This window comes from Cupressus sempervirens, chromosome 1 (genome assembly GCF_028749045.1).
Source record: "Cupressus sempervirens isolate cs-2001-9-10 chromosome 1, ASM2874904v1, whole genome shotgun sequence".
Lineage (NCBI taxonomy): Eukaryota > Viridiplantae > Streptophyta > Pinopsida > Cupressales > Cupressaceae > Cupressus > Cupressus sempervirens.
In genome coordinates, this window is record NC_143118.1 from 114,913,482 (window position 1) to 115,057,660 (window position 144,179).

Genomic DNA, 144,179 nt, shown 5'->3' on the forward strand with positions numbered 1-144,179 from the left:
AAAATGCATACAATAAAAATATGAAATTCCTTAGAAGACATATAGAAGACACGAAGAAGACAGGAATGCATGATGTAGAAATAACATAAGAAAAATCACAAGAATCTACCCAGATTCTGATGCTAATTCGCTCTTCCTCAGAAAACCCGTAGAGCAAGCTCCCTTCTTCAGAGTTCTTGAGTCCTCCAATGCTTCAATTGCTCTCCACCCTCTCTCTAAGCTTCTATGAATGCCTGAATATAAAAAGCTCTCAAGAAACCTTTGGAATGCTTCTTAAAACCACTGAAAGGTGTCACCAACTAAGCATGGGTCTTTTCCAACCTTTTTGATGAGTCATAGAGTTGTAGACACCATGTGCTTAATTGATGCACTAACCCTTGTGTTGTTGACACATAAGAAATAAAAAAGTGCGTTAATTTCCATGCAAGCTTATAACTCCAATAATTTCTATTTAAATTTTATAACTTTCATTTTAATTTTTATAACTTTTATTATTATTTTATTTTTTACTTTATTATTATTTTACAATTATTATTAATTTTAATTTCTAGTTTTCTTTTATTTAATTCCTTTTCCCTAATAATTCACATTAATTAATTACAATCAAAATATCAAAGATCATGATATTTTATTAATTTTCTCAAATAAATAATTTATTAATTAAATCTATTTATTAAGACTTAATTAATGGAAAATTCATCATAGACCTCTAGATAAAATATGAAAACCCATCATAGAACAAATCTAAAAGGTTAAAAATCACAAAATATGTCATCCAACACATTCGGTTGGTATTCAACTTTGATACTTGTCCTAACTCACTAGGACAAATGGTTTTTAGGTTTGGGATTTGGACTTGAGAATTTATCTCCCTTCTCTTATCATTGAGATAGTATAATAAGGTACGCTCATCCTGGCAATTTGGGGAAATCGATACCCGGTACTTTCAACCTGCAAAAAAACCATGCATGTACATACAATATATAATGCTAACCTAAACAGACAATGGCAGGAAGTGGTGCATCGTGTAGATCCCGACTAAGCAGGTGACTACGACTCCCTTAACCACATCAGAAATGCCATACAATAAGAAAACACGCGCACCATACACATGCAAGTATTGGGTAAGTAACCATAATAAAACACATGAGATAATAAACCATCTAACTAATCATCATTAATAACTGAAAATGATGTAATCATCATCATACATACATGAAATGTAAAGTCTAAATGATCTCATCAGATATCAACTGAATCCCTATCATAATCTCTGATAGTGTCAAAACAACACCACTAAATCATCAACATAAAACTAGTCTACATAGTCTGATAATAATAGCAACAATAAGTCTAGAAAAGATGTGAATGAGGGTAGGCACTACATCCACCCCCCCTTGAATTAGGCTTACTCCTAGAAGCCTACAAACAAATAGGGATATAACTCTCTCAATCTAGCTACATCCTCCCAAGTAGCTGAAGAATCATCAATGGGAGCCTTACCTGCTCGATGGTTCGACCCCTGAGGGTCAACTCCTGCTGCTCCAAAATACGAATTGGCTCCAAAGCCAGCTGCCCATCCTCTAGCTGCAATGCATTCCAATCAAGAACATGCACAATATCAGGAATATACTGCCTAAGCACTAAAACATGGAAAACATCATGAATGCGAGCTAGGCTGGGCGATAGAGCAAGACGGTAAGCAACTGGGCCAATCCTCTCCAAAATCTTGAATGGTCCCACAAAGCGAGGTGCTAGCTTAGAACCCTTTTCGTACCGGATCGAACTCTTTTGTGATTGCACTCTCAAGAAAACCTTATCACCCATAGCAAATTGCTTATCAATCTTATGAGCATCGGCATACTTCTTTTGCCTATCATGTGTCATAGTCAAATGCTCATGGATACGCACTACCTGTTGCTCCATATTACGAAGCATCTTAGGACCCAATAGAATGCGATCCTCGAGGCTGTCCCAACTCAATGGTGTATGACAAGGACGTCCATATAATGCCTAAAAAGGTGCCATGCCAATAGAACTATGATACCCATTGTTGTAAGCAAACTCCACTAGGTAGAGATAGTCCTCCCAATGTGCCTGCCTATCCATCACATACATCCGTGACATATCCTTCAAAACTTGGTACACCCTCTCTGTTTGACCATCAGTCTCTGGATGATATGTCGAACTGAAGTTTAGCTACGCTCCAAGCTCATGCTATAACGATATCCAAAATGCAGATGTGAACATAGGATCCCTGTCAGAAATGATCTTTCTAGGAATACCATGTAATCTCACAATGTCATGCATGAAGACATTCGCTACAGAAGCTACTGTGTAGGAAGACCTGATTAGTGAAAAATGTGCCACCTTAGTCAACCGATCAACGGTAATCATGATAGCATCATGACGTCGAACTGTCATAGGTAATCCTACTATAAAATCCATGGAGATGATATCCCATTTCCAAGAAGGAATGAGATTAGGCTGCAATAGTCCTGTCAGGTGCTGGTGTTCTGCCTTGACTCTTTGACACTCAAGACACCTAGCCACAAAATTAGCAATATCTCACTTCATCCCAGACCAAAAGAACAAACATCTCAAATCAGCATGCATCTTCTTGACACCTGGATGTGCTGAGTAAGGTGTACGATAGGCTTCTGCCAGAATCAAGGTGTGAAGATCATCCAGTAATGGCACATAAATCCTCCCCAAATGTCTTAAAAGACCATCTGATTCTCGAACGTAACCTGCAAACTTACCTTCCAAGGGTCTCCCTGAATCTATCTCTCTGCACACTTCCTGATACCAGGAATCCGTAGGAAGTGCCTGAAGAATCCGACTCCTCAAATCCACACTAAGAGTCATTGATGTTACCACATGTCTCCTACGACTCAAAGTATTTGCCACCACATTCTCCTTACCCTGAATGTACTTAACCTCAAAATCATACTCGCATAAAAATTCCATCCATCAGCTCTGGCGAGCATTCAAATTAGGCTGAGTAAAAATGTACTGAAGACTATGATGATCCCTATGTAGCTCAATTCTGTGCCCCAACAAGAAATGTCTCCACCTTGTCAAAGCATGAACTACTGCTACTAACTCAAGATCATGTGTAGGGTAATTTAACTCATGATCCTTGAGCTTGCATGATTCATACGCAATCACCCGTCCATTTTGCATCAGTACTGCTCCAATTCCTTGAAGAGAAGCATCTGTACACACCATGAAATCACCTTCTGGATCAGGTACAACTAAAATCGGTGCACTAGTCAAAAGCTCCTTGAGCCTCTAAAATGCTTCCTCATATTTCTCTGTCCACACAAACTTCTTACCTTTCCTCTGAAGAGAAGTGATAGGATGTGCTATCCTAGAGAAGTTCTGGACAAATCTGTGATAATAACTAGCTAAACCCATGAAACTATGAATTTCTAACACATTAGTCGAGGTAGGCCAATCTATTATCGCCTGAATCTTTGTAGGATCCACTGAAATACCATCACCTGAGATAACATGCCCTAAATACTGAATCTTTGATTTGAAGAATTCACACTTAGCGGCATTGGCATAAAGCTGATTGCCTCTCAAACACTGCAATACCAACCGCAGGTGTTCCTCATGCTCCTTTTGAGTCTTAGAAAATATCAATATGTCATCAAGAAACACGAGAAAAAACCTGTCAAGATATGATCGAAAAACACCATTCATCAAACTGATGAACACTAATGGAGCATTAGTCAACCTAAAAGGTACCACTGTCAACTCATAATGCCCATAGTGCATTCGAAAAGTGGTCTTGTGAATATCTGCTTCCTTAATACGAAGCTGGTGATATCCTTACTTAAGGTCAATCTTGGAGAATACTGTAGCTCCCTTGATCTGATCAAATAAGTCATCAATCCTAGGTAAAGGATACATGTTCTTAATAGTCAGCTTGTTCAACTGTCTGTAGTCAATACAAAGGTGCAAAGAATCGTCTTTCTTCTTCACAAAGAGCACTGGAGCTCCCCATGGTGATACACTAGGTCAAATGCTCCCTTTGGCCAGAAGTTCTTCTAGCTGAAGACATAGCTCATCCAGTTCCTAAGTAGTCATATGATAAGGAGCTTTAGAGATAGGCTCCGCTCCAAGAATTAGATCAATGCTAAAATCAATGTCCCTCTTTGGAGGCATGCCTGGAATCTCACTTGGAAAGACATCTGTGTACTCCTGTAAAATCGGGTGATCTAAAGTCTTCCTCATAGGATCTTCCTCATCAAGATCATTTACCATAACAACAAATATCTAACATCCCTTACAGAAACTTCGCTTTAATTGCATAGCAGAAATCATTCGCAGAGATATAGGCCTCAGTATCCCAACTATCTTCACATCATTCCCTTGGTCATCTTGGCACAAAATAATCTTCTTCCTACAATCTATACTGGCTCTATGAGATCCAAGCCATTCCATGCCTAGAACCACATCATAGGAACCAAGAGGTATGACTCGAAGATCCACTGTTGTATCAAAGCTCCCTAAGCTAAGCCCACACTTATGAACTACAGAATCCGTGGAGGCCTTAATCCCTAAGGCTAGTTCCACTTGCCAACCATGATCTTGCTTCACCGCATCCAACTTACACTTAGAAACTATAAATGGTGAAATAAATGAATCTATAGCTCATGAATCAAACAATACTGAAAGAGATATACCTTGAATAGCACCTGTGGTCTCAACCACTATTCCCTGATGATCTACCTGACGCTGACCAACTACTGCAAAAACTCTATGAGCTCTCCCTGCATCACCAACTGTGGGTTCTGAAGTTGTAGGCCTAGGTCCTGAAAACTAAGGTGCTCGCTGTGGACACTGAGTTGCATAATGTCCAATCTGACCACATGAAAAACATTATGTATTCCTACCAGATCCTCTTCCCATAGGCGGTACATTAGATTGCTAGCGACTGTTCCTGCTTACAAAAGACTGGCTACTCTGAGCTGGCTGATTGGACTGATTCTTTTTATTGCGTTGAGCATTTCGGTTGTTCTTAAAGTTAGAACCTTTGCCACCACCTTGAGCCTGAGAATTTGATCCCTTCTACTGCTGAGACTGTTGCTGATACTGTTTTCCCTTAGAAAAGAAAGGCTTCTTGTTACCACCTGAATTGAAGTTGCCTTTAGATCTTGATGCTGCTGGTGCTCCTACAAAACCACCTTGACCAAGGTTGACACTTTTCTCAACAAGGATTGCTCGATGTACCGCATCCTTGAGAGTTTTTGGCTCAAATACCTTGACACCCCCAATTATACGGTTATTCAAACCCCTAATAAAGTGTTGTGTCAACTGAGCTGAATTTTCACTAAACCTTGAAAAAGGCATAAGCTCATAAAAATTACACTCATACTCGGTCACTGACAAAGTGTACTGCTTGAGATTATGAAACTCATCTGCCCTTTGTAGTTTCCATTCCTCTGGTAGGAATCATTCACGAAAACTCTCTAAGAATAGTTCTCACATGATAATGCTCATATCGATTCCCAGCTTCTTCTCCTCAATCGTCCACCAAGTGGCCCAAAAATTCTCTAAACTAGTGATCGCAAATCTTGCCTTAACATTGCTGTCAAAATCTTGCATGGCAAAAATCCTGTCGAGGGAAATCAGCCACTGCTCGGCCACATAACAAAAACCTTGCCCATTGAAAGGCTTGACCTTAGATCTTGAAAGATCCTTCATCTGAGTGGACACAATGGACCTCTAACGATCCTTCTAAGGACTTCTAGATTTGGGTCTATGCTCCTTTTCTGTATAATGCACTTTAGGTTGTTCTTGAATAGGAGGTAGACATTCTAAAATAGTCTGCATCATCTATCTCAAACCAACCTCTTCAGACTCAGCTTGGTCCTCTCTACGACTCTCTTCTTGCTGCCTATTAGAGTGCTCTTCCCTGCTCTCTACACGAGCTGATCCCTCATGGGCAGACTCATGGGCACTGACAACTCTGCCACGACCATGACCTCTTCCTCGGCCTCTACCACAGCCTCTAATAGAAGATCTAGTCCTAGAAACCATCCTAGTTCAAGTTGAAGAGATAAACTTAATAGTTCACAGTTCTAGTTGCTCCAAAATACCCAGAGCTCCTAATGTAGAAACTCGGGCTCTGATACCAAATGTAACGCCCCGCCAAGGGATCCAAAGAATTAACCTAGACTTTCACTGAGTTTGGTATCATTTTTATTTTTTTTACATGAAAGTAAATACCATACATAACTTATTCACAATAACAAAAGCAATAGCTATGTCCATCTGAAAAGTAAACATAACATACATAACAGATTACATTCTTTAAGATCCTTTAACATTGAATTACATACATGAATCCATCTAGTACAACATCCACATGAAATAATAATGATAAGTCCAATATTTAAATATTACATTTCCAAATGCTCAATCATCCTCTATACATGTCACAGGGTATGACAAGCTCAAAGAATATACATATGTAGAATAAGGTACATCATCCTATTCCAATCCATGATACATCAAAGTAGAGATAATCACATGATACATCATCATAGAAGACATATACATCCATCATAAAGATCAAACAAAATAAACTAAGTGCACAGTTCCTCCCAACTGTTAATAGCATCATTAGACCATCGTGGGCCCTAGCCATCCCTCCGTACGTAACATCCCAAATCACCGAAGAGATCATCGGTATTAACATAGTAGGAATGTCACTCCTAACATATACAACATCATATGTAGAAATTAATCTAATATGCAAATATAAGCATAAGATAACATCATCTAACCTATGCTAATCATCAATGAAAAGATACATAACCACCATCACGAAGGACGCATCAGCCACGATGTCTTAATGAATCTCAAATGATAAGAGTGGAAAATACACTACCACCCGACCGCGTAGTACCTAAGTGGTCCACTCCCACCGTGCTGAGGAGATAATCTCAAGTCCCAAACAGGCTATCCATAACACATAGCACAAATCTCTATAGTCCATAAATCCTAAAAGTATACTAACTCAAAGGTTCCAATCACGAAACTGACATCTACTTCCCAGAGGCACACAATGACATGTAGGAACCTACTATGCAAGCAGGAAAGTGTCATCGCATTTATCACGTACAAGTTACCCTGACAGTTAGCTAAACTCCATGGGTCCATACTGATCTCATGCGGCCACTAGTATCCTCTCATACTAACAAGGCATACTATGGAATGCAAGGTCGCAACCATGCATTTTCACTATTCCCATCCTAGCCTATACAAGCACTCAAGGCATGGGCAAGAACCAAAACTGTTATCTTTTTAGGTTCATTTAGTTAGTATTAGGTGTGAATGTTATCACTTATTAATCCAACTTACAATGAGTTACCCTGGCAGCCTCTTAGGGCCCCAGCCCCCATTGCAAGCCACTTCCTGTCACTACATGCAGATATCCTACCCTAATGCTCATGGAATCATAAATCTCAAAATCACAAAAATAATCTATAATAAAATCATCAAATATGCATAAAAGCATCAAATCTCCATGAGCAAACATCCATAGAAAATCATGACCACAACAGCTCTTTATTGGCAACTAAAGCATCACTAATAATCAAAAGTATCCAATGGTTCTCAATAACCAAAATATATCTCAAACACACTGATCGAATACTCAAAAAATGGTTGAGTCAAACATGTCACAACATGACATCATCAAGAATAAATCCACTTTTCAGTCCCATCATGACGACTAGAAAATAACCAAGGATAACTGATCGATGACCAAAACTAATGGTTAAGTCAAGTGTCTCATAAATAAGAATATCAACTATAACAATCAGTATTCACATCCAATACACAGAGCATTCCATCACATAACTATGGTTGGGTTATAAAGATCAAGATTAAAACATCATCATGGCATCACAATCACATAACCCCCAAGCCTCTGGTAGACGTCCTATACTGGTCAACCTAGTCAACCCAAAACCCAAAACAATAGCATAAAGAAAACACAATGTAAGCACATGTTTTGGTTTTGCTAAGTTTTCAAATTTGAATTCAAAAGTCTCAGTTTACGTATTCCCAAATTAACATCAAGTGGAAAAATTTCACGTTCTATCTAACCCATGTATTCGTTTGATAGATAAAAGTTTCTCCATCAGACTCAATTTTCTAATTGATTTATATGACATTGTTTGAAAATTGACATTCTCAATGAAAAAACTTCGATTATATATTCTAATAATTAATCTTAATTAAAAACTAAGTTTAATTAAATTAATTGTTAATATCTCTTCATAATTGACAAGCTTAATAATAATATTTTAATCATTAAAAGAGTGATCCATTAATTGAGAACTTTATAATAATCATTTATAATTAATAATATATACATATATACTTATATACATATATATATATATATACATACATAAATATATATATATATATAATAACATTTAATAATTAATAACATTGCAACTTATAAAAAAAATGAAATCAAAATTCATATCCAAATCGTATATGAAATAATCATTGCAAATATAATTTAAAGCCAACACATATAACACAATGTGATTTAAAATCACGCGGCTATTAAAGTGCCGCACTGCAGGTACACTGCGGTCGCAGGTACCCTGCGATCACGCAGTCCTGCGGTGGGTGGGCTACGAAGTACCCGCCCGCCCAATGTTTTATATATATATATATATATATATTTTTTTTAACAATCACTTTCGCGCTTTCCATACAGACTTTGCGATTTGGTTTTAATGTTTCTTAAATGTTTTCGCTCATGGTATGTAATCAGTTTCTTTTTAACAAATATAAATATATACAGAATTAAAAATATCACAATATATGAACACACACACACACACACACACACACACACACATATATATAATTGCATATATATATATATATGTATGTATGTATGTATGTATGTATGTATGTATGTATGTATAAGCAAATTGACAATTTATGATTACAATTTCAATTTTTGCAGAATTCCTCCATAGATCTTTGATCTCCAAAATTTTCAATAATTAATCTAATGGGTTTGGCTATGAATCTCAACCCTAGCTCCGTTTTCTCTTTTTTTAAATCCATGCATATAAAATTCTCAAATAAATTTAATTGCTCAAATTTAAAATGCATACAATAAAAATATAAAATTCCTCAGAAGACATATGGAAGACACTAAGAAGAGAGGAATGCATGATGCGTAAATAGCATAAGAAAAATCATAAGAATCTACCCAGATTCTGATGCTAATTCACTCTTCTTCAGAAAACTCGTAGAGCAAGCTCCCTTCTTCAGAGTTCTTGAGTCCTCCAATGCTCCAATTGTTCTCCACCCTCTCTCTAAGCTTCTATGAATACCTGAATATAAAGAGCTCTCAAGAAACCTTTGGAATGCTTCTTGAAACTGCTGAAAGGTGTCACCAACTAAGCATGGGTCTTTTCCAACCTTTTTGATGAGTCATAGAGTTGTAGACACCATGTGCTTAATTGATGCACTAACCCCCGTGTTGTTGACACATGAGAAATAGAAAAGTGCATTAATTCCCATGCAAGCTTATAACTCTAATAATTTCTATTTAAATTTTATAACTTTCATTTTAATTTTTATAACTTTTATTATTATTTTATTTTTTATTTTATTATTATTTTACAATTATTAATAATTTTAATTTCTAGTTTTCTTTTATTTAATTCCTTTTCCCTAATAATTCACATTAATTAATTACAATCAAAATATCAAAGATCATGATATTTTATTAATTTTGTCAAATAAATAATTTATTAATTAAATCTATTTATTAAGACTTAATTAATAAAAAATTCACCATAGACCTCCAAGATAAAATATGAAAACCCATCATAGAACAAATCATACAAGATAAATCTAAAAGGTTAAAAATCATGAAATATGTCATCCGACACATTTGGTGAGTATTCAACTTTGATACTTGTCCTAACTCACTAGGACAAATGGTTTTTACGTTTGGTATTTGGACTTGATAATTTATCTCCCTTCTCTTATCATTGAGATAGTATAATAGGGTACGCTCATCCTGGCAATTCAGATAAATTGACACCCGGTACTTGCAATCTGCAAAAAAACCATGCATGTACATATAATATATAATGCTAAGCGAAACAGACAATGGCAAGAAGTGGTGCATCGTGTAGATCTCGACTACGACTTTTCTTATTTAATTAAATAACCTCATTTAATTAATTGCGAATGTCTTCTCATTTAATTAAATAACTTTGTTTAATTAATTAGAAATAAGTACTCCATTTAATTAAATAATTTCGTTTAATTATTTCAAAAAAAAATTCGAAACTAGTCAACTCAACTCAAACGTGGTTAAATATGGTCAACTTCTGGTCAAACTTGATCTTTGTGTATGTGAATATGAGCAAATGTGAGTATGAATTCCAACAACAATTCGATGCAATTCTCATTCAACCTTTCAAAGTGAAGAGATGAGGGTCTTTTAAATAGACTTTTTGAGAATTCATCAACGGTTGAGATCGATTTCAATCAACGATCAAGATTAAATGTGAAGTTCAGTCATAAAGAGAGATTTCCAAATTAAAGAGAGTTAACAGATTTAATTTGAGTAAAATAAGGAGTTAACTAATTCAATTTGAGTAGAAAAAGGAGTTAACTGATTTAACTCATTTTTGATCAATAGTGAAGTGGAAATTTCCCTTTTTGAACTGAAAAGAGATTTTGTTGAGATATTTAATTTAATAAAATGAGATATGCTCTCATAATAACTTTTTCTATTTAATTAAATAATCTTTAATTAATTAGAGACACTTTTCTTATTTAATTAAATAACTTCATTTAATTAATTAGAAATGGCTTCTCATTTAATTAAATAACTTTGTTTAATTAATTAGAAGTAAGTACTCCATTTAATTAAATAATTTTGTTTAATTATTTCAAAATTCTTTTTGAAATTAGTCAACTCAAGTCAACTTTTGGTCAAACTTGATATTTGCATATGTGAATATGAGCAAATGTGAGTATGAATTTCAGACACAATTCGATGCAAATTCTCATTCAACCTTTTAAAATGAAGAGATGAGGGTCTCTTAAATAGACTTTCCTGAAATTCATCAACGGTTGAGATTGATTTCAGTCAACAATCAGGATTAAAGGTGAAGTTCAATCATAAAGGATAATTTCCAAATTAAATGGAGTTAACAGATTTAATTTGAGTAAAATAAAGAGTTAATTGATTCAATTTGAGTAGAAAAAGGATTTATCTGATTTAACTCATTTTTGATCAATAGTGAACTGAAAATTTCCCTTTTTGAACTGAAGAGAGATTTTGTTGAGATATTTAATTTAACAAAATGAGATATGCTCTCATAATTAATTTTTCTATTTAATTAAATAATCTTTAATTAATTAGAGACACTTTTCTTATTTAATTAAATAACTTCATTTAATTAATTAGGAATGGCTTCTCATTTAATTAAATAACTTTATTTAATTAATTAGAAGTAAGTACTCCATTTAATTAAATAATTTTGTTTAATTATTTCAAAATTCTTTTCGAAACTAGTCAACTCAACTCAACCGTGGTTAAATCTAATCAACTTTTGGTCAAATTTGATCTTTGCGTATGTGAATATGAGCATATGTGAGTGTTAATTCCAGCAACATTTCGATGCAAATTCTCATTCAACCTTTCAAAATGAAGAGATGAGGGTCTCTTAAATAGACTTTCTTGAAATTCATCAACGGTTGAGATCGATTTCAATCAATGGTCAGGATTAAAGGTGAAGTTCAGTCATAAAGGAGATTTCCAAATTAAAGGGAGTTAACAAATTTAATTTGAGTAAAATAAGGAGTTAACTTATTCAGTTTGTGCAGAAAAATGAGTTAACTCATTTAACTCATTTTTGATAAATACTGAACTGAAAATTTCCCTTTTTAAACTGAGGAGAGATTTTGTTAAGATATTTAATTTAATAAAATGAAATATTCTCTCATAATTACTTTTTCTATTTAATTAAATAATTTTTAATTAATTAGAGACACTTTTTTAATTTAAATAAATAAATTCATTTAATTAATTAGGAATAGCTTCTTATTTAATTAAATAACTTTTTTTAATTAATTAGAAGTATGTACTCCATTTAATTAAATAATTTCATTCAATTATTTAAAAATTCTTTTCGAAACTAGTCAACTCAAGTCGACCTTGGTTAAATCTGGTCAACTTTTGATTAAATTTGATCTTTGCATATGTGAATATGAGCAAATGTGAGTATGAATTTCAGCAACAATTCAATGCAAATTCTCATTCAACCTTTCAAAATGAAGAGATAAGGGTCTCTTAAATTGACTTTTCTAAAATTCATCAACGGTGGAAATCGATTTCAATAAACGTTCAGGATTAAAGTTAAAGTTCAGTCATAAAGGGGGATTTTGAAATTAAATGGAGTTAACAAATTTAATTTGAGTAAACTAAGGAGTTAACAGATTCAATTTGAGTAAAAAAATGAGTTAACTGATTTAACTCATTTTTTATCAATAGTGAACAGGAAATTTCCCTTTTTTAACTGAAGAGAGATTTTGTTGAGATATTTAATTTAATAAAATGAGATATGCTCTCATAATTAATTTTTCTATTTAATTAAATAATTTTTAATTAATTAGAGACACTTTTCTTATTTAATTAAATAACTTCATTTAATTAATAAGGAATGACTTCTTATTTAATTAAATAACTTTGTTTAATTAATTAGAAGTAAGTACTCCATTTAATTAAATAATTTTGTTTAAATATTTTAAATTTTTTTTCGAAACTAGTAAACTCAAGTCAGCCGTGGTTAAATTTGATCAACTTTTGGTCAAACTGGATCTGTACGTATGTGAATATGAGCAAATGTGAGTATGAATTCTAGCAACAATTCGATGCAAATTCTCATTCAACCTTTCAAAATGCAGAGATGAGGGTCTCTTAAATAGACTTTCCTGAAATTCATCAATGGTTGAGATGGATTTCAATCAACGGTTAGGATTAAAGGTGAAGTTCAATCATAAAGGGAGATTTCCAATTAAAGGGAGTTAACAGATTTAATTTGAGTAAAATAAGGAGTTAACTGATTCAATTTGAGTAGAAAAAAGAGTTAGTTGATTTAACTCATTTTTTATCAATAGTAAACTGAAAATTTCCCTTTTTGAACTAAAGAGAGATTTTGTTGAGATATTTAATTTAATAAAATGAGATATGCTCTCATAATTACTTTTTCTATTTAATTAAGTAATCTTTAATTAATTCAAGACACTTTTTTTATTTAATTAAATAACTTCATTTAATTAATTAGGAATGGCTTCTCATTTAATTAAATAACTTTGTTTAATTAATTAGAAGTAAGTACTCCATTTAATTAAATAATTTCGTTTAAGTAGTTAACAGATATAATTTGAGTAAAATAAAAAGTTAACTGATTCAATTTGAGTAGAAAAAGGAATTAATTGATTTAACTCATTTTTTATCAATAGTGAACTGGATATTACCCTTTTTGAACTAAAGAGAGATTTTGTTGAGATATTTAATTTAATAAAATGAGATATACTCTCATAATTACTTTTTCTATTTAATTAAGTAATCTTTAATTAATTCGAGACACTTTTCTTATTTAATTAAATAACTTCATTTAATTAATTAGGAATGACTTCTCATTTAATTAAATAACTTTGTTTAATTAATTAGAAGTAAGTACTCCATTTAATTATTTAATTTCATTTAAGTAGTTAACAGATCTAATTTGAGTAAAATAAAGAGTTAAGTAATTAAATTTGAGTAGAAAAATGAGTTTACTAATTCAACTAATGTTTGATCAATAGTGAATTGGAAATTTCTCTTTTTGAACTGAAGAGAGATTTTGTTGAGATATTTAATTTAATAAAATGAAATATACTCTCATAATTACTTTTTCTATTTAATTAAGTAATCTTTATTTAATTCGAAACACTTTTCTTATTTAATTAAATAACTTCATTTAATTAATAAGGAATGGCTTCTCATTTAAGTAAATAACTTTGTTTAATTAATTAGAAGTAAGTACTCCATTTAATTAAATAATTTCGTTTAAATATTTCAATTTTTTTTTTGAAACTAGTCAACTCAAGTCAACCGTGGTTAAATCTGATCAACTTTTTGTCAAACTTGATCTTTGCGCATGTGAATATGAGCAAACGTGAGTATGAATTCCAACAACAATTCGATGCAAATTCTCATTCAACTTTCCAAAATGCAGAGATGAGGGTCTCTTAAATAGACTTTCCTGAAATTCATCAACGGTTGAGATCGATTTCAATCAACGGTCAGGATTAAAGGTCAAGTTCAATCATAAAGGGAGATTTCCAATTAAATGGACTAACAAATTTGATTTGAGTAAAATAAGGAGTTAACTGATTCAATTTGAGTAGAAAAATGAGTTAATTGATTTAACTCATTTTTTACCAATAGTGAACTAAAAATTCCCTTTTTGAACTAAAGTGAGATTTTGTTGAGATATTTAATTTAATAAAATGAGATATGCTCTCATAATTAATTTTTCTATTTAATTAAGTAATCTTTAATTAATTCGAAAAACTTTTCTTATTTAATTAAATAACATTATTTAATTAAATAACATCATTTAATTAATTAGGAATGGCTTCTCATTTAATTAAATAACTTTGTTTAATTAATTAGAAGTAAGTACTCCATTTAATTAAATAATTTTATTTAAGTACTTAATAGATCTAATTTGAGTAAAATAAAAAGTTAACTGATTCAATTTGAGTAGAAAAAGGAGTTAACAGATTTAACTCATTTTTTATCAATAGTGAACTGGAAATTTCCCTTTTTGAACTAAAGAGAGATTTTGTTGAGATATTTAATTTAATAAAATGAGATATACTCTCATAATTAGTTTTTCTATTTAATTAAGTAATCTTTAATTAATTCGAGACACTTTTCTTATTTAATTAAATAACTTCATTTAATTAATAAGGAATGGCTTCTCATTTAATTAAATAACTTTTCTTAATTAATTAGAAGTATGTACTCCATTTAATTAAATAATTTCGTTTAAATATTTCAAATTTTTTTATGAAACTAGTCAACTCAAGTTAACCGTGGTTAAATTTGATCAACTTTTGATCAAACTTGATCTTTGCGTATGTGAATATGAGCAAATGTGAGTATGAATTCCAACAACAATTCGATGCAAATTCTCATTCAACCTTTCAAAATGTAGGGATGAGGGTCTCTTAAATAGACTTTCCTGAAATTCTTCAATAGTTGATATCGATTTCAATCAACGGTCAGGATTAAAGGTGAAGTTCAATCATAAAGGGAGATTTCCAATTAAAGGGACTAACAAATTTAATTTGAGTAAAATAAGGAGCTAACTGATTCAATTTGAGTAAAAAAATGAGTTAATTGATTTAACTCATTTTTTATCAATAGTGAACTGGAAATTCCCTTTTTGAACTAAAGAGAGATTTTGTTGAGATATTTAATTTAATAAAATGAGATATGCTTTCATAATTACTTTTTCTATTTAATTAAGTAATCTTTAATTAATTCGAGAAAATTTTCTTATTTAATTAAATAACATCATTTAATTAATTAGGAATGGCTTCTCGTTTAATTAAATAACTTTGTTTAATTAATTAGAAGTAAGTACTCCATTTAATTAAATAATTTCATTTAAGTAGTTAACAGATCTAATTTGAGTAAAATATAGAGTTAACTAATTCAATTTGAGTAGAAAAAGGAGTTAACTTATTTAACTCATTTTTTATCAATAGTGAACTGGAAATTTCTCTTTTTGAACTGAAGAGAGATTTTGTTGAGATGTTTAATTTAATAAAATGAGATATACTCTTATAATTACTTTTTCTATTTAATTAAATAATCTTTAATTAATTTGATACTCTTCTCCTATTTAATTAAATAACTTCATTTAATTAATTAGGAATGGCTTCTAATTTAATTAAATAACTTTGTTTAATTAATTAGAAGTAAGTACTTCATTTAATTAAATAATTTTATTTAATTATTTCATTTTTTTTTTGAAACTAGTCAACTCAAGTCAACCGTGGTTAAATCTAATCAACTTTTGGTCAAACTTGATATTTGCGTATGTGAATACGAGCTAATGTGAGTATGAATTTCAGTAACAATTCGATGCAAATTCTCATTCAACCTTCCAAAATGCAGAGATGAGGGTCTCTTAAATAGACTTTCCTGAAATTCATCAACGGTTGAGATCGATTTCAATCAACGGTCAGGATTAAAGGTGAAGTTCAATCATAAAAGGAGATTTCCAATTAAAGGGACTAATAGATTTAATTTCAGTAAAATAAGGAGTTAACTGAAGAGAGATTTTGTTGAGATATATAATTTAATAAAATGAGATATGCTCTCATAATTACTTTTTCTATTTAATTAAGTAATCTTTAATTAATTAGAGACACTTTTCTTATTTAATTAAATAACTTCATTTAATTAATTAGGAATGGATTCTCATTTAATTAAATAATTTTGTTTAATTAATTAGAAGTAAGTAGTCCATTTAATTAAATAATTTTTCTTAATTATTTTAAAATTCTTTTCGAAACTAGTCAACTCAAATCAACCATGGTCAAGTCTGGTCAACTTTTGATCAAACTTGATATTTGCATATGTGAATATGAGCAAATGTGAGTATGAATTCTAGCAACAATTTGATGCAAATTCTCATTCAACCTTTCGAAATGAAGAGATGAGGGTCTCTTAAATAGACTTTCTTGGAATTCATCAATGGTTGAGATCGATTTCAATCAATGGTCATTATTAAAGGTGAAGTTCAGTCATAAAAGGAGATTTTGAAATTAAAGTGAGTTAATAGATTTAATTTGAGTAAAATAAGGAGTTAACTGATTCAATTTGAGTAGAAAAAGGAGTTAACTTATTTAACTCATTTTTGATCAATAGTGAACTGAAAATTTCCCTTTTTGAATTGAGGAGAGATTTTGATGAGATATTTAATTTAATAAATTGAGATATGCTCTCATAATTACTTTTTCTATTTAATTAAGTAATTTTTAATTAATTTTAGAGACTTTTCTTATTTAATTAAATAACTTCATTTAATTAATTAGGAATGGCTTGTCACTTAATTAAATAAATTTGTTTAGGTAATTAGAAGTAAGTACTTCATTTAATTAAATAATTTCGTTTAGTTATTTCAAAATTCTTTTCAAAACTAGTCAACTCAAGTCAACCGTGGTCAAATCTGGTCAACTTTTGATGAAACTTGATCTTTGCGTATGTGAATATGAGCAAATGTGGGTATGAATTCCAACAACAATTCAATGCAAATTCTCATTCAACCTTTCAAAATGAAGAGATGAGGGTCTCTTAAATAGACTTTCCTGGAATTCATCAACGGTTGAGATCGATTTCAATCAATGGTCAAGATTAAAGGTGAAGTTCAGTCATAAAAGGAGATTTCCAAATTAAAGGCAGTTAACAGATTTAATTTGAGTAAAATAAGGAGTTAACTAATTCAATTTTAGTAGAAAAAGGAGTTAAATGATTTAACTCATTTTTGATCAATAGTGAATTGAAAATTTCCTTTTTTGAACTGAAGAGAGATTTTGTTCAGATATTTAATTTAATAAAATGAGATATGCTCTCATAATTACTTTTTCTATTTAATTAAATAATCTTTAATTAATTAGAGACACCATTCTTATTTAATTAAATAACTTCATTTAATTAATTAGGAATGGCTTCTCATTTAATTAAATAACTTGGTTTAATTAATTAGAAGTAAGTACTCCATTTAATTAAATAATTTCATTTAACTATTTCAAATTTTTTTTCGAAACTAGTCAACTCAAGTCAACCGTGGTCAAATTTGGTCAACTTTTTTCAAACTTGATCTTTGCGTATGTGAATATGAGCAAATGTGAGTATGAATTCCAGTAACAATTCAATGCAAATTATCATTCTACCTTTCAAAATGAAGAGATGAGGGTCTCTTAAATAGACTTTCCTGAAGTTCATCAACGGTGGAGATCGATTTCAATCAATGGACAGGATTAAAGGTGAAGTTCAGTCATAAAAGGAGATTTCCAACTTAAAAGTAGTTAACAGATTTAATTTGAGTAAAATAAGGAGCTAACTGATTCAATTTGAGTAGAAAAAGGAGTTAACTGATTTAACTTATTTTTGGTCGATAATCAACTAAAAATTTCTCTTTTTGAACTGAAGAGAGATTTTGTTGAGATATTTAATTTAATAAAATTAGATATGGTCTCATAATTATTTTTTCTATTTAATTAAATAATCTTTAATTAATTAGAGACACTTTTCTTATTTAATTAAATAACTTTATTTAATTAATTAAGAATGACTTCTCATTTAATTAAATAACTTTGTTTAATTAATTAGAAGTAAGTACTCCATTTAATTAAATAACTTCATTTAATTATTTCAAAATTCTTTTTGAAACTAGTCAACTCAAATCTATTGTGGTTAAATTTGGTCAAATTTTGGTCAAACTTGATATTTGCGTATGTGAATATGAGCAAATGTGAGTATGAATTCCAGCAACAATTCGATGCAAATTCTCATTCAACCTTTCAAAATGAAGAAATGAGGGTCTCTTAAATAGACTTTCTTAGAATTCATCAACAGTTGAGATCGATTTCAATTAACAGTCAGGATTAGAGGTGAAGTTCAGTCATAAAAAGAGATTTCTAAATTAAAATGAGTTAACATATCTAATTTTAGTAAAATAAGGAGTTAACTGATTCAATTTGAGTAGAAAAAGGATTTATCTGATTTAACTCATTTTTTATCAATAGTGAATTGGAAATTTCCCTTTTTGAACTGAAGAGAGATTTTGTTGAAATATTTAATTTAATAAAATGATATATGCTCCCATAATTACTTTTTCTATTTAATTAAATAATCTTTAATTAATTTGAAACAGTTTTCTTATTTAATTAAATAACTTCGTTTAATTAATTAAGAATGGCTTCTCATTTAATTAAATAACTTTTTTTAATTAATTAGAACTAAGTACTCCATTTAATTAAATAATTTGGTTTAATTATTTCAAATTTTTTTTCAAAACTAGTAAACTCAAGTCAACCATGGTTAAATCTGGTTAACTTTTGGTCAAATTTGATCTTTGCGTATGTGAATATGAGCAAATGTGAGCATGAATTTTAAGAACAATTCGATGCAAATTCTCGTTCAACCTTTCAAAATGAAGAGATGAGGGTCTCTTAAATAGACTTTCTTAGAATTCATCAATAGTTGAGATCGATTTCAATCAACGGTCAGGATTAAAGGTGAAGTTCAGTCATAAGGGGAGATTTCCAAATTAAAAGGAGTTAACAGATTTAATTTGATTAAAATAAAGAGTTAACTTATTCAATTTGAGTAGAAAAAGGAGTTAACTGATTTAACTTAGTTTTGGTCGATAGTCAACTAAAAATTTCTCTTTTTGAACTGAAGAGAGATTTTGTTGAGATATTAAATTTAATAAAATGAGATATGCTCTCATAATTACTTTTTCTATTTAATTAAATAATCTTTAATTAATTAGAGACACTTTTCTTGTTTAATTAAATAACTTCATATAATTAATTAAGAATGGCTTCTCATTTAATTAAATAACTTTGTTTAATTAATTAGAAATAAGTACTCCATTTAATTAAATAATTACATTTAATTATTTCAAAATTTTTGAGATAATGGGTGTTGCACACATTGCATAATATTGTTATTTTATTATGTAATGTTGCACCTAGATGGATGTGCAACATGTAAAGATTTCCATGGAATATTCTTGATGAGTTGTATTGTAACATTGTAAAAATAATTTATGTAATTATTTAATATTGGAGAAAACAATTAAATGCCCAATATTAAATGTGGGGTCAGTGGGTTAGGTAGCACATGGTTTTAGCACATGATTTATGTAATACCACTTGGTGGTTTTGTGAGACTTGCTACTATATAAGCAGCCACAAGGGTAGTTGTTGTAGAGAAGAAAAAGAGTGACAAGGAGAAGACAAAAGGCAAGAGTCGAGTGGGACAAGGCTTGACAGGTTAGCCAAGGGAGCATTTGTGAAGCTTGAAAGCATGGCATGGGATGTGTGGATTCATGCTTGTTCACATAGTTTGCTCGGTTGCGGTTATGACCATGAAGGCTTCCATGGTTGTATGGCAATGGTATTTTTTGCTAAATAATACATGATGATGGATGCTTTTGGAGGCTGAGTTTTTTCCCTCACTGAGGGTTTCCAAGGGTATATCTTGTGTCACAATTTTGTGGGTATGTCATCTATTCTCTTGCATGTGAATTTTAATTCTGTGTTTATTTCAGATCTATTATGGGTTATGTGGAAATGGTTATATTCTTTGTTGCCAAGTTTCCTTACAAGTGGTATCAGAGCTATGGTTTTAGTATTGTAACCCTAGATTGAATCCATGGGAATGCATGAGAGGATAAAAAGAAAGGGCAAGATATATGAATGATTTATTGCAGATCTAAGGGTTTTGGATTTACTATTATGATGGGATGTTAATAGATTTGGGCATGTGAAATTGTTGGACAAAAAGATTTTTTTGAATGTTTCATTTAAATGAGGGTTTTGGGGGGTAGCTTGCAGAAATGACCTCTTGGGTAAAAACAGACCTCACCATTGGATCCGGGTCGACATTTCCATAAATTTTGATATATAATATGCCCTAGTTTGGCCATGTTCAGAGGAAATGAAAGAGTTTTTTAATTTCAGCCTATGAAGACCGTCAAATTTAATCCCGTTGAAATTTTTGTCACTGAAAAAATTAAAAATGAAAAATCGTACTGAAAATGGTAAAAAGACTGTCTTAGTAAAATGGCCATAACTTTGTCTCAGAATATCAGATTTCAAAGTTCTTACAGGCGTTGGAAAGCTAATTCAGAGCACTACAAGATGGTGTAGGTTTGGTTCTATGATTTTGATATTTTGTTAGGTTTTAAGAGCCTTAAAGTCAGATGTTGTTTATTTTGAGCACGAATTGGGGCATAACTTGGGCATACGGAGTCAAATTTTGGACTTCGAGTAGTCAATGGAAAGCTCTTGGAGACCTCTACACATTGGTTCAGATTTGGTATAGGTTTGGCATGATTTATTTGTTGATATATTTATCTGAACAGTTTATAAGTATATTTTGACTATGGTAACATTGTGAGTTTATGGCATTAAAAATTTAAGTTTTTGATGTCATTGTATACTCAGTTCATATTTTAGATTGGTCTCATGATGATATAGTTATCAGTGTTTGGATTTGGATATGCATGATGACTTGTTGGGTCTACAAGTTGTGCAGTGTTGTAAGCGGTCTATACTTATAGGTTGCATTTATAGCTTGGTTATGGGTTGTCTTTGCCTAGTGATCTTTCATTATTGGTGCATATTCAGATTGGTGGCTTGGATTTGGGTTGTCTATGCCCTAAGTCACATGATTTTATCTTCATGTAGAAGGGATGAGATGTTGTTACTAGGTACAGTCATGGTGGAGGATTGTGGTTGACTATTTTATGCTGACAGGTTGGATACTTTGAGAGTCTGATGCTCGGTTCATGGATATGATCATGGTGTCATAGATTTTGGCGTGACATGATTTGCTATACAGGTACATCCTTGATGTTCATTAGCTTAGATTTTTTGATTTGGTTATGGTGGTATATCTTCTTGGTTAAGGATCATGGTTATTTGGTTTCTTTTATGGAGCTCATGATGTGCACTTTGAGTTCTTTGATGGTTTGATGCCTTGTTTGATTCTCATGGTTAGAGGATGGGTTTTCATCATGATGTCATGGATAGCTTGGATACACAGTTTAGTGGGAGCTTGTGACAGTGATGGGGTGACAGTGCAGGATTAGTTCCTGGTTTGGTTTATATCTTCTTGGTTTGGAGAGGATGGATTTTATGATGCCATAGGTGACTTGGTACCACGGTTGAGTGAAAGTTGTTGGCATTGATATATTTATTGAGTGTTTGCAGATGTTGGAGGTTTAACTTAGATCTTGTTGCTGCAGAAGCGTCTTTGACATTTGAATGGTGCACTTGTTATCTTCATGGTGTGTGGAGATGGCTCTTCATGGTATGTGGAGATGGTTTTCTTCATGGTGTGTGGAGATAGTTGCATCCTGAGGACTCGCATGGTTCTTGGTAAAGGTGTGGTTTATGCTTTTATTTGGCATGTTATCCTTGGTATGAGGATGGTTTCATTATTATGTCATGGTATACTCTTGATACGCGTTTAGAGTTGTGGCATGTTATAGTATGTTCATGTGGAGCATGTTATCTCTTTAGTTGAGATGGTAAGATCATGTTGTCATGTTTATGTTCCTGAGGCCATGGTTGAAACTTTGACATTGATCTTGGTTTAGTTTCTTGGTATTGAGTACACTGATCATAAGTTGGATACTTCATGATATTGCTATGTTGCATTTGGAGTTTTCATGGATTGATTGGTTACAGGTGCTCATGGATACTTAGAGATGATGGTGATGCTGATTTCTCTTGGATTAGAGAAGTATTTGTTGGGGTGGTTGATGGTTTCAACAGGAAGTCTGAGGGGCAGTCACCTGATATGGACATGAGAGGAGATTGTTCTTAGATGAGTCTTGGTTGGAGACTTGGGTATCTTGATGAGCATTCTCATTCTCCACTCTTGGTCTACTCGGCGGTTTGCTACTTGAGAGGTATAACCCATTATTTTCTCTCAGTTGCATTATATTTATGCTTTTCTTTCATGGATATGGATCTTGAGCTATGGTGCATGAGTTAGTTTTGGAAGGTTCATTTGAGAGATGGTTTAGCATTGGTTATCTCCATGTGCATATGTTGTTATGCTAGTTGAGTTTGGGAGATGGTTTTATATTGGGCATTTTCCTTGGATTAGGAATGGTTATTCTTTGGTTTAAGAATGGGTTTATTGAGTTTGATCTTCTTGTGAGAGGCTTACATCCATAATTAGTTATATGGTATGGTTTGGGTGTTGTTGAGGCTTCTTGTTGGGGTTTTATGGAGGAGATCATACTTGCACAGTTTACATCTAGAGGTGTGTGTAGAAGGACATGATACAGGTTATGATTTGCATGGTTTCTCTAGTCTTGGTTATCTTTTTGAATGTTCAGTTTTTGGCTACATTGGATTTGAGATTGGTTAGAGATTGTGATCACTGGTTTGTGCTCATTTTTGTCATGTGAGAGATGACATGGTTATTTTTTTACCTCTTTCCTTTGTTGGTTGTGGAGAATTTGGGAGACTATTGGAGACTTGTTATGAGAGTTGTTCTTACAGGATATTAGTTTATGTATTATGGATGTCCTTAATACTACATGGATTCACTTCTTTGAGATGTTGTGAGTGGATTGGTTATAGATTTGACATTATCTTTTGCAGTGCGAGCTTCTTGGTATATATGTGGCAGGTATTGCTCTTGAGGCTTGTGATTGCAGGTTATAGATTGGATATGTCGGTGATATGAGATTCACTTGTTATACCTTTGAGGTATGGATAGTTGGATGGGTTTGGCACTTTGCTGTGGGTGCTATTTCAGCTATGGATATTTTGACAACTATGGATACATGTGATTACCTGGATCAGGTTTTTGTGCTTGGAATTTTAGTTGGTACAGGATTTTATGATCTTCTAATGCGACAAGTTGGGTGGCTTTCTCTTTGGATGGCTTCTATGTATGTCTAGTGGTAGTGGCATAATAGGAGGTGAGATCATTCATGTTCGAGATGCTGGATACTTTGATTTTGTTGCGGGTACCAGGATGGAGCACTTGGTGTATTTTGATCCATGATGGTGGATGTGCTGGGAGGGATTATTCCCTTGTTCATTTTGTGTGGCTACGGATTGACCCTATGCAATGTATACAACAAGTGGGAGATTGTTGAGATAATGAGTGTTGCACACATTGCATAATATTGTTATTTTATTATTTTATTTTATTATGTAATATTGCACCTAGATGGATGTGCAACATGTAAAGATTCCCATAGAATATTCTTGATGAGTTGTATTCTAACATTGTAAAAATATTTTATGTAATTATTTAATATTGGGAAAAAGAATTACTAGGTGCTTACGCGGGTCGGGAAGCCACCGGGGAGATTTGAACCCATGACCAGGCCAAAACCAGGCTCTGATACCAATTGTAGGGTCCATTTGCTATTGCACCAAAAGCCATGACTGTTAGTGAACATGGAACACCACATAATTAACCACCTGTGGGCAGGGGAGCGCGTCGCATCACCCAAAAAAAATTCTTTTTGAAACTAGTCAACTCAAGTCTACTGCGGTTAAATTTGGTCAACTTTTGGTCAAACTTGATCTTTGCATATGTGAATATGAACAAATGTGAGTATGAATTTCAGCAACAATTCGATGCAAATTCTCATTCAACCTTTCAAAATGAAGAGATGAGGGTCTCTTAAATAGACTTTCCTGGAATTTATCAACGGTTGAGATCGATTTCAATCAACGGTCAGGATTAAAGGTGAAGTTCAGTCATAAAGGGAGATTTCCAAATTAAAGGGAGTTAACAAATTTAATTTGAATAAAATAAGGAGTTAACTGATTCAATTTGAGTAGAAAAAGGAGTTAACTGATTTAACTCATTTTTTATCAATAGTGAACTGAAAATTTCTCTTTTCGAACTGAAGAGAGATTTTGTTGAAATATTTAATTTAATAAAATGATATATGCTCTCATAATTACTTTTCCTATTTAATTAAGTAATCTTTAATTAATTAGAGACATCTTTCTTATTTAATTAAATAACTTCATTTAATTAATTAGGAATGACTTCTCATTTAATTAAATAACTTTGTTTAATTAATTAGAAGTAAGTACTCCATTTAATTAAATAATTTTGTTTAATTATTTCAAAATTCTTTTTGAAACTAGTCAACTCAAGTTAATCGTTGTTAAATCTGGTCAACTTTTGTTCAAACTTGATCTTTGCGTCTGTGAATATGACCAAATGGGAGTATGAATCCAGCAACAATTCGATGCAAATTCTCATTCAACCTTTCAAAATGAACAGATGAGGGTCTCTTAAATAGACTTTTCTAGAATTCATCAACGGTTGAGATCGATTTCAATTAACGGTCAGGATTAAATGTGAAGTTCAGTCATAAAAGGAGATTTCTAAATTAGAATGAGTTAACAGATCTAATTTGAGTAAAATAAGGAGTTAACTGATTCAATTTGAGTAGAAAAAGAAGTTAACTGATTTAACTCATTTTTTATCAAAAGTGAACTGGAAATTTCCCTTTTTGAACTGAAGAGAGATTTTGTTGAGATATTTAATTTAATAAAATGAGATATGCTCTCATAATTACTTTTTCTATTTAATTAAATAATCTTTAATTAATTTGAAACAATTTTCATATTTAATTAAATAACTTCATTTAATTAATTAGAAATGGCTTCTCATTTAATTAAATAATTTTTTTAAATTAATTAGAAGTAAGTACTCCATTTAATTAAATAATTTTGTTTAATTATTTTAAAAAAAAATTCGAAACTAGTCAACTCAAGTCAACCGTGGTTAAATCTGGTCAACTTTTGGTCATACTTGATCTTTGCGTATGTGAATATGAGAAAATGTGAGTATGAATTCCAGCAACAATTTGATGCAAATTCTCATTGAACCTTTCAAAATGAAGAGATGAGGGTCTCTTAAATAAACTTTCCTGGAATTCATCAACAGTTGAGATCGATTTCAATCAACGGTCAGGATTAAAGGAGAAGTTCAGTCATAAAAGGAGATTTCCAAATTAAAATGAGTTAACAGATCTAATTTGAAAAAAATAAGGAGTTAACTAATTCAATTTGAGTAGAAAAAGAAGTTAATTGATGTAAATCATTTTTGATCAAAAGTGAACTGAAAATTTCTATTTTTGAACTGAAGAGAGATTTTGTTGAGATATTAAATTTAATAAAATGAGATATGCTCTCATAATTACTTTTTCTATTTAATTAAGTAATCTTTAATTAATTCAAGACACTTTTCTTATTTAATTAAATAACTTCATTTAATTAATTAGGAATGGCTTCTGATTTAATTAAATAACTTTGTTTAATTAATTAGAAGTAAGTACTCCATTTAATTATTTCAATTTTTTTTTCGAAACTAGTCAACTCAAGTCTACTGTGGTTAAGTTTGGTCAACTTTTGGTCAAACTTGATCTTTGTTTATGTGAATATGAGCAAATGTGAGTATGAATTTCAGCAACAATTCGATGCAAATTCTCATTCAACCTTTCAAAATGAAGAGATGAGGGTCTCTTAAATAGACTTTCTTGGAACTCATCAACAGTTCAGATCGATTTCAATCAACGGTCAGGATTAAAGGTGAAGTTCAGTCATAAAGGGAGATTTTCAAATTAAAGGGAGTTAACAAATTTAATTTCAATAAAATAAAGAGTTAACTGATTAAATTTGAGTAGAAAAAAGAGTTAACTGATTTAACTAATTTTTTATCAATAGTGAATTGAAAATTTCCCTTTTTGAACTAAAGAGAGATTTTGTTGAGATATTTAATTTAATAAAATGAGATATGCTCTCACAATTACTTTTTCTATTAAATTAAATAATCTTTAAATAATTAGAGACACTTTTCTTATTTAATTAAATAACTTCATTTAATTAATTAGGAATGGCATCTCATTTAATTAAATAACTTTGTTTAATTAATTAGAAGTAAGTACTCCATTTAATTATTTCAAATTTTTTTTCAAAACTAGTCAACTCAAGTCTACTGTGGTTAAGTTTGGTCAACTTTTGGTCAAACTTGATCTTTCTTTATGTGAATATGAGCAAATGTGAGTATGAATTTCAGCAACAATTCGATGCAAATTCTCATTCAACCTTTCAAAATGAAGAGATGAGGGTCTCTTAAATAGACTTTCCTGGAACTCATCAACAGTTGAGATCGATTTCAATCAACGGTCAGGATTAAAGGTGAAGTTCAGTCATAAAGGGAGATTTTCAAATTAAAGGGAGTTAACAAATTTAATTTCAATAAAATAAAGAGTTAACTGATTAAATTTGAGTAGAAAAAAGAGTTAACCGATTTAACTCATTTTTTATTAATAGTGAATTGAAAATTTCCCTTTTTCAACTAAAGAGAGATTTTGTTGAGATATTTAATTTAATAAAATGAGATATGCTCTCATAATTATTTTTTCTATTTAATTAAGTAATCTTTAATTAATCAGAGACACTTTTCTTATTTAATTAAATAACTTCATTTAATTAATTAAGAATGGCTTCTTGTTTAATTAAATAACTTTGTTTAATTAATTAGAAGTAAGTACTCGACTTAATTAAATAATTTTATTTAATTATTTCAAAATTCTTTTCGAAACTAGTCAACTCAAGTCAACCATGGTCAAATCTGGTCAACTTTTGGTCAAACTTGATCTTTGCGTATGTGAATATGAGTGAATGTGAGTATGAATTCCAACAACAATTCAATGCAATTTGTCATTCAACTTTTCAAAATGAAAAGATGAGGGTCTCTTAAACAGACTTTCCTAAAATTCATCAACGGTTGAGATCGATTTCACTCAACGGTCATGATTAAAGGTGAAGTTCAGTCATAAAGGAAGATTTCCAAATTAAAGGGAGTTAACAGATTTAATTTGAGTAAACTAAAGAGTTAAAGGATTAAATTTGAGTAGAAAAAGGAGTCAACTAATTTAACTCATTTTTGATCAATACTGAACTGGAAATTTCCCTTTTTGAACTGAAGAGAGATTTTGTTGAGATATTTAATTTAATAAAATGAGATATGGTCTCATAATTACTTTTTCTAGTTATTTAAGTAATTTTTAATTAATTAGAGACACTTTTCTTATTTAATTAAAAAACTTCATTTAATTAATTAGGAATGGCTTCTCATTTAAGTAGGTAACTTTGTTTAATCAATTAGAAGTACTCCATTTAATTAAATAATTTCGTTTAATTATTTCAAAACTCTTTTCGAAACTAGTCAACTCAAGTCAACCGTGGTCAAATCTAGTCAACTTTTGGTCAAACTTGATCTTTGCTTATGTGAATATGAGCAAATGTGAGTATGAATTCCAGCAACAATTTGATGCAAATTCTCATTCAGCATTTCAAAATGAAGAGATGAGGGTCTCTTAAATAGACTTTCTTGGAATTCATCAACGGTTGAGATCGATTTCAATCAACGGTCAGGATTGAAGGTGAAGTTCAGTCATAAGGGGAGATTTCCAAATTAAAGGGAGTTAACAGATTTAATTTGAGTAAAATAAGGAGTTAACTGATTCAATTTGAGTAGAAAAGGGAGTTAACTGATTTAACTTATTTTTGGTCGATAGTCAGCTGAAAATTTCCCTTTTTGAACTGAAGAGAGATTTTGTTGAGATATTTAATTTAATAAAATGAGATATGCTCTCACAATTACTTTTTCTATTAAATTAAATAATCTTTAATTAATTAGAGACACTTTTCTTATTTAATTAAATAACTTCATTTAATTAATTAGGAATGGCTTCTTATTTAATTAAATAACTTTGTTTAATTAATTAGAAGTAAGTACTCCATTTAATTAAATAACTTCGTTTTGATTATTTCAAAATTCTTTTCGAAACTAGTCAACTCAAGTCTACTATGGTTAAATTTGGTCAACTTTTTGTCCATCCTGATCTTTGCGTATGTGAATATGAGTAAATGTGAGTATGAATTTCAGCAACAATTCGATGCAAATTCTCATTCAACTTTTCAAAATGAAGAGATGAGGGTCTCTTAAATAGACTTTCCTGGAATTCATCAATGGTTCAGATCGATTTCAATCAACGATCAGGATTAAAGGTGAAGTTCAGTCATAAAGGGAGATTTCCAAATTAAATGGAGTTAACAAATTTAATTTGAATAAAATAATGAGTTAACTGATTCAATTTGAGTAGAAAAAGGAGTTAACTGATTTAACTCATTTTTTATCAATAGTGAACCGAAAATTTCCCTTTTTGAATTGAAGAGAGATTTTGTTGAGATATTTAATTTAATAAAATGAAATATGCTCTCATAAATACTTTTTCTATTTAATTAAGTAATCTTTAATTAATTAGACACACTTTTCTTATTTAATTAAATAACTTCATTTAATTAATTAGGAATGGCTTCTCGTTTAATTAAATAACTTTGTTTAATTAATTAGAAGTAAGTACTCGACTTAATTAAATAATTTCGTTTAATTATTTAAAAATTCTTTTTGTAACTAGTCAACTCAGGTCAACTGTGGTCAAATCTGGTCAACTTTTGGTTAAACTTGATCTTTGCGTATGTGAATATGAGAAAATGTGAGTATGAATTCCAACAACAATTTGATGCAAATTCTCATTCAACTTTTCAAAATGAAGAGATGAGGGTCTCTTAAATAGACTTTCCTAGAATTCATCAACGGTTGAGATCGATTTCAATCAATAGTCATGATTAAAGGTGAAGTTCAATCATAAAGGGAGATTTCTAAATTAAAGGGAGTTAACAGATTTAATTTGAGTAAAATAAGAAGTTAACTGATTCAATTTGAATAGAAAAATGAGTTAACTCATCTAACTCATTTTTGATCAATAGTGAACTGGAAATTTCCCTTTTTGAACTGAAGAGAGATTTTGTTGAGATATTTAATTTAATAAAATGAGATATGCTCTCATAATTACTTTTTCTATTAAATTAAATAATCTTTAATTAATTAGAGACACTTTTCTTATTTAATAAATAACTTCATTTAATTAATTAGGAATTGCTTCTCATTTAATTAAATAACTTTGTTTAATTAATTAGAAGTAAGTACTCCATTTAATTAAATAACTTCGTTTAATTATTTCAAAATTCTTTTCGAAACTAGTCAACTCAAGTCTACCGTGGTTAAATTTCGTCAACTTTTGGTCAAACTTGATCTTTGCGTATGTGAATATGAGGAAATGTGAGTATGAATTTCAGCAACAATTCGATGCAAATTCTAATTCAACTTTTCAAAATGAAGAGATGAGGATCTTTTAAATAGACTTTCCTGGAATTCGTCAACGGTTGAGATAGATTTCAATCAACGGTCAGGATTAAAGGAGAAGTTCACACATAAAAGGAGATTTCTAAATTAAAATGTGTTAACAGATCTAATTTGAGTAAAATAAAGAGTTAACTAATTCAATTTGAGTAAAAAAAGGAGTTAATTGATTTAACTCATTTTTTATCAATAGTGTACTAGAAATTTCCCTTTTCGAACTAAAGAGAGATTTTGTTGAGATATTTAATTTAATAAAATGCGATATGCTCTCATAATTACTTTTTCTATTTAATTAAATAATCTTTAATTAATTTGAGACACTTTTCTTATTTAATTAAATAACTTCGTTTAATTAATTAGGAATGGCTTCTCATTTAATTAAATAACTTTGTTTAATTAATTAGAAGTAAGTACTCCATTTAACCAAATAATTTCATTTAATTATTTTAAAATTTTTTTCGAAACTAGTCAACTCAAGTCAACTGTGGTTAAATCTGGTCAACTTTTGGTCAAACTTGATCTTTGCGTATGTGAATATGAGCAAATGTGAGTATGAATTCTAGCAACAATTCGATGCAAATTCTCATTCAACCTTTCAAAATGAAGAGATGAGGGTCTCTTAAATGGACTTTCCTGAAATTCATCAACGGTTGATATCGATTTCAATTAACGGTCAGGATTAAGGGTGAAGTTCAGTGATAATGGGAGATTTCCAAATTAAATTGAGTTAACAAATTTAATTTGAGTAAAATAAGGAGTTAACTGATTCAATTTGAGTAGAAAAAGGAGTTAACTGATTTAACTCATTTTTTATCAATAGTGAACTGAAAATTTCCCTTTTTGAATTGAAGAGAGATTTTGTTGAGATATTTAATTTAATAAAATGAGATATGCTCTCATAATTACTTTTTCTATTTAATTGAATAATCTTTAATCAACCGTGGTTAAATTTGGTCAACTTTTGGTCAAACTTGAACTTTCCGTATCTGAATATTAGTGAATGTGAGTATGAATTCCAGCAACATTTCGATGCAAATTCTCATTCAACCTTTCAAAATGAAGAGATGAGGGTCTCTTAAATAGACTTTCTTGGAATTCATCAACGGTTGAGATCGATTTCAATCAACGGTCAGGATTAAAGGTGAAGTTCTGTCATAAAGGGAGATTTCCAAATTAAAGGGAGTTAACTGATTTAATTTGAGTAAAATAAGGAGTTAACTGATTCAATTTGAGTAGAAAAAGGAGTTAACTGATTTAACTCATTTTTGATCAATAGTGAACTAGAAATTTCCCTTTTTGAACTGAAGAGAGATTTTGTTAAGATATTTAATTCAATAAAATGAGATATGCTCTCATAATTACTTTTTCAATTTAATTAAATAATCTTTAATTAATTAGAGACACTTTTCTTATTTAATTAAATAACTTCTTTTAATTAATTAGGAATGGCTTATCATTTAATTAAATAACTTTGTTTAATTAATTAGAAGTAAGTACTCCATTTAATTGAATAATTTCGTTTAATTATTTCAAAATTCTTTTTGAAACTAGTCAACTCAAGTCAACCGTAGTTAAATTTGGTCAACTTTTGGTCAAACTTAATCTTTGCATATGTTAATATGAGCAAATGTGAGTATGAATTCCAGAAACAATTTGATTTAAATTCTCAGTCAACCTTTCAAAGTGAAGAGATGAGGGTCTCTTAAGTAGAATTTCCTAGAATTCATCAACGGTTGAGATCGATTTCAATCAACGGTCAGGATTAAAGGTGAAATTTAGTCATAAAGGGAGATTTCCAAATTAAAGGGAGTTAACCGATTTAAGTTGAGTAAAATAAGGAGTTAACTGATTCAATTTGAGTAGAAAAAGGAGTTAACTGATTTAACTCATTTTTGGTCGATAGTGAACTGGAAATTTCCCTTTTTGAACTGAAGAGAAATTTTGTTGAGATATTTAATTTAATAAAATGAGATATGCTCTCATAATTACTTTTTCTATTTAATTAAATAATCTTTAATTAATTAGCGACACTTTTCTTATTTAATTATGTCATGCCCTAAATTTACCCTAAATGTACATTAAGCACAAATTTTTTATTTATTTTTAATTATTATTATTATTATTATTATTATTATTCTTAATTAATTCATTTCATAAGCCTAAATAACCTCTAAAAGACATATGTGTGTTACAACTATATCATCATTGAGTTGGACATCCCTCTGTTATCTACTGACCCAGTGTTTGGAAAGAGAATACTCATACCTACTATTTCAATCTGTACTCCACATTTCAATGTCATCTTTATTAATTTTTCATATGATTTAATATTTCTTCAATGCATGTAACCCTCAATTAACCATCCATTAGAACTATCTTCAACTTTGATGCCAACTATGCTACTCGAGGCAATCGATTCAAATAACAATATATAAATAATTAACACTTTTCTAGAGTATTTAAAATGTTCCCAAAATCAATGGGTGTATATTTTTATTTTTTTCATATCCCAACTTACATATTTCATTGAAATAGTTATTAAGATTGAATTATCTATTTATTATTCATATTATATCTCTAATGCAAGCGAGATCACATTTTCATATTAGGGTCAATACCTACTACAAGTGAAATTGTAGTGAAACGAATGATCAATTCATTTATATAAACATATATCATAAAATAATGATTTTAAAAGATAATCTATCCTTACTAATACTAAGGTAACAAAATGAATGCATATGAACATATTAACTATCCATCTATCTAAAATACCCTATTAGTCATAGTCCATTAACTTGACCCCACTCACATTTCTTTTAAGAAGATGAAATACTTTTTCTCTAGCAAAGTTCCAAATCACCCTACTACCCACATGCTACTACCCCATAATCTTCTTCACTTACCCATAGACCAAGCGAATTCCTTGGGTTTCTCTCCATGGTGGACTCACTTACAAATGTTTTGGCCAAGACAAGCATAAGCGCCTTTTTCATGAGTCAAATCCTATTAATTTTGAGCTAGAAGATATGCATTTCGAATTCCCATGTTAAATTGACTTGCTACTTGGTCCCATATTGTTGGCAGGGTGGAGTTTATCCTAGTCTTAATTAGGTGGGTGAAGAAAGACATATAAAATGCCATAACTTCTTCCAAGGCAAATAAAGGCGTCAAGGACAAAATGGAAGCCATTCCCTCTTGTCAGAATTATGTCATAAACTTGCACGATATTCCAATATAATATTTGAAGGCACAAAGCACCTAGGGAATAGGTGGATGAAATAAGTCTTGGTCATGTCAGAGAAATTAAATACCTTGGTCTCCATAGCATATTAAATTTTTTTCTCATTCACCAACCCATGCTAGCCTAGGGTAGATAATATAGTAGGTTGTTTGTCACGCTATGTCTTGTTTAAAATATTACTTGGTGCTAGTTTAGGTTTGTTTAACATGAGCATTGTATATTTTTTTTAAAAAAAGTTTCTTTTGATTTGATAGGGTGTTGACTCGAGTTATGTGTCTCATATGAGGTCCCTTCTAATGCAATTAATATGATGGTTAGTTTATTATGTTAAAATATGCTTTATAGGTTATAAGGTCCTAAAAGTCTAAGGAATACTCTTGAATATTTTAATGTCTATATTAAGAGAAGGGATTTATTTTACTTTCTCATACATTTTCCAGAGGATAAAATGTGCACCTACAACAAGCTTATGTCTTAAGTCTTGTATATTTTATATCATCACTTGATTTTCTTCTTCTGTAATCTAGGATATTCAAGGTAAGTTATTGCAAGGATAATTAGGAGATAATTATAAACTAAGTATAGTTTTAAAATTGTGATTCATTTAGCATTCAAAACATTAACTTAATACAATAACTCAACATTTCATGACAAGACTTTATATGAAGTTATCTAGATTATCCCTATCTATGAATTATGAAATTTAGAAACCATTTTCTCAACATTATCCTCTTATGCAGATCTAGATTTGAATGTACATTCACAATTGGTAAACAATGGAACTAAAATGATAATAGCAATCCACCAGGATAATCCTTCCTATGAATATTATCTCTTCTATGATATCAAATTTCTTTTGCATTCCACTCAAGAGCATCAAGTAATTTGGATCTCTGATTGGTGTTACCATCCAATAAAACAACAATATTATTACAATGAATTATCTTCAGTGATACCCTCATGATACACAAAAAGGTGGTGAATTCAACATATCATAATATACACAATGGAAAATACTTTTACTACACATGAGCACTCACAACCTTTCCATTGACAATCAAACCAAGACAGTAGCTTTCTCTAACAATACGTTTAGGCTCACATAACAAAATGGAGTTTTTCTCTCTATTTCATCTCAATGCAATATTTTCTTCTCCTCCTATGCACATGGAAGATAACAAGGACTCCAAGTTTCCAAGATTTTTCTCTAAGAACTTGCAAATGCATCATAACAAAACAACAAGGACCATGGGTGCTTTCCACCCAACCATAGGCCTCAAAGAGACCACCCCCGCGCTAGGGGAACAAGGCTCAAACAAAATCCACATACACACTTGTAAGAAACATATACACCACATAACAAAACTGCAACAAATCCCATCCCAAGGATATTTCACAAAGGCTCACCATTGGAACCTTGAACATAGGGTGAAGGTGGAAACACAAGGAGGTTTACCATTTCATATCATATTTGCCATAAAACTCATGCCCTTTCGGGGCTAAATCAACAAAATACAAGGCCCTATCGAGGCTTCATAATATCATGCCCTTTCGGGGCTTCATAAACATCTTCCACCACACACACTACCAACACAACATCCTCCACCACACACAACCAACAGCTTTACCTTCCTACAAACCCATACTTCAGTTACTTCCTTCCTCACCATTTTTTTTTTTTTCTTATCCTCCCCCAAGGAAAAATATGAATATGACAATGGCATACAATGGAGCCCATACTCCAAGGTCCTCAACTATGCAATCCAACTGCCGCCCGTTCACCCTGGACTTCTCTTCCCTTCCCACAAGGGTGAGTGTAAGTCTCACACCCATAAGAACACTCAAGCACAACAAGAAAACAAAGCCAAGTTGTAATAAAACAACAAATTTTCAAGAGCACATCACATTATCACAACACAATATCAACACCCATAATGCAACAAGGAAATAGAGGAAATCCAAACCTCATACTCACAATACTCCACACAATACAACAAGATGCACAATGGTGTCACACTAATCTACATGGAATGAACACCATTCAAACACTCACATGAATGCTACTCCACAATGCAATGCAATGCATACTCCATTGATAAACTCCACACTTGTAGATTGGATTAACCATGCTAAAAGAAAGAAAAAGGAAAGGAAACAAGCTTGAGATACCAACCTTGGTCCAAGCTAGGGTAAGGATAGTTGCAGTAGAGCTCCCCTCCTCTCCCTCCAAAACCTAACTATCTCTAAAATTAGAGAGAGGCCAAGTTGTTTCTCATTTAGCCATACCTCTACATATATATGCTTCTCATTTTCAGATTCCATAAAGAATGTCATTTTCATGGGGACTCCTAGGTCCACTAGACACCATAGAGGTCATTAATAGCTCCCTAGAGTATAGTACTAACATGGGTGGGGTTAATTTTAATCCAAACTTTATGACCCTCCAAAAGCTAGGTGATTCAAATTTCAAATTCCCCAAGGTGATGACCTTGTCCTTTTACTGACTAAGCCAATAATCAAATTCCTCAATTTAGGAATTTATCACAGAATAAGGTGGCCACATGATCCATTGACAAATAACATGTCATATCACATAACAAGCACAAGTTTCAAGTGACACACACAAAATATCACATTATATTAAAAAAAAATGACTTGTTTTACAATAATACATGAACTAGGCTACTACGCACACATACAATTCACATATACGAAATAAAACACATTACAATTAGGCTTGAATCTTTTCCACTGATTCGACCTTGGTTATGTCATGTTTGTAGTAGTTTGAGCCTTAATTCCCCTTTAACCCATGGTCAAATTCCTGCACACTAAACTCGAGCGTCAGTAGTCCAAGAAAATCATATAAGCATATGTAAAATATATCATTATCTCATTCAACATTAGACTTGAATATATTTCATCATCTCAAATTAACTTTCCCTTTCTTAATCATTTCAAATATAACCTTCAAAATATTAAAATATCAAAACATACATATCACATTCGACATTTGAGTTCCATACTTCATTCCTTATAATTACATTACTTCTTCTAACAAGTTCCATGTAAAATGTTCAAAATACTATAAAACTAAACTTTAATTATCAACATAACATGGTCACTTTAATATTATGAATAATTTCATATTCTACGACAAGATGCTGAATCCATAACTATTGAATCCCTAGGTATGCGGGTTAGGTCTCAATGCATAACAAAATTTATCTTTTAACTCTAATTTTCACTTCAACATTACCTTCTTATATTACAAGCATTTCTACAATTCAATTTCTATTAAAGCAATGTCAATAGCTTACAACATGAAATAGAATCATTAAATGCATCAATTAGGTCATAATATGCAGAGGTAATTATGGATCATCAAAATGCAGATATTAAAATGACATAACCCTAAAGTCTTAAAAGTGTATCAAACATAGGATTAAAATCACCGTAATGCAATTATCTCATTTGTACTATGATGAATTAGGTGAGGCCTCACAAATTAAATAACTTCATTTAATTAATTAGGAATGGCTTCTCATTTAATTAAATAACTTTGTTTAATTAATTAGAAGTAAGTACTCCATTTAATTAAATAATTTCATTTAATTATTTCAAAATTCTTTTCGAAACTAGTCAACTCAAGTCAACTGTGGTTAAATCTGGTCAACTTTTGCTCAAACTTGATCTTTGCGTATGTGAATATAAGCAAATGTGAGTATGAATTCCAGCAACAATTCAATGAAAATTTTCATTCAACCTTTCAAAATGAAGAGATGAGGGTCTCTTAAATAGACTTTTCTGGAATTCATCAACAGTTGAGATCGATTTCAATCAATGGTCAGGATTAAAGGTGAAGTTCAGTCATAAAGGGAGATTTCCAAATTCAAGGGAGTTAATAGATTTAATTTGAGTAAAATAAGGAGTTAACTGATTCAATTTGAGTAGAAAAAGGAGTTAACTGATTTAACTCATTTTTTATCAATAGTGAATTGGAAATTTCCCTTTTTGAACTAAAGAGAGATTTTGTTCAGATATTTAATTTAATAAAATTAGATATGCTCTCATAATTGTTTTTTCTATTTAATTAAATAATCTTTAATTAATTATAGACACTCTTCTTATTTAATTAAATAACTTCATTTAATTAATTAGGAATGGCTTCTCATTTAATTAAATAACATTGTTTAATTAATTAGAAGTAAGTACTCCATTTAATTAAATAATTTCATTTAATTATTTCAAAATTCTCTTCTAAACTAGTCAACTCAAATCAATCGTGGTTAAATCTGGTCAACTTTTGGTCAAACTTGATCTTTGCGTATGTGAATATGAGAAAATGTGAGTATGAATTCTAGCAACAATTCGATGCAAATTTTCATTCAACCTTTCAAAATGAAGAAATGAGGGTCTCTCAAATACGCTTTCCTAGAATTCATCAACTGTTGAGATCGATTTCAATCAATGATCAGGATTAAAGGTGAAGTTCAGTCATAAAGGGAGATTTCTAAATTAAAGGGAGTTAACAGATTTAATTTGAGTAAAATAAGGAGTTAACTGATTCAATTTGAGTAGAAAAAGGAGTTAACTGATTTAACTCATTTTTGATCAATAGTGAACTGAAAATTTCTCTTTTTGAACTGAAGAGAAATTTTGTTGAGATATTTAATTTAATAAAATGAGATATGCTCTCATAATTACTTTTTCTACTTAATTAAGTAATATTTAATTAATTAGAGACAGTTTTCTTATTTAATTAAATAACTTCATTTAATTAATTAAGAATGGCTTCTCATTTAATTAAATAACTTATTCTAATTAATTAGAAATAAGTACTCCATTTAATTAAATAATTTTGTTTAATTATTTGAAAAAAAAATTGAAACTAGTCAAGTCAAGTCAACCGTGGTTAAATCTGGTCAACTTTTGGTCAAACTTGATCTTTGCGTATGTGAATATGAGAAAATGTGAGTATGAATTCCAGCAAAAATTCGATGCAAATTCTCATTCAACCTTTCAAAATGAAGAGATGAGGGTCTCTTAAATAGACTTTTCTAGAATTTATCAATGGTTGAGATCGATTTCAATCAATGGTCAGGATTAAAGGTGAAGTTCAGTCATAAAGGGTGATTTCCAAATTAAAGGGAGTTAACAGATTTAATTTGAGTAAATTAAGAAGTTAACTAATTCAATTTGAGTAGAAAAAAGAGTTAACAGATTTAACTCATTTTTTATCAATAGTGAATTGGAAATTTCCCTTTTTGCACTGAAGAGAGATTTTGTTGAGGTATTTAATTTAATAAAATGAGATATGCTCTCATAATTAAATTTTGCTATTTAATAAATAATCTTTAATTAATTAGAGACACTTTTCTTATTTAATTAAATAACTTCATTTAATTAATTAGGAATGGCTTCTCATTTAATTAAATAACTTTGTTTAGTTAATTAGAAGTAAGTACTCCATTTAATTAAATAATTTCGTTTAATTATTTCAAAATTCTTTTCAAAACTAGTCAACTCAAGTCAACCGTCGTTAAATCTGGTCAACTTTTGGTCAAACTTGATCTTTGCGAATGTGAATATGAGCAAATGTGAGTATGGATTCCAGCAATAATTAGATGCAAATTGTCATTCAACCTTTCAAAATGAAGAGATGAGGGTCTCTTAAATAGACTTTCCCCCAATTCATCAACGGTTGAGATCGATTTTAGTCAACGGTCAGTATTAAAGGTGAAGTTCAGTCATACAGGGAGATTTCAAAATTAAAGGGAGTTAACAGATTTAATTTGAGTAAAATAAGGAGTTAACTGGTTCAATTCAAGTAGAAAAAGGAGTTAACTGATTTCACTCATTTTTTATCAATAGTGAACTGGAAATTTTCCTTTTTGAACTGAAGAGAGATTTTGTTGACATATTTAATTTAATAAAATGAGATATGCTCTCATAATTACTTTTTCTATTTAATTAGATAATCTTTAATTAATTAGAGACACTTTTCTTATTTAGTTAAAAAAGTTCAGTTAATTAATTAGGAATGCCTTCTCATTTAATTAAATAACCTTGTTTAGTTAATTAGAAGTAAGTACTGCATTTAATTAAATAATTTCGTTTAATAATGTTAAAATTCTTTCAAAACTAGTCAACTCAAGTCATTCGTGCTCAAATTTGATCAACTTTTTGTCAAACTTGATATTTGCGTATATGAATATGAGCAAATGTGAGTATCAATTCCAACAACAATTCGATACAAATTCTCATTCAATCTTTCAAAATAAAGAGATTAGGGTCTTTTAAATAGACTTTCTTGGAATTCATCAACGGTTGAGATGGATTTCAATCAACGGTCAGGATTAAATGTAAAGTTCAGTCATAAACGGAGATTTCTAAATTAAAGTGAGTTAACAGATTTAATTTGAGTAAAATAAGTAGTTAACTGATTCAATTTGAGTAGAAAAAGGAGTTAACTGATTTAACTCATTTTTGATTAATAGTGAACTGAAAATTTCCCTTTTTGAACTGAAGAGAGATTATGTTGAGATATTTAATTTAATAAAATGAGATTTGCGCTCATAATTACTTTTTCTATTTAATTAAGTAATCTTTAATTAATTAAAGACACTTTTCTTATTTAATTAAATAACTTCATTTAATTAATTGGGATTGGCTTCTCATTTAATTAAATAACTTTTTTTAATTAATTAGAAATAAGTACTCCATTTAATTAAATAATTTTGTTTAATTATTTCAAATTTTTTTTTGAAACTAGTCAACTCAAGTCAACTGTGGTTAAATCTGGCCAACTTTTGGTCAAACTTGATCTTTGCGTATGTGAATATGAGCAAATGTGAGTATGAATTTCAGCAACAATTCGATGAAAATTCTCGTTCAACCTTTCAAAATGAAGAGATGAGGGTCTCTTAAATAGACTTTCCTGGAATTAATCAACAATTGAGATCGATTTCAATCAACGACCAGGATTAAAGGTGAAGTTCAGTCACAAAGGGAGATTTTCAAATTAAAGGGAGTTAACAGATTTAATTTGAGTAAAATAAGGAGTTAACTGATTGAATTTGAGTAGAAAAAGGAGTTAACTGATTTAACTCATTTTTTATCAATAGTGAACTAAAAATTTCCCTTTTTAAACTGAAGAGAGATTTTCTTGAGATATTTAACTTAATAAAATGAGATATGCTCTCGTAATTACTTTTTCTATTTAATTAAGTAATCTTTAATTAATTAGAGACACTTTTCTTATTTAATTAAATAACTTCATTTAGTTAATTAAGAATGGCTTCTCATTTAATTAAATAACTTTGTTTAATAAATTAGAAGTAAGTACTCCATTTAATTAAATAATTTCGTTGAATTATTTCAAAATTCTTTTTGAAACTATTCAACTCAAGTCAACCGTGGTTAAATCTGGTCAACTTTTGGTCAAACTTGATCTTTCCGTATGTGAATATGAGCAAATGTGAGTATGTATTCCAGCAACAATTTGATGCAAATTCTCATTCAACCTTTCAAAATGAAGAGATGAGGGTCTCCTAAATAGACTTTCATAGAATTTATCAACAGTTGAGATCTATTTCAATCAGCGGTCAGGATTAAAGGTTAAGTTCAGTCATAAAGGGAGATTTCTAAATTAAAGTGAGTTTACATATTTAATTTGAGTAAAATAAGGAGTTAGCTGATTCAATTTGTGTAGAAAAAGAAGTTAACTGATTTAACTCATTTTTGATCAATAGTGAACTAGAAATTTCCCTTTTTGCACTGAGGAGAGATTTTGTTAAGATATTTAATTTAATAAAATTAGATACGCTCTCGTAGTTAGTTTTTCTATTTAATTAAATAATTTTTAATTAATTAGAGACACTTTTCTTATTCAATTAAATAACTTCATTTAATTAATTAGGAATGGCTTCTCATTTAATTAAATAACATTGTTTAATTAATTACAAGTAGGCACTCCATTTAATTAAATAATTTCGTGTAATTATTTCAAAATTCTTTTCGAAACTAGTCAACTCAAGTCAACCGTTGTTAAATCTGGTCAACTTTTGGTCAAACTTGATCTTTGCGTATGTGAATATGAGTAAATGTGACTATGAATTCTAGCAACAATTTGATGCAAATCATCATTCAACCTTTCAAAATGAAGAGATGAAGGTCTCTTAAATAGACTTTCTTGAAATTCATCAACAGTTGAGATCAATTTAAATCAATGGTCAGGATTAAAGGTGAAGTTCAGTCATAAAGGGAGATTTCCAAATTAAAGGGAGTTAACAGATTTAATTTGAGTAAAATAAAGAGTTAACTGATTCAATTTGACAAGAGAAAGGAGTTAACTAATTTAACTCATTTTTGATCAATAGTGAACTGAAAATTTTCCTTTCTGAATTGAAGTGAGATTTTGTCGAAATATTTAATTTAATAAAATGAGATATGCTCTCATAATTACTTTTTCTATTTAGTTAAAAAAAATTTAATCAATTAGAAACAATTTTTTTATTTAATTAAATAACTTCATTGAATTAATTAGGAATGGCTTTTCATTTAATTAAATAACTTTGTTTAATTAATTAGAAGTAAGTACTCCATTTAATTAAATAGTTTCATTTAATTATTTCAAAATTCTTGTCAAAACTATTCAACTCAAGTCAACCATGGTTAAATCTGGTCAACTTTTGGTCAAACTTGATATTTGCGTATGTGAATATAAGAAAATGTGAGTGTGAATTCCAGCAACAATTCGATACAAATTCGCATTCAACCTTTCAAAATGAAGAGATGAGGGTCTCTTAAATAGACTATCCTGAAATTCATCAACGGTTGAGATCGATTTCAATCAACGGTCAAGATTAAAGGTGAAGTTCAGTCATAAAGGGATATTTCCAAATTAAAGGAAGTTAATAGATTTAATTTTAGTAAAATAAGGAGTTAACTGATTCAATTTGAGTAGAGAAAGGAGTTAACTGATTTAATGCATTTTTTATCAATAGTGAACTGAAAATTTCCCTTTTTGAACTGATGAGAGATTTTGTTGAGATATTTAATTTAATAAAATGAGATATGCTCTCATAATTACTTTTTCTATTTAATTAAGTAATCTTTAATTAATTTTAGACACTTTTCTTATTTAATTAAATAACTTCATTTAATTAATTAGAAATGGCTTCTCACTTAATTAAATAACTTTGTTTAAGTAATTGGAAGTAAGTACTCCATTTAATTAAATAATTTCGTTTAGTTATTTCAAAATTATTTTTGAAACCAGTCAACTCAAGTCAACCGTGGTCAAATCTGGTCAACTTTTGATCAAACTTGATATTTGCATATGTGAATATGAGCAAATGTGAGTATGAATTCCAGCAACAATTCAATGCAAATTCTCATTCAACCTTTCAAAATGAAGAGATGACGGTCTCTTAAATAGACTTTCCTGTAATTCATCAATGGGTGAGATCGATTTCAATCAGCGGTCAAGATTACAAGTGAAGTTCAGTCAGAAAGGGAGATTTCCAAATTAAAGGGAGTTGACAGATTTAATTTGATTAAAATCAGGAGTTAACTGATTCAATTTGAGTAGAGAAAGGAGTTAACTAATTTAAATCATTTTTTATCAATTGTGAACTGCAAATTTCCCTTTTTGAACTGAAGAGAGATTTTGTTGAGACATTTAATTTAATAAAATGAGATATGCTCTCATAATTACTTTTTCTAGTTTAATTAAATAATCTTTAATTAATTAATTAAGTAATCTTTAATTAATTAGAGACACCTTTCTTATTTAATTAAATAACTTCATTTAATTAATTAGGAATGGCTTCTCATTTAATTAAATAACTTTGTTTAATTAATTAGAAGTAAGTACTCCATTTAGTTAAATAATTTTGTTTAATTATTTCAAAGAAAAATTTGAAACTAGTCAACTCAAGTCAACCATGGTTAAATCTGGTCAATTTTTGGTCAAACTTGATGTTTGCGTATGTGAATATGAGCAAATGTGAGTATGAATTTCAGCAAGAATTCGATGCAAATTCTCATTCAACCTTTCAAAATGAAGAGATGAGGGTCTCTTAAATAGACTTTCCTAGAATTCATCAACGGTTGAGATCGATTTGTATCAACGGTCAGGATTAAAGGTGAAGTTTAGTCATAAAGGGAGATTTCTAAATTAAAAGGAGTTAACAGATTTAATTTGAGTAAAATAAGGAGTTAACTGATTCAATTTGAGTAGAGAAAGGAGTTAACTGATTTAACTCATTTTTTATCAATAGTGAACTGAAAATTTCCCTTTTTGAATTGAATCAAGATTTTGTTGAGATATTTAATTTAATAAAATGAGATATGCTCTCATAATTACTTTTTCTATTTAATTAAATAATCTTTAATTAATTTGAGACACTTTTCTTATTTAATTAAATAACTTCATTTGATTAATTAGGAATGGCTTCTCATTTAATTAAATAACTTTGCTTAATTAATTAGAAGTAAGTACTGCATTTAATTAAATAATTTCATTTAATTATTTCAAAATTTTTTTCGAAACTAGTCAACTCAAGTCAACCCTGGTTAAATCTAATCAACTTTTGGTCAAACTTGATCTTTGCATATGTGAATATGAGAAAATGTTAGTATGAATTCTAGTGACAATTCGATGCAAATTCTCATTCAACCTTTCAAAATGAAGAGATGAGGGTCTCCTAAATAGACTTTCCTGGAATTCATCAATGGTTGAGATCGATTTCAATCAGTGATCAGGATTAAAGGTGAAGTTCAGTCATAAAGGGAGATTTCAAAATTAAAGAGAGTTAATAGATTTAATTTGAGTAAAATAAGGAGTTAACTAATTCAATTTGAGTAGAGAAAGGAGTTAACTTATTTAACTCATTTTTCATATATATAGTAGACTGAAAATTTCCCTTTTTGAACCGAAGAGAGATTTTGTTGAGATATTTAATTTAATAAAATTAGATATGCTTTCATAATTGATTTTTCTATTTAATTAAATAATATCTAATTAATTAGAGATCCTTTTCTTATTTAATTAAATAACTTCATTTAATTAATTACGAATGACTTCTCATTTAGTTAAATAACATTTTTTAATTAATTGGAAGTAAGTACTCCATTTAATTAAATAATTTCGTTTAATTATTTTTTTTTAAAAAATTTGAAACTAGTCAACTCTAGTTAATCATTGTTTAATCTAATCAACTTTTGGTCAAACTTGATCTTTGCATATGTGAATATGAGCAAATGTGAGTATGAATTCCAACAACAATTCGATGCAAAGTCTCATTCAACCTTTCAAAATGAAGAGATAAGGGTCTCTTAAATAGACTTTCCTGTAATTTATCAACGGTTGAGATCAATTTCAATCAGCGGTCAGGATTACAGGTGAAGTTCAGTCATAAAGGGAGATTTCCAAATTAAAGGGAGTTGACAGATTTAATTTGAGTAAAATCAGGAGTTAACTGATTCAATTTGAGTAGAGAAAGGAGTTAACTAATTTAACTCATTTTTTATCAATTGTGAACTGAAAATTTCCCTTTTTGAACTAAAGAGAGATTTTGTTGAGATATTTAATTTAATAAAATGAGATATGCTCTCATAATTACTTTTTCTGTTTAATTAAATAATTTTTAATTAATTAGAGACACTTTGCTTATTTAATTAAATAACTTCATTTATTTAATTAGGAATGGCTTCCCATTTAATTAAATAATTTTTTTTAATTAATTAGAACTAAGTACTCCATTTAATTAAATAATTTCATTTAATTATTTCAAAATTCTTTTCGAAACTAGTCAGCTCAAGTCAACTGTGGTTAAATCTAGTCAACTTTTGGTCAAACTTGATCTTTGCATGTATGAATATGAGCAAATGTGAGTATGAATTCCAGCAACAACTCAATGCAAATTCTCATTCAACTTTTCAAAATGAAGAGATGAGGGTCTCTTAAATAGACTTTCATGGAATTCGTCAACGGTTGAGATTGATTTCAATCAACGGTGAAGATTAAAGGTGAAGTTCAGTCATCAAGGGAGATTTTCAAATGAAAGGGAGTTAACAGATTTAATTTGAGTAAAATAAAGATTTAACTAATTCAATTTGAGTAGAGAGAGGAGTTAACTGATTTAACTCATTTTTTATCAATAGTAAACTGGAAATTTCTCTTTTTGAACTGAAGAGAGATTTTGTTGAGATATTTAATTTAATAAAATAATATATGCTCTCATAATTACTTTTAATATTTAATTAAACAATATTTAATTAATTAGAGACACTTTTCTTATTTAATTAAATAACTTCATTTAATTAATTAGGAATGGCTTGTCATTTAATTAAATAACCTTTCTTAATTAATTAGAAGTAAGTACTCCATTTAATTGAATAATTATGTTTAATTATTTCAAAATTCTTTTTAAAACTAGTCAACTCAAGTCAACCGTGGTTAAATCTGGTCAACTTTTATTCAAACTTGTTCTTTGCGTATGTGAATAAGAGCAAATGTGAGTATGAATTCCAGCAACAATTCAATGCAAATTCTCATTCAACCTTTCAAAATGAAGAGATGAGGGTCTCTTAAATAGACTTTATTGGAATTCATCAATGGTTGAGATCGATTTCAATCAACGGTCAAGATTAAAGGCGAAGTTCAGTCATAAAGGGAGATTTCCAAATTAAAGGGAGTTAACAGATTTAATTTGAGTAAAATAAGGAGTTAACTGATTCAATTTGAATAGAAAAAATAGTTAACTAATTTAACACATTTTTGATCAATAGTGAACTGGAAATTTCCCTTTTTGAACTGAAGAGAGATTTTGTTGAGATATTTAATTTAATAAAATGAGATATGCTCTCATAATTACTTTTAATATTTAATTAAATAATCTTTAATTAATTAGAGACACTTTTCTTATTTAATTAATTAGGAATGGCTTCTCATTTAATTAAATAACTTTGTTTAATTAATTAGAAGTAAGTACTCCATTTGATTAAATAATTTCATTTAATTATTTCAAAATTCTTTTCGAAACTAGTTAACTCAAGTCAACCATGGTTAAATCTGGTCAACTTTTATTCAAACTTGATTTTTGCGTATGTGAATATGAGCAAACGTGAGTGTGAATTTCAACAACAATTCGATGCAAATTCTCATTCAACCTTTCAAAATGAAGAGATGAGGGTCTCTTAAATAGACTTTCTTGGAATTCATCAATGGTTGAGATCAATTTCAATCAACGGTAAGGATTAAAGATGAAGTACAGTCATAAAGGGAGATTTCCAAATTAAATGGAGTTAATAGATTTAATTTGAGTAAAATAAGGAGTTAACTGATTCAATTTGAGTAGAGAAAGGAGTTAACTGATTTAACTCATTTTTTATCAATAGTGAACTGGAAATTTCCCTTTTTGAACTGAATAGAGATTTTGTTGAGATATTTAATTTAATAAAATGAGATATGCTCTCATAATGATTTTTTCTATTTAATTAAATAATCTTTAATTAATTAGAGACACTTTTCTTATTTAATTAAATAACTTCATTTAATTAATTAGGAATGACTTCTCATTTAGTTAAATAACTTTGTTTAATTAATTAGAATTAAGTACTCCATTTAATTAAATAATTTCATTTAATTATTTCAAAATTCTTTTCGAAACTAGTCAACTCAAGTCAACTGTGGTTAAATCTGATCAATTTTTGGTCAAACTTGATCTTTGCATATGTGAATATGAGCAAATATGAGTGTGAATTCCAGCAACAATTCGATGCAAATTCTTATTCAACCTTTCAAAATGAAGAGATGAGGGTCTCTTAAATAGACTTTCTTTGAATTTATCAACCTTTGAGATCGATTTCAATCAACGGTTAGGATTAAAGGTGAGGTTCAGTCATAAAGGAAGATTTCCAAATTAAAGGGAGTTAACAGATTTAATTTGAGTAAAATAAGGAGTTAACTGATTCAATTTGAGTAGAGAAAGGAGTTAACTGATTTAACTCATTTTTGATCAATAGTGAACTGGAAATTTCCCTTTTTGAACTGAATAGAGATTTTGTTGAGATATTTAATTTAATAAAATGAGATATGCTCTCATAATGATTTTTTCTATTTAATTAAATAATCTTTAATTAATTAGAGACACTTTTCTTATTTAATTAAATAACTTCATTTAATTAATTAGGAATGACTTCTCATTTAGTTAAATAACTTTGTTTAATTAATTAGAATTAAGTACTCCATTTAATTAAATAATTTCATTTAATTATTTCAAAATTCTTTTCGAAACTAGTCAACTCAAGTCAACTGTGGTTAAATCTGATCAATTTTTGGTCAAACTTGATCTTTGCATATGTAAATATGAGCAAATATGAGTGTGAATTCTAGCAACAATTCGATGCAAATTCTTATTCAACCTTTCAAAATGAAGAGATGAGGGTCTCTTAAATAAACTTTCTTTGAATTTATCAACCTTTGAGACCGATTTCAATCAACGGTTAGGATTAAAGGTGAAGTTCAGTCATAAAGGAAGATTTCCAAATTAAAGGGAGTTAACAGATTTAATTTGAGTAAAATAAGGATTTAACTGATTCAATTTAAGTAGATAAAGGAGTTAACTCATATAACTCATTTTTGATCAATAGTGAACTGGAAATTTCTCTATTTGAATTGAAGAGAGATTTTGTTGAGATATTTAATTTGATAAAATGAGATACGCTCTCATAATTACTTTTTCTATTTAATTAAATAATATTTAATTAATTAGAGACACTTTTCTTATTTAATTAAATAACTTCATTTAATTAATTAGGAATGACTTATCATTTAATTAAATAACTTTGTTTAATTAATTAGAAGTAAGTACTCCATTTAATTAAATAATTTCGTTGAATTATTTCAAAATTCTTTTCGAAACTAGTCAACTCAAGTCAACTGTGGTTAAATCTGGTCAACTTTTGGTGAAACTTGATCTTTGCATATGTGAATATAAGAAAATGTGAATATGAATTCTAGCAACAATTCATTGCAAATTCTTATTCAACCTTTCAAAATGAAGAGATGAGGATTTCTTAAATAGACTTTCTTGGAATTCATCAACGGTTGAGATCAATTTCAATCAACGGTCAGGATTAAAGGTGACGTTTTGTCATAAAGGGAGATTTTCAAATTAAAGGGAGATAACATATTTAATTTGAGTAAAATAAGGAGTTAACTGATTCAATTTGAGTAGAGAAAGGAGTTAATTGATTTAACTCATTTTTGATCAATAGTGAACTGAAAATTTTCTTTTTTGAACTAAAGAGAGATTTTGTTGTGATATTTAATTTAATAAAATGAGATATGCTCTCATAATTACTTTTTCTATTTAATTAAATAATCTTTAATTAATTAGAGACACTTTTCTTATTTAATTAAATAACTTGATTTAATTAATTAAGAATGGCTTCTCATTTAATTAAATAACTTTGTTTAATTAATTAGAAGTAAGTACTCCATTTAATTAAATAATCTCATTTAATTATTGCAAAATTATTTTTGAAACTCATCAACTCAAGTCAACTGTGGTTAAATCTGGAGAACTTTTGGTCAAACTTGATCTTTGCGTAAGTGAATATGAGCAAATTTGAGTATGAATTCCAGCAACAATTCGATGCAAATTCTCATTCAACCTTTCAAAATGAAGAGATGAGGGTCTCTTAAATAGACTTTCCTGGAATTCATGAACAGTTGAGATCGATTTCAATCAACGGTCAGGATTAAAGGTGAAGTTCAGTCATAAAGGGAGATTTCCAAATTAAAAGGAGTTAATAGATTTAATTTGATTAAAATAAGGAGTTAACTGATTCAATTTGAGTAGAAAAAGGAGTTAACTGATTTAACTCATTTTTGATCAATAGTGGACTGAAAATTTCGCTTTTTGAACTGAAGAGAGATTTTGTTGAGATATTTAATTTAATAAAATGAGATATCCTCTCATAATTACTTTTTCTATTTAATAAAATAATCTTTAATTAATTAGAGACACTTTTCTTATTTAATTAAATAACTTCATTTAATTAATTATGAATGGCTTCTCATTTAATTAAATAACTTTATTTAATTAATTAGAAGTAAGTACTCCATTTAATTAAATAATTTCGTTTAATTATTTCAAAATTGTTTTCGAAGCTAGTCAACTCAAGTCAACCATAGTTAAATCTAGTCAACTTTTGGTCAAACTTGATGTTTGCGTATGTGAATATGACCAAATGTGAGTATGAATTTCAGCAACAATTGTATGCAAATTCTCATTCAACATTTCAAAATGAAAAGATGAGGGTCTCTTAAATAGACTTTCTTAGAATTCATAAACGGTTGAGATAGATTTCAATCAATGGTCAAGATTAAAGGTGAAGTTCAGTCATAAAGGGAGATTTTGAAATTAAAGGGAGTTAATAGATTTAATTTGAGTAAAATAAGGAGTTAACTGATTCTATTTGAGCTGAAAAAGGAGTTAACTGATTTAACTCATTTTTTATTAATAGTGAACTAGAAATTTCCCTTTTTGAAATGAAGAGATGTAATGCCTCGCCAGGGGATCCAAAGAATTCCACTAAGTTTGCCAAACAATTTTTTTTATTTAAAACATGATAGTAAAACTATACACAACACTTGCAGAAGCAATAGAAACAATTCAAATAAAAGTACACATAACATAAGATAACATATTACATTCTTTAAAGATCCCTTAACGTTGAATTACTTCTAATCATAACTTGTTCATCTAACATTACATCCTTAACAATGAAATAACAAGGATACATCCAATGTTCATTAAACCATATGCAAGTGTACATTTTAGATTGCTCAATCGTCCACTATACATGTTACAAGGTATGAAAAGCTTAAAAGAATAAACATCCATATAAATAAAGTACATCATCATCCAATATTAATCCATGATGTGATAACATAATGAAACCATAACCATACATGATACATCATCATCATAAAGATATAAACATCCATCATAAAAGATAACCATACATCACAAACATAACTAACTAAGTGCACGGTTCCTCCCAATCGTAAATAGCATCATTAGACCATCATAGATCCTAGCCATCCCTCCATGTGTAACATTCCAAAGCACCGAAGAGATCATCGGTATTATCTTAGTAGGAATGTCACTCCTAAAACATCCTACTAACATGCAAAGTAAAGCATAATATATCATCTAACATATGCAAATCATCAATATAAGAAACATATCAATAAATACATCCATCATAAGGTATAACATCTATCATAATGATCCAAGAACATAATGAAGATAAATACCAACCAAAAATACTCCAGCCACGGTGTCTCAATGGATCTCAAATGATAAGAGTGGAAAATACACTACCACCCGATCGCGTGGAACCTAAGTGGTCCACTCCCACCATGCTGAGGAGATAATGTCAAGTCCCAAACAAGCTATCAAAACCACAAAGTATAAATCTCTATAGTCCAGAAATCTTAAAAGTATACTAACTCAAAGGTTCCATCACACACAAAATTGACATCTAATTCTCAGAGGCACAACAAAGACATGTAGGAAACCTACTCTGCAAGCGGGAAAGTGTCATTGCATTTATCTCGTACAAGTTACCCTATCAGTTAGCTAAACTCAATAGGTCCATACAGATCTCATGCGGCCACTAGTATCCTCTCATACTTACAAGGCATACTATGGAATGCAAGGTCGCAACCATGCGTTCTCACTACTCCCATCCTAGCCTATACAAGCGCTCAAGGCATGGGTGAGAACCAAAACAATTATCTTTTTAGGTTCATTTAATCCCCATTTAGTGTGTAAATGTTATCACTTATTAACCAAAATGTACAATGAGTTACCCTGGCAACCACTTAGGGCGCCGGCCCCCATTGCAAGCCACTTCCTGACACTACAAGTAGATTACCTACCCTAAGCTCATAGAATCATAAAATCACCACAGTCCTATACAAGCGACTGTAAAGAAAATCCAAAAGATAATCCATTAAAAGAATCATCAAATATCCACAATATAAGCATCAAATATCCACAATAAGAATCATCAAATCTTCAAGATAAGAATCATCAAAATCTCCATGAGCATCTGAAAAAACATCCATAGAAAATCATGACCACGACAATTCTCTATTGGCAACTAAAAGCATCACTGATAATCATAAGAATCCATTGGTTCTCAATAACCAAAATAAATTATCTCATCCATTGGTTCTCAACAAGCAACCAAGAATATCTCAAAATCATACTGATCGAAGACTCCAAAATGGTTGAGTCAAAACATGTCACAATATGACATCATCAAGAAATAAATTCACATTTCAGTCTCATCATGGTGACTAGAAAGTAATCCAAGGATAACTGATCGATGACTCAAAAATGATTAGCTCAAGTATCTCATACACATACATCTCAGCTTCACACATGAAGACTGATGAACAAATACAAACATTTCATAGAGCATACGATCACATAACCATGGTTGGGTTTATAAAGAATAAGACCAAATAAGATCAACATGCCAACACATCTCATAACCCCTAAGCCTCTGGTAACAACCTAAGACTGGTCATCACTAGTCAACCCAAAAATCCAAAACAAGAAGCATATAGAATACACGATGCAGATACATGGTTTGGTTTTGCTATTATCTCATAGTTGAATCAAGTGTAGAGCTTCGATTTTCATTTCAAGTATACTTCAAGTGTCTAAGTTTCATCATTTGACCTACAATTCAACCCATTTGTTCCTCCGATAGAATTATCTGTCCATTATTAAGAATTACATTCTAAGAATTACTTAAGAGTAAATATTCACTAAACTGATCATCATTGACCTTAATTAAATTGTTCTCTATTTTAACCATGATCCATATTCTAATTGATTAACTCTTCTTTTAAGGTTACTTCAACTTCCAAAATAAATCAAGGATCATTATGTAAGAAAGTCAATTAGTAGTCTTTGAATAAGAAGATTATAACTTTATTAAAATGATCAATTAAATTAACATAGGTACACCATCCATGACCTTTAAACATTCGATTAAAACTAAATGTTACTAGATCCTATGTCTCTTAATTTAATCTTTGCAATCATCACTAATAACCATTAAAATAACTAAAGTCTTTATTCAAGTCCTTAAAATAAGATTTATCAACTTTGATACTTAACAACTCCACTAAAAGAATCGTTATTATTATATCAATTAAAACTTTGTTACATAACTTAATTATTAATTAAATCTAATTAAGTCTCATTTATTGATTTAATTAATAGTTGGATAACCATAGCAAAGTTCTAATTAATATCAGTTGACTAATAGCTAACTATAACTTGAACGTTAAAAGTCAACTATAACTCAAATCCCTAATATTCATATTAATAGTTCAATAATAACAACTTGTTAATATTTAATAACAAGACGTAATAAATCCCCAATACCAAATATTATCATTTCAAATAAATTTCTCCCATGGTATGCTAATTATAATTTAATTAACTATTTAAGCCATTAATACCATTATTTATTAATAGTTTGTTAAATCTAACAAACATTAATAAATACTAAACTCATCTATAGATAATCAATCTAGAGAATCCTTCTGTAAACTTCATTAGTTAATATTTTGCTAACCTTTAAAGTATATCAATACTTTATAATAATAATTCAAATCATAGCTATGTTATAACAAGGTCAAAATGTAACAATGACCCATTGTCCAGTATCAATAAAATTTGCATCTCTTAATAATCCTCGTTAAACATCTTTATAAATTACCACTTCTTAACTATTTAATATATATTAAATAGTACTTAATATACATTAAATAATTTATATTAAAAGTTCTCTACACAAACTATATCAATATCTTTTCTCTATTGATAATAATTGACCAATTATTATTAATCATTTGTCATTTATCATTCTCAAATAGGTCAATTGAGAACCCCAACATAACAAATCACTTAATTATTAAAGTTCATTCTAACTATATCACTAATACTCATACTATTAGCCCAATGACAATTACATTAATTGATATTTAATACTATTAGTGTTGAGTAACAATATTCATGAACATCGATTTATAAATAGAATTGATTTATAATACAATAGTAGTATTAATATAGATATTAAATATGTTAATGAATTACAACCTATTATTAAAACTTTAATCATATTAAGAAAACTTTAACTTCAAAACCAAATGTGATTTATATTAATAATAATTAATATCTCTCCTTTAAAAATAATATTTGATAATTTTTTTATTAATATTTTTTTTAAAATCATTTATCAAGCATATAATAGTTATTAAATATTAATAACATATTACTTTAAACACAAACTTACATATATAAAGAAAAACATAAATCAAAGTTGAAACATCAAACGATGCGCATGCAAAGCGATTATTAAATCACTGCGTGGTATTGTATATGTCGTGCGGTCGCTCGTACCCTCTCTCTGCAGTCGAGTACACTACGTTCGCAGTGCTGACTCATGGGTAACTGCTGGACAGAGACAGTAAGAGGGAGGTGGGTGCGGTGGGTGTAACCCCACCCACTCCAAAATATAAGTTGACATATATGTTTATGAAACGTAGTTTAAAATAGCATTTTTTCAATAACGCTTCATGCGATACAAAATCGATAAATCTCCACTGCGATTAATATCGATAATTTCATATCAAACAATTACATATATATATATATATATATATATATATATATATACACACACACACATGTGTGTGTGTGTGTGTGTGTATATATATATGTACATATGTACACATATATATGTACATATGTATATATATATATATGTACATATGTACATATATATATATATGTACATACATATATACATATATGTACATACATACATATATATATATATATATATATATATATATATATATATATACATATATATATATATATATATATATATATATACACATATACATATATATATATATATACATATACATATATATATATATATACATATACATATACATATATATATATATATATATATATATGTAGTTTGTTAATACGCATTTCAGTATTCAGCATTGTGAATATATAAATATATGTATATATGTATTCCTATATTTTTATAGAAGTATGCAGATTCTATATATTTAAATAGAACACACATATAACTTTTGAATAAGAAGGGCTTTCAAATTTTTTAAATTAAGAATTTTCTCTTTAAAATAATTGTTTTCTAAACCCATCCATTAATCCATTCAATAGGTTTAACTATAAATTTGAAATCATCATTCTCAATTTTGATTCTAATTCGAACCCAAACCCGTTTAGATTTAATTTCTCTTTAATTGGATGTAGGGTTTTCTAATGTTTTCTTCTCAACCAAATAAAATATCTAGATTCCATTTCAAATTGCAAATTCATTCATAGAATATAATCAGACACATATAATAGACATGATGAAGACATGAAGAGAAATAGTGCAAATAGAATATACGAATATCATGAGTGCACCTGGACACTAATGCTAATTTTGCCATGCCTCAGAAGTCCATAGAAAATCCCTTCCTTCTCCATCATTCACAATTCCTCCAAGATCCAAGCCAACCGAGAATCTCCAAGTGACTAAAAATGCTAGAAGAAGCATGGAAGCATATAGAAGCATATGAGCATGAAGAAGAATATGAGCTTGTAGCTTGTAGCTTCCATTAAGCTTGTAGCTTGTAGCTTCCATTAAGCTTTCGTTTAAGCTTGTCCAAACACACTAGGAGAGTCTCTATTTAAAGGCCTCTAAGATGCATCTAGAGTATCTCTAGAAACAATTAGAAGATAAGCATGACAACTAAGCATGAGTCTTCTCCAACCTTCTAGATGAGTCTTAAAGTTGTAGACACCATGTGCTCAAATAAAATGCTAACTTCTAAGTGTAGACAACGTGTGCATTCTTAGAGTGCAAACTCCTGTGTTGTCTACATGACAACTCTCGAGAATTTGCCAACTCCTATGTGAACAAATATTAAAATAATGCACATTAATTAATATAATATTTACTTTACTCTTTCCAATTTAATTTATTTATTTATTAAATCTCATGCACTAACTTTTATAATTCCACTTTTCAATCTTAATACATTTATATTTTAGACACATGAAATCTAAAATTTTTTAATAATTTTAAAATATATTTTCCACTTTTAAATTTCATTTTCTAAAAACTTAATTGCTAAAATATTTATTAGCTTTAATAATAATATTATTTAGTCATTTATTTAAAAATGATTCCAAATATATTATTATTAAAATAAATATTGTCACATTCCAAATTTAAACTTTTAACTTTTTATTTTCAAATTTAATTATTTTATTTAATTAATTTCCCAATTAATTAAATAAAATAAATATTAAAATACCATATTAATTTTCCATTTAATTAAACCATTAATTAAATCTTTTAATTAGGCTTAATTAATAGAAAATACTCCAAGGACTCACAAGGTAAAAATACGAAAATCCATCATAGCCAAAATACATACAAAATCAAACCAAGGGTTTATATCACGAATTACGTTATCCAACGTATTTGGAGGGTACTTAACTCAGAAACTTGTCCTAATTTTCCAATTAGAACAAATGGCTTAAAGGGTTGGGATTTGGACTTGAGAATTTATCTCCCCTCTCTTATCATTGAGATAATATGATAGAGTACGCTCATCCTGACAATTCAGGGAAGTTGATACCCGGTACCTGCAACCTACATAAAAATCATGCATGTACAAGCACAATATATACTAAACTAAACAGGCAATGGCAGAAAGTGGTGCATCGTGTAGATCCCGACTAGCAGGTGACTACGACTCCCTTAACCACATCAGACACGCCATACAAAAGCAAACACACAAAGCAAATATGCACACTATACACATGCAAGTATGGAGTAAGTATCCATAAGAAAACACATATGATAATAAATAACTGAAAGTAATGTAATAATCATCATCAACAATTACGAACACTAAAAATAACCATCATACATACATGAAATGTAGAGTTTAAGTAATCTCATCACATAATAAACTGAATCCATAGTAGAATATCTGATAATATCAAAACAATGCTGCTAACCATCAACATAAAACTAGCCCTAAAAGAGTTCAGCAACGATAACAAAATGCAAAGTAGTGGCAGGCACTACAAGAGAGATTTTGTTGAGATATTTAATTTAATAAAATGATATATGGTCTCATAATTACTTTATTTATTTAATTAAATAATTTTTAATTAATTAGAGATAATTTTCTTATTTAATTAAATAACTTCATTTAATTAATTAGGAATGGCTTCTCATTTAATTAAATAAGTTTATTTAATTAATTAGAAGTAAGTAGTCCATTTAATTAAATAATTTCGTTTAATTATTTCAAAATTCTTTTCGAAACTAGTCAACTCAAGTCAACCGTGGTTAAATCTGGTCAACTTTTGGTCAAGCTTGATCTTTGCGTATGTGAATATGAGAAAATGCGAGTATGAATTACAACAACAATTCGATTCAAATTCTCATTCAACCTTTCAAAATGAAGAGATGAGGGTCTCTTAAATACACTTTCTTGGAATTCATCAATGGTTGACATCGATTTCAATTAACAGTCAGGATTAAAGGTGAAGTTGAGTCATAAAGGGAGATTTCCAAATTAAAGGGAGTTAACAAATTTAATTTGAGTAAAATAAGGAGTTAAGTGATTCAATTTGAGTAGAAAAAGGAGTTAACTGATTTAACTCATTTTTTATCAATAGTGAACTGGAAATTTCCCTTTTTGAATTGAAGAGAGATTTTGTTGAGATATTTAATTTAATAAAATGAGATATGCTCTCATAACTACTTTTTCTATTTAATTAAATAATGTTTAATTAATTAGAGACACTTTTCTTGTTTAATTAAATAACTTCATTTAATTAATTAGGAATGGCTTCTCATTTAATTAAATAACTTTATTTAATTAATTACAAGTAAGTACTCCATTTAATTAAATAATTTCGTTTAATTATTTCAAAATTATTTTTGAAACTAGTCAACTCAAGTCAACCGTGGTTAAATATGGTCAACTTTTTGTCAAAATTGATCTTTGCGTATGTAAATATGAGCAAATGTGAGTATGAATTCTAGCAACAATTCGATGCAAATTCTCATTCAACCTTTCAAAATGAAGAGATGAGGGTCTCTTAAATAGACTTTTCTGGAATTCATCAATGGTTGAGATCGATTTCAATCAACGGTTAAGATTAAAGGTGAAGTTCAGTCATAAAGGGAGATTTCCAAATTAAAGGGAGTTAACAAATTTAATTTGAGTAAAATAAGGAGTTAACTGAATAAATTTGAGTAAAAAAAAGAGTTAAATAATTTAACTCATTTTTTATCAATAGTGAGCTGGAAATTTCCCTTTTTGACCTGAAGAGAGATCTTGTTGAGATATTTAATTTAATAAAATGAGATATGCTCTCATAATTACTTTTTCTATTTAATTAAATAATCTTCAATTAATTAGAGACAATTTTCTTATTTTATTAAATAACTTCATTTAAATAATTAGGAATGGCTTCTTATTTAATTCAATAACATTGTTTAATTAATTAGAAGTAAGTACTACATTTAATTAAATAATTTCATTTAATTATTTCAATTTTTTTTTGAAACTATTCAACTCAAGTCAATAGTGGTTAGATCTGGTCAACTTTTGGTCGAACTTGATCTTTGCATATGCGAATATGAGCAAATGTGAGTATGAATTCCAGCAACAATTCGATGCAAATTCTCATTCAAATTTTCAAAATGAAGAGATGAGGGTCTCTTAAATAGACTTTCTTGGAATTCATCAATGGTTGAGATCAATTTCAAACAATGGTCAGGATAAAAGGTGAAGTTCAGTCATAAAGGGAGATTTCTAAATTAAAGGGAGTTAACATATTTAATTTGAATAAAATAAGGAGTTAACTGATTCAATTTGAGCAGAAAAATGAGTTAACTGATTTAACTCATTTTATATCAATACTGAATTGGAAATTTCCCTTTTTGAACTAAAGAGAGATTTTGTTGAGATATTTAATTTAATAAAATAAGATATGCTCTCATAATTACTTGTTCTATTTAATTAAATAATCTTTAATTAATTAGAGACACTTTTCCTATTTAATTAAATAACTTCATTTAATTAATTAGGAATGGCTTCTCATTTAATTAAATAACATTGTTTAATTAATTAGAAGTAAGTACTCCATTAAATTAAATAATTCGTTTAATTATTTCAAAATTCTTTTCAAAACTAGTCAACTCAAGTCAACCGTGGTTAAATTTGGTCAACTTTTGGTCAAACTTGATCTTTGCCTATGTGAGTATGAGCAAATGTGAGTATGAATTCCAACAACAATTCGATACAAATTCTAATTCAACCTTTCAAAATGAAGAGCTGATGGTCTCTTAAATAGACTTTTCTAAAATTCATCAACGATTGAGATCGATTTCAATCAACGGTCAGGATTAAAGGTGAAGTTCAATCATAAAGAGAGATTTTCAAATTAAAGGGAGTTAACAGATTTAATGTGAGTAAAATAAGGAGTTAACTGATTCAATTTGAGTAGAAAAAGGAGTTAACTGACTTAACTCATTTTTAAACAATAGTGAACTGAAAATTTCCCTTTTTGAACTGAAGAGAGATTTTGTTGACATGTTTAATTTAATAAAATGAGATATGCTCTCATAATTACTTTTTCTATTCAATTAAATAATCTTTAATTAATTAGAGACAATTTTCTTATTTAATTAAATAACTTCATTTAATTTGTTAGGAATGGCTTCTCATTTAATAAAATAACTTTGTTTAATTAATTAGAAGTAAGTATTCCATTTAATTAAATAATTTCGTTTAATTATTTTAAAATTCTTTTCGAAACTAGTCAACTCAAGTCAACCATGGTTAAATCTGGTTAACTTTTGGTCAAACTTGATCTTTGCGTATGTGAATATGAGCAAATGTGAGTATGAATTCCAGCAACAATTTGATGCAAATTCTCATTCAACCTTTCAAAATGAAGAGATGAGGGTCTCTTAAATAGACTTTTTTGGAATTCATCAATGGTTGAGATCGATTTCAATCAACGTTCAAGTTTAAAGGTGAAGTTCAGTCATAAAGGGAGATTTCCAAATTAAAGGGAGTTAACAGATTTAATTTGAGTAAAATAAGGAGTTAACTGATTCAATTTGAGTACAAAAAGGAGTAAATTTATTTAACTCATTTTTTATCAATAGTGAACTGGAAATTTCCCTTTTTGAACTGAAGAGCGATTTTGTTGAGATATTTAATTTAAAAAAATGAGACATGCTCTCATAATTACTTTTTCTATTTAATTAAATAATCTTTAATTAATTAGAGACACTTTTCTTATTTAATTAAATAACTTCATTTAATTAATTAGGAATGGCTTCTCATTTAATTAAATAACTTTGTTTAATTAATTAGAAGTAAGTACTCCATTTAATTAAATAATTTCAAAATTCTTTTCGAAAGTAGTCAACTCAAGTCAAATGTGGTTAAATTTGGTCAACTTTTGGGCAAACTTGATCTTTCCGTATGTGAATATGAGGAAATGTGAATATGAATTCCAGCAACAATTGGATTCAAATTCTCATTCAACCTATCAAAATGAAGAGATGAGGATCTCTTAAATAGACTTTTTTGGAATTCATCAACGGTTGAGATCGATCTCAATCAACGGTTAGGATTAATGGTAAAGTTCAGTCATAAAGGGAGATTTCCAAATTAAAGGGAGTTAACAGATTTAATTTGAGTAAAATAAGGAGTTATTTGATTCAATTTGAGTAGAAAAAGGAGTTAACTGATTTAATTCATTTTTGATCAATAGTGAACTGAAAATTTTCTTTTTTGAACTGAAGAGAGATTTTGTTGTGATATTTAATTTAATAAAATGAGATATGCTCTCATAATTACTTTTTCTATTTAATTAAATAATCTTTAATTAATTATAGAGACTTTTCTTGTTTAATTAAATAACTTCATTTAATTAATTAAGAATGGCTTCTCATTTAATTAAATAACTTTGTTTAATTAATTAGAAGTACTCCATTTAATTAAATAATCTCATTTAATTATTGCAAAATTATTTTTGAAACTCATCAACTCAAGTCAACTATGGTTAAATCTAGAGAACTTTTGGTCAAACTTGATCTTTGCGTATGTGAATATGAGCAAATGTGAGTATGAATTCCAACAACAATTCGATGCAAATTATCATTCAACCTTTCAAAATGAAGAGATGAGGGTCTCTTAAATAGACTTTTTTGGAATTCATCAATGGTTGAGATCGATTTCAATCAACGGTGAAGTTCAGTCATAAAGGAAGATTTCCAAATTAAAGGAAGTTAACATATTTAATTTGAGTAAAAATAAGGAGTTAACTGATTCAATTTGAGTAGAAAAAGGAGTTAACTCATTTAAATCATTTTTTATCAATAGTGAACTGAAAATTTTCCTTTTTGAACTGAAGAGAGATTTTGTTGAGATATTTAATTTAATAAAATGAGATATGCTCTCATAATTACTTTTTCTATTTAATTAAATAATCTTTAATTCATTAGAGACACTTTTCTTATTTAATTAAATAACTTCATTTAATTAATTAGGAATGGCTTCGCATTTAATTAAATAACTTTGTTTAATTAATTAGAAGTAAGTACTCTATTTAATTAAATAATTTTGTTTAATTAGTTGAAAATTCTTTTCAAAATTAGTCAACTCAAGTCAACCGTGGTTAAATTTGGTCAACTTTTGGTCAAACTTGATCTTTGCGTATGTGAATATGAGCAAATGTGAGTATGAATTCCAGCAACAATTCAATGCAAATTCTCATTCAACCTTTCAAAATGAACAGATGAGGGTCTCTTAAATAGACTTTTCTGGAATTCATCAACAGTTGAGATCGATTTCAATCAACGGTCAGGATTAAAGGTGAAGTTCAGTCATAAACGGAGATTTCCAAATTAAAGAGAGTTAACAGATTTAATTAGAGTAAAATAAGGAGTGAACTAATTCAATTTGAGTAGAAAAAGGAGTTAACTGATTTAATTCATTTTTGATCAATAGTGAGCTAAAAATTTCCCTTTTTGAACTGAAGAGAGATTTTGTTGAGATATTTAATTTAATAAAATGAGATATGCTCTCATAATTACTTTTTCTATTTAATTAAATAATCTTTAATTAATTAGCGACACTTTTCTTATTTAATTAAATAACTTCATTTAATTAATTAGGAATGACTTCTCATTTAATTAAATAACTTTATTTAATTAATTAGAAGTAAGTACTCCATTTAATTAAATATTTTTTTTAATTATTTCAAAATTCTTTTCGAAACTTGTCAACTCAAGTCAACCGTGGTTAAAACTGGTTAACTTTTGGTCAAACTTGATCTTTGCGTATGTGAATATGAGCAAATGTGAGTATGAAGAGATGAAGGTCTCTTAAATAGACTTTTCTGAAATTCATCAACGGTTGAGATCAATTTCAATCAATGGTCAGGATTAAATGTGAAGTTCAGTCATAAAGGGAGATTTCCAAATTAAAGAGAGTTAACAGATTTAATTTGAGTAAAATAAGGAGTTAACTGATTCAGTTTGAGTAAAAAAAGGAGTTAACTGATTTAACTCATTTTTGATCAATAGTGAACTAAAAATTTCCCTTTTTAAACTGAACAGAGATTTTGTTGAGATATTTAATTTAATAAAATGAGATATGCTCTCATAATTACTTTTTTTATTTAATTAAATAATCTTCAATCAATTAGAGACACTTTTCTTATTTAATTAAATAACTTCATTTAAATAATTAGGAATGGTTTCTTATTTAATTCAATAACTTTGTTTAATTAATTAGAAGTAAGTACTACATTTAATTAAATAATTTTGTTTAATTATTTCAAATTTTTTTTTGAAACTATTCAACTCAAGTCAATAGTGGTTAGATCTGGTCAACTTTTCGTCAAACTTGATCTTTGCATATGTGAATATAAGAAAATGTGAGTATGAATTCCAGCAACAATTCGATGCAAATTCTCATTCAACCTTTCAAAATGAAGAGATCAAGGTCTCTTAAATAGACTTTTCTGGAATTCATCAATGCTTGAGATCGATTTCAATCAATCGTCACGATTAAAGGTGAAGTTCAGTGATAAAGGGAGACTTCTAAATTAAAGGGAGTTAACAAATTTAATTTGTGTATAATAAGGAGTTGACTGATTCAATTTGAGTAGAAAAAAGAGTTAACTCATTTAACTCATTTTTGATCAATAGTGAACTGTAAATTTCTCTTTTCGAAATGAAGAGAGATTTTGTTGAGATATTTAATTTAGTAGAATGAGATATGCTCTCATAATTACTTTTTCTATTTAATTAAATAATATTTAATTAATTAGAGACACTTTCTTATTTAATTAAATAACTTCATTTAATTAATTTGGAATGGCTTCTCATTTAATTAAATAACTTTGTTTAATTAATTAGAAGTAAGTACTCCATTTAATTAAATAATTTCGTTTAATTATTTTTAAAAAAAATTTGAAACTAGTCAACTCAAGTCAACCGTGGTTAAATCTGGTCAACTTTTGGTCAAACTTGATCTTTGCGTATGTGAATATGAGCAAATGTGAGTATGAATTCCAGTAACAAACTGATACAAATTCGTATTCAACCTTTCAAAATGAAGAGATGAGGGCCTCTTAAATAGATTTTCCTGGAATTCATCAACGGTTGAGATCGATTTCAATCAACAGTCAGGATTAAAGGTGAAGTTCAGTCATAAAGGGAGATTTCCAAATTAAAGTGTGTTAATAGATTTAATTTTAGTAAAATAAGGAGTTAACTGATTCAATTTGAGTAGAAAAGCAAGTTAACTTATTTAACTCATTTTTGATCAATACTAAACTGGAAATTTTCCTTTTTGAACTGAAGAGAGATTTTGTTGAGATATTTAATTTAATAAAATGAGATATGCTCTCATAATTACTTTTTCTATTTAATTAAATAAGCTTTAATTAATTAGAGACACTTTTTTTTTTTAATTAAATAACTTCATTTAATTAATTAGGAATGGCTTCTGATTTAATTAAATAACTTTGTTTAATTAATTAGAAGTAAGTACTCCATTTAATTAAATAATTTCGTTTGATTATTTCAAAATTCTTTTCAAAACTAGTCAACTCAAGTCAACCGTGGTTAAATCTGGTCAACTTTTGGTCAAGCTTGATCTTTGCGTATGTGAATATGAGAAAATGCGAGTATGAATTACAACAACAATTCGATTCAAATTCTCATTCAACCTTTCAAAATGAAGAGATGAGGGTCTCTTAAATACACTTTCTTGGAATTCATCAATGGTTGACATCGATTTCAATTAACAGTCAGGATTAAAGGTGAAGTTGAGTCATAAAGGGAGATTTCCAAATTAAAGGGAGTTAACAAATTTAATTTGAGTAAAATAAGGAGTTAAGTGATTCAATTTGAGTAGAAAAAGGAGTTAACTGATTTAACTCATTTTTTATCAATAGTGAACTGGAAATTTCCCTTTTTGAATTGAAGAGAGATTTTGTTGAGATATTTAATTTAATAAAATGAGATATGCTCTCATAACTACTTTTTCTATTTAATTAAATAATGTTTAATTAATTAGAGACACTTTTCTTGTTTAATTAAATAACTTCATTTAATTAATTAGGAATGGCTTCTCATTTAATTAAATAACTTTATTTAATTAATTACAAGTAAGTACTCCATTTAATTAAATAATTTCGTTTAATTATTTCAAAATTATTTTTGAAACTAGTCAACTCAAGTCAACCGTGGTTAAATATGGTCAACTTTTTGTCAAAATTGATCTTTGCGTATGTAAATATGAGCAAATGTGAGTATGAATTCTAGCAACAATTCGATGCAAATTCTCATTCAACCTTTCAAAATGAAGAGATGAGGGTCTCTTAAATAGACTTTTCTGGAATTCATCAATGGTTGAGATCGATTTCAATCAACGGTTAAGATTAAAGGTGAAGTTCAGTCATAAAGGGAGATTTCCAAATTAAAGGGAGTTAACAAATTTAATTTGAGTAAAATAAGGAGTTAACTGAATAAATTTGAGTAAAAAAAAGAGTTAAATAATTTAACTCATTTTTTATCAATAGTGAGCTGGAAATTTCCCTTTTTGACCTGAAGAGAGATCTTGTTGAGATATTTAATTTAATAAAATGAGATATGCTCTCATAATTACTTTTTCTATTTAATTAAATAATCTTCAATTAATTAGAGACAATTTTCTTATTTTATTAAATAACTTCATTTAAATAATTAGGAATGGCTTCTTATTTAATTCAATAACATTGTTTAATTAATTAGAAGTAAGTACTACATTTAATTAAATAATTTCATTTAATTATTTCAATTTTTTTTTGAAACTATTCAACTCAAGTCAATAGTGGTTAGATCTGGTCAACTTTTGGTCGAACTTGATCTTTGCATATGCGAATATGAGCAAATGTGAGTATGAATTCCAGCAACAATTCGATGCAAATTCTCATTCAAATTTTCAAAATGAAGAGATGAGGGTCTCTTAAATAGACTTTCTTGGAATTCATCAATGGTTGAGATCAATTTCAAACAATGGTCAGGATAAAAGGTGAAGTTCAGTCATAAAGGGAGATTTCTAAATTAAAGGGAGTTAACATATTTAATTTGAATAAAATAAGGAGTTAACTGATTCAATTTGAGCAGAAAAATGAGTTAACTGATTTAACTCATTTTATATCAATACTGAATTGGAAATTTCCCTTTTTGAACTAAAGAGAGATTTTGTTGAGATATTTAATTTAATAAAATAAGATATGCTCTCATAATTACTTGTTCTATTTAATTAAATAATCTTTAATTAATTAGAGACACTTTTCCTATTTAATTAAATAACTTCATTTAATTAATTAGGAATGGCTTCTCATTTAATTAAATAACATTGTTTAATTAATTAGAAGTAAGTACTCCATTAAATTAAATAATTCGTTTAATTATTTCAAAATTCTTTTCAAAACTAGTCAACTCAAGTCAACCGTGGTTAAATTTGGTCAACTTTTGGTCAAACTTGATCTTTGCCTATGTGAGTATGAGCAAATGTGAGTATGAATTCCAACAACAATTCGATACAAATTCTAATTCAACCTTTCAAAATGAAGAGCTGATGGTCTCTTAAATAGACTTTTCTAAAATTCATCAACGATTGAGATCGATTTCAATCAACGGTCAGGATTAAAGGTGAAGTTCAATCATAAAGAGAGATTTTCAAATTAAAGGGAGTTAACAGATTTAATGTGAGTAAAATAAGGAGTTAACTGATTCAATTTGAGTAGAAAAAGGAGTTAACTGACTTAACTCATTTTTAAACAATAGTGAACTGAAAATTTCCCTTTTTGAACTGAAGAGAGATTTTGTTGACATGTTTAATTTAATAAAATGAGATATGCTCTCATAATTACTTTTTCTATTCAATTAAATAATCTTTAATTAATTAGAGACAATTTTCTTATTTAATTAAATAACTTCATTTAATTTGTTAGGAATGGCTTCTCATTTAATAAAATAACTTTGTTTAATTAATTAGAAGTAAGTATTCCATTTAATTAAATAATTTCGTTTAATTATTTTAAAATTCTTTTCGAAACTAGTCAACTCAAGTCAACCATGGTTAAATCTGGTTAACTTTTGGTCAAACTTGATCTTTGCGTATGTGAATATGAGCAAATGTGAGTATGAATTCCAGCAACAATTTGATGCAAATTCTCATTCAACCTTTCAAAATGAAGAGATGAGGGTCTCTTAAATAGACTTTTTTGGAATTCATCAATGGTTGAGATCGATTTCAATCAACGTTCAAGTTTAAAGGTGAAGTTCAGTCATAAAGGGAGATTTCCAAATTAAAGGGAGTTAACAGATTTAATTTGAGTAAAATAAGGAGTTAACTGATTCAATTTGAGTACAAAAAGGAGTAAATTTATTTAACTCATTTTTTATCAATAGTGAACTGGAAATTTCCCTTTTTGAACTGAAGAGCGATTTTGTTGAGATATTTAATTTAAAAAAATGAGACATGCTCTCATAATTACTTTTTCTATTTAATTAAATAATCTTTAATTAATTAGAGACACTTTTCTTATTTAATTAAATAACTTCATTTAATTAATTAGGAATGGCTTCTCATTTAATTAAATAACTTTGTTTAATTAATTAGAAGTAAGTACTCCATTTAATTAAATAATTTCAAAATTCTTTTCGAAAGTAGTCAACTCAAGTCAAATGTGGTTAAATTTGGTCAACTTTTGGGCAAACTTGATCTTTCCGTATGTGAATATGAGGAAATGTGAATATGAATTCCAGCAACAATTGGATTCAAATTCTCATTCAACCTATCAAAATGAAGAGATGAGGATCTCTTAAATAGACTTTTTTGGAATTCATCAACGGTTGAGATCGATCTCAATCAACGGTTAGGATTAATGGTAAAGTTCAGTCATAAAGGGAGATTTCCAAATTAAAGGGAGTTAACAGATTTAATTTGAGTAAAATAAGGAGTTATTTGATTCAATTTGAGTAGAAAAAGGAGTTAACTGATTTAATTCATTTTTGATCAATAGTGAACTGAAAATTTTCTTTTTTGAACTGAAGAGAGATTTTGTTGTGATATTTAATTTAATAAAATGAGATATGCTCTCATAATTACTTTTTCTATTTAATTAAATAATCTTTAATTAATTATAGAGACTTTTCTTGTTTAATTAAATAACTTCATTTAATTAATTAAGAATGGCTTCTCATTTAATTAAATAACTTTGTTTAATTAATTAGAAGTACTCCATTTAATTAAATAATCTCATTTAATTATTGCAAAATTATTTTTGAAACTCATCAACTCAAGTCAACTATGGTTAAATCTAGAGAACTTTTGGTCAAACTTGATCTTTGCGTATGTGAATATGAGCAAATGTGAGTATGAATTCCAACAACAATTCGATGCAAATTATCATTCAACCTTTCAAAATGAAGAGATGAGGGTCTCTTAAATAGACTTTTTTGGAATTCATCAATGGTTGAGATCGATTTCAATCAACGGTGAAGTTCAGTCATAAAGGAAGATTTCCAAATTAAAGGAAGTTAACATATTTAATTTGAGTAAAAATAAGGAGTTAACTGATTCAATTTGAGTAGAAAAAGGAGTTAACTCATTTAAATCATTTTTTATCAATAGTGAACTGAAAATTTTCCTTTTTGAACTGAAGAGAGATTTTGTTGAGATATTTAATTTAATAAAATGAGATATGCTCTCATAATTACTTTTTCTATTTAATTAAATAATCTTTAATTCATTAGAGACACTTTTCTTATTTAATTAAATAACTTCATTTAATTAATTAGGAATGGCTTCGCATTTAATTAAATAACTTTGTTTAATTAATTAGAAGTAAGTACTCTATTTAATTAAATAATTTTGTTTAATTAGTTGAAAATTCTTTTCAAAATTAGTCAACTCAAGTCAACCGTGGTTAAATTTGGTCAACTTTTGGTCAAACTTGATCTTTGCGTATGTGAATATGAGCAAATGTGAGTATGAATTCCAGCAACAATTCAATGCAAATTCTCATTCAACCTTTCAAAATGAACAGATGAGGGTCTCTTAAATAGACTTTTCTGGAATTCATCAACAGTTGAGATCGATTTCAATCAACGGTCAGGATTAAAGGTGAAGTTCAGTCATAAACGGAGATTTCCAAATTAAAGAGAGTTAACAGATTTAATTAGAGTAAAATAAGGAGTGAACTAATTCAATTTGAGTAGAAAAAGGAGTTAACTGATTTAATTCATTTTTGATCAATAGTGAGCTAAAAATTTCCCTTTTTGAACTGAAGAGAGATTTTGTTGAGATATTTAATTTAATAAAATGAGATATGCTCTCATAATTACTTTTTCTATTTAATTAAATAATCTTTAATTAATTAGCGACACTTTTCTTATTTAATTAAATAACTTCATTTAATTAATTAGGAATGACTTCTCATTTAATTAAATAACTTTATTTAATTAATTAGAAGTAAGTACTCCATTTAATTAAATATTTTTTTTAATTATTTCAAAATTCTTTTCGAAACTTGTCAACTCAAGTCAACCGTGGTTAAAACTGGTTAACTTTTGGTCAAACTTGATCTTTGCGTATGTGAATATGAGCAAATGTGAGTATGAAGAGATGAAGGTCTCTTAAATAGACTTTTCTGAAATTCATCAACGGTTGAGATCAATTTCAATCAATGGTCAGGATTAAATGTGAAGTTCAGTCATAAAGGGAGATTTCCAAATTAAAGAGAGTTAACAGATTTAATTTGAGTAAAATAAGGAGTTAACTGATTCAGTTTGAGTAAAAAAAGGAGTTAACTGATTTAACTCATTTTTGATCAATAGTGAACTGAAAATTTCCCTTTTTAAACTGAACAGAGATTTTGTTGAGATATTTAATTTAATAAAATGAGATATGCTCTCATAATTACTTTTTTTATTTAATTAAATAATCTTCAATCAATTAGAGACACTTTTCTTATTTAATTAAATAACTTCATTTAAATAATTAGGAATGGTTTCTTATTTAATTCAATAACTTTGTTTAATTAATTAGAAGTAAGTACTACATTTAATTAAATAATTTTGTTTAATTATTTCAAATTTTTTTTTGAAACTATTCAACTCAAGTCAATAGTGGTTAGATCTGGTCAACTTTTCGTCAAACTTGATCTTTGCATATGTGAATATAAGAAAATGTGAGTATGAATTCCAGCAACAATTCGATGCAAATTCTCATTCAACCTTTCAAAATGAAGAGATCAAGGTCTCTTAAATAGACTTTTCTGGAATTCATCAATGCTTGAGATCGATTTCAATCAATCGTCACGATTAAAGGTGAAGTTCAGTGATAAAGGGAGACTTCTAAATTAAAGGGAGTTAACAAATTTAATTTGTGTATAATAAGGAGTTGACTGATTCAATTTGAGTAGAAAAAAGAGTTAACTCATTTAACTCATTTTTGATCAATAGTGAACTGTAAATTTCTCTTTTCGAAATGAAGAGAGATTTTGTTGAGATATTTAATTTAGTAGAATGAGATATGCTCTCATAATTACTTTTTCTATTTAATTAAATAATATTTAATTAATTAGAGACACTTTCTTATTTAATTAAATAACTTCATTTAATTAATTTGGAATGGCTTCTCATTTAATTAAATAACTTTGTTTAATTAATTAGAAGTAAGTACTCCATTTAATTAAATAATTTCGTTTAATTATTTTTAAAAAAAATTTGAAACTAGTCAACTCAAGTCAACCGTGGTTAAATCTGGTCAACTTTTGGTCAAACTTGATCTTTGCGTATGTGAATATGAGCAAATGTGAGTATGAATTCCAGTAACAAACTGATACAAATTCGTATTCAACCTTTCAAAATGAAGAGATGAGGGCCTCTTAAATAGATTTTCCTGGAATTCATCAACGGTTGAGATCGATTTCAATCAACAGTCAGGATTAAAGGTGAAGTTCAGTCATAAAGGGAGATTTCCAAATTAAAGTGTGTTAATAGATTTAATTTTAGTAAAATAAGGAGTTAACTGATTCAATTTGAGTAGAAAAGCAAGTTAACTTATTTAACTCATTTTTGATCAATACTAAACTGGAAATTTTCCTTTTTGAACTGAAGAGAGATTTTGTTGAGATATTTAATTTAATAAAATGAGATATGCTCTCATAATTACTTTTTCTATTTAATTAAATAAGCTTTAATTAATTAGAGACACTTTTTTTTTTTAATTAAATAACTTCATTTAATTAATTAGGAATGGCTTCTAATTTAATTAAATAACTTTGTTTAATTAATTAGAAGTAAGTACTCCATTTAATTAAATAATTTCGTTTGATTATTTCAAAATTCTTTTCAAAACTAGTCAACTCAAGTCAACTGTTGTTAAATCTGGTCAACTTTTGGTCAAACTTGATCTTTGCCTATGTGAGTATGAGCAAATGTGAGTATGAATTCCAACAACAATTCGATGCAAATTCTCATTCAACCTTTCAAAATGAAGAGCTAATGGTCTCTTAAATAGACTTTTCTGAAATTCATCAACGGTTGAGATCGATTTCAATCAACGGTCAGGATTAAAGGTGAAGTTCAATCATAAAGGGAGATTTTCAAATTAAAGTTAGTTAACAGATTTAATGTGAGTAAAATAAGGAGTTAACTGATTCAATTTGAGTAGAAAAAGGAGTTAACTGACTTAACTCATTTTTGATCAATAGTGAAATGGAAATTTCCCTTTTTGAACTGAACAGAGATTTTGTTGAGATATTTAATTTAATAAAATGAGATATGCTCTCATAATTACTTTTTCTATTTAATTAAATAATCTTTAATTAATTAGAGACACTTTTCTTATTTAATTAAATAACTTCATTTAATTAATTAGTAATGGCTTCTCATTTAATTAAATAACTTTGTTTAATTAATTAGAAGTAAGTACTCCATTTAATTAAATAATTTTGTTTAATTATTTCAAAATTCTTTTTGAAACTAGTCAATTCAAGTCAATCGTGGTTAAATATGGTCGACTTTTGGTCAAACTTGATCGTTGTCTATGTGAATATGAGCAAATGTAAGTATGAATTTCAACAATAATTCAATGCAAATTCTCATTCAACCTTTCAAAATGAAGAGATGAGGGTCTCTTAAATAGACTTTCTTGGAATTCATCAATGGTTGAGATCGATTTCAATCAGCGGTCAGGATTAAAGGTGAAGTTCAGTCATAAAGGGAGATTTCCAAATTAAAGGGAGTTAACAGATTTAATTTGAGTAAAATAAAGAGTTATTTGATTCAATTTGAGTAGAAAAAGGAGTTAACTGATTTAACTCATTTTTTATCAATAGTGAACTGGAAATTTTTCTTTTTGAACTGAAGAGAGATTTTGTTGAGATATTTAATTTAATAAAATGAGATATGCTCTCATAATTACTTTTTCTATTTAATTAAATAATCTTTAATTAATTAGAGAAACTTTTCTTATTTAATTAAATAACTTCATTTAATTAATTAGGAATGGCTTCTCATTTAATAAAATAACATTGTTTAATTAATTAGAAGTAAGTACTCGATTTAATTAAATAATTTCGTTTAATTATTTCAAAATTCTTTTCGAAACTAGTCAACTCAAGTCAACTGTGGTTAAATCTGGTGAACTTTTTGTCAAACTTGATCTTTGCGTACGTGAATATGAGCAAATGTGTCATGCCCAAATTTACGAGGGCAAACACACAATCTTTTTTTTTTATATATAATAATTAATTAAAAGAAGTCAAATCTAAATTTAATGATTATATCCATAATATCTAACAATTGAATGAATCGAAATCGAACTAACTTACATTGATAATTTTAAATTAAGACTATTTGATTTCTTATTATAACCATTACTTAATTAACATTTTATCTACTACAAAATTTACTAACTAAGTCATAAATCTATCTAACTACCCTTAAGATTTAAACTAAATAATATTAAAACTAAAATAACATAATATAAAAACTACTACACTTATAATTATAAAACTATATTAAATTAACAACTAACTAAAACCATTAATAATCATAATTGAAATAACATAAATCAATCCTAACACTACTACGAACAACTAATATAATTAAACAACTAACTATAATTAACTTAATTTAAACATTTAATAATCACAAATTTAAAAAAAATAAACAAAAGATACTAACTAAACTTACATTCTAACATAATACTAAACTAAAGTAACTTAAAAATTTAAAACTAACTAATTTAATTTAAAAATTAAACTAAACACTATAAAGAACAACATAAACTAACATTAAAATAATAAATCAACTAACCTAAATCAAAACTTAATATAAACATAACATATCTAAACATAATCTTCTAACACCTACACTAACGTCTAACTCTAACAACTTCATTAACAAAACAATTACTAATCTAATCTAACTTACCCATAACCCCCACTCCCTTTTTGAGAATGGAGGCGTGAGTAATGCCTAAAGTTTTCTCTGACAAGAGAGGGATGTCAGACCTTTGCACCAATAGCGTGGAGCAATCCCCACAAGCGCTGACCCATCCAACCCATGTGCTTTTCCAAGTGCTGACACAGGGTAAAGGACAGGCCTGTCCCCTCCCTCCTACGCATGACAGAGTGTGTCAGGTCCGGGCGCCAAGGGTGAAGGGGAAGCGCTTCAACAAGTTAAATTTTTCTTTAAAAAGATTTCGCCTCAACCAAGATCCCAAATGCTATGATGCCATGCCCTTACTGGCAGAAAGGAAAATATAGGGTGATGTCACCCACAATAGATTTGACTAATTTAAAACTCTTCTTCCACCCCCTTTTTAGAGCTGACGCCTAGGGGAGAGAGAGTAGTTATTGCAAAAGTTAACTTGGTAAGAGTTGATAAAGTTTAGCTAGGATATTTAGGATAGGAATACTTTTGAAAAAAGTTTATTTTAATGATGGTCTATTATTTTATTAGTCTATAATAGAGTGAACTATATTAGTGATTGCCATACAAATTCCAGAATGATAAATGTGCTTCTACAGGCCTCTTTTATATGCATTTTTGAACTTTACTTGTTGGCTTAGATCTTACTATGCAGTTTTATAGGATTGATGTTTTTAATTCATAATGATATTAACTTAACACCTTAATATGTATCATGCTCAAAAAATAATCAACTATTGCAACATCATCAAAATCTACATAAATTTCTTATGAATTCTTGGTTAATAAATTCTATGATCCCTAAATACTATGCATTTCAATGATACCCACATTACAAGAAATAATCATCTACATATTCATTTAACTATCTATTATAACTGATGGAACAAAATTGAATAACATAGTGACTAAACTAGTCTTGAGGCAATTGAGAAAATAAGGAGATCAAGATGATGGTGTTCTATTCTTTTGAAGGGAGTATCCAACACACAAATTCTTGCGAATTTACTTCCAACACAAACAACCATGAACTAAATCATATCAAACCCAAAGGAGATACCATACATTTTCAAATTGAAAACTTGCATAAATTTAATATCCTCATTTCATCTTTTCTTTGATATACACTCATATGACGAAATAAAATATGAAAACTTCAAGAGAAGCAAAAATTACACAATCACTTATTTTATTATCAACCTGATTCAAGGGCTCAGTCGGGAAAGAACCAGGAAGAAAACCCGGCGTCATGGCCACTACAACAAATTTGAAATACAATAATCATAGAATTCCCATCTCCAAATTTTCAACAATCCAAAATAAGTTTCCTTCATGACCCTTATCAAGGGGTATTTATCTTTTTTCTGCATCACATTTCTGAGAATCGTGGAGGGAACAAAATCTGGTCAAGTGACCAAAAGCATGACCAAGAACAATTCAAACATGCATATACATACAAGGTTATCACAACATGATTCACAAAGAATCAAAACTAGGCAAAGGTGGATTCTTCCAACCAGGAGAAGTCAAGCACAACACCAAACAGATGCCCAATCAGGGCTATATACCAAGAACTTTCGTTCTTCCATTTCAACATACCAGAATCATACAAGGTTGTGCTGACAGGTAGGGGCCCATAACACCCTACCCTTTCTCCCTCTTCTCATCTTGAGAAGAGACTCTACACTAGATGGAGTCTGACTAAATAGACCTTTCCCCAAATTGGTCACTTCTGCCCTCTCCAAGGGTGAGTAATACCAAAACACCCATGTAAGAAAAATCTCAAAATTGCAAACATAAACATGAAAGGAAAACATTCAAAAAAATAACATGATTTCCAAATCTTCCCAACATACCCGCAATCATACAAACATTCAAACAACAACAAGGTAGCATAAGCATGAAACAGAAATGAAATCTGAACAAGGGACATGAGAATTCCAACCTTCACAAAAAGGTAATGGCAATGATCAAGTTTGAGTAGAGTTTCCTTCTCCTTGCTTCAATCTTCAAGAACTTCTCTCTAAATGTAGAGATTGGGTAACAACCTCCACAAGTCCAAGAAGGGCCCCTAAATAAGCCTCAACTCAACCACCAAAAAAAAAATCAATAACTACACCCACCCACCTACAAATCTAGAAGCTCCTAACTCAATCCACACCATGGTTAAACCCTAAGTGGAGATGAGGTGAGGTAACTCAAGATAACCACTTGCAATTTTCGCACAAAGGTTAAATGACACTTTTTGAGTGGCCTCCAAAGTCAACAAAAGGGGCTTATGGGTTGGAAAAGACCCCCAACCCATACCCATACCCTTTGGGTATAATTATTTCATGTTTTGAAGCCTTAGGAATAGTTTTAGAGCCAACCAAAAGCTAAGAAATAATTAGGACCATCTAACAACACTAAAATGCAGGTTAAGCTATAAATCGAATTAAGGATGACTAAACTTGACTAAGAACCAATTTAGCAAGTGACACTAACTTAAACCAACTAAGTTCCAAAGGTTAAACAACTAACCCTAAACAACACACTGAAGCACATGAACAATTTACGAGTGTCAAGCGACACTAAAAGAACGTAATTACGAATATTAACATTCACTAAACAAAGAAGATACATACATACATCCCACAATACAAATACGTGAATTACGAACAACAAGGTTTCCAAAATTAACACATAGGGATCAGTTTTGTTCCTTTGTCGATTTCCTCAACTAAATATCTGCACACTCATTGCACACATCAGTAGTCCCAAAAATCACATGTTCATATATACGTATCAGAAATTCTCATAAATTGAAACATACAATAATTAGGGTTTCTTTCATCCAACTTAATTTTCAACAATTAAAAATCTCTTAAATCAAAGTACCAATCGTACATTTACCGATTTCATCAACATACATATACATAAAACATTAAATGACAAACATCAATATATCTGAAAGTAACATCACATAACATGAAATAATATAATATGTTCTAAGTATCAGATGATGTCTCGACATCTTGAATCGTGAGTGTCAAAATGATAAAATAATGACTAAGGCTACGAAGGGACGGGGCAAAGCCTCAAAAAATGTGAGTATGAATTCCAGCAATAATTCGATGCAAATTCTAGTTCAACCTTTCAAAATGAAGAGATGAGGGTCTTTTAAATAGACTTTTTTGGAATTCATCAACGGTTGAGATCGATATCAATCAACGGTCAGGATTAAAGGTGAAGTTCAGTCATAAAGGGAGATTTCCAAATTAAAGGGAGTTAAAAGATTTAATTTGAGTAAAATAAGGAGTTAACTAATTCAATTTGAGTAGAGAAATGAGTTATCTCATTTAACTCATTTTTGATCAATAGTGAACTGGAAATTTTCCTTTTTGAACTGAAGAGAGATTTTGTTGAGATATTTAATTTAATAAAATGAGATATGCTCTCATAATTACTTTTTCTATTTAATTAAATAATCTTTAATTAATTAGAAACACTTTTCTTATTTAATTAAATAACGTCATTTAATTAATTAGGAATGGCTTCTCATTTAACTAAATAACTTTTTTTAATTAATTAGAAGTAAGTAGTCCATTGAATTAAATAATTTTGTTTAATTATTTTAAAATTCTTTTCGAAACTAGTCAACTCAAGTCAACCATGGTTAAATCTGGTCAAATTTTAGTCGAACTTGATTTTTGCGTATGTGAATATGAGCAAATGTGAGTATGAATTCCAGCAACAATTCGATGCAAATTCTCATTCAACCTATCAAAATGAAGAGATGAGGGTCTCTTAAAAAGACTTTCTTGGAATTCATCACTCAAGTCAATCGTGGTTAAATCTGGTCAACTTTTGGTCGAACTTGATCTTTGCGTATGTGAATATGAGCAAATGTGAGTATGAATTCCAGCAACAATTCGATGCAAATTCTCATTCAACCTTTCAAAATGAAGAGATCAGGGTCTCTTAAATAGACTTTCCTAGAATTCATCAATGGTTGAGATCAATTTGAATCAACTTTAAAGATTAGAGGTGAAGTTCAGTCATAAAGGGAGATTTCCAAATTAAAGGGAGTTAACAGATTTAATTTGAGTAAAATAAGGAGTTAACTAATTCAATTTGAGTAGAAAAAGGAGTTAACTGATTTAACTCATTTTTTATGAATAGTGAACTAGAAATTTCACTTTTTTACCTGAAGAGAGATTTTGTTGAGATATTTAATTTAATAAAATGAGATATGCTCTCATAATTACTTTTTCTATTTAATTAAATAATCTTTAATTAATTAGAGACACTTTTCTTATTTAATTAAATAACTTCATTTAATTAATTAGGAATGACTTCTCATTTAATTAAATAACTTTGTTTAATTAATTAGAAGTACTCCATTTAATTAAATAATTTTGTTTAATTATTTCAAAATTCTTTTCAAAACTAGTCAACTCAAGTCAACCGTGGTTAAATATGGCTAACTTTTGGTCGAACTTGATCTTTGCGTATGTGAATATGAGCAAATGTGAGTATGAATTCCAATAACAATTCGATGCAAATTCTCATTCAACCTTTCAAAATGAAGAGATCAGGGTCTCTTAAATAGATTTTCCTGGAATTCATCAACGGTTGAGATCGATTTCAATCAACTTTCAGGATTAAAGGTGAAGTTCAGTCATAAAGGGAGATTTCCAAATTAAATGGAGTTAACAGATTTAATTTGAGTAAAATAAGGAGTGAACTGATTCAATATGAGTAGAAAAAGGAGTTAACTAATTTAACTCATTTTTGATCAATAGTGAACTGGAAATTTCCCTTTTTGAATTGAAGAGAGATTTTGTTGAGATATTTAATTTAATAAAATGAGATATGCTCTCATAATTACTTTTTCTATTTAATTAAATAAACTTTAATTAATTAGAGACACTTTTCTTATTTAATTAAATAACTTCATTTAATTAATTAAGAATGGCTTCTCATTTAATTAAATAACTTTGTTTAATTAATTACAAGTAAGTACTCCATTTAATTAAATAATTTCATTTAATTATTTCAAAATTATTTTCGAAACTAGTCAACTCAAGTCAACCATGGTTAAATTTGGTCAACTTTTGGTCAAACTTGATCTTTGCGTATGTGAATATGAGGAAATGTGAGTATGAATTCCAGCAACAATTCGATGCAAATTCTCATTCAACCTTTCAAAATAAATAGATCAGGGTCTCTTAAATAGACTTTTTTGGAATTCATCAACGGTTGATTTCCAAATTAAAGGGAGTGAACAGATTTAATTTGAGTAAAATAAGGAGTTAACTGATTCAATTTGAGTAGAAAAAGGAGTTAACTGATTTAACTCATTTTTTATCAATAGTGAACTGGAAATTTCCCTTTTTGAACTGAAGAGAGATTTTGTTGAGATATTTAATTTAATAAAATGAGATATACTCTCATAATTACTTTTTCTATTTATTTAAATAATCTTTAATTAATTAGAGACACTTTTCTTATTTAATTAAATAACTTCATTTAATTAATTAGGAATGGCTTCTCATTTAATTAAATAACTTTGTTCAATTAATTAGAAGTAAGTACTCCATTTAACTAAATAATTTCGTTTAATTATTTCAGAAAAAAATTTGAAACTAGTCAACTCAAGTCAACTATGGTTAAATTTGGTCAACTTTTGGTCAAACACTATCTTTGCGTATATGAATATGAGCAAATGTGAGTATGAATTCCAGCAACGATTTGATGCAAATTCTCATTCAACCTTTCAAAATGAAGAGATGAGGGTCTCTTAAATAAACTTTCCTAGAATTCATCAACAGTTGAGATCGATTTCAATCAGCGATCAAAATTAAAGGTGACGTTCAGTCATAAAGAGAGATTTTCAAATTAAAGGGAGTTAATAGATTTAATTTGAGTAAAATAAGGAGTTAACTGATTCAATTTGAGTAGAAAAAGGAGTTAACTAATTTAACTCATTTTTGATTAATAGTCAACTAGAAATTTTCCTTTTTGAACTAAAGAGAGATTTTGTTGAGATATTTAATTTAATAAAATGAGATATGCTCTCATAATTACTTTTTCTATTTAATTAAGTAATCTTTAATTAATTAGAGACACTTTTCTTATTTAATTTAATAACTTCATTTAACTAATTAGGAATGGCTTCTCATTTAATTAAATAACTTTGTTTAATTAATTAAAAGTAAGTACTCCATTTAATTAAATAATTTTGTTTGATTATTTGAAAATTCTTTTCGAAACTAGTCAACTCAAGTCAACTGTGGTTAAATCTGGTCAACTTTTGGTCAGACTTGATCTTTGCGTATGTGAATATGAGCAAATGTGAGTATGAATTCTAGCAACAATTCAATCCAAATTCTCATTCAACCTTTCAAAATGAAGACATGAGGGTCTCTTAAATAGACATTCTTAGAATTCATCAACGGTTGAGATCAATTTTAATTAGCGGTCAGGATTAAAGGTGAAGTTCAGTCATAAAGGGAGATTTCCAAATTAAAGGGAGTTAACAGATTTAAGTTGAGTAAAATAAGGAGTTAACTGATTCAATTTGAGTAGAAAAAGGAGTTAACTGATTTAACTTATTTTTGATCAATAGTGAACTGAAAATTTCCCTTTTTCAACTGAAGAGAGATTTTGTTGAGATATTTAATTTAATAAAATGAGATATGCTCTCATAATTACTTTTTCTATTTAATTAAGTAATCTTTAATTAATTAGAGACACTTTTCTTATTTAATTAAATAACTTCATTTAATTAATTAGGAATGGCTTCTCATTTAATTAAATAACTTTATTTAATTAATTAGAAGTAAGTACTCTGTTTAATTAAATAATTTCGTTTAATTATTTCAAAATTCTTTTCGAAACTAGTCAACTCAAGTCAACTGTCGGTAAATCTGTTCAACTTTTGGTCAAACTTTATCTTTGCGTATGTGAATATGAGCAAATGTGACTATGAATTCTAGCAACAATTTGATGCAAATTCTCATTCAACCTTTTAAAATGAAGAGATGAGGGTCTCTTAAATACAGTTTGTTGGAATTCATTACCAGTTGAGATCGATTTCAATCAGCGATCAGAATTAAAGGTGAAGTTCAATCATAAAGGGAGATTTCCAAATTAAAGGGAGTTAACAGATTAAATTTGATGCAAATTCTCATTCAACCTTTCAAAATGAACAGATGACTAAACTTCACCTTTAATTCTGACTGTTGATTGAAATTGATCTCAACCGTTGATGAATTTCAGGAAAGTCTATTTAAGAGACCCTCATCTCTTCATTTTGAAAGCTTGAATGAGAATTTGCATCGAATTGTTGTTGGAATTCATACTCACATTTGCTCATATTCACATACGCAAAGATCAAGTTTGACCAAAAGTTGTCCACATTTAACCACAGGTGACTTGAGTTGACTATTTTTGAAAAGAATTTTTAAATAATTAAATGAAATTATTTAATTAAATGGAGTACTTACTTCTAATTAATTAAAAAAAGTTATTTGATTAAATGAGAAGCCATTCCTAATTAATTAAATGAAGTTATTTAATTAAATTAAAAAAGTGTCTCTGATTAATTAAAGATTATTTAATTAAATAGAAAAAGTAATTATGAGAGCATATCTCATTTTATTAAATTAAATATCTCAACAAAATCTCTCTTCAGTTCAAAAAGGGAAATTTCCAGTTCATTATTGAAAAAAAATGAGTTAAATCAGTTAATTGCTTTTTCTACTCAAATTGAATAAGTTAACTCCTTATTTTGCTCAAATTAAATCTATTAACTCCTTTTAATTTGGAAATCTCTCTTTATGACTGAACTTCACCTTTAATCCTGATCGCTGATTGAAATCGATCTCAACCGTTGATGAATTCCAAGAAAGTCTATTTAAGAGACCCTCATCTCTTCATTTTGAAAGTGTGAGGCCTCGCCCCAACCCTTCGTGGCCTTAGTTGTTATTTTATCATTTTGACATTCACGACTCGAGATGCCGAGACATTATCTGATACTTAGAACATATTATATTATTTCATGTTACTTTCAGATATATTCATGTTTGTCATTTAATGTTTTATGTATATTTATGTTGATGAAATCGGTAAATGTATGATTGATACTTTAATTTAAGAGATTTTAAATGGTTAAGAATTAAGTAGGATGAAAGAAACCCTGATTGATGTATGGTTCAATTTATGTGAATTTTTCATACGTATACATGTGATTTTTGGGACTATTGATGTGTGCAATGAGTGTGTAGATATTTTAGTCGAGGAAACCGACAAAGGAATAGAACTAATCTCTATGTGTTAATTTTAAAAACCTTGTTGTTTGTAATTCAAGTATTGTATTGTGAGATGTATGTATTTTATTTCTGTGTTCAGTGAATGTTAATGTTCGTAACTATGTTCTTTTAGTGTCACTTGACACTCGTAAATTGTTTATGTTCTTCAATGTGTTGATTAGGGTTAGTTGTGTAACCATTGGACCCAAGTTGGTTTAAGTTAGTGTCAGTTTGTTATTTGATTCTTAATCGAGGGTTGTCACCCTTAATCCAGATTAGAGCTTATTTTGCATTTTAGAGTGATTAGTTGGTCCTAATTAATTCTTAGCTTTTGTTTGGCTCTTAAGCTATTCCTAAGGCTTTAAAACATGTTATAATAATACCCAAGGGGTATGGGTATGGTTTAGGGGTCTTATCCAACCCCTAAGCCCCTTTTGTTGACTTTTGAGGTCACTCAAAAAGTCCCTTTTTGCCTTTCTACGAAAATTGCTTGTGGTCATCATGGGTTGTCTTACCCCACCTCCTTTTAGTGTCTAACCATAGTGAGGGTAGAGTTAGGAGTTTCTAGAATTGCTAGTGGGTGGGAGATGTTATTGATCCCCTTTGGTGGTTGAGTTGGAGGCTTATTTAGAGGCCTTTCTTGGTCTAGTGGGTTTTGTTACCCAATCTCTATATTGAGAGAAGAGTTCTTGAGAATTGAAGAAGGAGAAGGAAACTCTACTCAATCTTGTTCATTGCCATTACCTCCTTGTGAAGGTTGGAATCCTCATCTTCCTTGTTCAGATTTCATTCTTGTTTCATGCTTATGCTACCCCGTTGTTGTTTCAATGTATGTATGTTTGTGGGTATGTTGGGAAGCTTTGAAAACCATGTATTTTTGGATGATTTCCTTTCATGTTTATGTTTGCAATTTTGAGATTTTTCTTGCATGGGTGTTTTGGTATTACTCACCCTTGGAGAGGGCAGAAGTGACCAATTTTGGGAAAGGTCTGTTTAGTCAGACTCTAACCAGTGTAGAGTCTCTTCTCAGGATGAGAAGAGGGAGAAAGGGTAGGGTGTTATGGGCCCCTACCTATCAGCACAAACCTTGTATAATTTTGGTATGTTGAAATGGAAGAACGGAAGTTCTTGGTATATAGCCCTGATTGGGCATCTGTTTGGTGTTGTGCTTGACTTCTCCTAATTGGAAGAATCCATCTTTCCCTAGTTTTGATTCATGGTGAATCCTATTGTGTAAACCATGTATGATTATGCTTGGTTGATTGTCTCTTGGTTATGTTTTGTTGTCACCTGATCAGAATTCTATTTTCTCCATGGTTCTAGAAATGAGTTGCAGAAAAACATTATAAATTCCTTGATTTTGATCATGAAGAAAATTTGATTAAAATTGTTGAAATTTAGGATTGAAATCCTATGTAAGTTGTATTGCAAACTTTGTTGGATTGGCAACAAAGCCGGGTTTTCTTCCTGATTCTTTCCCGACTGAGACTTTGAATTAGGTTTGCCAATAAAATTGGTGTTTGAGTATATTTGGTTATCATGTGATTTGTTCATGATTTAAATTTAGATGGATGAATCTCAAAATTAGGATGGAATTGATGATGTTCAATTTGGTAAAATTTCAAGGTTTTTCCTTTATGTTGAAAACGAAAATTGATTACGGACGTAAATTCAGGTTGCATGATTATTGAATCAGCAAGTATTGCATTATTGAATAAAATGGATAATTCATATTCTTAGTATGTTAAGGTTGTAATTAGGTTATGGATCTTCATTTAAAAGAAATTTTTAATAAGGTTGAATTATTCCAATTCAAGAGTTATAGGAGATCAAATGATTTTGGTGTAAATGTTTTAAATCTATTAAAAGAAAAAAAATACATCTTAAAAAAGAAATATATATATATATATATATATATATATATATATATATATATATATTTTTTTTTTTTTTTGCTTGCCTTGTAATTTTCATACTTAGAAAATTTGGCAAAAAAAAAAAAATATGTGTGTTTTGCAAAAGAGTAAAACTCTCTGCCTTTTGTATGAGAGGAGCAAATTAATTAGTTTGGCAACAGAGAATCTTTTAAAGATTCTTTTCATATTCTGTTTGAGGAATATAAATATTATGTAATAAATTTAGAATTAGGAGTAAAACTCCTAAATAGACTTTAACATTTCTAAAAATATCCTAAAATATCTTTGTGCTACCTATAAAACTTTTCATGTTTAATGCCTTACTTTCTCTCCTTGGGCGTCAGTCTTTGAAATGCATATTTTAAAGGGTTTTATTAAAAAGTGATTTGCAAGTCTTGGGTCATCACATGGGATGACGTAACTCTGACCATTGTCCCATCCCCCCCAACTTCTCCTCATCATTTTGAGTGCTCACTTTATGAATGCATGGGTGTTATATTGTTTTTTTTATAAAAAAAAGAAACCCAATCTTATTAAGGTGTTTGCAGATCCTTGTTTTTTTTCTTGCTTGCGTTTTTCTCTTTGGACGCCCACCTTTCTAGGGAGGTCTGCATTTTCTATGTATGGGGCAGAGCGCTGTCCCAAGGACAGCACTTGGGAAGCGCACCTTGGGAAGCGCTGCCCTTAGTATAGGGAGGTGTAGGGGGATGTAGGGTGGGGAATTTTTGTAGTTAGGTTAGTAGAGTTTGTTAGTAGTTAATTGTTATTATGTAATTTTAGTTAGATTAAGTGTAGGTTGTGTGTTATAGTGTTTAGTTAGTATTTATTAAATTAAATTAGTTAGTTTAAAATTTTAAGTTAGTTTTAGTTTAGTATTATGTTAAGCTAGTCTAGATTAGATTAGTATGTGTTTTTTTTTTTTAAAGTCTTAAGTTAGTATGTTACTTACAAATATGTTTTAATTTATTAAAATTATTTTAGTTAGCTTTTAATTCAGTTAAATCTTAAAGATTTGTTTTGTTAATTATTAAATAAATTTAGCTATATTTTTGTTAATTCATTTTTGTATATTATTTAATTAATCTAAAGATTAGACTACGTTAGATATAGTTAGTTTAGTTTTATAATTGATTTAGTTGTTAATCAACTTAGAAAGCCATAACATAATGATTAGTTAAAAGATTAGTTAATTTTAAGATTAATATTAAATTGGTCTTTGAATATATATATTTTGAATATAGCTTAGTTGCTATTATTGTTTTAATTTTATGACAATTGAATTCGGTATTTGATTTACGATTATATAAAAATCAAAATGATAAGTGTGGTGTGGTTATGAATTAGTATCATGTTAAATTAATATTAAGTTATAGGATCTACCATCTTTTAAATTAGTGTAATGTTAGTGCTATACTGATATGATTTTAATTAGTTTAAATGTATTTTTGATTTATATTTAGTAAGATTTTGATGGTTTATTAATTTGTTAAAAATAGTTGAAATGTTAAAGTTAATAAATTTGATATACATATATTTAGTTTGAATTCTAGTTAAATTATTTTTCCTTAAAGTGACTTTTCAATATCGATTAGTTTGTAAATTGATTATTGTCTAAGAGTTTTATAGTTGATTTTGATTATACATTTTCAATGAATCTAAACTCGAATACATTTGCTTTGTCATTTAAATAATTATTTTCTTATTGTTGAAAGTTAATGTAAGAACATAAGTTTATCGATATAAATCTTATAACTAAAGTTTCAAATCTAATAATATAACCATCCTCTTGTTTATAATCTTAAGACGTAATGTAGAGAAACTGACTTAAACTATAATCACAATCATTTTCAAACTTAGAGTAATTTTATCGTTATTCAAAAAACAAAAATTGTGTGTGTGTTTTTGCCCTCGTAGTTTGGGCATGACAGAAAGGTTGAATGAGAATTTGCATCAAATTGTTGCTGGAATTCTACTCACATTTGCTCATATTCACATACGCAAAGATAGTGTTTGACCAAAAGTTGACCAGATTTAACCACGGTTGACTTGAGTTGACTAGTTTCAAAAAGAATTTTGAAATAATTCAACGAAATTATTTAATTAAATGGAGTACTTACTTCTAATTAATTAAACAAAGTTATTTAATTAAATGAGAAGCCATTCTTAATTAATTAAATGAAGTTATTTAATTAAATAAGAAAAGTGTCTCTAATTAATTAAAGATTATTTAATTAAATAAAAAAAGTAATTATGAGAGCATATCTCATTTTATTAAATTAAATATCTCAAAAAAATCTCTCTTCAGTTCAAAAAGGGAAATTTCCAGTTCACTATTGATCAAAAATGAGTTCAATGAGTTAACTCCTTTTTCTACTCAAATTGAATCAGTTAACTCCTTATTTTACTCAAATTAAATCTGTTAACTCCCTTTAATTTGGAAATCTCCCTTTATGATTGAACTTCACCTTTAATCCTGACTGCTGATTGAAATCGATCTCAACCGGTAATGAATTCCAGGAAAGTTTATTTAAGAGACCCTCATCTCTTCATTTTGAAAGGTTGAATGAGAATTTGCATCGAATTGTTGCTGGAATTCATACTCACATTTGCTCATATTCACATACGCAAAGATAGTGTTTGACCAAAAGTTGACCAAATTTAACCATGGTTGACTTGAGTTGACTAGTTTCGAAAAGAATTTTGAAATAATTAAACAAAATTATTTAATTAAATGGAGTACATACTTCTAATTAAATAAACAAAGTTATTTAATTAAATGAGAAGCCATTCCTAATTAATTAAATGAAATTATTTAATTAAATAAGAAAAGTGTCTCTAATTAGTTAAAGATTACTTAATTAAATAGGAAAAGTAAGTATGAGAGCATATCTCATTTTATTAAATTAAATATCTCAACAAAATCTCTCTTCAGTTGAAAAAGTGAAATTTTCAGTTCACTATTGATAAAAAATAAGTTAAATCAGTTAACTCCTTTTTCTACTCAAATTGAATCAGTTAACTACTTATTTTACTCAAATTAAATCTGTTAACTCCCTTTAATTTGGAAATCTCCCTTTATGACTGAACTTCACCTTTAATCCTGACCGCTAATTGAAATCGATCTCAACCGTTGATGAATTCCAAGAATGTCTATTTAAGAGACCATCATGTCTTCATTTTGAAAGGTTGAATGAGAATTTGCATCGAATTGTTGTTGGAATTCATACTCACATTTGCTCCTATTCACAAGCGCAAAGATCAAGTTTAACCAAAAGTTGACCAGATTTAACCACGGTTGACTTGAGTTGACTAGTTTTGAAAAGAATTTTGAAATAATTAAACGAAATTATTTAATTAAATGGAGTACTTACTTCTAATTAATTAAACAAAGTTATTTAATTAAATGAGAAGTCATTCCTAATTAATTAAATGAAGCTATTTAATTAAATAAGAAAAGTGTCTCTAATTAATTAAATATTACTTAATTAAATAGAAAAAGTAATTATGAGAGCATATCTCATTTTATTAAATTAAATATCTCAACAAAATCTCTCTTCAGTTCAAAAAAGAAAATTTTCAGTTCACTATTGATCAAAAATGAGTTAAATTAGTTAACTCCTTTTTCTACTCAAATTGAATCAGTTAACTCCTTATTTTACTCAAATAAAATCTATTAACTCCCTTTAATTTGGAAATCTCTCTTTATGACTGAACTTCACCTTTAATTTTGATCGCTGATTGAAATCGATCTCAACTGTTGATGAATTCTAGGAAAGTCTATTTAAGAGACCCTCATCTCTTCATTTTGAAAGGTTGAATGAGAATTTGCATCGAATTGTTGCTGGAATTCATACTCACATTTGCTCATATTCACATATGCAAAGATAGTGTTTGACCAAAAGTTGACCAGATTTAACCATGGTTGACTTGAGTTGACTAGTTTCGAAAAGAATTTTGAAATAATTAAACGAAATTATTTAATTAAATGGAGTACTTACTTCTAATTAATTAAAAAAAGTTATTTAATTAAATGAGAAGCCATTCTTAATTAATTAAATGAAGTTATTTAATTAAATAAGAAAAGTGCCTCTAATTAATTAAAGATTATTTAATTAAATAGAAAAAGTAATTATGAGAGCATATCTCATTTTATTAAATTAAATATCTCAACAAAATCTCTCTTCAGTTGTAAAAGGGAAATTTCCAGTTCACTATTGATCAAAAATGAGTTAAATCAGTTAACTCCTTTTTCTACTCCAATTGAATCAGTTAACTCCTTATTTTACTCAAATTGAATCTATTAACTCCCTTTAATTTGGAAATCTCCCTTTATGACTGAACTTCACCTTTAATCCTGACCGCTGATTGAAATCGATCTCAACCGTTGATGAATTCCAGGAAAGTCTATTTAAGAGACACTGATCTCTTCATTTTGAAAGGTTCAATGAGAATTTGCATCGAATTGTTGCTGGAATTCATACTCACATTTGCTCATATTCACATACGCAAAGATCAAGTTTGACCAAAAGTTGAGCAGATTTAACCACAGTTGACTTGAGTTGACTAGTTTAGAAAAAAAAATTAAAATAATTAAACGAAATTATTTAATTAAATGGAGTACTTACTTCTAATTAATTAAACAAAGTTATTTAATTAAATCAGAAGCCACTCCTAATTAATTAAATGAAGTTATTTAATTAAATAAGAAATGTGTTTCTAATTAATTAAAGATTACTTAATTAAATAGAAAAAGTAATTATGAGAGCATATCTCATTTTATTAAATTAAATATCTCAAAAAAATCACTCTTCAGTTCAAAAAGGGAAAATTTTAGTTCACTATTGATCAAAAATGAGTTAAATTAGTTAACTCCTTTTTCTACTTAAATTGAATCAGTTAACTCTTTATTTTACTCAAATTAAATCTGTTAACTCCCTTTAATTTGGAAATCTCTCTTTATGATTGAACTTCACCTTTAATCCTGACCGCTGATTGAAATCGATCTCAACCGTTGATGAATTCCAGGAAAATCTATTTAAGAGACCCTCATGTCTTCATTTTGAAAGGTTGAATGAGAATTTGCATCGAATTATTGCTGGAATTCATACTCACATTTGCTCATATTCGCATACTCAAAGATCAAGTTTGACCAAAAGTTGACCAGATTTAACCACAGTTGACTTGAGTAGACTAGTTTCGAAATTTTTTTTGAAATAATCAAACAAAATTATTTAATTAAATGGACTACTTACTTCTAATTAATTAAACAAAGTTATTTAATTAAATGAGAAGCCATTCCTATTTAATGAAATGAAGTTATTTAATTAAATAAGAAATGTGTCTCTAATTAATTAAATATTACTTAATGAAATAGAAAAAGTAATTATGAGAGCATATCTCATTTTATTAAATTAAATATCTCAACAAAATCACTCTTTAGTTGAAAAAGGGAAATTTCCAGTTCACAATTGATAAAAAATGAGTTAAATCAGTTAACTCCTTTTTCTTCTCAAATTGAATTAGTTAATTCCATATTTTACTAAAATTAAATCTGTTAACTCCCTTTAATTTCGAAATCTCCCTTTATGACTGAACTTCACCTTTAATCCTGACCGCTGATTGAAATCGATCTCAACCGTTGATGAATTCCAGGAAAATCTATTTAAGAGAGCCTCATGTCTTCATTTTGAAAGGTTGAATGAGAATTTGCATCGAATTATTGCTGAAATTCATACTCACATTTGCTCATATTCACATACGCAAAGATCAAGTTTGACCAAAAGTTGACCAGATTTAACCATGGTTGACTTGAGTTGACTATTTTTGAATTTTTTTTTTAATTAATTAAATGAAATTATTTAATTAAATGGAGTACTTACTTCTAATTAATTAAACAAAGTTATTTAATTAAATGAGAAGCCATTCCTAATTAATTAAATGAAGTTATTTAATTAAATAAGAAAAGTGTCTCTAATTAAATAATGGTTACTTAATTAAATAGAAAAAGTAATTATGAGAGCATATCTCATTTTATTAAATTAAATATCTCAACAAAATCTCTCTTCAGTTCAAAAAGGGAAATTTTTAGTTCACTATTGATCAAAAATTAGTTAAATCAGTTAACTCCTATTTCTACTCAAATTGAATCAGTTAACTCCTTATTTTACTCAAATTAAATCTGTTAACTCACTTTAATTTGAAAATCTCCCTTTATGACTGAACTTCACCTTTAATCCTGACCGCTTATTGAAATCGATCTCAACCGTTGATGAATTCATGGAAAGTCTATTTAAGAGACCCTCATGTCTTCATTTTGAAAGGTTGAATGAGAATTTGCATCGAATTGTTACTGGAATTCATACTCACATTTGCTCATATTCACGCACGCAAAGATCAAGTTTGACCAAAAGTTGACTAGATTTAACCACAGTCGACTTGAGTTGACTAGTATCAAAAAGAATTTTGAAATAATTCAATGATATGATTTAATTAAATGGAGTACTTACTTCTAATTAATTAAACAAAGTTATTTAATTAAATGAGAAGCCATTCCTAATTAATTAAATAAAGTTATTTAATTAAATAAGAAAAGTGTCTTTAATTAATTAAAGATTATTTAATTAAATAGAAAAAGAAATTATGAGAGCATATCTCATTTTATTAAATTAAATATCTCAATAAAATCTCTCTTCAGTTCAAAAAGGGAAATTTCCAGTTCACTATTGATCAAAAATGAGTTAAATGAGTTAACTCATTTTTCTACTCAAATTGAATCAGTTAAGTCCTTATTTAACTCAAATTAAATCTGTTAACTCCCCTTAATTTCGAAATCTCCCTTTATGACTGAACTTCACCTTTAATCCTGACTGCTGATTTAAATCGATCTCAACCGTTGATGAATTCCAGGAAAGTCTATTTAAGAGACCCTCATATCTTCATTTTGAATGGTTGAATGAGAATTTGCATCAAATTGTTATTGGAATTCATACTCACATTTGCTCATATTCACATACTCAAAGATCAAGTTTGATTAAAAGTTGACCAGATTTAACCACGGTTGACTTGAGTAGACTAGTTTCAAAAAAAAATTTGAAATAATTAAACGAAATTATTTAATTAAATGGACTACTTACTTCTAATTAATTAAACAAAGTTATTTAATTAAATGAGAAGCCATTCGTAATTAATTAAATGAAGTTATTTAATTAAATAAGAAAAGTGTCTCTAATTAATTAAAGATTACTTAATTAAATAGAAAAATTAATTATGAGAGCATATCTCATTTTATTAAATTAAACATCTCAACAAAATCTCTCTTCAGTTCAAAAAGGGAAATTCCCAGTTCACTATTGATCAAAAATGAGTTAGATTAGTTAACTCCTTTCTCTACTCAAATTGAATCAATTAACTCCTTATTTTACTCAAATTAAATCTGTTAACACCCGTCAATTTGGAAATCTCCCTTTATGACTGAACTTTACCTTTAATCCTGACCGCTGATTGAAATCGATCTCAACCACTGATGAATTCTTGAAAAATCTATTTAAAAGACCCTCATCTCTTCATTTTGAAAGATTGAATGAGAATTTGCATCAAATTTTTGCTATAATTCATACTCACATTTGCTCATATTCACATACGCAAAGATCAAGTTTGACCAAAAGTTGACCAGATTTAACCACGGCTGATTTGAGTTGACTAGTTTTGAAAAGAGTTTTGAAATAATTTAACGAAATTATTTAATTAAATGGAGTACTTACTTCTAATGAATTAAAAAAAATTATTTAATTAAATGAGAAGCCATTCCTAATTAATTAAATGAAGTTATTTAATTAAATAAGAAAAGTGTCTCTAATTAATTAAAGATTACTTAATGAATTAGAAAAAGTAATTATGAGAGCATATCTCATTTTATTAAATTAAATATCTCAACAAAATCTCTCTTCAGTTCAAAAAGGGAAATTTTCGGTTCACTATTGTTCAAAAATGAGCTAAATCAGTTAACTCCTTTTTCTACTCAAATTGAATCAGTTAACTCCTTATTTTACTCAAATTAAATCTGTTAACTCCCTTTAATTTGAAAATCTTCCTTTATGATTGAACTTCACATTTAATCCTGACCGTTGATTGAAATCGATCTCAACCGTTGATGAATTCCAAGAAAGTCTATTTAAGAGACTCTCATCTCTTCATTTTGAAAAGTTGAATGAGAAGTTGCATCGAATTGTTGCTGGAATTAATACTCACCTTTGCTCATATTCACACACGCAAAGATCAAGTTTGACCAAAAGTTGACTAGATTTAATCACGGTCGACTTGAGTTGACTAGTACCAGAAAGAATTTTGAAATAATTAAATGAAATTATTTAATTAAATGGAGTACTTACTTCTAATTAATTAAACAAAGTTATTTAATTAAATGAGAAGCCATTCCTAATTAATTAAATGAAGTTATTTAATTAAATAAGAAAAGTGTCTTTAATTAATTAAAGATTGATAAGTAGGAGATAATTTCCACAGCTAGTCAAATTGTGATATGAATATCAGGATTTAACTGTGTGACTTTTTGAGTCAAACTCGATGACCCATGTTTCATGAGTAGTGATTCAACATGAATCCATCTCTCATGAGAATAAATGGAACACTTAGCACTCATTGGATCTAGGTGATGCTCACAGGGGTGAAGCACCGGGACTTCCCTGGAGGTCACCCATCCCAGTACTACTCCAGCCTGAGCGCGCTTAACCCCTCAGGCTGGAGTAGTACTGGGATGGGTGACCTCCCGGGAAGTCCCGGTGCTTCACCCCTGTGAGCATCACCTAGATCCAATGAGTGCTAAGTGTTCCATTTATTCTCATGAGAGATGGATTCATGTTGAATCACTACTCATGAAACATGGGTCATCGAGTTTGACTCAAAAAGTCACACAGTTAAATCCTGATATTCATATCATAATTAAAGATTATTTAATTAAATAGAAAAAGTAATTATGAGAGCATATCTCATTTTATTAAATTAAATATCTCAACAAAATCTCTCTTCAGTTCAAAAAGGGAAATTTCCAGTTCACTATTGATAAAAAATGAGTTAAATGAGTTAACTCATTTTTCTACTCAAATTGAATCAGTTAACTCCTTATTTTACTCAAATTAAATCTATTAACTCCCTTTAATTTTGAAATCTCTCTTTATGACTGATCTTCACCTTTAATCCTGACCACTGATTGAAATCGATCTCAACCGTTGATTAATTTCAAGAAAGTCTATTTAAGAGATCCTCATCTATTCATTTTGAATGGTTGAATGAGAATTTGTATCGAATTGTTGCTAGAATTCATACTCACATTTTCTCATATTCACATACACAAAGATCAAGTTTGACCAAAAGTTGACCAAATTGAATCACGATTAACTTGAGTTGACTAATTTCAAATTTTTTTTTGAAATAATTGAACAAAATTATTTAATTAAATGGAGTAGTTACTTCTGATTAATTAAACAAAGTTATTTAATTAAATGAGAAGCCATTCCTAATTAATTAAATGAAGTTATTTAATTAAATAAGAAAAGTGTCTCTAATTAATTAAAGATTACTTAATTAAATAGAAAAAGTAATTATGAGAGCATATCTCATTTTACTAAATTATATATCTCAAAAAAATCACTCTTTAGTTCAAAAAAGGAAATTTCGAGTTCACTATTGATCAAAAATGAGTTAAATCAGTTAACTCCTTTTTCTACTCAAATTGAATCTATTAACTCCTTATTTTACTCAAATTTAATCTGTTAACTCCCTTTAATTTGGAAATCTCCCTTTATGACTGAACTTCACCTTTAATCCTGACCGCTAATTGAAATCGATCTCAACTGTTGATGAATTCCAAGAAAGTCTATTTGAGAAATCCTCATCTCTTCATTTTGAAAGGTTGAATGAGAATTTGCATCGAATTGTTGCTGGATTTTGTCATGCCCAAACTACAAGGGAAAAAACACACAATTTTTTTTGAAAATGATTAATAATTGAACATGCTCTAAGTTTGAAATGAAAGTGATAGTAGTTTTAGTAAAGGTTCTCTCCATTGTGTCTTAAGATTATAAACATATGTGCGATTATATCGTTAAGATATTGAAGCTTTTGTTATAAGATTGATATCGATAAACTTATGTTCTTACATTTCTTATACAACATTATAGTAAAAGTTATATAAAAAAAAAAATGATGTAGATGACTACAAAATTAGTTTAATGAAACAACTAAGCAAATGACATCGACATTAAAACTTAATTTAAATAGACAATAACCTGAAGTCTAAAGCTAATTAGTACTCAAAAATTTAGACTTACTTCAATACCAAAACTAAATACATTTAAAAATTAATTAAAAGAAATCAAATCTAAATTAACGATTATATCCATAATACCCAACAATTGAATGAATCGAAATCGAAACTAACTTACATCTATAATTTTTAAATTAAGACTAATAGATTTCTTATTATAACGATTACTTAATTAACATTAGATCTACTATAGATTTTAAATTACTAAAAGAAACTTTCTACATTTAATACTTTTTATAAGCAACCAAACTAATCTACTAACTAACACTAACAAAATACAAGCAACTAAACTAAACTAATTTTAAACTAAAACTTGTTGAGTTAACATATATCTTTAAAATAATTAACATTAAAAAAACATATTAAATAAAACACAAATTAAAAATTAACAATATACAACTAACATACTAACAACTAAGCTTATTAACCACTAACCTAACCACTAACTCTATCCTATACTACCTATACTCTACCCCCCCTATACCCCTACTCTACTCCCCAAATGGGCGCTTCCCAAAGGTTGGGCGCGTTGCCCAACCTCACTGACCCTGTGTCAGTGGTACCCCACTTTCCATCCATGCAAGGACAAGCCCCAAGTTGGGCGCTCAGCAAGATACGGAGGAGACTTCCAAAAGTTTAAAAAAACAACTTGATTGCCATGCCTTTTAAAAAACTTTAATACATCAACCTCCATCCAAAGTAATGAGGTGAGCACTGAGCTAAGGAAAGGAGATGGGACATGGGGGGGCAGGGTGACGTAACCCCCCCCATGTACACTTCGACTTGCTAAACCATTCAAAACAAAAAAAAAACATTTTTAAAGCATTATTTTTTAAAAAGATGCCCATGGGAAGATGGAAAGGTATTTAAGACAAAAGATTATTAGGTAGCTTAGGATATTTAGTTTATTTTATTTTTATTTTTTTATTTTTTTAACATAAAGAAGTTATAAGGAAATTATATCATTAAAGAAAGATATATATAAATATAAATTTGGAGAATCTTTGAGAATATTCTCTGTTGTCCAAAACCATTAAAATGAGTCTCCCATACAAAAGACAGAGAGTTTTTACTCTCTTAAATTTTTTTTTTTTCTATGTATGGATTAACAAAGCAAATGAATATATATTTTTCTCTTAAGGTGTATAATTTTTTTTTTAAAGATGTATATATTTATGGAATGGATTTATTGATTTCTCTAACAACTTGAATTGAACTATAAATCATAATTATTATTATTATTATTTTCCTCAGCATAGTTTTCATTTTGAACATATAAGAAACTTGAAAATTTTGCTAAATTTAAACCAACATCATTACATCTTATTTTGATATGCATCCATCTAATTTAAAATTATGATTAAATCACAAGACAAGCAATTATATTCAACACCAATTTTATTGGCAAACCTGATTCAAGGGCTCAGCCGAGAAAGAATCAGGAAGAAAACCCGGCTTCGTTGACAATCTAACAAAGTTTGAAATACCAATTTACATAGGATATCAATCCCAAATTTCAACAACATAATTGAATTTTCTTCATGACCCTCATCAAGGGATTTATAATGTTTTCTGCAACACATTACTAGAACCATGGATGGAACAGAATCTGATCAAGTGACAACAAGCATGTCCAAGAAACAATTCAAACGTGCATATTCCTACAAGTTTTTCACAAAAGGATTCGAAATAAATCAAAACTAGGAAAAGGTGGATTCTTCCAACCAGGAGAAGTCAAGCACAACACCAAACAGATACCCAATTGGGGCTATATACCAAGAACTTCCGTTCTTCCATTTCAAGATACCATAATCACACAAGGTTTGTGTTGACAGGTAGGGGCCCATAACACCCTACCCTTTCTCCCTCTTCTCATCATGACAAGAGACTCTACACTGGTTGGAGTCTGACTAAACAGACCTTTCCCAAAATTGGTTACTTTTGCCCTCTCCAAGGGTGAGTAATACCAAAACACCCATGCAAGAAAAATCTCAAAATTGCAAATATAAACATGAAAGGAAATCATCCAAAAATACATGGTTTTCAAAGCTTCCCAACATACCCACAAACATACAAACATTGAAACAACAACAAGGTAGCATCAACATGAAACAAGAATGAAATTTGAACAAGGGAGATAAGAATTCCAACCTTCACAAAGAGGTAATGACAATGAACAAGTTTGAGTAGAGCTTCCCTTTCCTTACTTCAATCTTCAAGAACTCCTCTCTAAATGTAGAGATTGGGTAACAACCTCAACTAGTCTAATGAAGACCTCTAAATAAGCCTCCAACTCAACCACCCAAAAGGAGTAATAACTACTTCCACCCACTAGCAATTCTAGAAACTCCTAACTCAACCAACACTATGATTAAACCCTAAGTGGAGATGAGGTGAGGTAACCCAAGATAACCACTTGCAATTTTTGCACAAAGGTAAAATGTGTAAGGTCCCTCCTCGTGTGTACTCATTAATATGAATTCCTTTATTAAATATGTTATAGGAGATTGGAAATAGATATGAAGTAATGCATATATTGTGAATGTCGTAATGAAATCTAGAGTAGTTGATATATCCATGTTCTAATACTTAGTGATTGTAGAACTATTTCATCACCTCGACTGTTTAAAACATTAATTGTTACTATCAGTGATGTGGGGTATTTTCACCTAATAATGAGGTCACTGGTTTTGGTACGTTGATGATTAAGTGGTATGCTTTCAGATAGTTCATTTTGCCTTATTAATGATGTTTATGATATTTAATTATATGCATGCCTAACGATGATTATTCTAGTATTTTAATCTGAATTAATGAATAAAGTTATGTTGATTAGATAGTTTATAATGATTAAAGGTGTGTAGAAATAAGAAAGGGTTGCTTAAATGAAAGATTCATGTTTTGATTTATGAGGCCTCGCCTCGACCCATCATAACATCAATGATACATCGTTAGTTTGATACTCATGCTTTGTTATGTTAGAACATTATTGGATACACTAAACATTTTATGTTATTTTACGATGTGTGATGCTCTACTGCATTTACTTAGTTTTGTCATTTAATGCTTATAAATATGTATAATGATGAAGAAAACGTATGCAACGCTAACACATTTGGTTATGCAAGTCGGAAGGTTAGAAAAATGAGTAGAGTTAGATGAACAACTAATTCTTAGAAATGGATGCTTTAATTTATATAATTCCTCTAATATGTAATTCACATTATGCATGTGGTTTTGGACCTATTGATGTGTGCAATGAGTGTGCAGGAAAATTAGCCGAGACAACTCAACGGAAAAGCAGAGCTAAACTACTTGTTAATTTTGTGCTAACCTTATATTGTAATTTTTTAAAGGTTTTAATTTGATCTTGCTATCCTCCTAACGTTTAATTGTTCCTAATAAGCCTTTAAAGGCTTAACAACCTTAAATTTAAGAAACCCTATGGATAAGGGTATGGGTGGGGGTACTTTCCAACCCTCTAGCCTCCTAGGTTGACTCTTAGGGTATCTTAAAAACCCTATTATAGGCTAATTTTGAAAATAGGTTGTCCTTTACTTGGGTTAGTAAAACCAACCTCCATCTTGAGTTACTTGAATCCTAGTGGAGTTAAGGACCATACTTAGAGGCCTTTTTGGGGGAACTTTAGTTTTTTTTGGGTCACCCAATCCTCTAGTTTTGGAGGAAGCCTTGAAGATTGAAGAAGAAAAAGGGAAGCTCTTTTCAAAACACCATTGCCATAACTCTTTTATGAAGGTAGGAGTTCTTCACTCCATGAATGGTTCTTTGTGTGTGTTCATGTTTTGAATCTTGTGGAATCATGTTGGAGACATTGTGTAGATATGCATTCCTTGCTTGTGTGTTGAGGGTGGTATTGGGAGGGATTTTATCTTGTTTCCTTGATGTTATTCTTATGCCTTCTTGGTGTGTTGATTGTTTTTGAGAGATTTTCATGGGGATGTATTTGGCAACAGTCACCCTTGGATAGGGAAGAAGTGGCCATGCTTGGGGAAAGGGCATTAGTTGGACCTTAATAGTGTAGAGTCTCCTCTCATGGAGGGAGGAGGGAGAAAGGGTAGGGTGTATGGGCCCCTACTTGTCATCCCATACCTTGTTGTTATTGAAAATTCTTGAACATAGTAAAGAATGAAAATCCTTATGGATTTAGCCTCGAAAGGGCCTTGAGAAAGAATGGAAATTCTTGAAGTTTTAAGCCCCGAAAGGGCTAAGTGAAGGTATGGTGATTGACTTCTCCTATTGAAAAAATCCACCTTTCCCCTATATTGGTTCATTGTTGGACCTATTGTGCAACTGGGTGGGAATGCATGTTTAAATTGGCTTATCTCTTTGTGTTGTTTATCTCCATGTTGGTTCTTGTCTCTTTCATGTTTTCCCTTGATGATATGAAGACATTTGATAAAAGTTCTCTTGTGAAAGCCTTGAAGAAAACTCAACGAATTGTAATATTATGTAAATGTATTTGAATTTTGAGGTATTGGCAAAGACATCAGGTTTTCTTACTGGTTCTTTCCCGATGGAGCCTTGAACCAGGTTGATTAATAGAAGAGAAAAGATTGAGTAATACTCTTGTATGGAGCCTTTTAATATTTTAGTTCTTTGCACCTGTTTAATAAAAAATGGATAAAATGATGATGTTTCACTCTTCTTACAGTATTCGTATGATTGTAATCATATTCGTTTGATTGAAATTAATTAAATAAACATAGTGATATGTATCAATTTATGTAATTTAAGATTAAAATATAATTGTGTGTTTTAGCCCTGTATTTTTGGGCATGACAAAATGAGACTTTTTGAGTGATCTCCAAAGTCAACAAAAGGGGCTTAAGGGTTGGAAAAGACCCCCAACCCATACCCATACCCCTTAGATATAATTATTTCATGTTTTAAAGCCTTAGGAATAGGTTTAGAGCCACACAAAGGCTAGGAAATAATTAGGACCAACTAATAACTCTAAAAAAAATAGATAAGTACTAATCTGGATTAAGGGTGACTAAACTCGATTAAGAACTCAATTAGTAAACTGACACTAACTTAAACTGACTTAGGTCCATGGGTTACACAACTAACCCTAAACAACATATAGAAGAACATAACCAATTTACGAGTGTCAAGCGACACTAACAGAACATAATTATGAACACTAACATTTACTAAAAATAGAAAGATACATACATACATCTCACAATACAATACGTGAATTACGAACATCAAGGTTTCCAAAATTAGCACATAGAGATCAGTTATGTTCCTCCGTCGATTTCTTCGACTAAAATATCTCCACACTCATTGCACATATCAGTAGTCCCAAAAATCACATGTACATATATACGTATCAGAAATTCACGTAAATTGAACCATACATCAATTAGGGTTTCTTCCATCCTACTTAATTCTTAACCATTAAAAATCTCTTAAATCAAAGTATCAATCGTACATTTACTGATTTCATCAACATACATATACATAAAATATTAAATGACAAACATCAATATATCTGAAAGTAACATCACATAACATGAAATAATATAATATGTTCTAAGTATCAAATAATGTCTCGACATCTCGAGTTGTAAGTGTCAAAATGATAAAATAACAATTGAGGATACGAAGGGTTGGGGCGAGGCCTCACAGAATTCATACTCACATTTGCTTATATTCACATACACAAAGATCAAGTTTGACCAAAAGTTGATTGGATTTAACAACGGTTGACTTAAGCTGACTAGTTTCAAAAAGAATTTTGAAATAATTAAACAAAATTATTTAAATAAATTGAGTACTTACTTCTAATTAATTAAACAAAGTTATTTAATTAAATGAGAAGCCATTCCTAATTAATTAAATGAAGTTATTTAATTAAATAAGAAAAGTGTCTCTAATTAATTAAAGATTATTTAATGAAATAGAAAAAGTAATTATCAGAGCATATCTCATTTTATTAAATTAAATATCTCAACAAAATCTCTCTTCAGTTCAAAAAGAAAAATTTCCAGTTCACTATTGATCAAAAATGAGTTAAATCAGTTAACTCCTTTTTCTACTCAAATTGAACCAGTTAACTCCTTATTTTACTCAAATTAAATCTGTTATGTCCCTTTAGTTTGGAAATCTCCCTTTATGACTGAATTTCACCTTTAATCCTGACCGTTGATTGAAATCGATCTCAATCGTTGATGAATTCCAGGAAAGTCTATTTAAAAGACCCTCATCTCTTCATTTTGAAAGGTTGAATGAGAATTTGCATCGAATTGTTGTTGAAATTCATACTCACATTTGCTCATATTCACATAGACAAAGATCAAGTTTGACCAAAAGTTGACCATATTTAACCACAGTTGACTTGAGTTGACTAGTTTCAAAAAGAAATTTGAAATAATTAAATAAAACTATTTAATTAAATGGAGTACTTACTTCTAATTAACTAAACAAAGTTATTTAATTAAATGAGAAGCCATTCCTAATTAATTAAATGAAGTTATTTAATTAAATAAGAAAAGTGTCTCTAATTAATTAAAATTTATTTAATTAAATAGAAAAAGTAATTATGAGAGCATATCTCATTTTATTAAATTAAATATCTCAACAAAATGTCTCTTCAGTTCAAAAAGGAAAATTTCCAGTTCACTATTGATCAAAAAATGAGTTAAATCAGTTAACACCTTTTTCTACTCAAATTGAATCAGTTAACTTCTTATTTTACTCAAATTAAATCTGTTAACTCCCTTTAATTTGGAAATCTCCCTTTATGACTGAACTTCACCTTTAATCCTGACCGTTGATTGAAATCGATCTCAACCGTTGATGAATTTCAGGAAAGTCTATTTAAGAGACCCTCATCTCTTCATTTTGAAAGGTTGAGTGAGAATTTGCATCGAATTGTTGCTGGAATTCATACTTACATTTGCTCATATTCACATACGCAAAGATCAAGTTTGACCAAAAGTTGACCAAATTTAACAACGATTGACTTGAGTTTACTAGTTTCGAAAAGAATTTTTAAATAATTAAGCGAAATTATTTAATTAAATAGAGTACTTACTTCTAACTAATTAAACAAAGTTATTTAATTAAATGAGAAGCCATTCCTAATTAATTAAATGAAGTTATTTATTTAAAAAAGAAATGTGTCTCTAATTAATTAATGATTATTTAATTAAATAGAAAAAGTAATTATAAGAACATATCTCATTTTATTAAATTAAATATCTCAACAAAACCTCTCTTCAGGTCAAAAAGGAAAATTTACAGTTCACTATTGATAAAAAAATGAGTTAAATCAATTAACTCCTTTTTCTACACAAATTGAATCAGTTAACTCTTTATTTTACTCAAATTAAATTTGTTAACTCCCTTTAATTTGAAAATCTCCCTTTATGACTGAACTTCACCTTTAATCCTGACCGTTGATTGAAATTGATCTCAACCGTTGATGAATTCCAAGAAAGTCTATTTAAGAGACCCTCATCTCTTCATTTTGAAAGGTTGAATGAGAATTTTCATCGAATTGTTGTTGGAATTCAGACTCACATTTTCTCATATTCACATACGCAAAGATCAAGTTTGACCAAAAGTTTACCAGATTTAACCACGGTTGACTTGAGTTAACTAGTTTCGAAAAGAATTTTGACATAATTAAACGAAATTATTTAATTAAATGGAGTACTTCTAACTAATTAAACAAAGTTATTTAATTAAATGAGAAGCGATTCCTAATTAATTAGATGAAGTTATTTAATTAAATAAGAAAAGTCTCTCTAATTAATTAAAGATTATTTAATTAAATAGAAAAGGTAATTATGAGAGGATATCTCATTTTATTAAATTAAATATCTCAACAAAATCTCTCTTCAGTTCAAAAAAGGAAATTTCCAGTCCACCATTGATCAAAAATGAGTTAAATCAGTTAACTCCTTTTTCTACTCAAATTTAATCAGTAAACTCCTTATTTTACTCAAATTAAATCTGTTAATTTCCTTTAATTTGAAAATCTCTCTTTATGACTGATCTTCACCTTTAATCTTGACCGTTGATTGAAATCGATCTCAACCGTTGATGAATTCTAGGAAAGTCTCTTTAAGAGACCCTCATCTCTTCATTTTGAAAGGTTGAATGAGAATTTGCATCGAATTGTTACTGGAATTCATACTCACATTTGCTCATCTTCACATATGCAAAGGTCAAGTTTGACCAAAGGTTGACAAGATTTAACCATTGTTAACTTGAGTTGACTAGTTTCGAAAAGAATTTTGAAATAATTAAATGAATTATTTAATTAAATTGAGTACTTACTTCTAATTAATTAAACAAAGTTATTTAATTAAATGAGAAGCCATTCCTAATTAATTAAATGAAGTTATTTAATTATATAAGAAAAGTGTCTCTTATTAGTTAAAGATTATTTAATTAAATGGAAAAACTAATTATTAGAGCATATCTCATTTTATAAAATTAAATATCTCAAAAAAATCTCTCTTCAATTAAAAAATGGAAATTTTTAGTTCACTATTGATCAAAAATGAGTTAAAGTAGTTAACTCCTTTTTGTACTCAAATTGAATCAGTTAACTCTTTGTTTTACTCAAATTAAATCTGTTAACTCCCTTTAATTTGGAAATCTCCTTTTATGACTGAATTTCACCATTAATCCTGACCGTTGATTGAAATCGATCTCAATTGTTGATGAATTTCAGGAAAGTCTATTTAAAAAACCCTCACCTCTTGATTTTGAAAGGTTGAATGAGAATTTGCATCGAATTGTTGCTGGAATTCATACTCAAATTTGCTCATATTCACATATGCAAAGACCAAGTTTGACCAAAAGTTGACCAGATTTAACAATGGTTGACTTGAGTTGACTAGTTTTGAAAAGAATTTTTAAATAATTAAACAAAATTATTTAATTAAATGGAGTACTTCTAATTAATTAAACAAAGTTATTTAATTAAATGAGAAGCCATTCCTAATTAATTAAATGAAGTTATTTAATTAAATAAGAAAAGTGTCTCTAATTAATTAAAGATTATTTAATTAAATAGAAAAAGTAATTATGAGAGCATATCTCATTTTATTAAATTAAATATCTCAACAAAATCTCTCTTTAGTTCAAGAAGGGAAATTTTTAGTTTACTATTGATCAAAAATGAGTTTAATCAGTTAACTCCTTTTTCTACTCAAATTGAATCAGTTAACTCCTTATTTTACTCAAATTAAATCTGTTAACTCCCTTTAATTTGAAAATCTCCCTTTATGTCTGAACTTCATCTTTAATCCTGACCGTTGATTGAAATTGATCTCAACCGTTGATGAATTCTAGGAAAGTGTATTTAAGAGACCCTCATCTCTTCATTTTGATAGGTTGCATGAGAATTATCATCGAATTGTTGTTGGAATTCATACTGATATTTGCTCATATTCACATACGCAAAGATCAAGTTTGACCAAAAGTTGAGCAGATTTAAACATGGTTGACTTGAGTTGACTAGTTTCGAAATGAATTTTGAAATAATTAAACAAATTTATTTAATTAAATGGAGTACTTACTTTTAATTAATTAAACCAAGTTATTTAATTAAACTAGAAGCCATTCTTAATTAATTAAATGAAGTTATTTAATTAAATAAGAAAAGTGTCTCTAATTAATTAAAGATTATTTAATTAAATAGAAAAAGTAATTATTAGAGAATATCTCATTTTATTAAATTAAATATCTCAAAAAAATCTCTCTTCAGTTCAAAAACAGAAATTTCTAGTTCACTATTGATAAAAAATGAGTTAAATCAATTAACTCCTTTTTCTACTCAAATTGAATCAGTTAACTCTTTATTTTACTCAAATTAAATCTGTTAACTCCCTTTAATTTGGAAATCTCCTTTTATGACTGAACTTCACCATGAATCCTAACCGTTGATTGAAATCGATCTCAACGGTTGATGAATTTTAGGAAAATCTATTTAAAAAACTCTTATCTCTTCATTTTGAAAGGTTGAATGAGAATTTGCATCGAATTGTTGTTGGAATTCATACTCAAATTTTCTCATATTCACATACGCAAAGATCAAGTTTGACAAAAAGTTGAAGAGATTTAACCACAGTTGACTTGAGTTGACTAGTTTCGAAAAGAATTTTAAAATAATTAAACAAAATTATTTAATTAAATGGAGTACTTACTTCCAATTAATTAAACAAAGTTATTTATTAAAATGAGAAGTCATTCGTAATTAATTAAATCAAATTATTTAATTAAATTAGAAAAGTCTCTCTAATTAATTAAAGATTATTTAATTAAATAAAAAAAGTAATTATGAGAGCATATCTCATTTTATTAAATTAAATATCTCAACAAAATCTCTCTTTATTTCGAAAAGGGAAATTTTCAGTTCACTATTGATAAAAAATGCGTTAAATCAGTTAACTCCTTTTTCTACTCAAATTGAATCAGTTAAACTCCTTATTTTACTCAAATTAAATCTGTTAACTCCTTTTAATTTGGAAATCTCCCTTTATGACCGAACTTCACCTTTAATCCTGATCGTTTATTGAAATCGATCTCAGCCGTTGATGAATTTTAGGAAAGTCTATTGAAGAGACCCTCATCTCTTCATTTTGAAAGGTTGAATGAGAATTTGCATCGAATTGTTGCTGCAATTCACGCTCACATTTGCTCATATTCATATACGCAAAGATCAAGTTTGACCAAAAGTTGACCAAATTTAGGCAAGGTTGACTTGAGTTGACCAGTTTCGAAAAGAATTTTGAAATAATTAAATGAAATTATTTAATTAAATGGAGTAGTTACTTCTAATTAATTAAACAAAGTTATTTAATTAAATGAGAAGCCATTCTTAATTAATTAAATGAAGTTATTTAATTAAATAAGAAAAGTGTCTCTAATTAATTAAAGATTATTTAATTAAATAGAAAAAGTAATTATGGGAGCATATCTCATTTTATTAAATTAAATATCTCAACAAAATCTCTCTTCAGTTCAAAAAGGAAAAATTTCAGTTCACTATAGATCAAAAATGAGTTAAATCAGTTAACTCCTTTTTTTACTCAAATTGAATCAGTTAACTCCTTATTTTACTCAAATTAAATATGTTAACTTCCTTTAATTTGGAAATCTCCCTTTATGACTTAACTTCACATGTAATCTTGACCGTTGATTGAAATCGATCTCAACCGTTGATGAATTCAAGAAAAGTCTATTTAAGAGACCTTCATCTCTTCATTTTGAAAGGTTGAATGAGAATTTGCATCGAATTGTTGCTGGAATTCATACTCACATTTGCTCATATTCACATATGCAAAGATCAAGTTTGACCAAAAGTTGACCAGATTTAACCATAGTTGACTTGAGTTGACTAGTTTCAAATTTTTTTTTGAAATAATTTAACAAAATTATTTGATTAAATGGAGTACTTACTTCTAATTAATTAAATAAAGTTATTTAATTAAATGAGAAGCCATTCCTAATTAATTAAATGAAATTATTTAATTAAATACGAAAAGTGTCTCTAATTAATTAAAATTTATTTAATTAAATAGAAAAAGTAATTATGAGAGCATATCTCATTTTATTAAATTAAATATCTCAACAAAATCTCTCTTCAATTCAAAAAGGAAAATTTCCAGTTCACTATTGATAGAAAATGAGTTAAATCAGTTAACTCCTTTTTCTACTCAAATTGAATTAGTTAACTCCTGATTTTACTCAAATTAAATCTGTTAACTCCCTTTAATTTGGAAATCTCCCTTTATGACCGAACATCACCTTTAATCTTGACTGTTGATTGAAATCGATCTCAACCGTTGATGAATTCCAAGAAAGTATATTTAAGAGACACTCATCTCTTCATTTTGAAAGGTTGAATGAAAATTTGCATCGAGTTGTTGTTGGAATTCATGCTCACATTTGCTCATATTCACATACGCAAAGATCAAGTTTGACCAAAAGTTGACCAGATTTACCCACGGTTGACTTGAGTTGACTAGTTTCGAAAAGAATTTTTAAAATAATTGAACAGAATTATTTAATTAAATGAAGTACTTCTTTCTAATTAATTAAACAAAGTTATTTAATTAAATGAGAAGCCATTCCTAATTAATTAAATGAAGTTATTTAATTAAATAAGAAAAGTGTATCTAATTAATTAAAGATTATTTAATTAAATAGAAAAAGTAATTATGAGAGCATATCTCATTTTATTAAATTAAATATCTCAATAAAATCTCTCTTCAGTTCAAAAAGGGAAATTTCCAGTTCACTATTGATCAAAAATGTGTCAAATCAGTTAACTCCTTTTTCTACTCAAATTGAATCAGTTAACTCCTTATTTTACTCAAATTAAATCTGTTAACTCCCTTTAATTTGGAAATCTCCCTTTATGACTAAACTTCACCTTTAATCCTGACCGTTGATTGAAATCGATCTCAACCTTTAGTGAATTCCAAGAAAGTCTATTTAAGAGACCCTCATCTCTTCATTTTGAAAGGTTGTGTGAGGCCTCACCCTGACCCATCGTAGCATAGTGATACATTACCCTTATTTTGTTATTCACGACTCGAGATGTCGAGACATTATCTGATGCTTAGAACATATTTTATTATTTCATGTTGTGTGATGTTATTTTCAGATATATTTGATGATTGTCATATAACGTTTCATGTGTATGTATGTTGATGAAATCAGTAAAGGTAGGATCGAGGCTTTGATTTAAGATATTTTAAATGGTTAAGAATTAAGTAGGATGAAGAAACCCTTATTGATGTATGTTTTAATTTATGTGAATTTTGAATACGTATACATTTATGAACATGTGATTTTACAGGACTACTGATGTGTGCAATGAGTGTGCAGATATTTAGTCGAGAAACCCTACGGAGGAACAGAACTGATCTCCATGTGCTAAATTTTGGAAACCTTATTGTTTGTAATTCACGTACTTGTATTGTGAGATGTCTGTATGCATCTTCCTTGTTCAGTAAATGTTAATGTTCATAATTATGTTCTTTCAGTGTCGCTTGACACTCGTAAAAATGTTTATGTGCTTCGGTGTGTTGAGTGGGGTTAAGTGTTTAACCTTGGGACTGAGTTGGTTTAAGTTAGTGTCAGTTTTCTATTAGGTTCTTAATCAAGGTTAGTCATCCCTTATTTTGGATTAGTGCTTAAATTACAAGATAGAGTAGTTAGATGGACCTATCTTATTCCTTTATTTTATTTTGTCTCTAAACCTCTTTCCTAAGGCTTTTAACATGTTTTTATTCTAACCAAAGGGTATGGGTATGGGTTAGGGGTCTTTTCCAACCCCTAAGCCCCTAGCTTTGACTTTTGAGGGCACTCAAAAAGTCCCATTTTGCCTTTGTGCGAAAATTGATCATGGGTATCTTGAGTTACCTCACCTCATCTCCACTTGGGGTTTAACCATAGTGTAAGTTGAGTTGGGAGTTTCTAGGGTGGCTAGTGGGTGAAAATAGTTATTGCTCCTTTTGGGTGGTTGAGTTGGAGGCTTATTTGGAGGCTTTCCTTGGACTAGTGGGGTTGCTACCCAATCTCTACATTTAGAGAGGAATGCTTGGAGGTTGAAGGAAGGAAAGGGATACTCTACTCAAACTTGTTCATTGCCATTACCTCTTTGTGAAGGTAGGAAATTCTCATCTCCCTTATTCAATTTTTATGTTTTTTTTCATGTTCTTGTTACTTTGTTGTTGTTTCACTATTGTATGGTTGTGGGTATGTGGGAAGATTTGAAAACCATGTCATTTTTTGGTTGTTTTTCTTTTTTGTTTATGTTTGAAATCTTGAGTTTTCCTTACATGGGTGTTTTGGTATTACTCACCCTAGGAGAGGGCAGAAGTGACCAATTTTGGGAGAGGTCTGTTTAGTTGGACTCCAACCTGTGTAGAGTCTCTTCTCAGGATGAGAAGAGGGATAAAGGGTAGGGTGTTATGGGACCCTACCCGTCAGCACAAACCTGGTATGAGTATGACAAGTTTAAATGGAAGAACGGAAGTTCTTGGTTATTAGCCTCGATTGGGCATCTAATTGGTGGTGTGCTTGACTTCTCCAGTTGGAAGAATCCACCTCTCCCTAGTTTTGATTCACTGTGAATCCTATTGTGTAAACCATGTATGATTATGCTTGCTTGATTGTCTTTTGGTTATGCTTCTGGTCACCTGATCAGATTCTATCCCCTCCATGGTTCCAGAAATGTGTTGCAAAAAATATTATAAATCCCTTGATTAGGGTCATGAAGAAAATTTGATTAAATTTTTGAAATTAGATTGGAAACCCTATGTAACTTGTAATTTCAATTTTGATTGGGAAGTGGCCACGACATCAGTTTTTCTTCCTGCTTCTTTCCTAGCTGAGCCCTTGAATCAGGTTGATAATAAAATAAGTGATTGAGTAAACTTTGCTTCTCTTAAAATTTTCGTATTCTATGTTGTTATATGAATGTGTATAAAAAATGATATGAAACAATGATGTGCAATTATGCAAGATTCAAATTGTAAATGTATGGTATCTCCTTTGGGCTTGGTATGATTTAGTTTATGGATGGTTGTGTTGAAAGTGAATTTGCAAGAACATGTAGGAAAGAATTATGTTAAGTTATCCAAACTTAAATTTAAAAACATGATAGAGGACAGAACTTGGTGTGCTTTTATACTCCCATCAAAATGAATAGAGCATTATCATTTTGATCTCTCTATTTTCTCAATTGCCTTAAGACTAGTTTAGTCATTATGTTGTTCCAATGTTGATCCATCAGTTATAATAGATAGTTAAATGAATATGTAGATGGTTATTACATGTAATGTGGTTTCATTGAAATGCATGGCCATTTGAGGTTCATGGAAATAATAAATTAGAAATTCATAAGAGAATGCATACACCTATTGTTGTAATATAGTTGCAAAAAAAAATATAGAATGAGTTTCAAGAGAGAGAGAGAGAGAAGACAAATTATCAAATAATCCACCTACAGGATGTTGGAGTTTGTATGAGAGAATGTAATAATCCTTGTTTTGTAACAGAGAATATTCTAAGAATCTATTAGTGTTTAAAATTAGAAATATATATATATATATATATATATGATATCTAATAAAATGCATAAGTTATTAAACCTTTATAACTTAAATATTCTAAATATCCTTTCTTACCATAAAAACTTTATGTCATCAATGTCTAGCTTTCTCTCCTTGGGTGTCAGTCTTAGAAATGCATATTTTAAAAGGTTTTATTAAAAAGTGGTTTGCAAGTCTTGGGTCATCACATGGGATGATGTCATTCTGACCCTTGTCCCATCCCCCTCATCATTTGGAAATGGACGCATGTTTGGGGAAAAGCATTTAAGTTCATTTGATTTAACATGCTAGCAAGCAGATTTCTTGCTTATGTCCAACCTTGAACTTTGTTGTAGCGCTGACCTCCCACTTGGGCCAGACTCAGGCCTGGGGACAGCCTGTGCCGAGTCAGACTCGGGCAACGTGCAGCCTTGGGTTGTGGGGACCTCGTGGGGTGGGGTAGGCCTAGGAGTAGGGTGGGCTTAGGGGGAAGTAGAGTTAGTGTAGGTTTAGTTAGGTTGTTTTGTTTTTGTAAAAGGTATTAATTTATAAGTTTGTTTTAGTTAGTAGGTATTAGATTAGCTAGTTTAGTATTTAGTTAATTTAGTTATTTAATAAATGTTAATTAGATTTTATATTAATTTAAGTCTATTAAAATTGTTTTTTAGTTGATAATTTTCAGAATGTAATTAGTTAATTAGTTTAAATTTTTAAGTTATTTTATTTTAGCATGTTAGTTTAGTTAGTTTCTTTTTATATATTGTTATTTATTAATAATTTTAAATTGTTAGTTTTAAAATGGTATTCTAATTTGTTAAAGTGTACTTAGTTTAATTTAATAAAGTTTTAAGTTAGTATTACGTTGAAACTATTTTAAAATCATTTAATTATTAAGTTAGTTGATAACTATGTTGTTTAATTGTGAGTTGATTTTAGGTTATCTGTTTTAATATATTTAGTATAAATTTTAAACATTCAAGGTTTTAGCAAACTCATTATGAAACTATTATCTTGTTCCATTACGTTAGCATATGTTAAACAAATAGGAAATGTTGGATTGTTTTCTTTATCATTTAGTCAAAAGTTAAGTGTAACTTACATTGTTAATATCTTTTGATATGTTTAATTCTTAAATAGCATAACTTAAGATCGATATCAATCTAATAACAAAAGTTTCAAAATCTTAATGATGTAATCGCCCTCATGTTTATATCCTTAAGACGTAAAGTAAAGAACCTGTACTAAAACTATTATCAATCATTTCAAACTTAGGGCATGTTTAATTATTAATTCAAAAAAAAAAATTGTGTGTGTGTGTGTGTGTTTTTGCCTTCAAGTTTTGGGCATGACAAGTTGAATGAGAATTTACATCGAATTGTTACTGGAATTCATACTCACATTTTTTCATATTCACATATGCAAAGATCAACTTTGACCAAAAGTTGACCAAATTTAACCACGGTTGACTTCAGTTGATGAGTTTCGAAAAGAATTTTGAAATAATTAAATAAAATTATTTAATTAAATGGAGTACTTACTTCTAATTAATTAAACAAAGTTATTTAATTAAATGAGAAGCCATTCCTAATTAATTAAATGAAGTTATTTAATTAAATAAGAAAAGTGTCTTTAATTAATTAAAGATTATTTAATTAAATGGAAAAACTAATTATGAGAGCATATCTAATTTTATTAAATTAAATATCTCAACAAAATCTCTCTTCAGTTCAAAAAGGGAAATTTTCAGTTCACTTTTGATAAAAAATGAGTTAAATTAGTTAACTCCTTTTTCTACTCAAATTGAATCAGTTAACTCCTTATTTTACTAAAATTAAATCTATTAACTCCCTTTAATTTGGAAATCTCCCTTTATGACTGAACTTCACCTTTAATCCTGACCGTTGATTGAAATCGATCTCAACCGTTGATGAATTTCAGGAAAGTCTATTTAAGAGATCCTCATCTCTTCATTTTGAAAGGTTGAATGAGAATTTGCATCGAATTATTCTTGGAATTCCTACTCACATTTGGTCATATTCACATACGCAAAGATCAAGTTTGACCAAAAGTTGACCAAATTCAACCGCGGTTGACTTGAGTTGACTAGTTTCAAATTTTTTTTTGAAATAATTAAATGAAATTATTTAATTAAATGGAGTACTTACTTCTAATTAATTAAACAAAGTTATTTAATTAAATGAGAAGTCATTCCTAACTAATAAAATGAAGTTATTTAATTAAATAAGAAAAATGTCTCTAATTAATTAAAGATTATTTAATTAAATAGAAAAAGTAATTATGAGAGCATATCTAATTTTATTAAATTAAATATTTCAACAAAATCTCTCTTCAATTCAAAAAGGGAAATTTCCAGTTCACTATTGATAAAAACTGAGTTAAATGAGTAAACTCCTTTTTCTATTCAAATTGAATCAGTTAACTTCTTATTTTACTCGAATCAAATCCGTTAACTCCCTTTAATTTGGAAATCTCCCTTTATGATAGGACTTCACCTTTAATCCTGACCGTTGATTGAATTCGATCTCAACCGTTGATGAATTCCAGTAAAGTCTATTTAAGAGACCCTCATCTCTTCATTTTGAAAGGTTGAATGAGAATTTTCATCGAATTGTTGCTGGAATTCATACTCACATTTGCTCATATTCACATATGCAAAGATCAAGTTTGACCAAAAGTTGACCAGATTTAACCACGGTTGACTTGAGTTGACTAGTTTCGAAAAGAATTTTGAAATAATTAAACGAAATTATTTAATTAAATGGAGTACTTACTTCTAACTAATTAAAAAAAGTTATTTAATTAAATGAGAAGCCATTCCTAATTAATTAAATGAAGTTACTTATTTAAATAAGAAAAGTGTCTCTAATTAATTAAAGATTATTTAATTAAATAGAAAAATTAATTATGAGTACATATCTCATTTTATTAAATTAAATATCTCAACAAAATCTCTCTTCAGCTCAAAAAGGGAAATTTCTAGTTCACTATTGATAAAAAATGAGTTAAATCAATTAACTCCTTTTTCTACACAAATTGAATCAGTTAACTCCTTATTTTACTCAAATTAAATCTGTTAACTCCCTTTAATTTGGAAATCTCCCTTTATGACTAAACTTCACCTTTAATCCTGACCGTTGATTGAAATCGATCTCAACCGTTGATGAATTCAAAAAAAGTCTATTTAAGAGACCCTCATCTCTTCATTTTGAAAAGTTGAATGAGAATTTGCATCGAATTGTTGTTGGAATTCATACTCACATTTGGTCATATTCACATACGTAAAGATCAAGTTTGACCAAAAGTTTACCAGATTTAACCACAGTTGACTTGAGTTGACTAGTTTCAAAAAGAATTTTGAAATAATTAAACGAAATTATTTAATTAAATGGAGTACTTACTTCTAACTAATTAAGCAAAGTTATTTAATTAAATGAGAAGCGATTCCTAATTAATTAGATGAAGTTATTTAATTATATAAGAAAAGTCTCTCTAATTAATTAAAGATTATTTAATTAAATAGAAAAAGTAATTATGAGAGGATATCTCATTTTATTAAATTAAATATCTCAATAAAATCTCTCTTCAGTTCAATTAGGGAAATTTCCAATTCACTATTGATTCTGACTGTTGATTGAAATCGATCTCAACCGTTGATGAATTTCAGGAAAGTCTATTTAAGAGACCCTCATCTCTTCATTTTGAAAGGTTGAATGAGAATTTGCATCGAATTGTTGTTGGAATTCATAATCACATTTGCTCATGTTCACATACACAAAGATCAAGTTTGACCAAAAGTTGACCAGATTTAACCACGTTTGACTTGAGTTGACTAGTTTCGAAATGAATTTTGAAATAATTAAACAAAATTATTTAATTAAATGGAGTACTTACTTCTAATTAATTAAACAAAGTTATTTAATTAAATGAGAAGCCATTCCTAATTAATTAAATGAAGTTATTTAATTAAATAAGAAAAGTGTCTCTAATTAATTAAAGATTATTTAATTAAATAGAAAAAGTAATTATTAAAGCATATCTCATTTTATTAAATTAAATATCTCAACAAAATCTCTCTTTAGTTCAAAAAAGGAAATTTCTAGTTCACTATTGATAAAAAATGAGTTAAATCAGTTAACTCCTTTTTCTACTCAAATTGAATCTGTTAACTCTTTATTTTACTCAAATTAAATTTGTTAACTCCCTTTAATTTGGAAATCTCCTTTTATGACTGAACTTCACCATTAATCTTAATCGTTAATTGACATCGATCTCAACCATTGATGAATTTCAGGAAAGTCTATTTAAAAAACCCTCATCTCTTCATTTTGAAAGGTTGAATGAGAATTTGCATCGAATTGTTGCTGGAATTCATACTCAAATTTTTTCATATTCACATACGCAAAGATCAAGTTTGACCAAAAGTTGACCAGATTTAACCACGGTTGACTTAAGTTGACTAGTTTCGAAAAGAATTTTTAAATAATTAAACAAAATTATTTAATTAAATGGAGTACTTCTAATTAATTAAAAAAAGTTATTTAATTAAATGAGAAGCCATTCCTAATTAATTAAATGAAGTTATTTAATTAAATAAGAAAAGTGTTTCTAATTAATTAAAGATTAATTAATTAAATAGAAAAAGTAATTATGAGAGCATATCTCATTTTATTAAATTGAATATCTCAACAAAATCTCTCTTCAGTTTAAAAAAGGAAATTTCCAATTCACTACTGATCAAAAATGAGTTAAATCAGTTCACTCCTTTTTCTACTCAAATTGAATCACTTAATTCCTTATTTTACCCAAATTAAATCTGTTAACTCCCTTTAATTTGGAAATTTTCCTTTATAACTTTACTTTACCTTTAATCCTGACCGTTGATTGAAATCGATCTCGATTGTTGATGAATTCCACAAAAGTTTATTTAAGAGACCCTCATCTCTTCATTTTGAAAGGTTGAATGAGAATTTGCATCGAATTGTTGCTGGAATTCATACTCACATTTGCTCATATTCACATACACAAAGATCAAGTTGGACCAAAAGTTGACCAAATTTAACCACGATTGACTTGAGTTGACTAGTTTCGAAAATAATTTTGAAATAATTAAACGAAATTATTTAAATAAATGAAGTACTTACTTCTAACTAATTAAACAAAGTTATTTAACTAAATGAGAAACCATTCCTAATTAATTAAATGAAGTTATTTAATTAAATAAAAAAAGTGTCTCTAATTAATTAAAGATTATTTAATTAAATAGAAAAAGTAATTATGAGAGCATATCTCATTTTATTAAATTAAATATCTCAACAAAATCTCTCTTCAGTTCAAAAACGAAAATTTCTAGTTCACTATTGATAAAAAATGAGTTAAATTAGTTAACTCCTTTTTCTGCTCAAATTGAATCAGTTAACTCTTTATTTTACTTAAATTAATTCTGTCAACTTCCTTTAATTAGAAAATCTCCTTTTATGACTGAACTTCTACTTTAATCTTGACCATTGATTGAAATCGATTTCAACCGTTCATGAATTCTACTAAAGTCTATTTAAGAGACCCTCATCTCTTCATTTTGAAAGATTGAATGAGAATTTGTATTGAATTGTGGTTGGAAATTATACTCACATTTGCTCATATTCACATACGCAAAGATCAAATTTAACCAAAAGTTGACCAGATTTAACCACAGTTGACATGAGTTGACTAGTTTCAAAAAGAATTTTGAAATAATTAAACGAAATTATTTAATTAAATGGAGTACTTACTTCTAATTACTTAAACAACGCTATTTAATTAAATGAGAAGTCATTCCTAATTAATTAAATGAAGTTATTTAATTAAATTAGAAAAGTGTCTCTAATTAATTAAAGATTATTTAATTAAATAGAAAAAGTAATTATGAGAGCATATCTCATTTTATGAAATCAAATATCTCAACAAAATCTCTCTTCAATTCAAAAAGGGAAATCTCTAGTTCACTATTGATCAAAAATAAGTTAAATCAGTTAACTCATTTTTTTACTCAAATTGAATCAGTTAACTCCTTATTTTACTCAAATTAAATCTGTTAACTCCCTTTAATTTGGAAATCTCCCTTTATGACTGAACTTCACCTTTAATCCTGACTGTTGATTGAAATCGATCTCAACCGTTGATGAATTTCAAGAAAGTCTATTTAAGAGACCGTCATCTCTTGATTTTGAAAGGTTGAATGAGAATTTGCATCGAATTGTTGCTGGAATTCATACTCACATTTGCTCATATTCACATACGCAAAGATCAAGGTTGACCAAAAGTTGACAAGATTTAACTACAGTTGACTTGAGTTGACTAGTTTCGAAAAGAATTTTGAAATAATTAAATAAAATTATTTAATTAAATGGAGTACTTACTTTTAATTAATTAAATAAATTTATTTAATTAAATGAGAAGCCAATTCTAATTAATTAAATGAAGTTATTTAATTAAATAAGAAAAGTGTCTCTAATTAATTAAAGATTACTTAATTAAATAGAAAAAGTAATTATGAGAGCATATCTCATTTTATTAAATTAAATATCTCAATAAGATCTCTCTTCTGTTCAAAAAGGGAAATTTCTAGTTCACTATTGATCAAAAAAATGAGTTAAATCAGTTAACTCCTTCTTCTACTCAAATTGAATAAGTTAACTCTTTATTTTACTCAAATTAATCTGTTAACTCCCTTTAATTTGGAAATCTCCTTTTATGACTGAACTTCACCTTTAATCCTGACCGTTGATTGAAATCGATCTCAACCACTGATGAATTCCAAGAAAGTCTATTTAAAAGACCCTCATCTCTTCAATTTGAAAGTTAGAATTAGAATTTGCATCGAATTGTTGATGGAATTAATTCTCAAATTTTTTCATATTCACATACGCGAAGATCAGGTTTGACCAAAAGTTGACCAGATTTAACAACGGTTGACTTGAGTTGACTAGTTTCGAAAAGAATTTTGAAATAATTAAACTAAAATATTTAATTAAACGGAGTACTTACTTCTAATTAATTAAAGAATGTTATTTAATTAAATGAGAAGACATTTTTAATTAATTAAATGAAGTTATTTAATTAAATAAGAAAAGTGTCTTTAATTGATTAAAGATTATTTAATTAAATGGAAAAAGTAATTATGAGAGCATATCTCATTTTATTAAATTAAATATCTCAACAAAATCTTTCTTCAGTTCAAAAAGAGAAATTTCCAGTTCACTATTGATCAAAAATGAGTTAAATCAGTTAACTCATTTTTCTACTCAAATTGAATTAGTTAACTCCCTTGAATTTGAAAATCTCCCTTTATGACTAAACTTCACCTTTAATCCTGACCATTGATTGAAATCGATCTCAACTGTTAATGAATTTCAGAAAAGTCTATTTAAGAGACCCTCATCTCTTCATTTTGAAACGTTGAATGAGAATTTGCATCGAATTGTTGTTGGAATTCATACTCACATTTGCTCATATTTACATACGCAAAGATCAAGTTTGAGAGCATAGCTCATTTTATTAATTTTAAATTTTTAACAAAATCTCTCTTCAGTTCAAAAAGCGAAATTTCCAATTCACTATTGATAAAAAATGAATTAAATCTGTTAACTCCCTTGAATTTGAAAATCTCCCTTTATGATTGAACTTCACCTTTAATCATGACCGGTGATTCAAATCGATCTCAACCGTTGACGAGTTCCAAGAAAGTCTATTTAAGAGACCCTCATCTCTTCATTTTGAAATGTTGAATGAGAATTTGCATCAAATTGTTGCTGGAATTCATTATCACATTTGCTCATATTCACATACGCAAAGATCATGTTTCACCAAAAGTTGACCAAATTTAACCATGATTTACTTGAGTTCACTAGTTTTAAAAAAAAAAATCGAATAATTAAATGAAATTATTTAATTAAATCGAGTACTTACTTCTATTTAGTCAAACATAGTTATTTATTTAAATGAGAAGTTATTCCTAATTAATTAAATGAAGTTATTTAATTAAATAAGAAAAGTGTCTCTAATTAATTAAATATTACTTAATTAAATAGGAAAAGTAATTATGAGAACATATCTCATTTTATTAAATTAAATATCTCAACAAGATCTCTCTTCAGTTCAGAAAGAGAAATTTTCAGTTCACTATTGATCAAAAATGTGTTAAATCAGTAAACTCATTTTTCAACTCAAATTGAATCAGTTAACTCTTTATTTTACTCAAATTAAATCTGTTAACTCCCTTTAATTTGGAAATCTCCTTTTATGACTGAACTTCACCTTTTATCCTGATCGTTGATTGAAATCGATCTCAACCATTGATGAATTTCAGGAAAGTCTATTTAAAAAACTCTCATCTCTTCATTTTGAAAGTTTGAATGAGAATTTGCATCAAATTGTTGCTGGAATTCATACTCAAATTTGCTCGTATTCACATACGCAAAGATCAAGTTTGACAAAAAATAGACCGTATTTAACTACGGTTGACTTGAGTTGACTAGTTTCGAAAAGAATTTTTGAATAATTAAACGAAATTATTTAATTAAATGGAGTACTTGTAATTAATTAAACAAAGTTATTTAATTAAATGAGAAGCCATTCCTAATTAATTAAATGAAGTTATTTAATTAAATAAAAAAATTGTCTCTAATTAATTAAAGATTATTTAATTAAATAGAAAAGGTAATTATGAGAGCATATCTCATTTTATTAAATTAAATATCTCAACAAAATCTCTCTTCAATTCAAAAATGGAAATTTCTAGTTCACTATTCATCAAAAATGAGCTAAATCAGTTAACTCTTTTTCCTACTCAAATTGAATCAGTTAACTCTTTATTTTACTTAAAATAAATCTGTCAACTCCCTTTAATTAGAAAATCTCCTTTTATGACTGAACTTCAACTTTAATCTTGGCCATTGATTGAAATTGATCTGAATCGTTCATGAATTCTACTAAAGTCTATTTAAGAGACCCTCATCTCTTCATTTTGAAAGATTGAATGAGAATTTGTATCGAATTGTGGCTGGAATTCATACTTACATTTGCTCATTTTCACATACGCAAAGATCAAGTTTGACCAAAAGTTGACCAGATTTAACCACGGTTGACATGAGTTGACTAGTTTTGAAAAGAATTTTGAAATAATTAAACGAAATTATTTAATTAAATGGAGTACTTACTTCTAATTAATTAAACAACGTTATTTAATTAAATGAGAAGCCATTCCTAATTAATTAAATGAAGTTATTTAATTAAATAAGAAAATTGTCTCTAATTAATTAAAGATTATTTAATTAAATAGAAAAAGTAATTATGAGAGCATATCTCATTTTATTAAATTAAATATCTCAACAAAATCTCTCTTCAGTTCAAAAAGGGAAATCTCTAGTTCACTATTGATCAAAAATGAGTTAAATCAGTTAACTCCTTTTTCTACTCAAATTGAATCAGTTAATTCCTTATTTTACTCAAATTAAATCTGTTAACTCCATTTAATTTGGAAATCTCCCTTTATGACTGAACTTCACCTTTAATCCTGACTGTTGATTGAAATTGATCTCTACCGTTGATAAATTCCAGGAAAGTCTATTGAAGAGACCCTCATGTCTTCATTTTGAAAGGTTGAATGAGAATTTTCGTCAAATTGTTGCTGGAATTCATACTCACATTTTCTCATTTTCACATATGCAAAGATCAAGTTTGACCAAAAGTTGACTAGATTTAACCATGGTTGACTTGAGTTGACTAGTTAATTAAATGAGAAGCCATTCTTAATTAATTAAATAAAGTTATATAATTAAATAAGAAAAGTGTCTCTAATTAATTAAAGATTACTTAATTAAATAGAAAAAGTAATTATGAGAGCATATCTCATTTTATTAAATTAAATATCTCAACAAAATCTCTCTTCAGTTCAAAAAAGGAAACTTCCAAATCACTATTAATAAAAAATGAGTTAAATCAGTTCACTCCATTTTATACTGAAATTCAATCTGTTAACTCTTTATTTTACTCAAATTAAATCTATTAACTCCCTTTAATTTGGAAATCTCCCTTTATGACTAAACTTCACCTTTAATCCTGATCGTTGATTGAAACCGATCTCAACTGTTGATGAATTTTAGAAAAGTCTATTTAAGAGACCCTCATCTCTTCATTTTGAAAGGTTGAATGAAAATTTGCATCGAATTGTTGCTGGAATTCATACTCACATTTGTTCATATTCACATACGCAAAGATCAAGTTGGACCAAAAGTTGACCAGATTTAACCACGGTTGACTTGAGTTGACTAGTTTCGAAAAGAATTTTTAAATAATTAAACGAAATTATTTAATTAAATGGAGTAATTACTTTTAATTAATTAAACAAAGTTATTTAATTAAATGAGAAGCCATTCTTAATTAATTAAATGAAGTTATTTAATTAAATAAGAAAAGTGTCTCTAATTAATTAAAAATTATTTAATGAAATAGAAAAAGTAATTACGAGAGCATATCTCATTTTATTAAATTAAATATCTCAACAAAATCTCTGTTCAATTCAAAAAGGGAAATTTCTAGGTCACTATTGATAGAAAATGAGTTAAATGAGTTAACTCCTTTTTCTACTCAAATTGAATCAATTAACTCCTTATTTTAGTCAAATTAAATTAGTTAACTCCCTTTAATTTGGAAATCTCCCTTTATGACTGAACTTCACCTTTAATTCTGACCGTTGATTGAAATTGATCTCAACCGTTGATGAATTCTAAGAAAAAGTCTATTTAAGAGACCCTCATCTCTTCGTTTTGAAAGGTTGAATGAGAATTTGCATCGAATTGTTGCTGGAATTCATACTCACATTTGCTCATATTCACATACGCAAATATCAAGTTTGACCAAAAGTTGACCAGATTTAACCATGGTTGACTTGAGTTGACTAGTTTCAAAAAGAATTTATAAATAATTAAACGAAATTATGTAATTAAATGGAGTACTTACTTCTAATTAATTAAACAAAGTTATTTAATTAAATGAGAAGCCATTCCTAATTAATTAAATGAAGTTATTTAATTAAATAAAAAAATTATCTCTAATTAATTAAAGATTATTTAATTAAATAGAAAAAGTAATTATGAGAGCATATCTCATTTTATTAAATTAAATATCTCACCAAAATCTCTCTTCAATTCAAAAAGGAAAATTTCCAGTTCACTATTGATCAAAAATGAGTTAAATCAGTTAACTCCTTTTTCTACTCAAATTGAATCAGTTAACTCCTTATTTTACTCAAATTAAATCTGTTAACTCCCTTTAATTTGGAAATCTCCCTTTATGATAGAACTTCACCTTTAATCCTGACCGTTGATTGAAATCGATGTCAATCGTTGATGAATTCCATGAAAGTCTATTTAAGAGACCTTCATCTCTTCATTTTGAAAGGTTGAATGAGAATTTGCATCGAATTTTTGTTGGAATTCATACTCACATTTTCTCATATTCACATACGCAAAGATCAATTTTGATCAAAAGTTGACCAGATTTAATCACGGTTGACTTGAGTTGACTAGTTTCGAAAAAAAATTGAAATAATTAAACGAAATTGTTTAATTAAATGGAGTACGTACTTCTAATTAATTAAATAAAGTTATTTAATTAAATAGGAAAAGTGTCTCTAATTAATTAAAGATTATTTAATTAATTAGAAAAAGTAATTATGAGAGCATATCTCATTTTATTAAATTAAATATCTCAACAAAATCTCTCTTCAGTTCAAAAAGAAATTTTTTTAGTTCACTATTGATAAAAAATGAGTTAAATCAGTTAACTCATTTTTCTACTCAAATTGAATCAGTTAACTCCTTATTTTACTCAAATTAAATATGTTAACTCTCTTTAATTTGGAAATATCCCTTTATGACTGAACTTCACCTTTAATGCTGACCGTTGATTAAAATCGATCTCAACTATTGATGAATTCCAGGAAAGTCTATTTAAGAGATCCTCATCTCTTCATTTTGAAAGGTTGAATGAGAATTAACCTCGAATTGTTGTTGGAATTCATACTCACATTTGCTCATATTCACATACGCAAAGATCAAGTTTGATCAAAAGTTGACTAGATTTAACCACGATTGACTTGAGTTGACTAGTTTCGAAAAGAATTTTGAAATAATTACACGAATTTATTTAATTGCAAAAAGAGGGGTAAAAATTTACTAAGACAGAAAGGAATACAACAAGGAGCTCGATCCTGAGCAACAAGATCATCAAATTCTTGCACCATCTCAAAGGACAGTTGCCTCCTATCCCTAATATTCCAACCCGATTCATGACTAGATGCCCATTTGGCTAAACACTCAATAGTTTTATTCCATTCAAGAGGAATATACGTGAACCTAATGAATTGAAAAGAGGAAGAGAAGAAAATAATTTGGTTAACAACAGTGGCCAGCTACCAACTAACATCCTCAAGCTCTTGCGAAGAAAGCATGTTCACCACCACCTGGGAATTAGACTCACAGATAATCTTACTCCATCCCCGTAAGTAAAACTGTTCCACAGCATATAAAATAGCCTGAGCTTCCATGAGATTGTTAGTATAATCACCCTTATGAACTGAGAAGAAAAATTTAACATCCCCAGAACTATAACGAGCCACTCTGCCAATACCAGCCGGACCAAGATTCCCATGGGAAGAACCATCAGTGTTAATTTTCAGAACTCCACAAGGAGGAGGAGTCCAGTGCCCATCCCAGTTAACCCGACCCTTCCTCTAATGGTGAAGCTACCTGGACATAGAAGGAAACCTATGAGCTGCAGCCCCATCCTACAGACGAAAATTGAGGAGATTACAGATAGCAAGATCAACCGGATCCATACCCCCATCAAGCTCACACTTCACAAGAATAGTTTCTTGAAGAGAATGTGATATTTTCCGCAAAAGATGCAAAACACCAAGCCGAACATCTTGGAATATGTGACGATTCCTCTCCAACCAGATATGCCAAAGCATGAAAGATGTGCCAGCAATCCAAGCAACATGGAGAAAAGAAGACTTGGAGGGCATGGATCCACCGCTCATGGCAGGTAGAAGGTGATATGGAGATTATCTTGGCAGGGAATAGTTATTTTTTTGTTGTATTCTCTTGCATGTCTGATCGGGATCGTGTTTTTGAAGGAGACCCTTATTTCTACAACCATGTGGTGTTATTTGTCAAACCTTGGCATTTAGGTTTTAATTCTGCTGAGGATCTCCCTTCAACAGTGCCAGTTTGGGTTCACTTGCCTCATCTTCCCTTGGAATTTTGGCGTGAAGACATCCTTCGACAAATTGCTGCTTTTTTGGGGAAGCCGACTGCGATCGCACATCAATCCCTCGATAAACAGGTTATTTCTTATGCTAGAATTTGTGTTGAAATTAATTTGAATAACCCATTACCAGATTCTTTGGAAATTTGTATGGGGGATTTTTCTTGGGTGCAACAGTTAGATTATGAATCTCTGCCTTTCTGTTACTGGATTTATCATGAGTATGGTCATTTACAGCATCAGTGCCCCTGTAACTCAAGTTTCAAAGGAGTGGATGGTTCTACATCTAGCAATACTAGTGGTTTGGCAGATACTACAGGGAAAGGACAATGTCAAATGGCTAATACTGCCAAGGGGATGAATCCGCAAGATGCTACAGGTAAGGGTAAGGCTCAAATGCAGGATAAGGATGGATTTACCCTTGTTCGCCCTCAAGCTAAGGGACGTGGTCAAAAGAGGCCTTTGAAAGAAAGATTATCTGATTCAGGTTTTAACCACTTTGAGGTGCTAGATAGTATGGTTCTAGAGGAGGATATTCCTCCTCCTATCTCTTCTGATCCAGTTTGCCCAGATGAGAGATCTGTTCTTAATGATGCTTGTGGGCCATCCCAAGTTGTAGTATATCAGAACTGTGAGGTCCCTGCAGCTCCTGTGACAGAGGCTCTAGTGACTCCTGCAGTGTTGGAGGATAATGATGTTGTTTTAGCTGACTTGGTTAAGGATGTGCTACCATCAGGTAAGGGCAAGGGTTCTCCTCTCCCCTTGGGGTTAATGCCTCAACCCTTTAAGTGAGCTTCTTCTACTCCCCCTCTAAGGAGTGGGCGTAAAACAGACCAAGAGAAGATTAAACTCACAGGAGATATATTGATTGAGTCTAGTTCAGTGAAACCTTTGGATTCTCATTTTCCCAATTCTACCCAATGATGATTATTCTCTCATGGAATGTAAGGGGGTTGAATAGCATCCCTAGACAAAAGGCTATTCATAACTTGGTGGTTGATCATAGCCCTGATGTTTTTTGTATCCAAGAGACTAAGCTCTCTGTGGAGTCTATGGTCCAACATGCCTCTAGTATTTGGTCTCGTGGCCAATGCCAGTGTGTTGGGGCAACAAGCAGTGCGGGTGGTTTAGCTATATTTTGGGATCCTCAAAAAATTTCTCCTCTTGGCTGGATGTCTTCTCGCTCAGCTCTCTCTATGGTAGCTTCTGCTCTAGACTCAAGAGAGGTAATCATGGTTACTAATGTGTATGCACCTGTTGATCTTGTGGGAAAGGAGGAACTTTGGGAACATATTCAATATGTTAGAAATTGTCATCCTTATCATCCTTGGGTGTTAGCAGGGGACTTCAATTCAGTTTTAAGTCTAGAGGAGAAGCATGGTGGTTTGGCTAGATTGGGGCCTTCTTTTGCTCTTCTTCGGAAACATATATCTCTTTTGCATATCTCTGATGTTAAGCCTTCTAATGGTGTCTATACCTGGAATAATTGCAGGACTGGTGTTGCTACTATCTCAAAACGTCTGGATAGATTTCTTGTTTCTTGCTTCTGGGTTAGTGGCACCCTTACTATCTCTTCAAAAATCCTTGATTGGAGGGGTTCAGATCATTGGCCAATCAAATTTTCTGCTATAGGGGCTTATGTTCCGAAGCATCCTCCTTTTAAGTTCCAGTTGATGTGGCTTCGAGACTCCTCTCTTCATGATTTTGGTTTCTATTGGTGGAAAGATGGTGCTCCTGCATATGGTACTGCAATGTTCTCATTTTCTAAAAGACTTCAATATGTTAAAAGGCAGCTCAAGATATGGAATAGGGAATGCTTTGGGAACCTTCACTTTATGAAGAGGCTTGCTCAAGAAGATCTTGATGTCATCACAAGGGAGATTAGAGATCGAGGTTTCTCAAAAGATCTTGGCAAGGCTAAATCCCTTGCTTCTAGAGCTCTAGAAGAATGGGAACTTTGAGAGGAAATTTTTTTGAAGCAAAAGGCTAGAGTTGGTTGGCTCCAAGAAGGTGATCGTAACACTGCCTTTTTCCACAAAATAGTGCAATCTCGTCGGAATTAGAGCACTATCTCTTCTTTGGTTAATTCTTAAGGTATCCAACTGAATTCCTTGCCATCTTTGTTCCAGGAGGCTATTTGGTACTTCTCTACCCTCTTCTTGGAGGACTCTCCTCCTGTTGATAATGAAGAAAATCTTATTTTGTCTTGTATTCCTTCCCTTATCACTCAAGAAATGAATGATTATCTCATGCATCCTATTTCTTTGGAAGAGCTGGAGGAGGTGGTCTTTGGCATGCCTAAGGGGAAGGCTCTTGGTCCTGATGGCTTTCCAGTTGAATTATTTCAAGGATTTTGGGACATCATTAATCATGATTTGTTGGAGGTGGTTAAAGAATCCCATGCTAGCAAGCAGATGCTTCAAGCTTTGAACTCTACATTCTTGACTCTTATTCCTAAGAGAGAGGTTCTAATCAATTGGAGTTTTTTAGACCAATTGCCTTATGTAATGTGGTTTACAAAGTTATTACTAAGTTGATTACCGAGAGACTAAAAAGGTGGCTTCCCATTATTATCTTAGAAGAACAAGGTGGTTTTGTTGCTCGCAGACAAATTTTGGATGGGGTGGTTATTGCTACTAAGGCTATTCACTCTATGGCTACTTCAAGGGAGAGAGCCATTTTTGTTAAGCTGGATATGGTTAAGGCCTATGATAGAGTTAAATGGAGCTTCTTAAGGAGTATTCTTCTTTCTTTTGGATTTAGCTCTGACTGGGTGAGTTGGATTATGAGTTGTGTTACTTCTGCCTTTTTTTTTGTTCTTATTAATGGTCAACCTTCTCAACTATTTGGTGCTTCTAGAGACCTCCACTAGGGTGATCCTCTCTCCCCATATCTATTCATCATCATGGCTGAAGGCTTGGGAAGATTCATTAAGAATCAAGTGTCCTAGAATTCTATTCAAGGCTGGCAGTGGGGTAATGGCTTACCTTCTCTTTCCCATCTTCAATTTGTTAATGATTCTACTCTTGTTGGTCTTTCTAGGATCAAGGAAGCTGAAGCCTTTCGACATGCTTTGGACGTTTATTTGGCAGCTTCAGGCCAGAAAGTTAATGAGCACAAATCTTCCATTTACTTTTTTAACACTCGATTCTATTCAGCATAGGATTGTTGGTATCCTACGGTTTCAGATAGGATCACTTCCTTTGACTTATCTTGGCATCCCTATTGTTGTTTCTAGGAAGCCACATCTCTTCTGGCAGAATTTGATTACCAAGCTTCAGGATAAGGTAAATCATTGGACTCATAGATGGCTTTCTACTACTGCCTGGGTTACTCTTCTTCAAGCTGTTATCCAAGCTCTTCCTACTTATCGAAGCATGGTTCACGCTGCACCTATTTACTTTCTCAAGGAGTTTGATGCTCTTTCTCGACAATTCTTTTGGAGTGGTAATTTGCGTAGTACTAAATGGAGCTTGGTTAATTGGGCAACCATTTGTAGGCCTAAAAAGGAGGGTGGTCTTGGTCTTTGATCTACTCTATTGAGTAGTCAAGCTTTGGCTGCTAAACTTTATTGGCGATGGTGCTCTAGACAACATCAAGTTTGGGCTTGTATTATCACTCATAAATATTTTCATGGTGTTGATCCTTGCTCTGTTTCTACACTTCCTCTTGAAGGTCGTGGCTCAATGGTTTGGCATACTTTGAAGACAAGTGTGATGTTGGTAAAGAGGGGTCTATTTTGGATATGTAAAGGAGGTTCTCAGGCTTTGTTTTGGTTTGATGCTTGGGATGGATTCCCTTCCATTTTATCCATATACCCTCATCTTCAGCCTCTTTGTGACTCTTTTTTTGCCGCTGGATGGGATAAAGTGGCTCATTACAAGACTTCTTATCAATTGGGACCTGTTGTTGGTTACAAATGGAAGCATTCTTCTGATTGGCCTCTTGGAGGTACAGACATGGATCGTCAGGAGCTTTCTCAAATTTTGGCCTCTAGAGAGTGTTCTTCTTTGCTTGATCCAGATGTTTTGACTTGGGGCGGTACCTTGTCTGGTAAATATCATGTCTCTGATGGGTATCAGGAGATAACTAGACAATTATTTGGGGATGCTGAGGTCCCTTGGTGGAAGCAAGTTTGGAATAAAGTTTCTTGGTCCAAGTGCAATTTTTTCATGTGGCTAGTGGCTCACAACCGTTGGCTTACCTGGGATAATCTTTGTAAACGTGAATTTCAGGGCCCCTCTTATTGTGTTTTGTGTGGTAATGGAGAGGAGTTTGTCTCCCATCTGTTCTTCCATTGCTCCTATTCTACTCAGATATGGCACCTTTGGTGGAGTGCTTGGGGTTGCTCTTGTTGGCATGCTTCCTCTTTGCCTGAGTTCTAGGCCCGCTTGGGTACTGCTCCCTCCAAGTCTTTTTTTCTCCATGCTGCTTGGATTGCTAGCCCATCTTTCATGCTTTAGCATATCTGGTTGGAGAGGAATCATCGCATATTCCAAGATGTTCATCTTGGTGTTTTGCATCTTTGGTGGAAAATATCACATTCTAGTCAGGAAACTATTCTTGTGAAGTGTGAGCTTGATGGGGGTATGGATCTGGTTGATATTGCTATCTGTAATCACCTCAATTTTCATCTGCAAGATGGGGCTGCAGCTCATAGGTTTCCTTCTATGTCCAGGTAGCTTCACCATTAGAGGAAGGGTCAGGTTAATTGGGATAGGCACTAGACTCCTCCTCCCTGTGAAGTTCTAAAAATTAACACTGATGGTTCTTCTCGTGGGAATCCTGGTCAGGCTAGTATTGGTGGAGTGGCTCATTGTAGTTCTGGGGATGTTAAATTTTTCTTCTCAATTCATAAGGGTGATTATACTAACAATCTCATGGAAGCTCAGGCTATTTTATATTCTGTGGAACAATGTTGCTTGCGGGGATGGAGTAAGATTATATGTGAGTCTGATTCCCAGGTGGTGGTGAACATGCTTTCTTCGCAAGAGCTTGAGGATGTCAGTTGGCACCTGGCCATTGTTGCTAACCATATTATTTTCTTCTCTTCCTCTTTTGAGTTCATTAGGTTCACGTATATTTCTCATGAATGGAATAGAACTGCTGATTGTTTAGCCAAATGGGCATCTAGTCATGATCCGGGTTGGAATATAAGGGATAGGAGGCAACTGTCCTTTGAGATGGTGCAAGAATTTGATGATCTTGTTACTCAGGATCGAGCTCCTTGTTGAGCTCTCCTTATTGTATTCCTTTTTGTTTTAATAAATTTTTACCCATCTTTTTGCAGAATTAAAGATTACTTAATTAAATAGAAAAAAGTAATTATGAGAGCATATCTCATTTTATTAAATTAAATATCAAAACAAAATCTCTCTTCAATTCAAAAAGGGAAATTTCCAGTTCACTATGGATAAAAAATGAGTTAAATTAGTTAACTCCTTTTTCTACTCATATTGAATCAGTTAACTCCTTATTTTACTCAAATTAAATCTGTTAACTCCCTTTAATTTGGAAATATCCCTTTATGACTGAACTTCACCTTTAATCTTGACCGTTGATTGAAATCAATCTCAACCATTGATGAATTTTAGGAAAGTCTATTTAAGAGACCCTCATCTCTTCATTTTGAAAGGTTGAATGAGAATTTGCATCGAATTGTTGCTGGAACTCATACTCACATTTTCTCATATTCACATACGCAAAGATCAAGTTTGACCAAAAGTTGATCAAATTTAACCATGGTTGACTTGAGTTGACTAGTTTCGAAAAAAAATTTGAAATAATTAAATGAAATTATTTAATTAAATGGAGTACTTACTTCTAATTAATTAAACAAAGTTATTTATGTTGGAAAATGAAGATGGTGTAACTGAGAGGGGAGGGGTGAATCAGTTACCACAAAAACATTTTCAAAAGTCCCAAAGATGCCTTAAACTTAGTTGCTACTGCTACAAACATCACTGCTTAAAACTTGATAGGTGTTTAGTTAATTTATGAAGCATTTACTAAAATAAGCGACTATGCAAAAGAAAGTAATCATTAACACAGTAGACACCAGATTTACATGGAAACCCAATATGGGAAACCAGCAACTAGTCACCAATTTTCACTCTTCTGAAGTGAGCCCTGTTAGGAGCCAACCCTGTTAAAGGTTACATAACACACTGTTAGGTGTGACCCTGTTAGAGGATTTAATCACCCTGTTAGGAGTGGCCTTGTAAGAGGTCTTTTTGAACAATTCAACTGAATTGCCACCCTGTTAAAGGATTTATGAAATGGCTGTTAAACCAACTCTGTTAGGAGATTTTGGAATCACTGTTACAATGGTTAGAAAGCAACAATGAATGATCTGAAAATACATGCAACTTATCTTGCTGAATACAGATCTCAGTTTAGCTCCATGAGATCCTTACTGATCAAATATATATCTCTGCAGCTCCAAGATTTCCCTCTGATCAATTCTGCTTAGGCACACACAAGTCTCTTCCTTGCACTTCCTTGCATTTTTCATATATTCATTCTCTCCTATTATTTTTTTCATCTTGAGCACCTCTTTATATATTATTCATAATACCAGGTCGGCCCAACCAATTTGTTAAAACAATTCCAAAGTCGGCTTGCCCAACCAACTTGACTAAACATATTCTAAAGTCGGCTTGAACAAAAAAAACTTTCACTGGCCGACGCTGCTCGGTCAATACAGAACAAAAACTTCCTTCCTATGTTAATCGGAAGAACTCGGTAAGAACTACAATTACCGAGAAATTCGGTAATCCTGCCTCTTCCTTTGGAAACCGACTGGACTCGGTAAAAGTTGTCTTCGACTACCGAGTGAGCTCGGTGAAAACTCAGCTTTCCATAGCTTACCGTGCGAACTCAGTTAACACTTAACCATTCATTACAAAATCCTTTGATACCCGAGTGATCTCGGTAAGAACTAAACTTTCCTTAGCTTACTGAGTGAACTCGGTTAACACTAACTCACCGTGTGACATACTGGAATGCTCGGTATACACTGCAAAAGACTTTTACTGACCAACTGAGCTCGTTAAGCTCTGTAAACTATTTTTTTGGTTGATAGAACTTGGTAGACTCTGTCTGATAACTGATATGACATTTGTGTAACATCAAAGACAATACACAATTACTTAATTGTATCCAACAATCTCCCTCTTTGGCATTGATGGCAACACAACATGTCATAGCAGAAATCAAATTTGAAAGCAAGTCTACTGCAACACAACATAATTAAGAATTCTCCCTCTAAGATAGAGAACTCTCCCTCTTACAGTAATCTCCCTCTGTGAAGAAATTACTTAATCAAATTTCGGATTTCGGAAAAGATATGATAGTAAAACTCTCCCTCTTTGACAACACATGCCAAAGACCATCTAATTTCAAATGAATTTCATTGTACCTTTAGTACTGATTCATATGCAATATTTCCTTGATTTGCTGCATCAACTGATGATTGTTCAATTTTGTAAGAGCTGATGCATCACTAAAACTTATTTTAGTGAACTTCAGATAGGGGAATAACCCCTAACTTACCTCTGAGATACAAAAATGCATCCTTAGGTAAAGGCTTTGTGAATATGTCAACAATCTGTTCCTTTGTATGTACATATTCCAATCTGATTTCCTTGTCCTGCACCAATTCTCTGACAAAGTGATACTTGATTGCAATGTGCTTAGTCTTAGAATGCATTACTGGATTTTTAGATATATTGATTGCACTTGTGTTATCACAAAACATGACGACTGGTTCCTTGATTTCCATCTTCATGCCTTGTAGCAATTGCTTGAACCAAACAATATTAGAACAGTTTACTGCTACAGCAACATACTCTGCCTCTGCTGTTGATTGAGCTGTACAGTTTTGCTTTTTGCTTATCCAAGAAACCAGCCTCTTTCCAAGAAAGAATGCACCTCCACTTGTGCTTTTTCTGTCGTCAAGGTTTCCTGCCCAATCAGCATCAGTAAACACTTTTAAGTCTAGGTTTCCTCCAAGTTTATACCATAATCCATAATCTTCAGTTCCTTTCAGATATCTCATTATTCTCTTGATTGCCATCATGTGATTTTCTCTTGGTTTGGCTGAAAATCTTGCCACAATTCCAACTGCAAGAGCAATATCTGGCCTAGTATGAACTACATATTGCAACTTTCCAATCATAGATCTGTACAATGTCTGATCTATTTCCTTTGAATCATCTTCTTTGGTAAGTTTTAGTCCAGTACACATGGGAGTTTCAACTGGTTTACAGTCTTCCATACCAAACTTTTTCAATATCTCTTTGATATATTTTGCTTGAGTGATGTAGATGCCATTCTTGTTCTGCTGAATTTGAAGTCCCACAAAGAATTTGATTTCACTGAACATTGACATTTCAAATTCCTTGCTCATTTGTTCTGAAAATTCTTTGCAAAGATCATCATTCCCTGTAAAAATAGTATCATCTACAAATATTTCTACCAGGACAATCTTATTTTCTGGTCCTTCCTTGATATACAAACTACTGTTATCATTATTTCTTTGAAATCCAATTTGAATAAGATAGCTATGCAATCTTTCATACCATGCTCTAGGGGCTTGTTTCAGACCATACAATGCCTTGTGCAATTTGCAAACCATGTTCTTTTTATCTGGATCAATAAAACCTTCAGGTTGTTCAATGTAGACCTCTTCATCCAGTACACCATTTAAAAATGCTGACTTGACATCCATCTGATAAACTTTAAATCCTTTGTAGGCAGCATATGCTAGTAAGGTTCTAACACCTTCCAATCTAGCAATGGGAGCGAAAGTTTCTCCATAATCTATGCCTTCTTCTTGAGAATATCCTTTGCACACTAATCTAGCTTTGTTTCTTAATACTTTACCATTTTCATCCAACTTATTTCTGAAAACCCACTTTGTACCGATTACATTTTTGTCTTTAGGCCTGGGTATAAGAGTCCATGTTTTGTTTTTCTCTATCTGCTCTATTTCTTCATTCATTGCTTCAATCCAATTATCATTTTCTAATGCATCTTTGACAGTTCTAGGTTCAAAATCAGCAAGTAAACAAGTACCCTTCAACTTACTTCTTGTGATGGTTCCATCAGATTTATTTCCAATGATCTGATCTGCTGAATGATGTCTCCTGACATATTTGGCTAGAACAAGTTCTTTTTCTTTTGGATGATTTTTGTCGTTATCTTCTTGCATTTCTCCTCTTTGCTCGGTTTGGTCTGGCTCGGTATCAACTGGCACGGTATGTACCTGCTCGGTTACCTCAGGCTCAGTAATCTCTAACTCAGTATTTTCTGACTCGGTAGAAGTTGGCTCGGTAGATGTTGGCTTGGTAGATGTTTCCTGCAACTCGATTAGTGATGACTCGGTAGAAGAAGATTTCTGATTCTCAGATGTAGTTGATATTATATCCGAATCGCTGAAGACGAATCTGTTGTAATCTTCTGGTTCTTTTCTGCTTTCTTCTTCAGTCTTTTCTGCAAATTCATCAACTTTCACATGTATACTTTCTATGACTTTGTGAGTAGATAAGTTTAAGCATCTATATGCTTTACTCTTACATGAGTATCCAAGAAATATACCTTCATCACCTTTTACATCAAATTTTCCTTTTCTAGATTCTTTCAAGATATAACATTTGCTTCCAAATACTTTCAGATAACTTACATTGGGTTTATAGCCATACCATATTTCGTAGGGAGTTTTGAATGAGTCCTTTTTTAACTGTACTCGGTTTAAGGTATGAACTGTTGTACTGATAGCCTCCTTCCAGTATTTGATAGCAACATTCTTTTCTATCATCAAGGTTCTTGCACAATCCATGATGGATCTCTTCCTTCTTTCAGCTATGCCATTTTGTTCAGGTGTACCTGGTGCTGAAACCTATCTTTTGATTCCTCTTTCAATACAAAAGTTATTAAATTCATGTGAAATAAATTCACCACCTCTGTCTGACCTTAGGCATTTCAATCTTTTCCCTGTTTCTTTTTCTACTCTTGCCAAATACCATTTGAGCTTTTCAAATGCTTCTGATTTGTTCCTTAGGTACATGATGGTCATCATTCTTGAATAATCATCAACAAAAAGAATGAAATATTTTTCACTAGTATAGCTTTCAGTTTCAATAGGTCCACATAAGTCAGTATGCACAATTTCTAATAAATCTTCAGACTGATAATTTTTGCTTTTGAAACTAGACTTACCCATCTTTCCAATTTGACAATTCTTGCATAAACCGACCTCTGGTTTTTTTAAATCAGGAATGCCTCTCACTTTCTTGAATTTTCTTATCTTTACCAGATTGTCAAAATTCACATGACATAATCTTTTATGCCATAACCAACTCTCTTCTATTTGAACAATAAAACATGAATGTTCATCAAGTTCAAGATAGAACAAGTTACCTTTAGTTTGAATACCAGATCCAATCAGCTTTCCTTCACCGTTCAGCAGTCTTGCTTTGCCTTGGATGAATTCTACTTTGAGTCCATTGTTGAGTAACTGTGCCACACTCAATAAATTGTGCTTTAGTCCTTCTACCCAATAAGCATTATCACATACAAGTTCCTGGGTTAGAGTGATTTTTCATTTTCCTTTGATGCAACAAGGTTCATTGTTTCCAAATCTTACACTGCCACCATCATACTCTTCAAATTGATCAAACTTTGTTTTATCTCCAGTCATATGATGTGAGCAGCCACTATCAATGATCCATGTATCATTCTTACTTATGTGAGAGATGAGTGTCATTTCTTCATTGTCAGATTCATCTTTTACAGCAATGTAAACAATATCATCCTCTTCTTCATCATTAGAATCATTAGAATCTTTAGCCATAAAACATGATTTCTTACTTTTATCTTTAAATGATTTGAAATCTTTCTTACTATTCCATTTATTATCTTTCTTTTCATCTTTATCTTTCTTGTTTGGACACCTTGCAGCAATATGACCGACTTCTTCACATGAAAAGCAGATTAGGGGTACTTTACCTCTGTATTTACCTCTTCCTCTTGAATATTTCTTTGCAAGTAGGGCTTCAATTACTTCAAGGTCACTGTCAGAGCTCTGATCTAATTGATCTTCACTTTCTGACTGAGATTCCTTCTTCTTTTTGCCTTTGTCCTTGAGTGAGAGCTTGGCTTCAAATGCAGACTCAATGTTCTTTGCGGCTGGAACATAATTATCAAAATTATCTAATTCAAATATTGTCAATCTTCCAACTATGGCCTCTAGGTTTATCTTGTGATTGGCCTCACACCTTCTTTCTTGAATGGCTGATACCCTGATGGCATAAACTGGAAGTAGAGTTCTAAGAACTTTACTTATGACTGTCTCTTCACTAATACATCCTCTAGAAGCTTTGATAGCACTGACACATGCTTTAATTCTTTCAACATATTTGGCAATATTTTCATCTTCTTTCATTTTCATCTGATCGAACTGTCCTCTCAGACTTTCAGCTTTGGCTCTTCTGACATTGTCATCTCCACCATAGATCTCTTTCAGTCTTTCCCACATTTCATAGGTAGTAGTGCAGTCCTTGACATCATCAAACTCTTCATAACTCAAGGCAGATGCAATATCAATCATCATAATGTTATGAGTCTTCTTTATAGCAATGTCATTGACTGATAATGTACCTGATGGTTCTACATATTTCTCATCAAGATATTTCAGACCAGTGTCACCAATGGAAGCTAGATGAAGTCTCATTAATCCCTGCCATGCTGAGAAGTTGTTTCGGTTAAGCCTTGGGATTTCCCTCTTATAAGACATCTTGATCTTTGGCTTAGATCTTTGAAATCTTCTCCTGCAAGCACCAAGAGCTCTGATACCAATTGTTGGAAAATGAAGATGGTGTAACTAAGAGGGGAGGGGTGAATCAGTTACCACAAAAACATTTTCAAAAGTCCCAAAGATGCCTTAAACTTAGTTGCTGCTACTACAAAAATCACTGCTTAAAACTTGATAGGTGTTTAGTTAATTTATGAAGCATTTACTGAAATAAGCGACTATGCAAAAGAAAGTAATCATTAACACAGTAGACACCAGATTTACGTGGAAACCCAATATGGGAAAAACCACCAGCAACTAGTCACCAATTTTCACTCTTCTGAAGTGAGCCCTATTAGGAGCCAACCCTGTTAAAGGTTACAAAACACACTGTTAGGTGTGACCCTGTTAGAGGATTTAATCACCCTATTAGGAGTGGCCTTGTAAGAGGTCTTTTTGAACAATTCAACTGAATTGCCACCCTGTTAAAGGATTTATGAAATGGTTGTTAAACCAACTCTGTTAGGAGATTTTGGAATAACTGTTACAATGGTTAGAAAGCAATAATGAATGATCTGAAAATACATGCAACTTATCTTGCTGAATACAGATCTCAGTTTAGCTCCACGAGATCCTTACTGATCAAATATATATCTCTGCAGCTCCAAGATTTCCCTCTGCTCAATTCTGCTTAGGCACACGCAAGTCTCTTCCTTGCACTTCCTTGCATTTTTTGTATATTCATTCTCTCCTATTATTTTTTTCATCTTGAGCACCTCTTTATATATTATTCATAATACCAGGTCGGCCCAACCAATTTGTTAAAATAATTCCAAAGTCGGCTTGCCCAACCAACTTGACTAAACATATTCTAAAGTCGGCTTGAACTAAAAAAACTTTCACTGGCCAACGCTGCTCGGTCAATACAGAACAAAAACTTCCTTCCTGTGTTAACCGGCAGAACTCGGTAAGAACTACAATTACCGGAAAATTTGGTAATCCTGCCACTTCCTTTGGAAACTGACTAGACTCGGTAAAAGTTGTCTTCGACTACCGAGTGAGCTCGATGAAAACTCAGCTTTCCTTAGCTTACCGTGCGAACTCGGTTAACACTTAACCATTCGTTACAAAATCTTTTGATACCTGAGTGATCTTGGTAAGAACTAAACTTTTCTTAGCTTACTGAGTGAACTCGGTTAACACTAACTCACCGTGTGACATACCGGAATGCTCGGTATACACTGCAAAAAGCTTTTACTGACCAACTAAGCTCGGTAAGCTCTGTAAACTGTTTTCCTGGTTGATAGAACTCGGTAGACTCTGTCTGATAACTGATATGACATTTGTGTAACATCAAAGACAATACACAATTACTTAATTATATCCAACAATTTAATTAAATGAGAAGCCATTCCTAATTAATTAAATGAAGTTATTTAATTAAATAAGAAAAGTGTCTCTAATTAATTAAAGATTATTTAATTATATAGAAAAAGTAATTACGAGAGCATATCTCATTTTATTAAATTAAATATCTCAACAAAATCTCTCTTCAGTTCAAAAAGGGAAATTTCCAATTCACTATTGATCAAAAATGAGTCAAATCAGTTAACTTCTTTTTCTATTCAAATTGAATCAGTTAACTCCTTATTTTACTCAAATTAAATCTGTTAACTCTCTTTAATTTGGAAATCCCCCTTTATGACTGAACTTCACCTTTAATCCTGACCGTTCATTGAAATCGATCTCAACTGTTGATGAATTTCAGGAAAGTCTATTTAAGAGACCCTCATCTATTCATTTTGAAAGGTTGAATGAGAATTTGCATCGAATTGTTGCTAGAATTCATACTTAGATTTGCTCATATTCACATACACAAAGATCAAGTTTGACCAAAAGTTGACCATATTTAACCATGGTTAACTTGAGTTGACTAGTTTCAAAAAGAATTTTGAAATAAGTAAACGAAATTATTTAATTAAACGGAGTACTTACTACTAATTAATTTTAAAAAGTTATTTAATTAAATGAGAAGCCATTCCTAATTAATTAAATGAAGTTATTTAATTAAATAAGAAAAGTGTCTCTAATTAATTAAAGATTATTTAATTAAATAGAAAAAGTAATTACGAGAGCTTATCTCATTTTATTAAATTAAATATCTCAAAAAAATATCTCTTCAGTTCAAAAAGGGAAATTTCTAGTTCAATATTGATAAAAAATGAGTTAAATCAGTTAACTCCTTTTTCTTCTCAAATTGAATCAGTTAACTCCTTATTTTACTTAAATTAAATCTGTTAACTCCCTTTAATTTGGAAATCTCCCTTTATGACTGAACTTCACCTTTAATCTTGACCGTTGATTGAAATCGATCTCAATTGTTGATTAATTCTAGGAAAGTCTATTTAAGAGATTCTCATCTCTTCATTTTGAAAGGTTGAATGAGAATTTGCATCGAATTGTTGTTGGAATTCGTACTCACGTTTGCTCATATTCACATACGCAAAGATCAAGTTTGACAAAAATTTGACTAGATTTAACCACAGTTGACTTCAGTTGACTAGTTTCGAAAAGAATTTTGAAATAATTAAACAAAATTATTTAATTAAATGGAGTACTTACTTCTATTTAATTAAACAAAATTATTTAAATTAAATGAGAAGCTATTCCTAATTAATTAAATGAAGTTATTTAATTAAATAAGAAAAGTGTCTCTAATTAATTAAAGATTATTTAATTAAATAGAAAAAGTAATTATGAGAGCATATCTCATTTTGTTAAATTAAATATCTCAACAAAATCTGTCTTCAGTTCAAAAAGGAAAATTTCCAGTTCACTATTGATCAAAAATGAGTTAAAACAATTAACTCCTTTTTCTACTCAAATTGAATCAGTTAACTCCTTATTTTACTCAAATTAAATATGTTAACTCCCTTTAATTTGAAAATTTCCCTTTATGACTGAACATCGCATTTAATCCTGACCGTTGATTGAAATCGATCTCAACCATTGCTAAATTTTAGGAAAGTCTATTTAAGAGACCCTCATCTCTTTATTTTGAAAGGTTGAATGAGAATTTGCATCGAATTGTTGCTGGAATTCATACTCACATTTTCTCATATTCACATATGCAAAGATAGAGTTTGACCAAAAGTTAACCAGATTTAATAACAGTTGACTAGTTTCGAAAAGAATTTTGAAATAATTAAATGAAATTATTTAATTAAATGGAGTACTTACTTCTAATTAATTAAACAAAGTTATTTAATTAATTGAGAAGCCATTCCTAATTAATTAAATGAAGTTATTTAATTAAATAAGAAAAGTGTCTCTAATTAATTAAAGATTATTTAATTAAATAGAAAATGTAATTATGAGAGAATATCTCATTTTATTAAATGAAATATCACAACAAAAACTCTATTCAGTTCAAAAAGGAAAATTTCCAATTCATTATTGATAAAAAATGAGTTAAATCGGTTAACTCCTTTTTCTACTCAAATTGAATCAGTTAACTCCTTATTTTACTCAAATTAAATCTGTTAACTCCCTTTAATTTGAAAATCTCTCTTTATAACTGAACTTCACCTTTAATCCTGACCGTTGATTGAAATCGATCTCAACCGTTGATGAATTCTAGGAAAGTCTATTTAAGAGACCCTCATCTCTTCATTTTGAAAGGTTGAATGAGAATTTGCATCGAATTGTTACTGGAATTCATACTCACATTTGCTCATATTCACAATCGCAAAGATCAAGTTTGACCAAAAATTGACCAGATTTAACCACGGTTGACTTGAGTTAACTAGTTTCAATTTTTTTTAAAAAATAATTATACAAAATTATTTAAATAAATGGAGTACTTACTTCTAATTAATTAAACAACGTTATTTAATTAAATGAGAAGCCATTCCTAATTAATTAAATGAAGTTATTTTATTAAATAAGAAAAGTGTCTCTAATTAATTAAAAATTACTTAATTCAATAGAAAAAGTAATTATGAGAGCATATCTCATTTTACTAAATTAAATATCTCAACAAAATTTCTCTTCAGTTCAGAAACAGAAATTTCCAATTCACTATTGATAAAAAATAAGTTAAATCAGTTAACTCATGTTTCTACTCAAATTGAATTAGGTAACTCCTTATTTTACTCAAATTAAATCTGTTAACTCCCTTAGATTTGGAAATCTCCCTTTATGACTGATTTTTATTTTTAATCCAGATCGTTGATTGAAATTGATCTCAACTGTTGATGAATTTGAGGAAAGTCTATTTTAGAGACCCTCATCTATTCATTTTGAAAGGTTGAATGAGAATTTGAATCGAATTGTTGCTGGAATTCATACTCACATTTGCTCATATTCACATACGCAAAGATTAAGTTTGACCAAAAGTTGACCAGATTTAACCACGTTTGACTTGAGTTAACTAGTTTTGAAAAGAATTTTGAAATAATTAAATGAAATTATTTAATTAACTAGAGTACATACTTCTAATTAATTAAAAAAAGATATTTGATTAAATGAGAAGCCATTACTAAATAATTAAATGAAGTTATTTAATTAAATAAGAAAAGTTTCTCTAATTAATTATAGATTATTTAATTAAATAGAAAAAGTAATTACGAGAGCATATCTCATTTTATTAACCTAAATATCCCAACAAAATCACTCTTCAGTTCAAAAAGGGAAATTTCTAGTTCACTATTGATCAAAAATGAGTTAAATCAGTTAAGTCCTTTTTCTACTCAAATTGAATCATTAAACTCCTTATTGTACTCAAATTAGATCTGTTAACTCCCTTTAATTTGAAAATCTTCCTTTATGACTGAACTTCACCTTTAATCCTGACTGTTGATTGAAATCGATCTCAACCGTTGATGAATTCCAAGAAAGTCTATTTAAGAGAGTCTCATCTCTTCATTTTAAAAGGTTGAATGAGAATTTGCATCGAATTGTTGTTCGAATTCATACTCACGCTTGCTCATATTCACATAGGCAAAGATCAAGTTTGACCAAAAGCTGACTAGATTTAACCACGGCTGACATGAGTTGACTAGTTTCGAAAAGAATTTTGAATTAATTAAATGAAATTATTTAATTAAATGTAATACTTACTTCTAATTAATTAAAAAAATTTATTTAAGTAAATGAGAAGCCATTCCTAATTAATTAAATGAAGTTATTTAATTAAATAAGAAAAGTGTCTCTAATTAATTAAAGATTATTTAATTAAATAGAAAAAGTAATTATCGGAGCATATTTCATTTTATCAAATTAAATATCTCAACAAAATCTCTCTTCCGTTCAAAAAGGGAAATTTCGAATTCACTATTGATTAAAAATGAGATAAACCAGTTAACTCCTTTTTCTACTCAAATTGAATAAGTTAACTCCTTATTTTACTCAAATTAAATCTGTTAACTCCCTTTAATTTGGAAATCTCCCTTTATGACTGAACCTCACCTTTAATCCTTACCGTCGATTGAAATCGATCTCAACTGTTGCTGAATTTCAAGAAAGTCTATTTAAAACACCCTCATCTCTTCATTTTGAAAGGTTGAATGAGAATTTGCATCGAATTGTTGCTAGAATTTATACTCACATTTGCTCATATTCACATACGCATAGATCAAGTTTGACCAAAAGTTGACATGATTTAACCACGGTTTACTAGTTTCGAAAAGAATTTTGAAATAATTAAATGAAATTATTTAATGAAATGGAGTACTTACTTCTAATTAATTAAACAAAGTTATTTAATTAAATGAGATGCCATTCCTAATTAATTAAATGAAGTTATTTAATTAAATAAGAAAAGTGTCTTTAATTAATAAAGATTATTTAATTAAATAGAAAAAGTAATTATGAGAGCATATCTCATTTTATTAAATTAAATATCTCAACAAAATATCTCTTCAGTTCAAAAAGGGAAATTTCTAATTCATTATTGATCAAAAATGAGGTAAAAAAGTTAAGTCCTTTTTCTACTCAAATTGAATCAGTTAACTCCTTATTTTACTCAAATTAAATCTGTTAACTTCCTTTAATTTGGAAATCTTCCTTTATGACTGAACTTCACCGTTAATCCTGATCGTTGATTGAAATCGATCTCAACAATTGATGAATTCCAGGAAAGTCTATTTAAGAGACCCTCATCTCTTCATTTTGAAAGGTTGAATGAGAATTTGCATCGAATTTTTACTGGAATTCATACTCACATTTGCTCATATTCACATATGCAAAGATCAAGTTTGACCAAAAGTTGATCAGATTTAACTACGGTTGACTTGAGTTGACTAGTTTCAAAAAGAATATTAAAATAATTAAACGAAATTATTTAATTAAATGCAGTACTTACTGCTAATTAATTAAACAAAGTTATTTAATTAAATGAGAAGCCATTCCTAATTAATTAAATGAAGTTATTTAATTAAATAAGAAAAGTGTTTCTAATTAATTCAAGATTACTTAATTAAATAGAAAAAGTAATGATGAGAGCATATCTCATTTTATTAAATTAAATATCTCAACAAAATCTCTCTTCAGTTCAAAAAGGGAAATTTTCAGTTCACTATTGATCAAAAATGAGGTAAATTAATTAACTCCTTTTTTTACTCAAATTGAATCAGTTAACTCCTTATTTTACTCAAATTAAATCTGTTAACTCCCTTTAATTTGAAAATCTCCCTTTATGACTCAACTTCACCTTTAATCCTGACCGTTGATTGAAATCGATCTCAACCGTTGATAAATTCTAGGAAAGTCTATTTAAGAGACCTTCATCTCTTGATTTTGAAAGGTTGAATGAGAATTTGCATTGAATTGTTGCTGGAATTCATACTCACATTTGCTCATATTCACAAACGCAAAGATCAATTTTGACCAAAGGTGGACCAGATTTAACCACGGTTGACTTGAGTTGAATTGTTTCGAAAAGATTTTTGAAATAATTAAACAAAATTATTTAATTAAATGGAGTACTTACTTCTAATTAATTAAACAAATTTATTTAATTAAATCAGAAGGCATTCCTAATTAATTAAATGAAGTTATTTAATTAAATAAGAAAAGTGTCTCTAATTAATTAAAGATTATTTAATTAAAGAGAAAAAGTAATTATGAGAGCATATGTCATTTTATTAAATTAAATATCTCAACAAAATCTCTCTTCAGTTCAAAAAGGGAAATTTCCAGTTCACTATTGATAAAAAATGAGTTAAATCAGTTAACTCCGTTCTCTACTCAAATTGAATCAGTTAACTCCTTATTTTACTCAAATTAAATCCGTTAACTTCCTTTAATTTGAAAATCTCGCTTTATGACTGAACTTCACCTTTAATCCTGACCGTTGATTGAATTCGATCTCAACCGTTGATGAATTCCAAAAAAGTCTACTTAAGAGACCCTTATCTCTTCATTTTGAAAGGTTGAATGAGAATTTGCATTGAATTGTTGTAAGAATTCATACTCACATTTGCTCATATTCACATACGCAAAAATCAAGTTTGACCAAATGTTGTACAGATTTAACCACAGTTGACTTGAGTGGACTAGTTTAGAAAATAATTTTGAAATAATTAAATGAAATTATTTAATTAAATGGAGTACATACTTCTAATTAATTGAAAAATGATATTTAATTAAATGAGAAGCCATTCCTAAATAATTAAATGAAGTTATTTAATTGAATAAGAAAAGTGTCTCTAATTAATTAAAGATTATTTAATTAAATAAAAAAACTAATTACAAGAGCATATCTTATTTTATTAAATTAAATATCTCAACAAAATCTCTCTTCAATTCCAAAAGGGAAATTTCTAGTTCACTATTGATAAAAAATGAGTTAAATCAGTTAACTCCTTTTTTTACTCAAATTGAATCAGTCAACTCCTTATGGTACTCAAATTAGATCTGTTAACTCCCTTTAATTTGAAAATCTCCCTTTATGAATGAACTTCACTTTTAATCCTGACCGTTGATTGAAATCGATCTCAACCGTTGATGAATTTTAGGAAAGTCTTTTTAAAAGACCCTCATCTCTTCATTTTGAAAGGTTGAATGAGAATTTGCATCGAATTGTTGTTAGAATTCATACTCACGTTTGCTCATATTCACATACACAAAAATCAAGTTTGACCTAAAGTTGACCAGATTTGACCACAGTTGACTTGAGTTGACTAGTTTCGAAAAGAATTTTGAAAAAATTAAACAAAATTATTTAATTAAATGGAGTACTTACTTCTAATTAATTAAACAAATTTATTTAAGAAAAGGAGAAGCCATTCCTAATTAATTAAATGAAGTTATTTAATTAAATAAGAAAAGTGTTTCTAATCAATTAAAGATTATTTAATTAAATAGAAAAAGTAATTATGAGAGCATATCTCATTTTATCAAATTAAATATCTCAACAAAATCTCTCTTCAGTTCAAAAAGGGAAATATCAAGTTCACTATTGATAAAAAATGAGTTAAATCAGGTAACTCCTTTTTGTTCTCAAATTCAATCAGTTAACTATTTATTTAACTCAAATTAAATCTGTTAACTCTTTTTAATTTGGAAATCTCCCTTTATGACTGAACTGCACCTTTAATCCTGACTGTTGATTGAAATCGATCTCAACCATTGCTGAATTTTAGGAAAATCAATTTAAGAGACCCTCATCTCTTCATTTTGAAAGGTTGAATGAGAATTTGCATCGAATTATTGCTGAAATTTATACTCACATTTGCTCATATTCACATACGCAAAGATCAAGTTTGACCAAAAGTTGACCAAATTTAACCACGGTTTACTAGTTTCGAATAGAATTTTGAAATAATTAAATGAAATTATTTAATTAAATGGAGTACTTCTAATTAATTAAACAAAGTTATTTAATTAAATGAGAAGCCATTCCTAATTAATTAAATGAAGTTATTTAATTAAATAAGAAAAGTGTCTCTAATTAATTAAAGATTATTTAATTAAATAGAAAAAGTAATGGTTAGAACATATCTCATTTTATTAAATTAAATATCTTAACAAAATCTCTCTTCAGTTCAAAAAGGGAAATTTTCATTTCACTATTGATCAAAAATGAGTTAAATCAGTTAACTCATTTTTCTACCCAAATTGAATAAGTTAACTCCTTATTTTACTCAAATTAAATCTGTTAACTCCCTTTAATTTGGAAATCTCCCTTTATTACTGAACTTCACCTTTAATCTTGACCGATGATTGAAATCGATCTCAACCGTTGATGAATTCTAGGAAAGTCTATTTAAGAGACCCTCATCTCTTCGTTTTGAAAGGTTGAATGAGAATTTGCATCGAATTGTTACTGGAATTTATACTCACATTTGCTCATATTCACATACGCAAAGATCAAGTTTGACCAAAAGTTGACCAAATTTAACAACGGTTTACTTGTTTTGAATAGAATTTTGAAATAATTAAATGAAATTATTTAATTAAATGGAGTACTTACTTCTAATTAATTAAACAAAGTTATTTAATTAAATGAGAAGCAATTCCTAATTAATTAAATGAAGTTATTTAATTAAATAAGAAAAGTGTCTCTAATTAATTAAAGATTGCACTATTAAATAGAAAAAGTAATTATGAGAGCATATCTAATTTTATTAAATTAAATATCTCAATAAAATCTCTCTTCAGTTCAAAAAGGGAAATTTTCAGTTCACTATTGATTAAAAATTAGTCAAATCAATTAACTCCTTTTTCTACTCAAATTGAATCAGTTAACTCTTTATTTTACTCAAATTAAATATGTTAACTCTCTCTAATTTGAAAATCTCCCTTTATGACTGAACTTCACCTTTAATCCTGACCGTTGATTGAAATCAATCTCAACCGTTGATGAATTGTAGGAAAGTCTATTTAAGAGACCTTCATCTCTTCATTTTGAAAGGTTGAATGAGAATTTGCATCGAATTGTTGCTGGAATTCATACTCACATTTGCTCATATTCACATACGCAAAGATCAATTTTGACCAAAACTTGACCAGATTTAACCACGGTTGACTTGAGTTGACTTGTTTCGAAAAGAATTTTGAAATAATTAAATTAAATTATTTAATTAAATGGAGTACTTACTTCTAATTAATTAAACAAAGTTATTTAATTAAATGAGAAGCCATTCCTAATTAATTAAATGAAGTTATTTACTTAAATCAAAAAAGTGTCTCTAATTAATTAAAGATTATTTAATGAAATAGAAAAATTAATTATGAGAGCATATCTCATTTTATTAAATTAAATATCTCAACAAAATCTCTCTTGAGTTCAAAAAGGGAAATTTTCATTTCACTATTGATTAAAAATGAGTTAAATCAGTTAACTCATTTTTCTACCCAAATTGAATAAGTTATCTCTTTATTTTACTCAAATTATATCTGTTAACTCCCTTTAATTTGGAAATCTCCCTTTATTATTGAACTTCACCTTTAATCCTGACTGATGATTGAAATCGATCTCAACCGTTGATGAATTCCAGAAAAGTCTATTTAAGAGACCCTCATTTCTTCATTTTAAAACGTTCAATAAGAATTTGTATCAAATTATTGCTGAAATTCATACTCACATTTGCTCATTCACATACCCAAAGATCAAGTTTGACCAAAAGTTGAACAAATTTAACCACGGTTGACTTGAGTTGACTAGTTTCGAAAAGAATTTTGAAACAATTTAAAAAAATTATTTAATTAAATGGAGTTCAAAAAGAGAAATTTGCAGTTCACTATTGATAAAAAATGAGTTAAATCAGTTAACTCCTTTTTCTACTCAAATTGAATCAGTTAACTCCTTATTTTACTCAAATAAAAT